The sequence below is a fragment of the Polyodon spathula genome, chromosome 10 (assembly GCF_017654505.1).
Source record: "Polyodon spathula isolate WHYD16114869_AA chromosome 10, ASM1765450v1, whole genome shotgun sequence".
In the NCBI taxonomy this organism is placed as follows: domain Eukaryota; kingdom Metazoa; phylum Chordata; class Actinopteri; order Acipenseriformes; family Polyodontidae; genus Polyodon; species Polyodon spathula.
Genome location: NC_054543.1, coordinates 46,506,878 through 46,651,056, shown reverse-complemented (window position 1 = coordinate 46,651,056; position 144,179 = coordinate 46,506,878). Strand labels below are relative to the sequence as shown.

Genomic DNA, 144,179 nt, shown 5'->3' with positions numbered 1-144,179 from the left:
AATCACATGAAAATTATTCAGCTTTTGATTTTCCATGTTAAGATTCCCCTTTCTTATTCAAGAGCGCACACACACACACACACGTGCCGATGCAATTCCCTGCTGCGTTTCCTACAGCTTCATTGCACTGGCCGGCACCCTCCTGAATCTTTGAATCATGGGGCATGCAGCCGTTAGCAGGCACTTGAGTTTTCCAACCATCAATCTGAATTGTTCTGTTGTTAAGTTTTTATTTGAAACAACTAGATGAGACAAGCTGGGGTGCAGCTCTTCAGTCTGCCTGCTTATTAAAATGCAAATGACGGTGTCCTAGTGTAGGAATCACAGAGTCCCTGCTTTTTTTGTTCGTCGCTTCTCTCTTATCAGTCCCATCTTCCACTTGAGTGGAAACAAAGGCAATCCCTGCATTTCCCAGCCAGGCTATGATATACATAGAAAATACAGCAGCTCCTTTACATAATAAAGCCGGCAGGCAGAAAATTACACTTTAGAGAATGCATTAACAAATTCTTAGAGCTTAAATTCGGAAATGGCTATAATCACTCTTAAGTCGGTAGCTGGAAGCGATGTTACATACAGTTATAAACTATACAGGTACACAGTGCACAGCAAGGTCTGTTCGGTGGTGGAGAGAAATGCTGTTGATATTTACATTATTGAAATAGGACCAAAGTTGCTGGTAATGTTACAGATCTAGTAACAACATGTGAAGACTATCAAGAGGCTCTCGAGTAACATTCTTCTTTGTAACATTAACTTTTTTAGATTTAAAAAAGTACTTTGAAGCAAAAGCTTAGAATTGTGTATACAGTTTATGAAAATAAGTATGTTATCTCAATATTCAAATAAAACGCCTTTTTAAAAATTATTTTAACAGTGGCAGGCACTGTTTAGGTCTTGCATTGATGGTGAGGTCAGGGCTATGTGTCTGTGTGTCATTGTACATGAGTATACCCATATGAAAAAATATTTTTTGTCATTCATACTGGTGGTTGGAGCGACTGTAGGAAGACATTTTTATACCTTTCTGTAGAATGACAGGAGGTTTAAGTCTTAAAATGGAAAAATACACACATGCAGAGACTCACACAAACACAAGTGTGCAATAAAAATACACACATGCAGAGACACACACGGACACAAGTGTACACTAAAAATACACACATGCAGAGACTCACACGGACACAAGTGTACAATAAAAATACACCCATGCATAGACACACACGGACACAAGTGTACACTAAAAATATACACATGCAGAGACACACACGGACACAAGTGTACAATAAAAATACACACATGCAGAGACACGCACGGACACAAGTGTACACTAAAAATACACTCATGCAGAGACTCACACGGACACAAGTGTGCAATAAAAATACACACATGCAGAGACACACACGGACACAAGTGTACACTAAAAATACACACATGCAGAGACACACATGGACACAAGTGTACACTAAAAATACACTCATGCAGAGACTCACACGGACACAAGTGTGCACTAAAAATACACCCATGCAGAGACTCACACGGACACAAGTGTACACTAAAAATACACACATGCAGAGACACACACGGACACAAGTGTACACTAAAAATACACACATGCAGAGACACACACGGACACAAGTGTACACTAAAAATACACACATGCAGAGACTCACACGGACACAAGTGTACACTAAAAATACACTAAAAATACACATGCAGAGACTCACACGGACACAAGTGTACACTAAAAATACACACATGCAGAGACTCACACGGACACAAGTGTGCACTAAAAATACACCCATGCAGAGACTCACACGGACACAAGTGTACACTAAAAATACACACATGCAGAGACTCACACGGACACAAGTGTACAATAAAAATACACACATGCAGAGACACACACGGACACAAGTGTACAATAAAAATACACACATGCAGAGACACACACGGACACAAGTGTACAATAAAAATACACACATGCAGAGACACACACGGACACAAGTGAACAATAAAAATACACACATGCGGAGACACACACGGACACAAGTGAACAATAAAAATACACATACGCAGACACAGCAAGCAATTCTTCAAGGAATATTTGCTCAGTGTCACTGCTGCTGAATCTAAAAAAGGAATTTTGAACGTGAGTGCGTTTATTATTAACCTACCTTAATGGTTCAATACCTAAGAAATTAGAAGCATATAACATTTCTGACAGCTCATTGTCTTTGATGACATATGAATTGACACAATAATGCTTAGGTTTGTAGTAAATCCATTCAGATACTAATTATATATCACATTGTTCATTGATGACACCCTCGAAAAAGAGCATGTTCGCATACCAGTTTTATTTGAATAGTTAGTTGAATAGAACCAACTAATGTAAGGAATTAGAACCAAAAAGAACAATTGCACTGGGGTCTTGATTCTGTATCACACTGGCACGGTATTGCATCAGATTACCAGCTTGGAACAGTTAATGTCCTTGTAACACTATAGGCGTTTCAAAATATGAAAATGAAAACCATTTATGTATGAAGCCATCAATACAGGGAATGATTCAATGCTTGCAGGTTAATGAAGGCTGCGATAAAAAATGGATTGCTTGAAAATATTTACTTGCAAAACACTAAGGGAGATGCTTTAGAAAGCCAAACAAAAACGAAACAAATTGCCCCAGTCTGAACTACAGCAGAGCTCAGCAACTGTGTGTTCAGGAATTAAAACAAAATGAAATAGGCTCACTCTGGACACTGGGGGGTCTTGGTGCATGCGTTCAATAAGGCAGAGTAAGATGTGCTTTGTTTTGTGTTCATGTGTGTCTGCGTGTGTGTGTGTGTGTGTGTGTGTGTGTGTGTGTGTGTGTTGGTGTGCTCTTACGTAACAAAAAAAATACATTTGATATGCCACTAGATGATCTAAATTAATTAATAGATTAATAAATATATCTACATTTTATTTATATTTTGTTCAGTGGTCTAACATCAGCTAAATGCGTTATGTTTTTCTTTTACAATCTGAATAGTAGATCCAGAAAATAAAGTGTGAATATTTTGTTCCAGCCAAGGCAGGGTCTTCTTCAGTCATTAGCACCCCAACCCAATCGGGCAAATATTTGCCTCCAGCTCAAATGAGAAATAATTTGGAAAATCAAAAGAGCCAATTAGTTGTGCAGACAGAGATACTTTCATTGATAGACAAGGGTAAATATGTGGTAATGAAGTGTGTTTTACTTGATTGACGTCATTAGTTTGCAGAATCACTCTTTTTACATTGCAGCTGTCCTGTTCTCCTAGACTAATCCCCTCCTAGCAACACATTGTGTTCAGTGTTTTCATTTTTTTGTGTGAGCTTTGCCCGTGACATTTCTGCAAGAACCATTTGTAAAAACATCAAGAAAGGTCTTGTTTTAATTTCAGTTTTTTTAATGTCTTTTTTCCAGCAATTATTTTTGCCCCTAGGTCAGTCATGTATTGTATGTAGAGGATCCTTGTTTTTTAAATATAAGCTTGTAATACCCCATTACCTTAACAGAAGTATAAGCTGCTGTGAATGTGTTTGTGACCACAATTCCACTCGTATTCATTAATTTAAAATAAAGACACTGAAGTCCTGACACTGGAAACACATTTGTTTGTACGCTGTATGGAGGCATATATGCATTTCATTAATTCATTAATATATTGATTTTATGCAATCCCCTTTGTCTGTTGTTGCTAGCCCTTTCTTGGAAAGACCAGCCGGAACACCTCTGTGTCATTCGTTGTTCTGTCCAATACTGTATGCCTTGCCCAGCTGCAGTAATACACCCCTGTGGTTCAGGTAATGAGTTTGCCACTTGGTGGGATAGCAGGATCCTGGGCTCCTCTTGGTCCTAGGCCCTACGCATCATGCCACTCTAGTGCAAAACACGTTAGCCATCCCATCTGGCAACTGGACGTTGCCAAATCTTGCTCTATGACAAGGTCATATGTTGGTGCATGTTAGCTTCAGAAACCACGAATGTGTTTTCCAGTCCAGCTGGCATATTGTACTCACCAGGGCAACTCAAGTGGAGGGCATCTGTCTGTACCCCTTAAGTGCCACCTGATATGCAAATCAAACGCAGGTCATACAAGACGAGAGTAATAGGCAAGGTTTTATGCCAGAAACTGGAGTCAGTGCATGCTTTGTTATTAAGAGAGACTCGTAATGTTATATCCCCTAATATCTGGCATTATAGTTCATTACATGCAAGGTCAGTGCTGTGGCGTTCCGCGCCTATGCCTCCCAGCCTGGCCCTCGGCACCCCAGAGCCTGTCTCGACTCCCAGAGCGTGTCTTTGTCTATGTCTGTGTCTGGGTTTGCCTGTGTGGAGAGGGGTTTTAGAAGAGTTGGACTACCCCATCTCTAAATCCCACAAGCTCACCAGCAATATTTCTCAAAAGTGATCCCAGAAACTTTGGGCTGGTAAATCACCCCCATCTGACTGTTGTTAAAGAAAAAAATAAGGTTTAATTTGTTCTGCAATTATAAATAATAACTGGACACCCATAAAAATGTGATGTTGCATCTCAGTGGATCATTCCAATTTGGAAACTGAAATGTTTTCAGAGCAGCCACCCCTGTTAAATAAATTCCTGTAGCCGTGAGCTGCTGCAGTCCATCACCGTCGGTAGAGTGTCAGTGTCGATATGCTGGCATCTCTTCTGAATCCCTAGAGCTCCATCCTATGGGGATACAGTACCTCATGCTCTGTGTTTGCTGTAATTGAAGGACTCTGGACTGGTTTTGCATTGATGGAAAGATACAGTATATACTCAAGTTATTAAACAAGGGGTGATTGTAGTGGGCCTGTGTTCTAATTGTCTAAACCAGGGGTGTCATTAGTTTGTAACATTGCATTGGTGTATTGTATCATTTTGGAATTCTTCTTTAAAACAACCAATATCTTTAATATGTCACATGTATTCAACATGTGCAGTCTGCATTGTTGAGTGGCATTCCCATTAAGCCAATCACAGAGGTAGTAAAAAAAAGCAATCAAATGGCGCACAGGATCTGTTTCCTCAAGCAACACGTGTAACAGCACAGCACACATCATTTTGATTAGGATAGCGAAGTGAAGGCTTGTTTAAACTATTTATTTTACTTTCTCTACAATTTTGAATCAGTTGCCAAAAAGTAGTTGGAGATGTCACAGAAGTGAAAAGGGGAGGCGGAACACAAAAGATTCCAAAATCGTTGAACAGATAATTATTTTTTCACTGAATTTGATGGCAAAAGAATATGCCTGATTATTAAAGATCATAACGTACAAGGCACTGTGACATGCTGCTCAAAGCAACGCATTCTGAGTTTACTTAAAAGGCCCATTTTTGCTGCTTTCAGAATGGAATTTCCTGTGTTATCTGTATTGCTTTGTTTAGCTCTTAAAGTTTATTGGGATTATCTGTAGGGCTGTGTTAAGGTTGTTGATGATGCTCGTTGAGGACAGTTAAGAAGGTGTGTGTGTGTGTGTGTTTGTGTATATATATACATATATACATTCCCCAGTGTTTCAACATTGTTTTCTCACAAGTTTTCAAACCTGTTCCTGTCAGTGGCCTAGCTCTAAGAGATGGGAATTTGCATCGACGTTCAAGCTTTTGTGAGTGTGAATTACAATTACTTATTTCCTAGAATGCAGATCTAGTTATCCATCTTTCTAGGTCTTAGGTGCACAAAGCCAAAACCCTGACCATACCACCTTTATCTATTTCTCCACCTATTTGTCAGTTTGTTCATATAGCCAGCACTATCTTCTATGGGACATATCTTTAAAGGTTTATAATATGCAAATGTAATACACGGTAAATATTACTTGATGGGTGCAAGTCCAAAAATCATACATTTCACAAATATAACGCAAATTGTAACCATAAGGCCCCAGGTCTGATCTTTTGTATCTATCTGTCTCAAGAATAACTGAAAGAATGACTGACCCCATAGAAGCCTCCTGGTCCCTCTCCTCATATACAGTCGTTACACACTTTGCTGCTTCTTGGGCTACATGACAAGACATGAGTCATAACTCTGACGCAACGGAAACCCTACAATAACCACTTTAGCAATGTCCTTTGTAGAAGAGATACCTTCCCAGACAAGGTCTTCAATCCATTTGATAGCTAGAAGTATGGGCCCCTGTATTATTATTATTATTATTATTATTATTATTATTATTATTATTATTATTATTATTATTATTATTTATTTGTTTATTTATCAGCCACCTTTATCCAAGGCGACTTACAGAGACTAGGGTGGGTGAACTATACATCAGCTGCAGAGTTACTTAAAACAACGTCTCACCTGAAAGACGGAGCACAAGGAGGTTAAGTGACTTGCTCTGGGTCGCACAATGAGTGAGAACCGGGGACCTCCTAGTCACAAGCCCTTTTCTGACCACGCCACCCAGTAAACACCCCTTGGTGAATGTGTATAGTATTGATTCATTGCTTGACCCACGACTCCAGATCCATTTGCAGTGAAGACACAATGTTTCTTTGCCAACACGTAGAATTGTGTGTGCACTACGCATTCTGACAGACTTGAATTCTGTAGCTAGCAACCAACCCAGTCATCAGGAAGGCAGAGTGCAACTGCCAAGCAGCTAGAGAGGACAAGCTGGTTCCAAAACGTTCTGTCCCACTCCCTTCCCAGTTCATGCAGACGAGCACACAGGGAGAGAGCCTCTGTCAGCAGACATGTTGCGAGAAAGGCGTGAGTAGTGCAGAGACAGGGGGGGCTATCTGACAAGCCAAATCAAAGCTGGCAGTTCTCTCCTGCTCCCTAATAGGAATGGTGATTACAGGAGCCTTGTCCATTAAAGAATCCACTGTGAAGCATCTCCTGAGGGCTAGTCCAACCCGACAACAAAATAACCAGACGAGAAAAGGCATGGCGGTGTCTGTACCCACCAAAATGTACCCAGCCGTTTGTAAACATTTCTTTCAGGATAAATTGCTCTGTGCTGTCTGTGAAATAATAAAAGCCTTATTGCTTTTTCGGCCTAGAGAGGGGGGTTGAGCAGGGGGGTGCACTTTGGAAAATAGGTCTCAACAGCGGGGGCACACTGTGTTAACTTTAATTATATTCTTGTCTTTTTGCCAACCTTACAGGCCTTTAGGAGCACAATTGAAAATTGTTGTAATGGGTCACAAATGGTGACTTCACTTTTATAGTCTAAAGGGTACATATAAGGACTCGGCACTCCAGTCTTCAATTAATCTTCAGACCAGCCACTGGATAATATTAGTGCAAACAAACAAAAAAACTAATCTGCTAAACCAGCTATGCTTTGAGTATCGCTATATGATGGCTTATTGCGCTGTGACTTCTATCTCATTGCCCCCAGGTCATCTCCAGGGGTGGTTTTTCAAAACTTTGGAAATCTGATTTCCGCATTTGATAAAGATTATATTGTGAAATTGGGTTTTTAAAACGTCAACACGCAATCGCGATTTCTGTGATCCAGATTTCGCTTTAGTAAGAGCATACTTTTTTGATCCTACTGCGAAGGTGGATTTAACTTTTAAATAATCATATATCATAGATCTTTTTTTTGAATTTCAATAGAAAACACACACTATATGTCCAATAGAGTATTATAATGCATGTTTCACATAGTTATTAACATTTTATATCCAAGCTGGCAAATTATCAACGTGTGTCTGATTAAAGAAAAAAGCGCATGTAGTGGGTTAGCTTTTACCAAGAACAGCTTTGTTTTCATTTATTTACATGATGTCCAACACACATTTAAGATTATTATTATTGTTGTTGTTTTTTTTTTTAATGTGTGTGTCTGTGTGTGTGTGCTGTGTATATAAAGATGTGTGGAAAACATATCTTTAACGTGAAACATGAGTGCAGGATCCTTCTAGAAGTAATTCTTTACAATGCATTCCTCTCTGCCCATCCAGTAGGTCAATTCGGCGCACAAATCTTCACCTTCAGTGACTGCTACATTGCGATATAGTTAGCAATATAGTTAGCGATATAGTTAGCAATATAGCGATATAGTGCAAAAAAATGCAGGCTAGAATTATGTTGCATGCTCGTACTAGTGGTTCCATTCTCAGGTAATTCAGACCATCAAATCGTCTCTGAAGCACCCCATTGATGCGTTCTATTGTGAATCTCGTTTTAGTTATTTCACTTCTGCCAAGTAAATACAATAATTATTTTCATGTTTTATGTGTACATTACAAGTAAATTGAGTTGTTTTTTTTATTATTTAAAGCATAAGAAAGAAATAAACCTGTGTATTAATACTCATAATTATCACTGGTCTTATTACTTTTTAAAGTTAGAATACATCATAAATAATGGCTTACTTTAAAATATATATATATATACATGTAATAAATTTAGAACTACTTCAAAAACTGGATTTCATAATCATAATTATTTGTAATCTGGATAAATGTAATCCAGCAGTGACATTTTCTGAAAAAAACTGATCAAAACAATCCAGATAAAAGTAATCAGAAAATATAGGATTGCAAAATCCTGCTCATTGTTATCCAGAGTCAAAGTTTTACCCACGGTATCTGGAATTAAACACATTTGTTTCCAGTCAATGTTCATAAATTCATAGAAGAGTAGTAGAGGGTATTTTTTTCAGTTTTCATCTGTGCAGGGACTGGTCCTATGGGGGGACTGATCTATGTAAAAATATATTCGATATTAATGTGATTCTTAATGGGTTATAGCTAATAGCTACCCAAGAATCAAATGATAAAAGGACATGGGGGAACACAAATTGACAGATATTCATATATGAATAAAAATCACACCTGATGCCTATAAAAAAATAAATGAATACTCATTATTTGTTAGGACGCAACACTCGCACTGTAAGAAAAAAGTCATTTCACTTTGGAACCCTCGGAAATGTAGTAGAATTCTTCACGCAATGGAAACAGTAGAATTCAATAACAGCCGAATGCCTGCTGATTTTCTGCTCATGAATTTTTTTTGGTTTGTTTTAATACTAACATCATGTTGCAGGAATGATCCTGCTTTAAAGAAAATGCAGTGTGGTGCCAGAAGAGAGGATCACCAGTCAGTGTGCAGAAATTGAATAGAATGTATTACTGCCATAAACATTACATCCTTGCCAAAAGTTTATAACTCTAAGCTGGCAGATGGACAGTTCAAGCTCTTTAAAGAACCATGATATACTTGAAATAGATTGAAATAATAGCAGCTTCTTCCTGAACAAAGAAAGCCTTACCTCTTTACAGTCTCACCGCAAATTCAGGACGATTGCTTTGCAGTTACATCTGAATAACTTATGTTTTCTAGCTATGCAGACAACTTTAAACCAGTGACCACAGATGAGAATGAATTCTAGTGGAAAACATGACCATCAAAAAAAAAAAAAAACAACAGTTGTTATAGTAAGAAATATAACAGTAGGTTTCTGTGCACTAATTACCTGCTTTAAAACAAAACCTTGCTCATAAAGATTGGATCATTATAACTACAGTTACACAACTGAAAACTGAGAAACCCAACTGGTGTAATAATGAAATAACAGCATTTAGCACAATGAACAACGTTGCTGTTTCACTGTCAAACCTCTGCTCAGAAAACTATAAACATGTCTAGCTAGATCAGTTGTTTTCGATTGCCATGGTCAACATTTTTGTCTTAGGATGCTGGACGAGAACAACCTAGAAAATGTGACAAGACAATGAAGAGTTAGTTAAAACATGATCTTTATTTGAAAGGATCAAAGGGCTAACAGCTACACTGGAAAATGGAGAGGCATCACAAATCTGCTGAATAAAAATGTTACTTTCCTATTTGAAAGGACCTGAAAGAGAAGACAGAAGAAACTAGGAAGTTTCCTTTGTGTTCTTTTTGGAGGGGTTTTAAAGGAGGTTGAGATTATGTGGGTACAGCAGAGATAAACTTAGTCTGCTAATGTTGCATTGGCTTCACTTTGGAAATTCAGTAAAATCCACATTTGCTTCACTCATTCATAAATTGAAATGTAAAACTGAGCCTGTGACATTGATCGGTTCACAGATAAGAGGTCATGAAGTGTATTAGCTTGAATTAAATAGTTTGCAATTCATTTTCCTGTGAGAGCCTGGCCACAATCTGGGATGACAAGGTGATATCAATAGCCCTGCCCCTGCAAGTTCCACACTAAATGAAACCGGACCTGAGACTTCCATTTTCAAATGCTAACGCTGTACTGCATTGCACTGCAGCTGAGCGCAAAAGCTAAGCAAGGTTACAGCAGTTTATACCATTGTTTTAACAAAGTTGTACCTTTTTATGTGGTCGACCACTTTTATCTATGTTTTACCACGCTGTTCACAAATATTTTACTGTGCTTTACCACTAAATATGTACCATGGTACATCGATACAGGAACCTGATGAAATGCATTTGTCTGTTTGGCTGCCTTTAAGACTTTAAGAGCACCAGAAATGGAGCCAGGCTACCATGTTGATGATTCACAGTGTAGCAAATTTCAGTGCTTGTACAATGTTGATTTTATAGTAACAAGTCACTGCAAATAGCTGAGTTTTTCTCAGGGTTACAGCTGATATCAGACTTGTTCTATTATGCTTACAGCAGGCCACTCCTATTGTAGCGCTTTTGTCATTTTGCATTTAATGCAGCAGCTCCAGCACGATAGAAGTGCCAGAAGCAGTTTGAGATTGTAGGAAGAGCTAATCCAATTGTAGTGTGTCTGCTTTTACAATATTACCGCAGCCTTTGCCGTTGCTGTGAATGCATCACCACCAGCAGCCCAAATTACACTGCAGCCTTTTCGTGTTGCTGCCCTTATCATTGTAAAATCTGCTATATTAATGGACTATATATTACATCGATTTCTAATTATTTTTAACTAGACACAAAGGATAAATATTGTGTTGGGCGAGCATCTCAAGGCTTATTGTAATCAACATCCCTATTGATCGCCTGCCTGTGAGCCAGATGTAATCCATTTTAAATACAATTTCAAGAGTGTGCACTCACAGGCCTGTCCCTTTACATTGTAATTGTATTGGCAGGGGGCCATGTAAACCTATTGCAATTATTCAAGTATTTAGCATCCAATTGGCCACGGAGGAGGAGATGGAGCTTAAGATACAGCTGTGGACAAAAGCTCAACATCACCTGCAATTTTAGGATTGAGTCATAATTTTAAAAAAAGAAAACTATATGAACATCATTTATATCGCTAATACTTGTAGTCAATATATAGTTTCTTTACCATTGCGTTTTCAGAAAATACAATCTAACGGTGTAAAAAGTTAAACAACAAAAGGTTCATATACCTTTTATATTCCACTACGTTTTGAAAACCGGTATCGACAACAACAACAACATATTTTAAACAAAACAACAAATATTTATATATATATATATATCTATATATATATATAATATATAATATATATATATATTTTATTCTATTCGAAGTATATATACAGCTCTCCAGGGTATATATATATATATATATATATATATATATATATATATATATATATATATATATATACTGTTATTTGGGGGGCATGAACGAGGGCTCCTCCCCCTACTTCCATTGACTTGTCTCTAGATCCATCTTGGGGGAAGTGTCAGTTGCTTCCCAGCCTTGGAGACCGAACTATTCGGTCTCTCCTCCGTGAGGGCGTCTCTCTGCGAGCAAAGGGGACTCTCCTTACTCTTCTCTAAATTATAAGCACATATCTTCTATTATCAATTACTGAGGTCTCGTCCTCTTCTCATGTTGAGTGGAACTTGCAATGTCAAAGGTAGCCCATCCACAAGAACCTAGCAGGCATGTCACCCTTATAGCAGCTATGAGGGCTTTGTCTGCCTGACTTCTCATTGGTAGTTAAATAAGCAATGACAAGTACATAGCTTCATGGCCGTGGATTTCACTTTCTACACAAAGTATGCAGGCTTCATAGAGGGCGGATTGAATGAAAGAGACTCACGACATCTGGACTTGTGTATGTTGTGCAAAATGTCTGCTGTAATATTGATTGTCACTTGTTTTTAATTGGTGAAACGGTTTTGGAAAAAATACATCTAAACACATTTGAGGATTCAGCTAGAATCTGTACGATTACAGTGCCCCTATGTAAATCATGAAAAGCATACACACACGGTTGCTGAATCATGGTGTATCTCAATAGTTATTGTACTGATTGCAGAATTATACCAATTGTTCAGCCAAAAGGCAGAGGTACTAAATTAATAAAGATATTTTAAAACATTACTTTCCTCCAGGACCCGCTCTGCTGCTTTTTTCTCTGCATGTTTTTTTTTTCCTTGAAGAGCTGCAAATATTCAGTACGTTAGTCTTAATTATTTACACATCTATGAATCTACTGCAGGAACAGAAATAGACTCTTCAGATTAAAGCAGCATTAGCGTTCGATGACTGCATCCTAGGGCAAAACACTTTACACTTTGTTATCCATCGGGGTTGAGCAAAAGACTCGTAACAACATGACAACATTTTAGATACAGGAAAATGCCATTAGGTTCAGCAAACCTTCAGCTCAACTCTTTACATTCTTGTTCCTGTTTTCTCCCATTTTTTCAGTTTCTTAAGTGGTCTTCCATAGTAATTTATGCAATTATATTACCATAGACACTTTGCATTTTGGGGCTTTATGTATCCAAGCATTAGTGTAAGGCAAGAAAGCCATCGTTGGGAGTTTGATAGAAGTTCAGACAATGCATCCATCAAGCTCTTGTGTGTTTTGATACTTAACGTGCAGTGTGGCTCTACCAGGTCCCTAAAAAGATTTTTATGTTAAACTTGGCTTTTGGAAACGGGCAATTCAACATTGAAAACCGGTAACCAGCAGAAGGCGCACCCCTCTGTAGTGAGCATTTTAAACGGGGACCCGACAGAAGGAGCACCCCTCTGTAGTGAGCATTTTAAACGGGGACCCGACAGAAGGAGCACCCCTCTGTATTGAGCATTTTAAACGGGGACCCGACAGAAGGAGCACCCCTCTGTATTGAGCATTTTAAACGGGGACCCGACAGAAGGAGCACCCCTCTGTATTGAGCATTTTATTTCCGATAGCCCAGATGTACCGGTAGTCCAATTACTATTGCTTAGAAACTGTTGTTGATCGTATTGCTAAGGCCCTGGGACCCCTAGGAAATGAGATGCTGCATTTCACATCCAAGGGAGCATATTAGAAAAAAAAACAGACAAATAGAGGAGGTGAAGTGTTCAAATATAAAGGTGCTTTCCATTTACAATTATGCTAATGACTGTCTTAATTAACATGCGAGCATTTGAAAGCCATCAATTTTCTCCCTATCTAATTGTCTTGAATTTTTTTTTTAATTATTTTGACACAATGTGCAAGAACAAGTACTCTGATTTAATAGAGGTGCTTAGCAACACAACAGACACCAAACCCAACTCATTCTTACTCTATTGAACAGGCAAATCTGAGGGTCGTCTTCACAGGACGTCCTAGGGAATTGCTTTTTTGTCCAGTTTCTCTAGACGTCTTGTAATTGCTTTTTTACATAATTAAAATAAAGTCATAAATCAACTGGAGACAAATACATAACAGATTGTGCACTGATTTAGAACCACTGCTCTTTGTAGACTGCTTTTTAAATAGGCCTCTTTTGTAAAGCACACATCACGATATGAGCCAGTGAAATCTACTGGCTCACTTGGAGGGTTAGTTTTGTTCTTCTTTTCTTCCTGGACCTGATGATTAACTGTCAGGGAGATCAAGAGGTAAACGCCCAACATGGGATCTAACGAGACAGGACCTCCGTTGGCTTCATCTGTTTTATAATTTAAAAAAATTAAAATACAAGCAGGTCTCCACTGTGCATGCCTGGCGGGGGAAAGCATGAGAAGGCGATTGATTGTCATGATCGACACATACATCATACCTTCTCAAGGGTATTTGTATGCGTTTCTCTTGCACTATCAGTATTGCTGCGAATGTCTACCGGTTAATGAGCTCAGAGGAGGTTTTCCTAGACTGAGGATGCCATGTGTTCAGAATAGTGGTCACTTGCCATTAGCCTTTGCCTCAGGGTATTACAGTCTTGACTGTATTCTGACCAGGGACTTCCCCAAGCATTTTTTTATATGCTTTTAAAAAATAACAGAAATCCAGTTGTCACAGATGCAATAGGTTGATAAATTAAAAGCACGTTACCTGATTGCTTTGCATTCTGAATTATATACAGTACATCGATTTTTCACAAGCACCATGGCTTTTGAAGTCCTGAATAACACCCAGACAGCAGACAAACAGCATCCTGTTATTGTAATCACAAAGTGTGTGCTGCCAGTGCCCCTTTCTATTAGAAGAGTCGTCCTGAAGAAGTCACACTCACCAGCAAGCCAATTTGCACCTTGTTTATTGTTCCATTTTCATAGGCTGTGTCTGGATAATGCAGCACAGTCCTGTGGCCTGGCTGATAGACTCAGCTCATGTCTCTATCTTGGAAGGCACGCATCTCCCAACTCAGCAGTTGGGAGCCATTTTAGTGGATGGCTACTGAGATACAGAACATAAAGATGGGGAAATTCTGAAAAAACAAAGCTCTGCTTTTGGTTAAATTCTGTCCATTAAAGGAGTGATATGCACAGCTTTAAAACCAGTTTCCTTTCTGTTTATCAGCATGAGTCACTCATCACTGCTTCACTTTTTCAGCAGGATGGCAATCTTTTGGGTCTTTTGCTTCTTTCATTTCACTTACAGTGAATTCGGTACATACATAATTTTCAAGTAGAACGAGACCGAAAAATGTACTATTCCTCACTGTATCGAAAACCACATTGTCTGGTTGCAGATTACAGCAAATCCTCGATTCTATCAGTTCTAAAGTAAATAATATAGATAGACAGAATGCTAGTGTAGCCGGCAGTGTTAAAGTGTGATGCATATTTGTACAATGGTTTACACCCCCGCATTGCAAGGAGGGCACAGATACCGTTCTGCGTCAAGCTATAGCCAGTTAGAAAGTTATAAAGAACTAGAGAGAGACACACACATACCAACTCTCTTCCTGTCTCCCTTTTTTCACTCCCAAAGTGACAGCTATGAGATCAGTTTGGAAACTGACATTTGCTTTCCCGAAATTGCCTAGCAACAGAACACTCCAGCCCACCATAGTCTGGAACTGAAATAATTAAAGTGCTGCTTTCTCAAGGGCCCTGGGAGTTTATACCACTTTCATAACTGATTGTTTTAAAGCAGCATTTTACTGTATATGCTGCGCCAGGCCTGCTCTCGAGGAAGAATTACAGTATCTAATTATATGGCCTATAGTAAGGCTATATCTACATTTCCTGCAAAAGGGAAATACGTAATGGGTAGCTGTGAGATGTTATTTTATATAGAGATGTTATTTATATATATATTTGCTATGGATTTACCATAGTTAACCCTAGTTTGCCATGTTTATTTATACGCTTTACCATACCTCACTATTTTTTACCATGCTTACCTGTGCTTTACCATGCTTTCACTGTGCTTGATTACACTTTGTATTATGGTAAACTTGTTGTAAGGGTATGCATGCTTCCTTCCCTGTCACCCAACCCCTATAAAGTCTCAATAGGCTCTCATAGGTTAAATAAAAGTGTACTGTACTGTGCCTGCCTCTGAATGCGGTGTGATTGATTGTGTCTGGCAGGGAATGATGTACCTGGAGGAGAGACGGCTGGTGCACAGAGACCTAGCCGCCCGGAACGTCCTGGTCAAGTCGCCAAACCACATCAAGATCACAGACTTCGGGCTGGCCCGCCTGCTGGACGGGGATGAGAAGGAGTACAATGCTGATGGGGGCAAGGTCTGTGTACTTTTAGTAGAAGTAATCTGTGCATAGTGTAAAGATGCAGACAAGGACTTGTGTTTTCTGTTCTAAGTATATATATATATATATATATATATATATATATATATATATATATATATATATATATATAAATTTAAATTGCTTTTTATTTGTGAAACTCTATAGGTTATACAGTACTAGAACTGAGATGAAAGCATTGCACTTATTTCCATTAAAAAAAAATAATAAGCTGAGTCTGCTTTAAAAATCTGTAAATAATAAAAGGAGACTAGTGCCCCAAGGCATTCCATGGGATTAAGAATGCTGACTTTCCACGTAAGGATTTCTGTATGATCACCAGAGCTCTTGACTGTAAAAACACTACACGCTTATTCACAGAGGAGCACAAGTCATTACAGTAACTCAGAAAGAAGCATTTAAGATGTTAAACTGACTGTGTAACTGAATGTGTCATCTGGGAATTGGAGAGACAAAATTACATCAGTTAGTTAAATATATACAGTCATTAGTTAGTGTTATGCTAATCATTTTAGCCTACAGTGAGATTTGTTTGTTAGCTGGGGTTGTTTGTACAGCTGGGGTCCCCAACTAACAAAAGCAGAGAGAATCAGCAAGCGATGTGGTGCTTGTGTCATTTGTCTTTACAATGTGTGCTTAAAAGAAATAAATCTCAATGCTCTTCACTATCTTATAAAGAATAGAGGGCTGCAGAAAATATGACTTTCATCACTGTATGGCACAGTGTGCTATGGAAAAACCCCATTCAAAGTACAGCAGGTGGTGCTACATGTATGGATTAATGGTTAAGTCTTCATTGTGTTATTCCACATCGTTTATTCCTGCAATTCTATCTAGAAGCAATAGCTTTTCTGATACTGGCACTGGGTTACAGTAACTAAATTGTACAGGAGGAATGCTTGACATCCCCAGGCACACCTAAACATGTACACAGTAAGCAGCATATCATACGAGACACTTGTACCTGTGTATTGTATGGTATTGTATTGCATTGTATTGTATTGATTCATTTTCAGATGCCAATAAAGTGGATGGCACTGGAATGTATCCACTACAGGAAATTCACCCACCAGAGTGACGTGTGGAGCTATGGTAAGCCGTTCCAGACATTGTCTCAGATATTCCCTTTTGAAATCTAGTGAGTGTAGGCCAGAGTCTCACCCTTGACAAGGCATGATCCAGAGATGAATATGTGTTGTGTTTGGAAAAATACAAGCCATCCCAATAAAACCCTGGACTGTTTATCGTGCTCCATAATCATTTCACATTGAACTCCTAGACTGCCACTATACACAGAGAACAAGCAGACTGTGTATAGCAAAGTGACACGCAATCAGATGATTTACCACAAACATCCTGAAGCTCAAAGTAGCTTAACGTGGCAGTGTGTGGTAATAACGCCATTAGTAAAAGTAAAGAGTGCCTTACATTCTGCAGGGGTTACAATCTGGGAGCTCATGACGTTCGGAGGGAAGCCCTACGATGGAATTCCTACCCGGGAAATCCCTGATCTTCTGGAAAAAGGGGAACGCCTGCCGCAGCCACCAATCTGCACCATCGACGTCTACATGGTCATGGTAAAATGTAAGGACACTTTGTCTTCCACTGTTGGTCTTGGTGACATCGCTGTGTGAACCCTTCCCCTTATCAAAGTGGAATGTCTGCAGTGAGAGATTGTCCCAGTGGTAAAATATACTGTGATTGTATTAAGTATGCCAAATATCCAGCAGAAACAGTAATAAATGACTAAGAGCACACATCATGGGATAATACAAGATAGTATGCAAATTCAGAGGATATAAGCTATTCCTTTAAGATGTTTCTTATTAGTTTTAGACTTGCAATAGGTGTGTGTGTGTGTGTGTGTGTGTGGTGTGTGTGTGTGTGTGTGTGTGTGTGTGTGTGTGTGTGTGTGTGTTTTCATGGCAATAATGATTTAGAATAGAAAGCTTTGACAATATCACCAATTATTTCTTAATTTCAGTCATAGCAGATTACAGCCCACCTAAAGTTGCATTTTAAAGGAAACCATGTTATATGTAGCAGACTTCTCTTTGCCTGTTCCTTGTCGATCAACATCTTAAGAAAACTCCAGTTAGCTTTCAGTATTAGCAGATTGCTATAATCAGCAAATGAACTAATGTTTACAGCCAGCGCCTGCACTGTGAAGGAACCCCTGGAAAGTGCTTTGTATCGTCATGCAGCTGCAAACAGCTGATAGTTTTCTTGCAGCACTTTCTAAGGGAGCTAATATATCCTTCCGGTAACTTTGAAATAAACACATAAGAGAAATACACCCAAGCATCAATCTGTTCCTATTGTATTTCAGTCAAAGTGAGCGGACTTGAGGTCAGAAGCTCATAGTTAGATTAGTGAGATTTATTTTATTGTATTCGTTTAAATGATTGCAATACCAGAGGGGGGATGACAGCTCCACTGTCTTGCAAACTTGAGCTCATAGCAGAATAACCAGGCTGGTTCAAAGGCCCCCTCCAGCACCAATTATGTTGCTATAACCCAGAACAACATAGTGGACTACTATTTGGAGCACAGTTCAGTACTGGGGTGTTGACAGAAAGAGTGTAAGCTTCAATTGCTTGAGGTCAACCGGCACTACAAAGAACATGTGTTTTAATACATTTATCGGTTGCACAGTTGAAAATTCCCTTGAACTGCAGTAGGATTTCATAGAACTAACATTTGAAAGACTGTTTTATATAAATGTTCTAGTTACATGGTTAGCATTGCTACAGTGTATTGGTATGTCTCCTTTAACTTAAAAGCTAATATTGTTACCCTTTAAAATAAAACAATAACCTAATAATTACATTCAATACACTGTATTGATCAAAATAATCAATTTTTATATAAGTGGAATCTCTCTGCCATTCACTTTCAGTGAAAGCAGCTCATCTCATACCTGACCTTTGTTTTTCAAATTACAATCCAGGACCTTACAAAAAGAAATACTGAAGCCATTGTTCTATGATAGCTGTTACTACAGGGGCACATGCAGTACACTGCATTGCTAGAATAACATCCTCAACTTGGTCTTGGATTTAGTCCAATAGGACAACATTCGACATGCCCTGTAGTTATTGCTTAAGTAATTGCTTTGTAATACCTGCCATGTAATTGAAACATTTACAGATAAAGCAGGTAACCTTATTTCCTGCAATCAGTTGGCAAACAGTTGAAGCACAGTGAAAGAAATTATTGTTTGTGTTCATGAGCAGCAGATTGATAAAAAAAATAAATAAATAAGCAAAGTCATTCAGAAACCACAGTCTGCTTATACACAAGCTGTGGGAGTGTTTGTTTTATGTTTGTTCTGAGCTTTGCATTAATTCCATTCATTTGTTTTTGCAATAATTAGCGTTAATTATGTTTTTCTTGTGCAAACTATATATGTGCTCAGAATGCAAAACGCAGTTGCATTTAAATCGCTGCTGTTTTCTCACATGTATGAGGTAGGCAAATAATTGAAAGCAATACTGCATGTCTAAACTCAACTTGAATTCATTGCTAAACATTTGAAAAACAAAAAAAATATTTGAGTTTACAGTAGTTTAGGGGCATCAGTGGCTTGATTCCATCTGTCTTCTGTAGAAACAGTGGGATGCAAAAGAGTTTCAAATGCTTTCATTAGACTTCAAAGATGTCTGCAAAGCGATACAGACTGTCACCCGAGGCAGTAACTGATTTGCTTGAGGAGATCAAAGTAGAATTTGGACTGAGCAGCAGGAGATCAAAAGCAGTTCTCACACATACAACGTTGCTTTCCTCTCTTAATTTGTCTCTACCTCGACCTTTACTGGCTTGTATAAGAGATACGAAAAACATCTGCCGTGACCCCTAGGAAATAAAGGAACATAATGAGCTTTTCCACAAGAGCAACGTTTGTACTGCTACTATGTTTAAAAACAATACGCTATTGGGCTCCCGAGTGGCAAATCTAGTAAAAGCATTATGCCCGGAGTGCAGGATGCACCCTATAGCTTGGAGATCGCCAGTTCAAATCCAGGCTGGGAGTTCCCACAGGGTGGCGCACAATTGGCCAAGCACTGCCTGGGCAGGGAGGGTTAGGTTAGTTGGGGAATCCTTGGCTCACTGCACACCAGCGATCCCTGTGGCTAGCAAGGCGTCTGTAGGTCTGCCTGTGTGCAATTCAGAACTGCAAGGTCCTCTGACACTGTATTTCTGTAATGGCTTCATAGCGGTGTGAAAAAAAGCAGATGGTGACAGCACATGTTTCAGAGGATATTAGTGCTCAACTTTGTCTCTCCCGAGACAGAGCTGGATTGAATAACCAGGTATCCCAAATTAGAAGAAAATCAGGGGTAAAATAATTACCGATTCCAGATTGTAAAATTGTAATGCTATAGACCTGTCATTTAATGTAAAAAAAAAAAACAGAAGACAATTCATCATCATTATAGACGTCTGGTTCTTTTTTACAGTTCTCATATCCGATATACGGATGCTTGATTCCCCTAATGTGAATTGTTAATATTTCCAAGACTAGGCTTATCCCTTTTCAAGCCCTTTATAACTGTGACAGCAGTCTGTACAGATAACGACTGTTCGTTGTCTGAATCGCAGGCTGGATGATCGATGCAGACAGCAGACCGAAGTTCAAAGAGCTGGCAGCCGAATTCTGCAGAATGGCCCGGGATCCCCAGCGCTACCTGGTCATCCAGGTGAGTTCTCTTCTTCAATCTGTTACGTGGTACCTGGTCATCCAGGTGAGTTCTCTTCTGCATCTGTTATGTGCTACCTGGTCATCCATTACGTCTGCTTGTCCCATTTCAAAACTTCTCATTATCTGGCTCTAGGCGTAGCATAATCAAACAGGTACGGTACCAATGTGTTGACACAAGCAACAGCAAATCGTCCTGATTGCATCTTCAACACCAGTCCAATTCCAGATACGCATTTCCACCATGTCACTGAAACTATTAAATATTGATACACCAGCAGTAGCAGCCATGCCAGCTGGGAGGCTGTTCTTTAACTCGTCTGGGCCTGGTCAGTTACTTGGATGGGCGACCCCCCAATGAGAGTGTTAGGGGGCACTGTGCCAGACGAGGTACTTTCCTTCATCAACCCAGGTCCTGTCTACAATGTGAGCATTTAACATCCACATGGAACTATACTGCAGAGAAAATCACTAAATCCTGTCACAGGCTAAATCCCTAATCATTGCAGTCAAACATTTCAATTCTCATGTTTACTTCACTTTGAAAGATACACTGTATGGCAGTCCTATAGCAGAAGATGGAGTTAAATGCTTCCTCAGACAGCATTTGGGTGCTGTATGATTTGTTTCACAGTTAGTAAAAGAATGCTGATCTAAAGAATAAATAAGGATGGAAAAAGGGGGCTAAAACATACCAATCCAAATTGGGGCAACGGTGATAGTTATAGTGGAGACAGGTATACATATACGTTCACAGAATTGGTTTTAACAGATTTTAACAGGGAGCCGCATAGGAACTATTGATATGGGATCTTAGTACATGTATTTCCAGTCATGTCAGGTGATGTATATTGTAATACTTGTTAGGGGGAGGTAAATGGAAGTTAATGCTAAGCAAATCCTCCTGTATCCTCAAGCAGCTGTGTCCTCTTGATTGCAGGGCGATGACCGCATGAAGCTCCCCAGCCCCAGTGATGGCAAGTTCTTCCAGAGTCTGCTGGATGAGGAGGAGCTGGAGGACATGGTGGATGCAGAGGAGTACCTGGTGCCCCAGGCCTTCAACATCCCTCCCCCCATCTACACCTCACGACCCAGGATTGACTCCAACCGGGTAAGTCCAGCCCTGCAGCCTGGATCCTCATCCGCTCACACGGCGGCACTCTCAGCATCATTTGAAGTTACCATTTTTTCACATTACAAACTTCCAAATGGAGACTAGTACAAGAAACATTTTCGAGACTTTCTCTCAAGGTTTGTCTGCAAAGATCTTCCTAAGAAATTGGATAAATCAAGCAAGCATCTTGGATGCAAAGTACCAGAATCCTGTGTGGGTTGATATGTAATGAATGTACTGTCCATATGAACCAGTAGGACTAGCATATCATTTCTTGTTGAATTCATATGAATGAGTAATGTGTACATTTCATACAGTTCCCAGGTCATCATCAACAGGCACTTACTTTGAAGAGTGATAGTGATGCACTGCTATTTTTTGAAATTGGTATTCTTAAGGGCAACTCCAGTGTTGTTTGGTGGAGCATAATGTTTGATGAAAATAGAAGGTCTGATCTGCAAGTTTCATAGAACCAACTTGCAGTAGTGGACACTTGGGTCTTCCAGGCACTTCTAGGTGTAACAGTTTGTGTTTTAGCGCTGTGACAGACACTGTACAAACTGTTAAAAAACACAGAGGGACCACCACATTGCATGTACATGCATCAAACCTGCAGGGAGCTGGCATTAGTAATGCAAATGAGACTACTGTCTGTATTACCACATGGAGGGCAGGCATCTGCGGTCGAGACTGAATCTGGTGCAGCAAAAGCTAATGTGGGTCAGCAGGTATTCTTCATTATCTAAGCTTTGCACAGATCAGTCCCTTTGTCACAGGTAAGCAGGAAGCCAGGCTGTGAGAGATACCTGTGTTGTACCTGGTTTATGGATGAACATAAACCAGGTGTCCAAGCTCATAGCAAAACTGAGCCACTGCACACCTAAAAAAAACAGCTTGCCTTGTATCCAAGTGTAACACAAAAAGGCCATGGTTCTTTTACCCTCTTCCTCCTGGGTACAGCTTTCATTACTGCTCTTATCGTTTGTAAATAGCAGTGTCTTCACTAAAAGGGGAGCGCTGTTGACTCAAGGATGATGGGATAGGCCTGCTGTTGGCTGTCTGGTCGACCAGCCGTGTTCTTGCATGTCTTATTATTCATGTTTGCACCTTCCAGGCACCATCCTTGAGTGAGGCTGGAGGTGGGGGCCCAGTACAAAATTCAAGACTATCAATTTAAAGGTTGCACTGATGAAGGCACCAGTCAAAGTATTTGCTTAGTTTTGCCTGTTCCATGGGTAATACAGTAGGTACTGTTGCCAGTACTTGACAATACTTGTATTTGATAATTGCCCCTCTATTGGGGCAATTTATTGGGCAGAAGTGAGGGTAGGGTTTCTGAATGACACACACAACAAACTATGGAATGGGCCAATGGGAACAGTATGGGCCATCATTCACTTGTTACATTTTTTCTTTTTCCAGCCCATCTGCTTTTTCATATCAGGATTTCATCCCCTTCAGACTTCTCAAATGTAGATTACAAGTGGGTGGCCATAGGAGACTTGTGTGCCTATCAAGGGCATTTTCTAAAACAGCTCTGTGTACTTTACAAAATAGAGGGCTCCAGACAGCATAGTGGTTATTTCTGATCTTGTATCATTTGTGTGTGCTGTACCAAAGTGCTTGTTCAGTGCTTTGTTCAGTAATAATGGTACAATTTGATAACATTTTACTTACTACCAAGTACATGGTGCATATCCAGAAACACAGTAATTATACACATGGTTGTCTGGTTACAATGCAACAACATCATTCTTTATTACAAAATGAAAAGATGTTGCTAACGTATTGTGCAATTACACTGTATTTAGATGTGTGGTTGTGGTACAGTGTAATTTCAATGTGGTTAGAGACATTATGTATAGATCAGTATGCCAATCGAGAGTTGGTTTTTCCATTCCCTCCCCTCCCAGTCAGGATCCCTGCTTGTCCCAAAACAATGCTCCTTGACCTTAGATCTCACTGCTCCATTCAAATCCTTTCCTTCTTCATGACCATCATTCCATCTTTCCAAACAGAGTCAAAATGGACACAGCCCTCCTCCAGCCTACACCCCAATGTCTGGGGTAAGTATCCTGGTCTTACCTGAGGGGGAGGGGTTAGGGTAGCTGTGCTTGTCATTGTAACAAGACTCACATCTTCAAAAAAAGTGCCTGTTTACATGAAGGGTTTAATACTGTATGAACAAGTGTGAATACATGAAGGGATTAATACTGAATGAACAAGTGTGAATACATGAAGGGATTAATACTGAATGAACAAGTGTGAATACATGAAGGGATTAATACTGAATGAACAAGTGTGAAATGTGTCATGAATAGTGTAAATACTAATTTCACACTGAACTGAAACTGAAACCAGGAGGAAAACAAGAGTTCATTTGTAAGTACTTAGATTTGAATTACTGACACAACCTGTGTGTCTTTGTTATCTGCATTACCTGGGTGCATGGAGACATCCAGAAGTTCATTTCAACATAAAAAAGCTCTTCTCTCTATTGACTTTCATTCATTATCACTGACAGCTAATTAACACTAATAACTCTTCTACTGGTGAACTCACTTGAAGAATTTACTTCTTAGGATTTAAATATAGAAATACATTGTTAATAGTTGCATTATTGAATGTCCATAATGACTACCACTCTGTACCTTAAAAGAAACTGTCCACATTAGTGTCAGTGGCCTATGCCTTTAAGTAAAATTAGGGGTTGAGTGAAATGAAAAGCTAACCGATGCCCAAGTGCTATAAATCTTACAGAAGCTGAAATAAATGCCTTTGTAGTGTACAATTCAACAACAACAACAACAACAACAACAAATCTTCCTTCCCAAAAAGCTGAAAACATTGTAATGCAAATCTTAATATCTCAAAGTCTGGAAGTGTATTTGGTGCAACGCAATGAGGGTAAGAGTGTGCAGTATCAGTGCCATCCCCTCTTCAACCACACTGACTGTATCCTGCTCTCCCTTGTTTTTCAGAACCAATTTGTATACCGGGATGGGGGCTTCAGCACTGAGGATTTGATTCCGTCTCTGGGACGGGCACTGCAGCCGTGTGCCACCCCAGAGACACCAGCAGTGCAGGTGGCAGCTCCAGAGGCATTCGAAGACGCCCGCTGTAATGGAACTCTGAGAAAGCAGGTATCTCCACGGGCCGGGGAGGACAGCAGTGCTCAGCGCTACAGTGCAGATCCCACCATCTTTCTGGCAGATCGTGGGCCCCGGGGGGAGATGGATGAGGATGGATACATGACACCCATGCAAGACAAGCAGCCCACAGGCAAGGAACACTTGCACACCATGCTTGCACCTTATAAAAGCATTGCCTAGTGTAGTAAAGCATAGGAAAGTATGATAAAGTATAGGTAATCATGGTAAAGCACAGCAAGATATGGTCAAGAAATAAGAAATACAAAAACTCATAAAGCATTGTTCTGATCTGAAAGGCTGTGTTGACAGCCGGGCGTTCATTTAACCAACATTAAGGCAACATTAGTCCCCTTTTACTTTGCATGGATGCAATAGTTGCATCCTTTGCTACTATGGAAATTGTAGATAACATTCATAAACCCCCCTAACTTTGCAATTATATAAATTACTTAAATTCCTTAATCCGCTTCAATAGGAATCCCTGGAAATTAAATGCTGCTTCAAAATAGTTGTTGTGTCTGTAAATATCCTGAAATATTGAATTAAAAATAAAGTCTAACTCTTCTTTTTGCAGACTATCTTAACCCAGTTGAGGAAAACCCTTTTGTCACACGCCGGAAGAATGTAGACATCCATGCCCTGGATAACCCAGCATACCACAGCGCCCCCAACGGGCAGCCCAAGGTGGAAGACGAGTATGTCAATGAGCCCCTGTACCTCAATACCTTCCGTAACACAGCAGAGAATCCCAGGTACCTGAAGAACAATGGGGCTCCACTCCTCACCAACAGTGTCAGCGACAAGAAACCCAAGAAGACCTTTGACAATCCAGAGTACTGGCACCACAGTCTTCCCCCAAAGGCAACGCTCCACAACCCTGAATACCTACAGGAGTGCAACACCAGGTTTTTCTACAAACAGAATGGACGCATCCGGCCTGTGGTAGCGGAGAACCCAGAGTACCTATCTGAGTTCTCCCTGAAACCAGGGACTGTGCCTCCCCCACCTCCTTACAGGCAGAGGAATACAGTGGTGTAATGTCTACAGTATTATAATCCAGTGTAAACAGGGAGATTGGTCTGTCTGCAGAACTGTTTCCCTGTGCAAACCCTCCCCAAAATAAGACTTTTGATTCCTCAGAACAGTAACAAAATAAATCTGTTAGGACCTTGACTGGAAGAAGCATTTTTTATCAACCTGCAAATGGGGACTCAAAACTTTTGCCACGTACAAACCCCAAAAGCATTAATGAAGCATTCAACCTCTAGCAGTTGTTTTCCCTATCTGATGGTGTTCCGTGGTGAAAAATCCTTCTGCAGTTTTAAAGGATGTACCTTTAGCGACGTCCCCACTCTTTGAAATCAGTAGGAGCGACGATGAACAAAAAACTGGGAAGGATGGGTGTTCTTTTTCTCCTTGATCATTCTTCTTTCTTTCCCCATCTTCATTTGTTGGGATGTATTTCAAAGCAATAGGCAACATATTGGAGGCAATGGAGGCAACATATCAGCCACGTGACATGAAGGATATTCTTTGAAGAAAACCAAGTCCTTTGGATTAGGTTTTACATACTTCCAATTCTGAGGGACACTAATGAAAGAACACCAGCAAGAGCAACTGTTTCTGATGGAAACAGACATCTTGGGTCGGTGAACTGGCACATATCGATTATGGATATTCTTTTTGTTGTTTTCTGTTTGTTTGTTTGGTCGTTTGTTTTTACAAGAGGGTATTTTCACAGAGCTTCTGTTTACCTGGGATCTACAGTCCATGAAACTGGATTTGTTTAAAGTTCAAATTAATACATACTGGTCGGTCCGGTACAGTTCAATAAGGTGAATTTGCACAATTTATAAGAAATCTGTTTAAAAGGCCACAGTTTTGGGGAAAACGTTTCACAAATATGTATCACAAGGGTGACGTGATATGTGGCTTTCAAGGCAACAAGACAGACGTTTTTTACTTCTTAATTGCTTTATTTGAATGTGGAATTGGGGGGGGGGGGGGGGGGGGCACACAATATACCATGTATTACAGGTTAAAAACAGAAGCACTGTAATGTAATGGTGGTTGAATCCTGCAGGTGTAGCCAGATAGACTGGGACTTGGTGGTCTTTGCCTATTAAATATTAAACTTGTGAAACAGCTGGAAAGACCCAGATGCCACTCTCTATCTGAAACAATTGAACACAGCATTTGGTTATTAAGTAGAAGGGCGGTTTTGTTTGATATTGACATCACCTGATGTCTTCATCTGTCTCATCTTGGCTTATAACTAAGACAGATATGACCAATTGCTTAAAAAATAAGTACCAACAAGTGTTGCATCAAATTATATAAACAAAACTATATTTTAATTTCTCCAATTAACCTTTTTTTTATTATTTTGGAAAGCCACTATAAACATGCAAAGAAAATGTATTTCACATAATATATGAAAACCATGGCTTCTGGACAGTGGAAAGCAAAATAAACACACCCAGTCTTTCATGTAGCCCTGCCACTGAATTCAGTATTGTTCTCTGCTCTTCAGCTGCTGAGCTCCAAAAAATGCTTAAACAGCTAACACCCAATGGAGGAGCACTACTGAACCAAGCACCACCCGTATTTCAAAACTGTGGTTGACTTTTATTATTATTTAAATGTATATTATGTCTTTTTCAATCTTTGAACTTCATCTATTGTGGTGTAACACAATGAAATGGCCCAGTTGCGAAAGCTGTTGTTTACTGGTCTTCACTATAAGCACAACCAGCTGCAAATAAGAGTATCAAAATAGGGTTTTTTTGTTGATGTTGGTGAGGCATGCCCTTAACCTTTACTAACAGACATAGAAATAAGTCTTAAAGCTTGAAAACAATACTAAGCGGTTCTGTATTTTATACTTAAAGCATGCACTGTGGCAGAACCCACTCTAATGGAAAAAAAAAAAAACTGCCAAAATGTTTTTAGTAAATTTAGTTGGATATTTAGTTTTAAAAAGTGAGTTCCATAATTGAAACGGTTAAGCTGATCTTTTATATAAAAGACCTGTAGACAACAATAATTTGTCCTGATCGCTACCGCTGTGTGTTACTGTTAACACTGCCAGAAGCATCCTTTGCTGCTAAAAATAACGCCAGTGTCCGAAATCATTCTGCATTGACTTTTTTTTTTTTTTTTTTTTTAAATGTAAGAGCACTTAAAGCTCTGGTGAGGCACTTTTATTAGCTTTCAGAAAGCTAATAAAAGATGTTTTTTTTTTTTTTTTTAATGGGTCTCTCTCTCAACCTAATGGCTTGTGGGGGGGGGGAACCAGCTGTTTAGAAATATTGTGCATTTGCACAAATCAACATTATTATTTTTTCACTTCACAATACACTTTTCTGTCTGATTCAGAACAAAGTGAAACAGTTGAACAAGTTTGTTTCCTGTCTATTTCTTCAAATTCTCTCTATAGTCCTCCACATGCTATTAGGTTCAGAGCACAGGGGGGGTAACACAATCCCCAAAAAGAAAACACATTGATTCAGCTGCAGAACATGCCAAGAATGGGATTACTGCAAATTGAATTTCTTTTCAACTAAATTCAGGACGTGGATAAAGGAGAAAAAAGTACTTTAAAACTGTGCAAGTAGTTTTACATGTGGCAGTATGTGTTGCACGCTGCTCAATATAAGGAAACGATTTTACTTGCTGTGTGTGTCCCAGTAGAATGAAGTGCAACCATAGACATATCAGCACATCTCCTCCTGTGGTGTGTAGTTTTGAGTTCCACCACCCATGGCTTATTTCAGACAGCACACAAATGTTGGTGAAGTGGAAAGAAAACACTGGACTTGTGTATTTTGAGGTATAAATTTAAGGTTCAACAGATCGATCTAGATTCTGGCTGTACCAGACCTTCAGGTAGTAACTGAGCTATTTTGATGTTTGTTTTAATATTTTTTGAACTCAAACATGCTTTCATGGAATGGAAATGCAATGGTAATGTCGGCATAATAGATTGGACAGCACTGTCTGACCATTGCTGAGATGTATTTGATTGGAACAGAACTTGGTTTTCCAAATAAAAGAAAATACATTACCATTTCTCTATATGAAAGTTTATATATATATATATATATATATATATATATATATATATATAGATATATATATTATATGATATATATATGAAAGTTCAAATCATATAAAGGTGACTGGGATGGCCACCGCGTCACGGTGTACAGATGGTATCTGAAGACATGGAAGTTGTTCTATTTGTTCTCTTGAAGGAATATGTAGCATACACTGTTACTGACGTTATATGGGTCGATTTTTAATTTACAAAATGAGCAGCTGTTGAGGAACAACTAAACCAAAACCCAAATGTGGATTGTAACACAGAACTGAAAGTAATTGTATAGTGCAAATAGCAGGATAAAACAAAAGACAAGTAGGTTATTGTTAAGAACCATTAGGCTTTCTCATGATGTCATGCGTGTAATGGGAAGCCTCTGTGGCTAAAACTAGAGAAGCAACATGTTAGGGAAATCGATGAATGATACAGATGAGGCAAGAATAGTATATTATATATATATATATATATATATAATAATATATATATATATAATATTTTGGATATATTATATATATAATATATTAACAGTTTTGGACCTTTCTAGTAAAATTATTTAGTTTTGGAGGGTTTCTGATTTAGCAATCAGACTTTCATATTCTAGCCTTGATTTTAAACAATCATCCACCAAGTTCATCAGGACCCTTAATTGCCAGTCAAAGAACTGGTTCAGAAATGTGACCTTGACAGTGAAATAGCTTAAAAGGCCAAGCAAATTAAATGTGGTAATAAATAAATAAATAGATAAATAAATAAAAAAAATGGGTTTGTTCCATAAGAACATTTCCTTATTGTTTTCCTGCTAATCCTCTTGTTTTCCAGATGTCTGGGAAATGAAAAAGATCAACAGTAAACCATGATGTTTAAAAGATCAGCAGTAAACCATGGTGTTTAAAAGATCAACAGTAAACCATGATGTTTAAAAGATCAACACTAAACCATGATGTTTAAAAGATCAACAGTAAACCATGGTGTTTAAAAGATCAACAGTAAACCATGGTGTTTAAAAGATCAACAGTAAACCATGATGTTTAAAAGATCAGCAGTAAACCATGATGTTTAAAAGATCAACAGTAAACCATGGTGTTTAAAAGATCAACAGTAAACCATGGTATTTAAAAGATCAACAGTAAACCATGGTGTTTAAAAGATCAGCAGTAAACCATGGTGTTTAAAAGATCAACACTAAACCATGGTGTTTAAAAGATCAACAGTAAACCATGGTGTTTAAAAGATCAACAGTAAACCATGGTGTTTAAAAGATCAACAGTAAACCATGGTGTTTAAAAGATCAACAGTAAACCATGGTGTTTAAAAGATCAACACTAAACCATGGTGTTTCAAAGATCAGCAGTAAACCATGGTGTTTAAAAGATCAACAGTAAACCATGGTGTTTAAAAGATCAACACTAAACCATGGTGTTTAAAAGATCAAAAAGGGCCACCAAATGTTTGTTTCATGGTATTAGCTTAAGTTATGACTAGGGTTTAGTCAAAACTGACTTACACGTGTCAAAGTATACAGCTATGGCCAAATGTTGCATCACCCTGTAGAACTAACTCATTTTGCTTCATAAAATCTAATGAAACCTTCTGAATAATGTTACGTTAACATATTGAATTACATACCTCTTTGTAGTTTCCCATATACTTAAAAAAATGAAAAAAGTTACATTTTGAAATCTAAAATGAAATACTGTACTAATGTTATGGCTTCCGGCAGACTTTTACAATATCATTTTGTAGTTTCCTTGATTATCTAAATGATGTTCATATAGTTTTGTTTTTTATAATTACGTCTCAATCCTAAAATTCTAGGTGATACAAAACTTTTGTTCATAGCTGTAGAGGGAGCCGTCTGCACAATTAAGAATGAAGGGATGAAAATATGACATGTTGGAATAGTTGTTCCTTAAGATTTACTACTGTATGTTAATTAAAAAATGTGAATAGTATTTTTATAGACTGCTGAAGAATTGGCCAGGTGCATTTGTAAATAAGGGGAAATTGTTGCTTTCAGAATTGATTTTTTCCCCTCCATGGGATCAGTTTATGTTGAACATACTTGTCTTTATTATTATTATTATTATTATTATTATTATTATTATTATTATTATTATTATTATTATTATTATTATTATATTTGTGTACATATGTGTAATTTGGATTGTGAATTTTTATTTCAGGAGCTCATAAATTGAGGCATTTAATTGTGATTCGTGTTTAGCACAAATCGTGAACGTGTTTTAACTTCTGCACTTGCTCATGTTGTAGGAGCTGCTTTTACTGTTCGATGTACTGTTACTTCTTATTCGCTTCCTTTCTTTTCTTTTGTCAGTCCCGCTGTTACAGTATACAATAGTGCACTGTTGCAATACTGATAATTGTAATGATTTCAGAAGCTCTATCCCCTCTCCCTCTCTCTCACTAAGCCTGTATTCTAGGGAAGGGTCTTTGGGTTTTCTGAGTTCTTCTTCCTTTAAGACCCTGTGTTCTGTTTATTTCTCTCTGTCTGTGTGGTGCTGTTGGGCATTATTACTGTGAACCCTCCCGAGTTCTGCCTTTTGATCCTTGGGTTGAGTGCTAACTGTAATACTGACAGCAGTAAAAAGCTCCAACCAGTGTTGCCAACACAATTCATGAAAATAAATGCATTAACTTAATAAAAACCATAGTGAGTGGGTTCAAGGTTTTCTCTTTTTAACTGAATCTCTATTTACATGTTTTAATTTAATACACTTGTGATCACATGAATTAGGGTCCACTAAATTGATCGCCCAAGGAAAAACAGGTAACAGTGTAGAGTTTACAGATCTGTTCTAAGTTTGTTATTGATGTGTTTCCACAGTTATTAAAAACAATAACAGGCAATAGCAAAACAGGTTTATACAATTTAAATCGGGCACTACAGTAAATAATATAATCACATTCAATCATGACATGAATCTTTCTACTGGTAATGTTTCATTACTGTAATGCCCCTGCATAAAACATAACAATAATGTTGCATGTAGAAGCTGGCAGCAAACCTGTGCAGTGTTTAGGCAGGTCCTTCACAGCTGGTTGCAAGTGGTTCTCAGGTTTAAATGTATGCAAGAGGATTACAAGGGTGGCAGACCACGTTAATGGACAGGCCAGTTTGAGCTCAAGGAATGTGGTGCACATGAATCCAATTTCAGAAGTCAATACAAGGGTGACAGAACTGGCTTAGGCAGGTCAAATAAGATAAGGAGACTCGAAGCAGTGGGTTAGCCAGGTCTTAATGTATCATAAGAGATTATGGGCTAAACAGCAGGGCTGGAGATAGTTGGGAAACATGGAATGCATGTCATCTGGCCCAAGTAAGGAGATAATAAAGTAAGAATTGAGCTAGTGGATTTTAGGGTTAGGGTTAGGGTTAGTAAGGGGATAATAAAGTAAGAATTGAGCTAGTGGATTTTAGGGTTAGGGTTAGGGTTAGTAAGGGGATAATAAAGTAAGAATTGAGCTAGTGGATTTTAGGGTTAGGGTTAGGGTTAGTAAGGAGATAATAAAGTAAGAATTGAGCTAGTGGATTTTAGGGTTAGGGTTAGGGTTAGTAAGGGGATAATAAAGTAAGAATTGAGCTAGTGGATTTTAGGGGACGGGTAGAACAGAGTTAAAGTGGAAACACCAAGAGAGCACAGGTCACACCACAGTAGGATATTGCATTGAAGTAGGAAGGTAATTTTGAGGAATACCTTTTCAATCTACCATAGGTTTTAAATTGGAAGGAGAGCATCTGTATATCGTTACTAATTCAGAGGCCAGTGCGTCCCAGATCGGTATAAAGGTTTCTAAGCAACTGAAATAAAGGGAAATCAGTGTGTTACACAAACACACACACACACACACACACACACACACACGTTGGCAGCACTGGTAACCGCTTTTAATTTGCAGCAAACGTTTCACTATCCCCAGGCAATAGCATTTAAAAAAAATAGTCCTGCATTTTTGTTACATGAATCTGTCAAAAGTATATTTTTAATTTAATACAAATAAAGATCAATAAAATATAAAAAAGCTCTGAGTGTGTGTTTCTTTTTATTTTGAATCTAATAAACACCACGGTTTGATTTAACAGAACAGCATAGCGAACCATTCACTGAACAACAGCATAGCGAACCATTCACTGAACAACATAGCAGACCATTCACTGAACAACAGCATAGCGAACCATTCACTGAACAACAGCATAGCGAACCATTCACTGAACAGCATAGCGAACCATTCACTGAACAACAGCATAGCGAACCATTCACTGAACAACAGCATAGCGAACCATTCACTGAACAACATAGCGAACCATTCACTGAACAACATAGCGAACCATTCACTGAACAACATAGCAAACCATTCACTGAACAACATAGCAAACCATTCACTGAACAACAGCATAGCGAACCATTCACTGAACAACAGCATAGCGAACCATTCACTGAACAACAGCATAGCGAACCATTCACTGAACAACAGCATAGCGAACCATTCACTGAACAACATAGCGAACCATTCACTGAACAACAGCATAGCGAACCATTCACTGAACAACAGCATAGCGAACCATTCACTGAACAACAGAACCATCAGCGAACCATTCACTGAACAACAGCATAGCGAACCATTCACTGAACAACAGCATAGCGAACCATTCACTGAACAACAGCATAGCGAACCATTCACTGAACAACAGCATAGCGAACCATTCACTGAACAACAGCATAGCGAACCATTCACTGAACAACAGCATAGCGAACCATTCACTGAACAACAGCATAGCGAACCATTCACTGAACAACAGCATAGCGAACCATTCACTGAACAACAGCATAGCGAACCATTCACTGAACAACAGCATAGCGAACCATTCACTGAACAACAGCATAGCGAACCATTCACTGAACAACAGCACAGCGAACCATTCACTGAACAACAGCATAGCGAACCATTCACTGAACAACAATAGCGAACCATTCACTGAACAACAGCATAGCGAACCATTCACTGAACAACACATAGCGAACCATTCACTGAACAACAGCATAGCGAACCATTCACTGAACAACATAGCAAACCATTCACTGAACAACAGCATAGCGAACCATTCACTGAACAACAGCATAGCGAACCATTCACTGAACAACAGCATAGCGAACCATTCACTGAACAACAGCATAGCGAACCATTCACTGAACAACAGCATAGCGAACCATTCACTGAACAACAGCATAGCGAACCATTCACTGAACAACAGCATAGCGAACCATTCACTGAACAACAGCATAGCGAACCATTCACTGAACAACAGCATAGCGAACCATTCACTGAACAACAGCATAGCGAACCATTCACTGAACAACAGCATAGCGAACCATTCACTGAACAACAGCATAGCGAACCATTCACTGAACAACAGCATAGCGAACCATTCACTGAACAACAGCATAGCGAACCATTCACTGAACAACAGCATAGCGAACCATTCACTGAACAACAGCATAGCGAACCATTCACTGAACAACAGCATAGCGAACCATTCACTGAACAACAGCATAGCGAACCATTCACTGAACAACAGCATAGCGAACCATTCACTGAACAACAGCATAGCGAACCATTCACTGAACAGCATAGCGAACCATTCACTGAACAACAGCATAGCGAACCATTCACTGAACAACAGCATAGCGAACCATTCACTGAACAACAGCATAGCGAACCATTCACTGAACAACAGCATAGCGAACCATTCACTGAACAACAGCATAGCGAACCATTCACTGAACAACATAGCGAACCATTCACTGAACAACAGCATAGCGAACCATTCACTAGCGAAACAACAGCATAGCGAACCATTCACTGAACAACAGCATAGCGAACCATTCACTGAACAACAGCATAGCGAACCATTCACTGAACAACAGCATAGCGAACCATTCACTGAACAACAGCATAGCGAACCATTCACTGAACAACAGCATAGCGAACCATTCACTGAACAACAGCATAGCGAACCATTCACTGAACAACATAGCGAACCATTCACTGAACAAACATAGCGAACCATTCACTGAACAACAGCATAGCGAACCATTCACTGAACAACAGCATAGCGAACCATTCACTGAACAACAGCATAGCGAACCATTCACTGAACAACAGCATAGCGAACCATTCACTGAACAACAGCATAGCGAACCATTCACTGAACAACAATAGCGAACCATTCACTGAACAGCATAGCGAACCATTCACTGAACAACAGCATAGCGAACCATTCACTGAACAAGCAGCGCATAGCGAACCATTCACTGAACAACAGCATAGCGAACCATTCACTGAACAACAGCATAGCGAACCATTCACTGAACAACAGCATAGCGAACCATTCACTGAACAACAGCATAGCGAACCATTCACTGAACAACAGCATAGCGAAACACTGAACAACAGCATAGCGAACCATTCACTGAACAACAGCGAACCATAGCGAACCATTCACTGAACAACAGCATAGCGAACCATTCACTGAACAACAGCATAGCGAACCATTCACTGAACAACAGCATAGCGAACCATTCACTGAACAACAGCATAGCGAACCATTCACTGAACAACAGCATAGCGAACCATTCACTGAACAGCATAGCGAACCATTCACTGAACAACAGCATAGCGAACCATTCACTGAACAACAGCATAGCGAACCATTCACTGAACAACAGCATAGCGAACCATTCACTGAACAACAGCATAGCGAACCATTCACTGAAACACTGAACAGCATAGCGAACCATTCACTGAAACAACAGCATAGCGAACCATTCACTGAACAACAGCATAGCGAACCATTCACTGAACAACAGCATAGCGAACCATTCACTGAACAACAGCATAGCGAACCATTCACTGAACAACAGCATAGCGAACCATTCACTGAACAACAGCATAGCGAACCATTCACTGAACAACAGCATAGCGAACCATTCACTGAACAACAGCATAGCGAACCATTCACTGAACAACAGCATAGCGAACCATTCACTGAACAACAGCATAGCGAACCATTCACTGAACAACAGCATAGCGAACCATTCACTGAACAACAGCATAGCGAACCATTCACTGAACAACAGCATAGCGAACCATTCACTGAACAACAGCATAGCGAACCATTCACTGAACAACAGCATAGCGAACCATTCACTGAACAACAGCATAGCGAACCATTCACTGAACAAACAACAGCATAGCGCATAGCGGACCATTCACTGAACAACAGCATAGCGAACCATTCACTGAACAACAGCATAGCGAACCACTCACTGAACTACAGCATAGCGAACCACTCACTGAACAACAGCATAGCGAACCATTCACTGAACAACAGCATAGCGGACCATTCACTGAACAATAGCATAGCGAACCATTCACTGAACAGCATAGCGAACCATTCACTGAACAACAGCATAGCGAACCATTCACTGGCAGCATTAGCCAACCAGAATGATGCAACGACTTCTAATGTTGTATCTGATGGGCTCTGCAGTTAAATTACATTGTGGTGTTTTCGATGTTTCGGTCGAGGTTTGAGGGGCACCATGACACAGTCTTAAGGAGAACGCATTCTACTATATATGATTGATGGATTAATGTAACGTAGCAGCTCAGATTCCTTTTGATCCATCCGTGCTGAGTGGCATGTGTGCTTAGAAAAAGAAAATGAAAAGCATGGTGATGTAACAGTGTTACAATAAACCTTTTTATTTTTCTTCTTTGTTACTAGTGTAGCAGTATAAATAAAACAGCTAGATTCAATTTAACGGCACACAATTTATTAACATATTTAAATATATAGTAACAAAAGACAAGTTAGTCAAATGGTTGTAGGATTGTTAAATGTTACCCAGCCCTTTTTCTAATATGAATTATTATTAAGCTGAATAAAATGTTATGAATTCAACTGGAGGTTTAGTGGAAACGTGGAGCCATAGTGCTAAGACAGAGGTCTACACAGTACACCTAATAGAACTATTTTTTTTAAACAAAGGGGAACAGGGAGTTTTATGTTAGCTTCTTTTTAAGCCTTAGATATTGAAATTTATATTGAACATGTGTTCACTCTTTTTTGCGCTTCCTACTGAAATTCCTGTTCAGTTTGTCCGTATCTGAAGTCACACAGGCAGCCCCAGAACAGCCAGGAGGTTGTACTGACCTGGTCGAATTAAATGTGAATCTAAGAGCTGAACACCTGACACGAATCACGATACAGAGGAACACTTCTCCCACTGCCCCTCTGCAGTATATCTACATCCAGGAAGCCTGCTTTCTGATTGGCTGACGACCTCTATGTACATTTCTGACTTCAGGTTACCTGGGACCAATTTAGGAGGAAACCCTGTAAGCTGACCCAAGCTGAGGCATTTACATTTCACTATGAAATTCATTTAATGTTTTTTTTTTTTCCCTGGAGCTATGGGACGAACAAAAATATCAGGTAGCCTTACCTTATATTGAATTAAGTTGGCTAATAACACCAGGATTAACCCCTTAAGGTCCATCCACTTTACAGAAAGTTGTCTATCTAGAACAAAGTAACCACAACCAGATGTTAGTATACTACATTTAAAACAAACAGTAGGTTTTACAGGCTCTTGCCTGCATGCATTGGTTATAGTGGTTTCAAATAGATGAGTGTTCAGTATGAGGAACAAATGGTTCCTAATTCTGGGGGCGTCAGTAATAGGCAAACCCAACAGTAATGACACAGCCACAACAATAGAGAAACATGACCCGTCACCATGCATTTTGAAACACTAATTACTTGTCCATAACCTTTTGTAAAATAATCCCTAAACTCCAAATAAATGTGTTGTCCTGTCTCAAGCAACTGGTTGACAATGGTAAAATGCATTAAGACCTTGGGAATGGAGGTTGTTCGTAAGTTTGAAATGTTTGTAACTCTGAAAATCAGTTTTCTATGGTTTTAATAAATGTGTACACCGGCTATCTCCAGCCTCAATCTGGTGAATAATACAAGGATACAGCACAGTAATGCAATACTCATATTGTTATGGGTTGAACGGTTTTAAAACTGTACTACGCACGGGCATATACTATTTCAGTAGGTTAACCTTGCACTTTTTAAAAATGGATTCTGGTTGCATTGTAATCATGGTTGAGTGATTGCATACTGTACTTCCAGCAAAACAACAATAAATCAAACGTATATCAACTACAGCATCTCTGGATTACAGTAACAGATATTTGGCAGTGGGCTTCACCCCCTGGAGCCAGTGCTGTCAGTAAACTTTTAAGGGATAATGCAGAACCCCATTCTATATACAATCTTTTAATTCATTTTTTACTGCTTGGGTGGGCAATGTAAAGGTTAATTTAGAGACTCAATTTAAAAACACAAAACAGTATTTTTTCTGCATCTCTTTGTGCCCTAGAGTCAGAGATCCAGGTAGAAAGCAATGAGGAATTCAGCTTGACTGTACAATCTTGAACTTCATAGCATTTGTACAGACCCCTGAACCTCCACGTTAACCACATCATATCATGTTTTAACGCTATTACTGGAAACAGTGACAATACATATTAAGGCACTACATTTGAACTTGTTTGAAAGTCTTTTCTAAGACCACAGTAAAATAAGCCCTTTTTCTAAATGATGTGTTAATTTTAGGCATCATCAATGTCAGAACAACCCAAGTGCTACTAGAAGTAACAATGTATTGAGATAGTACCATTTTAAACAAGTGCATACCAGTCATAATGAACAGAAAAATGAGTGCTGGTTAGAAATCCAGGTATCTATAAATAACACATAGCACTTACATATTAGTATACTAGTGAGAGTTATGTACTTACAAAGCTGCTTATGTATAATTAGTAGCACCTAAAGGCATACTTTACATCATTTATATTTTCATAATACTGTACAGAATATCCTATTATGTGCGCTCTAGTTGAGGATTCTGTTTGGACTTCTCTATGCTTATGAAAAGTAGTTTATAAACTGATCATGGGGAGGGGGGGGGGGGGGGGGGGGGGTCGTGTAATTATCCTGCTCTTTTCACCCAGTGTGCGATACAGCAATGGGACTTCATTGTTTGGATACAATAGGTGTATAATTGCAGTGTGTCTCCGTTATAAGTATCTCTAGTTCTGTGAAGCTAACAGTGCTGCACACTGCAAATACAAGGCTTCAATTCTAATAGCTCATCCAAGTGGAAATGCTGCTGCACACTGAAGGCTCCATGATTCACTTATGCTGCGATTGCACCCCCAAAATCTTTACATGGCATTTTGCTCCGATTGAATCTGAGCACTTCCAGCATTTTTTTTTTTAATTCAGACCATCTGCTGAACATTTCACCTCCAATGTTTATTGATATCACTCAGTCTGTCTGAAATGTTATTCTTAATTAATATTTTCAGATGAATTTAACCATTTTTCTTTCAGTGGTTGTTCCTGTTTGTTTTATGGAATTGAATGGTACATTCTCACTTGGGGAAGAAACATTTCTGTTTTTTTTTAGTCCTGCACATTGACTGTGCTGGTTTATGAGTGCTCTTTACTAAAACAGGGACAATATCAAATGTTCACAAAAACAGCTAGCAACACTTTCATGAAAATCAAACTGTTCTCATAAGAAAAGCACACTTTGAAAAGAGTTTACGCCCTGTGAGTAACAATATGTATGTTAAAAGCAGGGGTTCATCTCAAAGCAGTTTTCTACAGCTTTGGTAAATCATTTCATTGTTGCACAACCCATGCATTTCAACCAAAAATGTACTTAACATAGCAGACTGTAACTGCAGCACACAATTAAACCACCTTCCTGAAGGTTTTCAGTTTGAACTGGAGGTCGGCTCCATGCATTGTTTGGGAGTATTGATGAAAAAATATAAAGATTTTTTTTTTGACATTTAGAATTGGTATTTAACATAAATAATTAACACATTTTAAGCGGTTCTGATTTGAAAGGTTATTTTTTGACATGAGCACAAAACAAAATGAAATAACAAAAGCAGTCTGCTCCCATTTAAAAACAGACGAAGAGGGCGTGCAGATGCATTTCTATCAATGTGTCTGTGTTTTAACTGAAATGAATCAGCAGCTACACCTGCACAAAATCTAACAAAACAGGGCACTCCTGCCACACACTTTGCTTTACTATTTCATTTATTTTATTCGAAAAAACAAAAAGACATTCTTGACAGACTATTTTCACCTCCACTGTTTTCAAGTACACATATATACACATATGGTACTGTTCTGCTTATGAAAACAGAAGCACAGCTAGGTGCAGATAGAAGTAAAACTGAGATTTTTAGTGGTTGTTTAATATCATGTTTTATTTTTGTACAAAACAAGTAAGTCTATCTAGCAGACCACAAACACAACTTTTTGCTGAGTTGTCTCTACCAAACAAGTAGTTGTATGACGAGTTATTTAGATGTAACACTATTAATAAAGAAATACATAAAGAAATAAACAAAATCAATCTGTATGTAAGCAATGCTGTTCATTAAACACCATTCAAGTTCATCTTACATAAAGAATAAACAACATAACAAGCTACCTGTGTTACTTTAATAGCAGTACCACTTAGGTACAGTGCGTATTAATAACAGGCAGTGGTGGAGCTGCCAGCAATAAAACAAAGAAGCTAAAGAAGAATAGGCCACTGCACAAAATGTGCTGCGATTATCACTCATTAGGAATATTCAATAGAAAATGAAGTACACGATTGATACAAGGTATTCATGCGTTTCCTTTACAAACTGCTGCAATTTCATGCAAATTTCTTTTCAATTTTATTGTAACCTGAAAGCAATTGTGTGCCACCAAGAATGCTGGATTGTTCTGAAAAAGTAAAACGTAGCTTAATACAGCGTAAAAATGTGCCACTACCTCTCGAGAGAAGGGGTAATGGTACAGAGTTGCAATTTCACAAAGCTGCTTCATACTCCAGCTCCCTACTGCAGCTCTTACATTAATATTTCATGTCTGTTAAATGCAGGGTCAATTGCCAGGATACACTCTGTGGTGTCAGGGAAAGAATAAGAAATGGAGAGAAACTGAGAAATCTTTAAGGAGTATATACCTTCAAATGCCACTTTTATTTAACTTTCCTTTATCTGGGATTTTTAATTTTTTTTTTCTGAGGAGACAAAACCATAACTTAACTTTGTGTCGATTTTGTCTCTTCCGACAGTCATCTGCTGTTTGCACTTATAAAAATGTGCTGTACATATTGACAGACAGGGTCCAGTCATGTATCTTATACTCTCAAAAACACTGACACACTTTCCTAAGGTCTCTCCGGATACATGTAAAACTCTAGAGTGTAACATACATGTGTAGCAGGGCGGAAGCTGGGTACGAACCAGCGACCCGCCAGCAAGCATCTTAACCAACATGCAAATTCTCATCTCTATTCATGGTTTTAGAGCTTTCAACATTATCTCATCTCACGACAGATAGACTCTGTAATGGCAGTGTATCACGCAACACTGCAAGTTACACACACACACACATACACACCACCATTACACTCCTACGAGATGGGATATGCAGCCCAAATACCTGCATACTGTGGAAGGCCCACTTGACCGCTGTGGCTATTGCTTCTCACTAATAATCAGTGCAAGCTGTAGAAGAGGATACAGGATCAATGTGGGTTCCGCTAGAGCACGGCAGCCTTAAAATAAACACAAGATACTGATATCAATGTGGGTTCCGCTAGAGCACGGCAGCCTTAAAATAAACACAAGATACTGATATCAATGTGGGTTCCGCTAGAGCACGGCAGCCTTAAAATAAACACAAGACACTGATATCAATGTGGGTTCCGCTAGAGCACGGCAGCCTTAAAATAAACACAAGACACTGATATCAATGTGGGTTCCGCTAGAGCACGGCAGCCTTAAAATAAACACAAGACACTGATATCAATGTGGGTTCCGCTAGAGCACGGCAGCCTTAAAATAAACACAAGACACTGATATCAATGTGGGTTCCGCTAGAACACGGCAGCCTTAAAATAAACACAAGACACTGATATCAATGTGGGTTCCGCTAGAGCACGGCAGCCTTAAAATAAACACAAGACACTGATATCAATGTGGGTTCCGCTAGAGCACGGCAGCCTTAAAATAAACACAAGATACTGATAGCGACTAAAAGAAAAAAAAAGAACTACAAACAGACAGTTTACTTTCCCATCAATCTCAGTGTTGAACGTGCCACGCTCTGTAAAAGCTTTTGAAGTTGTAGTGTTTTTCACACAGAATTGGGCAGAGGCAAACACTTTGCCTCCAGTGTGCATTGCTGTACTACACTGTCCAAGCCAGCCGTCCATACGCGTTCTGGAATCCTTAAGGTTAAACTCGGTTCTGCTTTATTTCTAATGCAGAGAACACGCTGTATGAAACAGCATTACAACCACAATGGATTTGTTATCCCTCTGCAGATACATTTTCCTTGAAACAGTCTAGTTAACCTTTGTATTGCTGTATGAATAACATCAATCAGCTAACACTAAACAGCTGTCAGATGAAACAGGGTTGAAATAGTGTGCATTGTGTTTGCACAGTACTTCAGAAGTGCAGGAAGAAAAAATAAGAAAGAAAAAATAAATTTGCGGTGCTCTGATTTTCACATAATACAGATAAAAAAAAAAACTTTCTTTTTCAGGGTTTTGAGGTCTGCTAACATCCTGCTAACAAGAAAGCCACTTTGTTGTGACAGACGGCAGGGCATTACAACAGTTTAAACTTCAAAGACAGAGCAGCAGCACCCTCGGATTGAAGCTCACTCACTTGGGCTGGTTTCTTTTTTTGTTTTTAAATACAAAACTACATTCGGAGGATACTAACATGCTCCATTTCTCTGGCTATATGGCAAATTTGTTTCAGGCTGTTGGAAGGTTGCTAAGACATAATAATAATAATAATGTTCAAGTATTCGGACCATGTGAAAAGCACCTTTTGCCATAATATCCCCCGTGATTAGGGTAATGAACAATGAACAGGAAGTGTTCCTCAGGCTGTCCCCCAAAAGGCTAATTAAATCCTCCAGATTCACAATTTACGAATACCCACCAATGGTAAAAGATTTCTATGAGGGCTGGGTGAAATGTATTACCTGCGTCAGAATTTACAATTTACGAATACCCACCAATGGTAAAAGATTTCTATGAGGGCTGGGTGAAATGTATTACCTGCGTCAGAATTTACAATTTACGAATACCCACCAATGGTAAAAGATTTCTGTGAGGGCTGGGTGAAATGTATTACCTGCGTCAGAATTTACAATTTACGAATACCCACCAATGGTAAAAGATTTCTATGAGGGCTGGGTGAAATGTATTACCTGCGTCAAAATTTACAATTTACGAATACCCACCAATGGTAAAAGATTTCTATGAGGGCTGGGTGAAATGTATTACCTGCGTCAGAATTTACAATTTACGAATACCCACCAATGGTAAAAGATTTCTATGAGGGCTGGGTGAAATGTATTACCTGCGTCAGAATTTACAATTTACGAATACCCACCAATGGTAAAAGATTTCTATGAGGGCTGGGTGAAATGTATTACCTGCGTCAGAATTTACAATTTACGAATACCCACCAATGGTAAAAGATTTCTGTGAGGGCTGGGTGAAATGTATTACCTGCGTCAGAATTTACAATTTACGAATACCCACCAATGGTAAAAGATTTCTATGAGGGCTGGGTGAAATGTATTACCTGCGTCAAAATTTACAATTTACGAATACCCACCAATGGTAAAAGATTTCTATGAGGGCTGGGTGAAATGTATTACCTGCGTCAGAATTTACAATTTACGAATACCCACCAATGGTAAAAGATTTCTATGAGGGCTGGGTGAAATGTATTACCTGCGTCAGAATTTACAATTTACGAATACCCACCAATGGTAAAAGATTTCTATGAGGGCTGGGTGAAATGTATTACCTGCGTCAGAATTTACAATTTACGAATACCCACCCATGGTAAAAGATTTCTGTGAGGGCTGGGTGAAATGTATTACCTGCGTCAGAATTTACAATTTACGAATATCCACCCATGGTAAAAGATTTCTATGAGGGCTGGGTGAAATGTATTACCTGCGTCAGAATTTACAATTTACGAATACCCACCAATGGTAAAAGATTTCTATGAGGGCTGGGTGAAATGTATTACCTGCGTCAGAATTTAGCCAGTTACCTACAACAGCATAGTGTCCTTCACACCATTTTTCTTCAAATGTACATATTTAAGTGCTGAGATGCTTTAAAATCCCAACCCTGCTTAACTAGCAAGATATGTGGTGCTATAGTGGCAGGCAACACAAATGGGTAGCATTTACTGTAGGAATTTCAATATACTACTGGCTCCAAACATAGACACTTCATACTGTGATAGTACTTTTGTAACGGATGCTTGCTCTGTTGTCTGCTTGGTCATTCGAAAATGTTGGAGAATAGCTTTTAAAGCTTTGCCCGTTGTTGGGTAAGTAAGGTGGACACTTCCTACACACAGAGGCAATAGAAATTATGACCAGGAACAACATGGACTGAAGACAAAGACAAAGTGCTTTCATTTAAACGCTACCCACTTCTGCCTGATCAAGTGGATTTTTTTTTCTTTACGTTTTGGCAGTGGGAACGCACTGTAATTGAAGATGCTTACACCGGTTAGCCATTTATTTAGTGAATAGTGCGAAGCATCCTAAAGGGAGAGGCTTGTTAAGGTTGGGGTGGTTACCTCTGGCTGAGACCAAAACACACACCTCCAGGCATTTCAATCTGTCCCCATGACCCTCTGGCAGCTGCAAATGTCAAGCAGGGCATAATCCTGGGGCAGCTACAGTGGTTTGCAGAAGTATTCACCGCTTACCAATAATGTCATATTTGTAAATAATCTATGCACAGTTGTTCAAACAAACTTTTTTTAGTCAAAGCTGTAGTGGTTAAACTGAACACTGTTATATTAGGAGCAGGTTAAATGTCAGCAAAACTTGCAAAGAAAATGTACAAAATGAAATTTACCGCTTACATAATTATGCAGCCCCTTAAGTCAGTACTTGGTAGAAGCAGCAATTACTGCTATGAGCCTTTTTGGACAGGTCTCTACTAGCTTTGCACAGTAGGATGGTGACATGTTTGCCCACTCTTCATGGGAAAATTTCTCCAGTTCTGATAAGTTTGTTGGGCTTCGTCGATGGCCTGCAATCTTCAAGTCTCACCATACATTTTATATTGGATTCAAGTCAGGACTTTGACTGGGTCACTCAAGAACATTAACTATCTTCTTGTTCAACCCCTCCAGTGTGTCTTTGGCTTTGTGCTTCGGGTCATTGTCCTGCTGCAATGTGACTTTCCTCCCCAGTCCTGGCTGACTCACAGGTTTGAATGTGGCTTGCCAGAGCTGTAACCCACATACTGATCAGGAGAACTGGACGACAAACCTGTTACAGCCATCAAATCAATCGTCGCTTCCCCCGTCGTGCTGCTAAGGTACTGAACACTGGAGGTCAGGACCCCAGCTTGGGAAGCATCCTCCTGGGTCAGGAGCCCAGTTGATTTCTCCCCTCCTCCCCTTGTATATGTGTGTGACAGCAAGTGCAAGTGCAGTAGCTGCAGTGTGCTAGCCTGCTGTAATCACTGCATTTGCATCTACTATCCCCTGCCTATGCAATGTGTGCACAGAACCCTGACTGGGGTTTTCTACCTGCTTTGTGATGTGCATTCATGAACTATGGGATTCAGAGTTAAGTTAGAGAGTGTCAAGATCTTCAGCACCTTCAATTTCACCACTCCAGCATTGCCATAACAATTTTAATACATAAATACAGATAAACTTCAGATTTCATGTAAACTGATATTATGTAATTAGGCAAAAAACATTTTTCAGTATAGTGATATATATATATATATATATATATATATATATATATATATATATATATATATATATATATATATACACACACACAGACACACACACACACACACAAGTACGTTTTACAATAAAAAAATAAATTGGAAAATCAATTTCAAGCAATCAATGTTGATTGTTCTACACCACAACACTGTACAAGGGTTAATTATTAATCTATAAAAACCATGTGTTCAATATTACAATTAGATATGCACCCATATTAATATTTTAAAAAGGCATATAATAAATCATCCTCAGAAGTATAGCATGTTAATAAACTGCACTCTTAACTGCAGTGTACTAATATACCAAGAACACATGCAGGCTTTCTCACTTGGTCCTTTTGGGAGTGTGCGCTATGGCTCTCAGGTTGAAAACTTTGGTACAGGGCGGTATGGCTGCTATTCCTTGTGTGAAGGCATTGCATGCTGCTGCATGGCATGACGACGGTCCCCTTAAGGCAAAAACAGCAACAGCAAAAAGGGATATTTTATATCATTTAATATTCTTCTAATATATAATATGTTTTGTCTAATATCATATTCTGTTCCTGTTCTTAAAGATTGTCTGCAGTGGTTTCTGCTCATGATTTACTAACTTTTGATTAAGCATGTCAGGATTCAATTTTTATTTTTTTTCAGTTTCGACGGATAAAATTTACATTTATTTTTCAGTATATATTTCGATTTTTATTGACGTTTATTTTCAGGATGACGTCACACAACCTGCTCAGCCTGGTAGTACTTTCAAAGGAGAAGGTGAATCTAAAACCCTCTGACCTTTTCATTCTGGACGACAGCCTCTCGAACACGTCAGGTGCCTCTACTCTCTTCCTGACTGGCTTGGCCTCCACCACAGACACTGCAATTTAAACAGGTAAAGCACTGCAGCATCATTTCAAAATGGGAAAAAGAGACAGCATGGATGCTGGAACACTGCACAGAACTATGGAAGAAGACAATTACAAATCACAAACTGCAGGAAGCACACTATTATACAATTAACCATGGTGCTGGGAAACTGCAGATGGATGGCACTGTCTATTCACTAGTTTAGCACTCTATTAATCAATTATGAATCCAGTCGTGGTATAATCATGTTGCACTGCACAGTGTACAGTGATTTAAGTTATTGTATAAAAGAACTTAGTAAAATTAAAGTTTCACGCAGAAACCCCAACGGTTTACAACATACAGACACAGCATGTGCCAACAAAGAATATAAAGAGTTACACATAATAACTTAATAACAGTCAGTATTTCAAAGAATAATTAAGCCAGAACAGATGCCAAGAATGAGTTCTAAAGTACGTGTTCCAATCCCACTTTGAAAGTGATGCTATAGATTCTAGTAAAGCTGTTACTCGAAACAAAGTCCATAAAGTAACCAGCGGTTTTACTACTGAAACTATTTGGAAAATAACTATGAAAACAACAGCAATGTTACACATCACCATTATATATACATGTAGATTATTATTAAGTAAGAGATGTACAGTATGTAATATTTTTATAAAGAGGAGACTAATACTCAGTGAAGTTCATTAAAGATGCTCACAGAATTAAATATGCAAAACAAGCAAAGAGAAAGAGAAAGAAAGAGAGAGAGAATTAGGCCGCTATCCACTACTCACCAATATGCAAATGACAGCACTAAAAGTGAGCCAGTACAAGGCCCTGCTAACCCAAGCGCTCAGCCCAGAAAATAGTCCCCACAGCCAGCTGGTTCTGAAGAGCACTGCACTAAACACAAACCAGCTTCAGGGCAGCACTGCAAAAACACTGCCAATTAGTGTCAACCACACTGTAAAACAAATCAAAAGCTCCTATTTATAACATTGGGACAAATAAACAAAAAGCCCCAAATAAACTCAGTGACCACAACCTGGCCATTGAAAAAGGTTGACACAAACAAACCTGGCTGGCTAGAGAGAACAGGCTCTGTGGTCACCCTCCCACACTTCCCATTATTTTTGTTGTCATTGTTATTATAAATCTACTGTTCATATGATATGTACTATAAATGCTTTGACATTACTGCAGATGTTTTTCATGACAATAAAGCACCACTGAATTGAACTGAGAGAGAGACAGAGACAGACAGAGAGAGACAGTGAGAGACAGAGAAAGGGGGGGGGTTAGAGACCATTTTAATGAATTAGCTAATAATACTTGCAAAACAAGCCCTGAATACTCTGGTAAAGCGTCTGTTGTCTTCCGAGGAAACTGCATTGAGTCGTAATTCTGTAACAATTGTCACTCATTGGGAAAATAGTTCCAATTACAGACATTAACATGTTCAGGAATTAGCCTTCCATCCATAAATTACCCTTGAGCCCCTGTGTAAAGATGAATTATTATCTGATCCGATGGCTAATAGAAGCAGCAAAAGAGTGATAAATTACTTCCAAATCAGATAAAATCAAGCATGACATCATTTAATTAATTTCAGGCATTTTTCTGTGATTATTCCTATCCCGGGGAGAGAACAACATACTTTTAGAGACGTTTAATGTTTCTTAACTCTCTCAATCTCTGCCTCTGCCTCACACAGTATCTACAGAGACAGCGTCCCCCACCTGATTGAGGTCTTTTCTTGTTCGCCTCTCGATAGCCGGGAATGTAGTAATCCATCTTCCAGTCTAACTCCCATTGAGACCGTTCCTCCTGGAAAGGCACATGAGAGTGAAGCGAGCGGATTAGGTCATAGGGAAGACCGTTTGGTTCACTGCTTTAGCTTGGTGCTTACAAAAGTTGAGGGGCAATGGCACTGACACATGCCAATCAGAGCTTCCCCTCACAACCCTGTAAGAGAGGGCCTATCAGAGTCTCTCTCAAGCACAGTAACAGGGGTCATGAAGCAGACTCTCCTGCTCCTCCACAAGTGGCATTCGAATGGACGCCATGTGTGACAGGGTTACCACATGGCGTTTACCACTCTGGAGACATTTCATGAGAACTTTGTGACCGAGTACATGAGTAATACAATAAAAAAATGACTGGGTTAGGGAGTAATAACACAGAGAGAGAAACAGTAGAAACCTAAGCTGGTAGGCAGGTGCTAGAATAGATGTGATTGTACAGACCTAGCTCAGCGTTTAGAATGAATTGCTGTCTGTACTATTTTTTAATATTCCTCCAGTATATTGTGATCTAAACACTCTTTAGCTTTCCCCATGTTAGAACAGGAATATGAGGTCATGGGCACTGTTATTTAAATATGCTGCTGCTGCTTACATCATTACAGTAGACCACATTCATTTTTACAGTGCAGTAGGTGTTTGCAAAAGAAGGGTCTCTAACTCGTCTCTTAGACAGGTGTCATGCAGATTAAACCCATGCTCTCTGCTCAAGCTTGCAGTCATGCTATGCTCCAAGGCAGAGTCTGCAGTATACCACGCTGAAGGACGCTCAGCAGGAGAAACTGCCCTCATCAGCTCCAAACTCAACCAGTGCCCCAGCATAGTGTTGGAGGGGTTCTGCACTATTGGGCCGTTTGCCCCTTGTGTCGTAAATAGTGGGCTTTAATCTCCCAAGTCGCAGTTACAGTCTGAGATGTCATTTCAACATATCTTCAACTCATTTTGCAGCCCCCTCCCAGCCCTGCTGATATGCTCCAATACTCTTAACAGTTTGTTATGGATTTGCTGCGCTGGGAATGGGGCTCCGGATCTCAACACTAAGACCTTTGCTCTAAGCAGTGGATCAAATTGCATCTGAAATGCTTGTAAAATGAACACTGATTCCATTAACCCTTGTGAACTTTACTCACTGAACTATATTTAGTGCATCATGAAGTACACAGTTGTCCTTTAATTGTGCAACACCAGCCATTACCTGTTTCGTGTCTGTTCTATTAGGACTTGTCAGAGGAGCTGAGTGGCGTTTTAATTTCCTTGAGGACCAGGATCCATCTCAATACAGATGCTTTGCTTCTTTAGTAGACGCCCAACACTTTAAAGCTGCTTTTGAAAAATTTATGAAAAATTACCCCCATTTCCACAGGGACTGACTGCATTGCTAGAAGTCAAGGACAGTTAGCAGTTTGTGTAGTGTATTAATATTCAAGTGTTGGCTCTCATTTGAACGGGCTGTCACTTTGCTTTCTCGCTGGTCAGCGGAAGTGACCCTTGCTCATTAAGTGCTGGTAAATTGCTGAGGAGGGCGACAAGCAGCGAGAGATGGACTGTAATAACTCCTTGTCAGTCAGGTTGAAGGGCAGCCTGAGTTCCATTAGCAGGGGCTCGCTAATAGGAGCTTTGTTTCACTAATTAGAAAACAGAATCGAGAAATCCTATTAGCTCTATTAAAACCCTGAGCAGGCAGCAGAAGAGATGGTCTATACATGACAAGGACCTTCCCCCCCTCCCTGTTGAAATAAGCATACCAAAATTAGGTGTTAGCTTTAGGGTTAAAACAGTAGTCTAAATATTTAGGAACTTAAATGGGAAACGTACACCCCTACTGAGGTGACAGAACATATCAAACTCACCGACACTTTATAGGATTTCCTCACACCCACCCATAGTAATATTGTGTCAAGCCCACAATGGACAGTTTGCAAGGCATGGAGTCAACAAGATGCCTGAAGGTTTTGCATGATTTCGGCTCAGACAGTAACAGGGTCAGTGGACTACTACCATCAGTGCACAGTTCATATTCATCCCACAGTTTGTTCAATTGGATTAATATTTGGAGACAGTGCTGGCCAAGGCAGCAGACCACAGTAAATTGGCAGTTATGTGAGAGCTTGCCCAGCACAGAATAAGGCAGTTTTTCAATAAGGGGCTTCTAGTGTTACTCATACCAGTTAAAATTGTTTGAAATAAATACACAAATAATATTAATTACCATGTGTGGCAGGCTGGCGAGTGGATAGAGGCCCAGAGACAGACTGCAGTTCAAAAAAATAACTATTTTATTATAAATAAACAAAAATAAAGTGCACAAGGGCAAAATAACAGATACTCAAACACAAATAAAGCAAAAACAAAACTCACAAAAATAAAGTTTCCAGGCTGGGCAATGCCTTCACTGGATTTAGAAAATTCAAAAAACCACAAAACAAACACCAACCTGCTTCCTCAGCTCCCTTCTCCCAAATGAGAAGCTGAGGCCTCCTTTTATATCAGGTGGCTGGGCGCTGATTGATCGTTAATCAACCTAATCAACTAATCAACCCCAGCCACCTGAACATAATAAACCCAGGCAGGCAGGGGAAGTTAACCCCATCCCTGCCAATTTAAAAGGGCAGAGCTTTGCTCTGCCACACACCTCCCCCCATGTACAACGTACACCGGCCGCAATCGGCCAACTCCCCCCCTCCCCCCCCCCCCACCCTCCTCCCCCCAAGAGTCCAATTATGTCCCTTGGGTGGGCTGTTATGGTGGGTGGTGGTGGGCGGGGTTGATGTCGGAGCCCCCAAGCCTTCTTTGGTTGAGGGGGCCCCGAATGTCCAAGGTAGCATGGCGACGGCGGCCCGGCTCCCTCTGGTGGCGGAGGCGGCGACGGCGGCCCGGCTCCCTCTGGTGGCGGAGGCGGCGGCGGCGGCCCGGCTCCCTCTGGTGGCGGAGGCGGCGGCGGCGGCCCGGCTCCCTCTGGTGGCGGAGGCGGCGGCGGCGGCCCGGCTCCCTCTGGTGGCGGAGGCGGCGGCGGCGGCCCGGCTCCCTCTGGTGGCGGAGGCGGCGACGGCGGCTGGTGGCAGCGGCCCGGCTCCCTCTGGCTCTGAGGACGGCGGCGGCTGGCTCGGCGGCGGCGGCTCCTCCTCCCTCTCTGGCTCTGGGAGCGACGGCAGATCCCTCCTCCCTCTCTGGCTCTGGGAGCGACGGAGGCTCCTCCTCCCTCTCTGGCTCTGGGAGCGACGGCGGCTCCTCACCCCTCTCTGGCTCTGGGAGCGACGGAGGCTCCTCCTCCCTCTCTGGCTCTGGGAGCGACGGCAGATCCTCCTCCCTCTCTGGCTCTGGGAGCGACGGCAGATCCTCCTCCCTCTCTGGCTCTGGGAGCGACGGCAGCTCCCTCCTCCTCCTCCCTCTCTGGCTCTGGGAGCGACGGCAGATCCTCCTCCCTCTCTGGCTCTGGGAGCGACGGCAGATCCTCCTCCCTCTCTGGCTCTGGGAGCGACGGCAGATCCTCCTCCCTCTCTGGCTCTGGGAGCGACGGCAGCTCCTCCTCCCTCTCTGGCTCTGGGAGCGACGGCAGCTCCTCCTCCCTCTCTGGCTCTGGGAGCGACGGCAGCTCCTCCTCCCTCTCTGGCTCTGGGAGCGACGGCAGCTCCTCCTCCCTCTCTGGCTCTGGGAGCGACGGCAGCTCCTCACCCCTCTCTGGCTCTGGGAGCGACGGCAGCTCCTGGGAGCGACGGCATCCTCCCCCCTCTCTGGCTCTGGGAGCGACGGCAGCTCCTCCTCCCTCTCTGGCTCTGGGAGCGACGGCAGCTCCTCTCCCCCCTCCTGGCTCTCTGCTCCTCCTCCCTCTCTGGTTCTGGGAGCGACGGCAGCTCCTCCTCCCTCTCTGGCTCTGGGAGCGACGGCAGCTCCTCACCCCTCTCTGGCTCTGGGAGCGACGGCAGCTCCTCACCCCTCTCTGGCTCTGGGAGCGACGGCTCCTCAGCTGGGAGCGACGGCAGCTCCTCACCCCTCTCTGGCTCTGGGAGCGACGGCGACTGGCTCTGGGAGCGACGGCAGCTCCTCACCCCTCTCTGGCTCTGGAGACCCGTCTCTGGCTCGGCGGTTGCTCTCGCCGCCGTCGGTGGCCCTCCAGAGCCACGATGAGAACTCTGAGTCGGCCTCATCGCTGTGGTCGAGGAAGTGACCAATAGAGACCGAGACCCTCCGACGGCAGATCCCCCACCCTCTCTGGCTCTGGGAGCGACGGCAGGTCGCTCCTCCCCTCTCTGGCTCTGGGACGGCAGCTCCTCACCCCTCTCTGGCTCCGGGAAGGCGGCTCACCCCTCTCTGGCTCTCGGGAAGGCGGCTCACCTCTCTTTATTGGAGTGACCGGTGGATCTCCCATGTCTACCGCCAGGTAATTAACCACCATGAGGGCAACCTCTGGGAAGGAGGCCGGGTGGTGCTGTTCCTCCCACTGTTCCCACCTCTCCCCATCTCGACGCCACAGCGTGTTGATAACTATGGGGAGATCGTGGACGAGGTCTGCCTCAGGGTGCATCAACCAGTCCCAGATCTCCTGGGACGGTGGTGAAGGTGGTGGTGCTGGAGGTAGTGGGGTGGCCCCTGATGCCCGGGGTGAACACGGCACCTCTTCCTGGGCCTGGTTGTAGGGGCATCCTGCCCAGTTGTGGCCGTCCTCCTCACACCGGCCACACCAGTTTGCCGGTGGCACGTCTGGGCAGGACCGCCAACGATGGTCCTCCTTCCCACACCAGGAACACCAGGGGAAGAGGCTGGCCGGGTCCTCCAGCGGTGGCTGCAGCAGCTTACATTTCTTCAGCTGCTGCTTGTCCTGCCTTTTCCACTGTCTGCTCTTCTTTCCCATTTTTTTTTTTCTCAAAAAAAAAAAATAAATACTGCTCTGAGCCTCTAGGTGGCGCTATCCCACTCTGACACCAAATGTGGCAGGCTGGCGAGTGGATAGAGGCCCAGAGACAGACTGCAGTTCAAAAAAATAACTATTTTATTATAAATAAACAAAAATAAAGTGCACAAGGGCAAAATAACAGATACTCAAACACAAATAAAGCAAAAACAAAACTCACAAAAATAAAGTTTCCAGGCTGGGCAATGCCTTCACTGGATTTAGAAAATTCAAAACCACAAAACAAACACCAACCTGCTTCCTCAGCTCCCTTCTCCCAAATGAGAAGCTGAGGCCTCCTTTTATATCAGGTGGCTGGGCGCTGATTGATCGTTAATCAACCTAATCAACTAATCAACCCCAGCCACCTGAACATAATAAACCCAGGCAGGCAGGGGAAGTTAACCCCATCCCTGCCAATTTAAAAGGGCAGAGCTTTGCTCTGCCACACCATGATATGAAGAAATTGAAAGCATTTCATTTTGCATGGTTTTGAAAGCAGGTATCTGAAATCACTTCAGCACTGGGACCAGTGATAGAGGAATGCAAGATTTTTAATTATACACGGAATCTCCCTGAGCAGAGAAATCATCCAGGCTATTTACGTGATACAATAGAGAATCCAAATCAATCTCATTCACAGGCACATTTCAATATCTTCTAGTGAGACTTGTCAAAGAGAATCATTGTTATTTTCAATTCAAGTGCTGAAAGTCAAGGTTTCACAAAAAGAAACTGCAGGGATGCTTGGCAGTTTCTTTAAGGCTTTTTCAAATTTCTTAAAGAATTTTGTGGGGAATGTTGTACTCTTGGAAAGAAAACAGATTTGACAGCACTTAAGGCTAAAAGCCTTTGTTTATCAACAAACATGTACATGTAACAAGGGCTGTGGTCCACATGCAACCACTCGGGCCACAAGCAAGCGCCTTAACCACAGTATAAACTGATCTAATCTGTATCACCAGGAGAAGGCAGCATCGTTGGCAAGCGTCCTCAACACAACACACCCCAATTTCCAGGCTCTTAACACAACACACCCCAATCTCCAAGCTCTTAACACAGCACACCCCAATCTTCAAGCTCAACACAGCACACCCCAATCCCCAGGCCCTTAACACAACACAACCCAATCTAGGACCTTAAAACAACACATCCTAATCCAGGACCTTAACACAACACATCCCAATCCAGGACCTTAACACAACACATCCCAATCTCAAGCAATGTCTGCTGTACTGAAAGAGCTGTTCTTCACATTGTTTGTTACTCAGCTCAGTCAGCAGCCACAGATAGTTCCTTACACCCTAGAGGGTCTGGTTCTTAGAAGGTGAGAAGATACTTTAACCTCTGTCTCTTGTCCAGTGGTGCCATGCCCCCACAGTACAAGAGTCAGAGAATGGAGGAATCTGAAATTAAACGATCTGCTGTAAGGGGAATTTACCAAGGACATTATTTTTTTTTTCATTCCTGCATTGCAATGTTCTCACATTCCGGACACACTGCTTAAAGTTTCCATTTTTCTTCCCAGTTGTACCAATTTACTGATCTAATATTTGTTACCCATGTACAACCGAGAAATAAATTTAGATAACTTTAGATGGTTTGAAGCTTATATATTGCTACTATTCGATATCAACGTTTATTTTTTAAAGAATTTACTGGGAGGTTTTTTATCTTTATTTTTCAGTTCAAGCAGAGCATGGGTGAAATCGACCTTTACTCGTAAAAAACAAATTATGCCATTGAGAAACCCCTTCATCATATTCAACATGCAACAAAACCATGGTTACCAACATTCTAACTGAAATAACGTTTGGTCACCGCGACGCTATGCCTTGTAAAGCTAAAGTTCCTACACAAATTAAACTCTCAAATAAACTGTAGAAAACGCAGCATATAAAATGTATTACTTGTACACAGACTTTTATAACATACATTTACAAGCAAAAAAATTATATGCACAGAACAAAACATTAGATACTTGAACAGAACTGACTTGCACTTATTATTCTGAGCTCCGCCCCTCTCCTGCTTCAGCACAGCCGGACTTGCTGGAGGCAGACGGGCCGCTTCGTCCTGCCGCGGAGACTTCAGCCGTCAGTCAGGGGATTGTGCACAATGCTCATTAAATGTTTTCCTCTTGCATCCCATTTTCAAATCAAACTAGTAAATGTCACTGTATATACCTATAATAATAGCAAAAGCCTACCTACACCTTAACCCGCTAATTTAAAAGTAGGCGCTTTGAATGACAGGCGCTGTAGCTGGCAAATGAAAGTGCACAGTCGGCCTTGACATTTCAACGAATGAGAGCATTCTAGTGCTGCTTCAGCCAAGGAGATCCATCAGAACAGGATGAAATGATTGACATTCAAACTACACTAGCCTATTAAGGAACCACCGAGTTGACTGACAGCGACCCTTAGCCATTCAGAGCGGAACAGAGACGGAACAGACAGCAAGTATAAAAACTACACAGACTAGAGATGATTTCTAAATTACTGTTTTTGGTAATAAAGAAAAAAAGCGAGTGGCTTTACCGACATTCATGCTATATAAATTTATTTCAGTCAAATTCATATTTTTGGGGAATTCGACGTTTAATGAGCTTTACCAATTAAAATCAAAAAGTATCAAGTCTACTTATATAGAACTTATATAGGCGTAGCCTACTTATATAGGCATCCCTACACCTGTTTTTGTTTTGTTGTTATTATTTTAATGCACACACATGTCATGGAAAACAGTGAATCTATCCTGCTGTAAAATAAAGGTCCACACCAGAGATAAAACCCCAGACTCTTATTCCTTCCTGTGGTTATCTGTTCCTGCTACAGCCTACATTTTTATAAATAGCTCCCATTGTCGTGGTTATGCACATCTTTGCTCAAGTAGGCTTGGAATTCTGGCATGTCTCCCCTGTTTGCGGCTCAACAGGTTTAATTGGTTTCAATGGGGATTAACCGTGCCATTTAACCTTCCTCGCAGGAAGGGAGTACAGACCTGAGGCTCAATTTGTGATAGTCTGCTTTATTGACCTCAACGCTCGCTTCACTAGGCTAATCACAAGCAGTGCTGATGTGTGCAAAGAGAGATTCCACAGCACAGAATTCTGCCACAACGCACTGAGCACAAAACAATGGGTTAACAGAATCCTGAAGTCGGACTAGGCTATGTTTATCTGGGATCCTAATTAACATGCCGCGTCTCATTATATGTGCTGCACTGTACCTAATCAGCTGGTAAATAGAAGACTGTCAGTCTAACACTTTTCAAGAGGACTTATTTCTTTTTACACCAGGGTTAAGAATTACAGATTACAGGTGTCAGTACCTCCAGCCACAGCCTTAATAGAACCCCATAAACTTGAATCAGTTCATTCAGGCAAGTGATTCCCAAATTATAGCCTTCATACCTACACACCAGCATAGAGAAGCTAGTACAGAGAGATTGACCATGTATTGGTGCTGCACTGGAATTCCTTCCAGATTCACACAGTACTTCTCTAGGATGCTTCGCTATGAAAGGTACCAAATAAACAAAAGCTGTTGCAGCTGCACAGTGATTCCAAAGATGCTTTTGCTCACCTCAACAATGTGCAGGCTGTTTGTTCCAAGACTGCAAATCCAAATCATCCCTGTCGTGGAATACGTTTGCCTCACTGACCAATCTCTCAAAGCTGGTTAAGGGACAGCCTGTCTTATTAAAATACATTAATGTATCTTTTACTGCACCAGATTCAATCGCAGTTCATGAAATATTGCTTCACAGCGACACTCTGCAATTTGACTTATTGCAGAAGAAAGGTGAAAAAGTAAAGGCTGACGACAATGCCCTTGTTTATGTACAGACTGCAGGTATTTGTAGAGTAGTCATGTAATCAGGCATCATGTTTATTTACAAAGTTGCCCTGTTCTAATGTGACGGTGGTCAATATCAAGTATGACTAACTCAGGCTCTGTGCACATTACAAAACTAATGCCACTGTGGGGAACTGAACTAATACCAGATCCACAAGGCTATATCCAGCACAGCACTGCACAGCACACACGTTTGATTTCCTTTATTTGTGGGGACTTCTCATTGACTCTCACTATATTTGTATTTACTATTTCTAACTCCAGTCAGACAAAACTCTACACAGGATGAAAGTGGACAACAAACTAAATATTTTGGCACTTTTATTTATTTTTCTGAAGGCATATGTAGTTCATAAAAAGGTGTTTTTTCAGGAGTTACTATCTTTGTGGGGGCTTTTTCCCAAATGTTGTCCCCACATTGATAGTAATACATGCCCCCCCCCCCCCCACACACACACACACACACACAGCTGTATTTAGTTTTGCTGTTTTTTTAAAGGATCTTTAGGTACAGGTTTGGGTTTGCATGATCAAGCAGATTATATATTGACTGATTGAAACAGGAACTCCCGCCTTGCATTGCTGCTGCATTGTCTGTTACATATTTCATTCTTTTTATAGAATCCGAGCTTTACTTACAGCTATGAAAATATTTACTATTTTTTTTACTATTTTTTTATATTTATTTTTTGTTTCTTTTATGTAAAGGAGTCAATAAATGAATACCTTTGTTTATTCAAACAGTCTGACAGTTTGATGCACTGTACAGAACCAGCTGCCTCTGTACAGCTTTGTTGCAACTCCCAACCATGTAAGGGGCAGGGGTAGCAAAGATAATTTTTATCAAAAAATGTGAGGCATTTACCCCAAACAAGTACAGAACCTAACTGAATTACCAGAGATGGCAGTACTTACCATGGTGCTGATGTCGTACTCAAGGGCTAGCCTTGCTGTCACTGCTGCGTTCAGCTCTTCTTCTGTCAGAACTGGCTCAAGCCTGGTTGGCATATAATTGTCACTTCGCAGCTGGATAAAAAGCAACACGAAAGAGGTTAGCATAGATGTCAAACACAGCATTTACATAAAGCACTGACAAAACCATAAACAAGTGTCTTATCTTTGTCAGACTATTGTGCTTTCACTCTTTAATTTACAGTACAGAATTTTTATCCATTGAGTACGTTCCTGCTTGTTAAACGCGCTCTCTGTTTTTAATATCTGTGATACTGAAGCACTGTTTATAGAGCTTGCTTTAGCTTCTAATAAAGTATGCCCTGCATGCATGAATGAATTGAAAAGGGAAAAAAGGATTGCAGCCTTTTGGGAAACAAAATTAACAGCGTTACAATGAAAATCAATGAATTTATGCAGAAGCACCTCAAGGCGTTGTACATATCTGACAGGCCGCAGTAAACCCTTAGTCTGACGGAAACGGCACCTCTACCAAAACAAAGCAGTCCTTGTACACAGATCTGCATGTATTCATAGATATACACAGATCTGCATGTATTCATAGACATACACAGATCTACATGTATTATATATAGACAGATCTACATGTATTCATAGATATACAAAGATGTACATGTATTCATAGACATACACAGATCTACATGTATTCACAGATATATACAGATCTACATGTTTTTTGTTTTTTTTTTCTTAAAAATTGGACAAAATATTCATTTAACAATGGGGAGGATTTTTCAGTGAAATGAGTACAAATGACTTCGACCATACCATTTGTCACGAGTCGATTACTTTGGAGGCACTGCGGGAGTGACAATTTGTCATGCTGCATGGAGAAATAACAGCTCTAAGACTGGGATACATGCTTGCTTCCTTTATTGTTTTAACATCTTTGCTTATGCTGGACCGGGCAACTTAGTGCTAACCAAAAATTAATTAGATGGCTAAGTGGACAGCCACAAGCCTTATAACAGCAAAAGTGAATCTTAACAAGAATACATTATTTGTCACTAGGCATAAAAATTTGCTCTAAGAAATGAGTTACAAGTAGATGCTCTTCATAGTCACTGTTTCTCGCTGGTTTTGTAACATTGGCAGGTTTACTGTTCATTCACGAAAGGGTGGGGTCCATGCTACCTAAAACATTCCTTGTAGTTACGCATAGCTCTCTCCCTGCGTTCAGTGTTTGGGTTACTGTGTGCATTGACTGATGCTTCTCAGCAATCACACTGCTCTGCTATAGGTTAATACAAGGTCTACTGCATTCTGTTGAATTTATGGGGTTCAGTTATTTCCTGTGGAGTTCAAGGCCAGACGCAGCAGAAAAGCAGCAGAAAAACAATAACTCACCTGTGGCACAGAGACCACCCATGTCCAGCTGTCAGCCTTAGCTTGTCCAAACTGTGCAGCACAACCTGAAGATCAAATACACATCAATACATTGAATCACTAAAAACCCAACTCATGTTTCTACTACACTGGATAAAAGAATATGTGAATGATGAACTGAAAGTGTCAAACATCAATACAATGAAGATAATAAAATAAATCCTCAAATTCTAATGGAAACAATTCAACCTGTAAAGGGTTAAGGAAAACATCTAAATCAAAGTGAAATGCTCCACAATTAAACACGTTTTCTTCCTATTCTATATGTTTGGTGACTGCTGACTGCTTTATTCTGCAGTGTACCTTTTGTAACATTTCTATCTTCCCAGTTTGTTTATATCCTCCAAACAAAGGCTTCCTGCAGTCTTAGTACGAGTCACACCAGCACAGCCCTAGCTACAGCTGCAAAGAGTTTATTAATGATGCTATCTGCAAGATCCGTTATACTGATCAGCAAGCAAAACAGAAAGCTGCTTTTCTTTTTTTTTTTTTTAAGAAGCAGTGTTTTCATCATTTCATGTTTTAAAAGATATTCCTATGTGGCCAGTTCAGAAGCCACTGAGTCTATATTTATGGAAGTTATCGACAGTAAAATTTGACCTTGATAATTTCTCAAAGTAATCCCCTTTTCATATCCTTCCAGGTTTTATAGTGTACGGCCAGCTTTTGTACAACACTGCCCTCAACTATAACACTAATCGGATCTTCAAATCTCTTTGCCCAAGAGTCTGATCTGCACCTCTTTTCCTACCCAGAACAAAGCTTTGTAAAGGGATTTTTCTATCAGATGCACTTTCCTAGTATTATATAATTTCTTTCCTTCCTTATATCAGATTATGTGTGTTCGGTATAACACTCTATTGTTTTTTTTTTCTCACTGATTACCCTAGTCAGTAGCTACTTAAAGCTTCTGAAAAGCGTATTAGCATTGCACTGTGTGCAATGAAACACGCAGGTTGAAGCACAGTGCACCGAATCCTGTGCAACGAACATGCTTCCCAAACTTACTTTAGAAAACAATGACAGGATACTAAAGTGCTTAAACATTGGGAAAATATAAGGGGAAAAAAAGGAGGATGACATATCCATTTATTAATGTGGTGTACATACTGCATACAAACTGAAAGTTTGGGAAATGCACTTTTGGGGTCTGTGACTGTGTGCTTCCAAATGCATTCTCAGTTAAACTATTTGTTGGTTGTTGAGTTTGCATCTCTACACATAACAATAGTGCAGGGCTGTGTTCTTTAGCATGTTACCTGCACTTTGAGAATTTATTTTCTGACAAACATTTATTTCGTCCTTGTGGGTGTCTTTTTGTATCCTGCTGTGCAGAAAAGAAGAGAAAAAGTTTTCACGGAAACCAATTTAAAGAAAAGTTACATGTAGGGAAATTAAATTTATTATACTTATGCTTGATGGAAACTGGCTTTTAGTAATACTGTAGCTGCTGTTGATGGACATGGAGTGGTAAGTCGTGGCTGGTGCAAGATCCATTTGAAAGGCTTACAAAATGAGCACATTGTTGTAAGCCGAGCCCTTTGCTATAAAGCAACAAGTGCATTTTGACACAAGACTTTGAGTTATGTCTTTCTTTTGAAAATGTGTAAAGTTCTTGTTTGCAGAAGCAATCACGTGTGAGATGAACGTACTGCTCAGCTGTAAAGTAAACACAACAATACTGTTGTATAACTTCAGAGTTTGTGATTTATAATACATTCATCAGCTGCACACACTTGGAGGATTCACAACCAGTCAGCTGCTCGACAAGGAACATATTATTAGTTTGACCTTACAGTATAAAGGAATAAAAATGGACAGTACTTACCACTATTTGCTGTTTGAGCTCTTGCTTTTTCAACAGAAGAAAGCTTAAAAAAAAAAAAAAACTACATATTTTACTCAAAGAGAAAAAGCCAGGCCAAATGCCAACATATTTCAATTCGCTTACTCATTCTTAATGGAAAATGATTATCTTCCAGTCATTTAAATTCTCACTACCTGGTTTATCAGTGTAAAGATGTGGTACATTCATTTTTTTCCAGCTCTTTTGTAAAATAAGATTTTTTTTTCCACAGAAAAAACCCATTAAGCCTATCTTAAGGAACAGAGCAGGGATACAATAGTGCCCTTGCAAAGGTTACTGGGGACAGGGGATGTAAAAAAAAAAAAAAAAAAAGAAGAATACTGGTCTTGGCGTTCTCAATGGACTGGGATTTCTATTGAAGGAATTGATATTGCAGACTACAGCCGTCATTATGGGCTTCTAATAAATAGACCTCAAGGGATGAGAGTGGCACTACACATGAATCCCCTGATCTACAAGCTAATGTTCTTGTGTAATTAATAGACTTTATCAAAGGGACACACAGTGTTCATCTGTAACAGCAGGAACCGTTAGTATTTCTTGTGCGACTCCATTTTTTTATTTTTTTAACTTCTGCCCAACCTGTTACAAGCTGGTGGAACCCACAAAAAGCACTGGCTGGAATTGAAATACACCCAGAACTTCAGAAGCTTGTTACTCTTTACTAACCTGGAAAACTGGGAAATAAATTATTCGCACCAATTTTCGGGGGGGGGGGGGTGTTTTTGTTTTATTTTAAAAAAACAACGATAAAATCCCATTTTCATATAAATTAAAAGATAAAATAAGCCATATACAGATGTTGGCATGTAAACGCTGGGAACAGTATAATGTGTGCTCCAGAACTTGCAACACTCAATGAGGTTTTTCACACTGGTAGGACAGCAGATGGACGGACAGTCAGATGGATAGACTATGCAAGCCCATGTTCATGCTCATACTGACCTTTGATCTAGGGATGCTTGTGGATCTGAAGTGATCTCTGTACTGGCCCATATCAGATGGGTGTGACCGGTATTCTCCAAGCTGGGCCTCTTTCACCTGCAGCAATGAGATTCATCAGGTCGTCATTTCAGGGCATGCATCTATGTGATTTATTACAACTGGCAATGGCTCCCCATCCCAGACACAGATTCATTCCTCTGTGAAGCTACACAATAAACTGGCATCTACTGCATGAAGAGAGGGACTGGGTGAGCCCTCGGGGTAGTAAAGGTCACGCTGTTGCTTTCAGGTTTTTATAAATGGTTGAAGAGATAAATGACTGATGAGTCCTGCAGCTACTCCTTCAAACAATCAGAGTCGCTGTGCCTCGGGTCACTTCAGAGATCCTTCTTCTGCTGCACATGGTGCTTCCTCCCTGTCAGTATCAAAGCCATCGTCAATTTACAATGAACCATCTCTGACAGACCCTGGGCCTTTTGTTATTACTGCCCTATACACATCAGGATTGACTGGCTGGCTATCTAAAATAAAATTGGGTTTAAAAAAAAAGGAAAATACAACATAATATTAGAATCTATAGTTCCAATCTCTTGGTTTTTGAAGGCCATTGTGAAGATAGGGAAATGTTTCCAACAAGTTGTTAGCACATTTGTTATAAGATCATTTTTGAAAGCAGATCTCAAGTATCTGCCGAGTTAAGAAATTAAGAGAAGGGTAAGCTGCAAGCCGAAGACTACACAATCAGACCACAGAAGACTAGGAACAAACTAACTAAACCTTATAGAAGTTTGCCATAGTAAAAGCACAGCAAAGTGTACTAAGGCATAGTGAAAGCATAGTGACAGTATTGTAAAGCCCAGAGAGCATATTTAAAAAAAAAAACAGTGAACAATGGTAAATGCACAGTATTACCATGGGGGAAAGACTGTGCAAATGGGAACTAACTAACTTTATAAACAAAACACCCCTAGCCACTACTATATTTTGAGTATGTAAGGCAAACAAAATTGCCAATTCATTACCCCAGATAATGTGTATGGGAGAGATAATGGAGTGTGAGAGGGCTTTACCTGAACGCGGGAAACCTCCTGAGGATTCTGCAACAGCTTGCAGGGCGCACAGTGCACTTCCACCTAGCGAGACAGAAACACCTAATTAACCATAAACAAACACATTAGAGCCCGCACCAGGGTACCCACTCGCAGGCTCGCTCGGGCAGCACCCCCATCAGCTACACTGCCAGCCCCCCTCTGCTTCTTACTGCTGTGGTTCCATTTATAAACAGGCCTGGAGGGAATGAAGAGCGAAGGTCTCAGCGAGGGGCTGCAGCACTGGCCCTGCCACCATGGCATGTTAATGAAGCACGGATTGTGCAATGCCATTCCCTATGGCGCGATGTGTGGAGAATTCACAGTACATAATTAGATACTACAACATGGTGGTTACCTTATCTGCTCATGTTTAGAACAGGCGCCTGGCTTTACTGGTGCAGGAAGTCAGCAGCATAGCAAACCAGCATCTGTTTCCTACAGTAGGTTGTGAACACACTGTTGGTGAAACTCATGGTAAAAATGTATGGTTCATTTTGAGAAATGGTATGATACAAGCCTGGTAAAATGATTTTAAAGGCTCCTGCATACACAAGCAGAAGCATTTGTCTGTAGCCCGTTATCGCCACTTGTTTTCTGAATTCCACATAATCTCTTATACTGCGATCGAAGACTTGCAAGTCATCACAGTCAAACTAAGAAAGTCGGATCTAGGTTCTGGTTCAAAACTGATTATATTACATAACTTCTGATCTTGACAATTGTTTTGATTTAATGCCTAATCACACAGCATGTCCGTTCTACCTGAACCTCATCACTTGGTTATGCTTGTTGCCTGGTTACCAACTGTATCACTGTTTGAAAAAATAAAATAAAAGGATGTTGTACCATATTAGTTTATAATAAATAACCTGAAGTCAACCAAACATAAAAACCATGTGATACAGCAGGTCACTGCATGGCCTTGCTACAGTCTACCACATCTACCTCATCTCTCTTTAGGAATAACCTTCCATTGCTGCAGGGCTAGAGGAAGTTGCCTGGTCACCCTTCACTCTTACAATGTAAGTCGTAGTTCGTTGGGTTCTCTGCAGTGCCCTCTCTTATGGGTTGATGGGGTCTGGTTTATGGAGGATTGTCTCGTGTGCATGCAGAAAAGGGCACGGAATCATTGGCATGCCAAGACTGAATGGTTGTGAAAGTTGTGAAGGATGCTTTCCTTCTTTTTCCTGGAAGAGCTGGAGGAGAAGCTGCTGGAGAAGCTAAGCGGACACTGCTGCAGAGCTATGACGATGAGACTCGTTACAAAACAAGATATAAAAGATATAAAGATTTGCAGTGGCAGGTCTGGAAACTGGCATACTGATAAAAAAAGCAAACAAAAGCACAAAGGCTCTTGTTTTGAGCTAAAAAGTTTGATAAATATATTCCGCTGTAAATTGATGTCCTGTTTAATATGGTTTTAAGGCAGTCAAAATGGAGCACTAGCTGGTAAAATATTGTTTTCTGCCAGTTCAGCTGAAACATGATCGCGATTCAAAAGAAATGTATCCCAGTGTGAGACCAGCATTTTTGGGGTTAAATAAGGAATGGGGTATGGCACGCTGTCCCTGCCCACCGTGCTGGAGCAACAACGTGGACTGGGAGAGCAGACCGCGCTGGAGGAGTCACGGAGGAGTCGTGGAGGAACAGAGAAAGTTTGGGGCTGTTCCATTAACTTGATTAATGGCCTAATTACTGACAGTAAACACTGCTGCTAGATGAAAAGAAACCATGACCAAAGAAACTTTTGCTTTCTACAGATTCAGTGCCAGAGCACAACTGTCAGGGATCACAGAGCTTGGACTGTCTGCAAACTGTGTGTGTGTGTGTGTGAGTGAGAGAGAGAGAGAGAGAGAGAGAGAGAGAGAGAGAGAGAGAGAGAGAGAGAGAGAGAGAGAGAGATAGGAGAGAGAGTTAACATATCTGTACAAACAAAAAGCATTACATATAGGGCGGTTATAGTCAGTAGGCCATTTTGCAATGCTACTGTGCAAAACAAAATACATTCCTAATGTCAAGAGATGTTGCATTGAAGTATTTATAAATTATACTGTATAGTATAGACAACATAATACAGTTTAAAAGAGCTGTGCTAAACACCTGCGGGAAATTAAACCTATAATGAAAAATTGCCATTTATATTGTTTCATTACTAGTACAGGAATCAACTAGAATTAGATGCAGACAGAATAAACTTTTACGTTATTTATTTCAGTAAAACAAACAGACATTATGTTCATTCTAGCAAAAGTACAGTACAAACAAAAATGAGAAGACATGGGGAGGATGCGTCAGACCTTGGGAAACCTGTCGGCACAATTACACCGATGAAGACACTAGCCTGAAACATTTGCCTCCTTTCCTTTTCTTTTTGTACGTCAGAATTCTTGACTGAGAGGAATTTCAGCTGTGACATACTCAAAGGTATCCATGCTTTATTGCTTTGGTTCATGTTACTGCAGTCCAGGTAATTTTATCACGAAGGGAGGCGAGGGAAGAAGATGTCAGGTTTGAATAAGATAAGGCTGTCAGATCAGCCACAGTCCCTCAGCGAGATCACTCCATAAACATACAAGTCGCTCAGCAAAGAGGCATGAGTGCACACGAAACACTAAGTGCACAATAACAAGAACAGGCAGGCAACAAGAACAACTGGAAAATCAGACTCTTCACTTAATGAGCTCCAGAACTGGGATCTATCCCAATAATAATAGCACCTTCAATCATTTCATGAATTGATTAATAAATAACAAGGGCCACTCCATTAGCGCTGGCTTGCCAGGATCATACTAGTGCACAGTAATATTTTAAATAGAACACGCACCCTGCTGGGGCTGTATCACTTGTATAATGCACTTATACCCTCCAATCAAAAAACAGTAGATTCATGGTACCGGGTCTGTTTTCACTGTTGGAATTCCCTGTCACTCAACAACAATGACCAATAATAAACCCACTTTACTTGCTCAATGGAAATCGAAGCCCTCACCTGCTTACCTGCTGTAAGTGACGTCATTAAGCATTTTAAACTGGACTGTACTGCACATCTCCTAGCACTGTTAAGCATTTGAAATCTGTGCAGATTTTGTAATAAAACTGATACATATATTCTCTGCTTCAATCCAGGGCCGGTTTTATTAGTTTAGGCACTAACACAAGGGCAGCACCCCCCCCCCCCCCCCCCCCACCTTTCACCTCTGCATGCATACTGTTAGGCATGCTGTGCTCCCGCTTTCATAGTCAGCAAACTTCATTATCAATTAGCCAACCAGTCACAGGGGACAGGGAAAGAGGTACAGAACTGTGGAAGCATTGTGTAAACCCAGCCTGGGGACACAGAAAGAGGTACTGTGGAAAGCACTGTGCAAACCCAGCCTGGGACACAGAAAGAGATATTGTGGAAGCATTGTGTAAACCCAGCGAGGGGACACAGAAAGAGATATTGTGGAAGCATTGTGTAAACCCAGCCTGGGGACACAGAAGGAGGTACTGTGGAACCATTGTACAAACTCAGCCTGGGGACTAGAAAGAGGTACTGTGGAAGCATTGTGTAAACCCAGCCTAGGGACTAGAAAGAGGTACTGTGGAAGCACTGTGCAAACCCAGCCTGGGGACACAGAAAGAGATACTGTGGAACCATTGTACAAACCCAGCCTGGGGACTAGAAAGAGGTACTGTGGAAGCATTATGTAAACCCAGCCTGGGGACACAGAAAGAGGTACTGTGGAAGCATTATGTAAACCCAGCCTGGGGACTAGAAGGAGGTACTGTGGAAGCATTGCGTAAACCCAGCCTGCGACACAGAAAGAGATACTGTGGAAAGCATTGTGTAAACCCAGCCTGGGGACACAGAAAGAGATACTGTGGAAGCATTGTGTAAACCCAGCCTGGGACACAGAAAGAGATACTGTGGAAGCATTGTGTAAACCCAGCCTGGGGACACAGAAAGAGGTACTGTGGAAGCATTATGTAAACCCAGCCTGGGGACTAGAAGGAGGTACTGTGGAAGCATTGTGTAAACCCAGCCTGCGACACAGAAAGAGATACTGTGGAAAGCATTGCGTAAACCCAGCCTGGGGACTAGAAGGAGGTACTGTGGAAGCATTGTGTAAACCCAGCCTGCGACACAGAAAGAGATACTGTGGAAAGCATTGTGTAAACCCAGCCTGGGGACACAGAAAGAGATACTGTGGAAGCATTGTGTAAACCCAGCCTGGGGACACAGAAAGAGATACTGTGGAAGCATTGTGTAAACCCAGCCTGGGGACACAGAAAGAGGTACTGTGGAAGCATTATGTAAACCCAGCCTGGGGACTAGAAGGAGGTACTGTGGAAGCATTGTGTAAACCCAGCCTGCGACACAGAAAGAGATACTGTGGAAAGCATTGTGTAAACCCAGCCTGGGGACACAGAAAGAGATACTGTGGAAAGCATTGTGTAAACCCAGCCTGGGGACACAGAAAGAGATACTGTGGAAGCATTGTGTAAACGTAGCCTGGGGACTAGAAAGAGGTACAGTGGAAGCAATGTGTAAACCCAGCCTGGGGACTAGAAAGAGGTACGGTATTGTGAAAGTATTGTGCAAACCCAGCCTGTGGACAAAGAAAGAGGTACTGTCAAAGCACTGTGCAAACACAGCCTGGGGACACAGAATCCTGTCCACTACACTCTTCTCATTCTAAGACTGCTTTTTTTGAAAGAACATTGCCATTGTATGAGGCATTCAGTATCAAAATATACTGTCACTCTCCTATGCAAGAATATTATATGATTATAAATGGATACAGGTGAAACTTTAATGGTTTGAATGCTAAACAAAAATTGGAATTCTTAAACTGCATAGTTGCAGTGAAACTTTAATTCCCTCACGGTTTTCTCCATTCTCAGCAGATGGCTGTGGAGGTGTTTCGTTGACCGGTGAGTGCTCTTCTTCTATGTTTATTTCAGGAAATGGCAATCTAAACCAATAGATACAGGCTAATTAACATAAAGGTACTTCTGAAACTATTTACTTTTGGTTGATTTTGTCATGAATGGAGAAGACTGCTTTCGATAAACTAACTGGAACTAAATAGAATCACACATACAGTGGTGTCAGCGAGTACTGCCGTGCTGTGCAGTAGCTGTCTAGAATACTGCTACTGCTGGACTTAATTAAATTGCCGTAGCACCACATGCTTTTTGCATAATTTGGGGCTTCTCAACAGATCAGTTCCAACTGCTCAAAACCTTTAAGGGTAAGTGCCTTCACATGTCATTTTTAATGTCTTGTTTCCCTTTTCCTTTCATTGCATGGGGTTTGCTTCAATCCTCCTCACTGGTTCTGGGTTATGTTGTTGTCATACAGGGTTATTACCATTTTTGTCTGTCTGCACCGTGTTTTTATAGCTTGCATGGAGCTTGTCTGGAGAATCATAAGAGCCGGTGTAAATGAATATTGGCCTGCCAAACATTTGTTCCCACCAGCGAACATTTTTCCCACCTGCATGCATGTTTGTTATTTCTCTTGCTTGTATCTAAATAATGCCTGTATAATGCTAGTGAATGGGAGCGATGTTTGCAGGTTGTTGTGTATTATTGTAGGTGAGACTGGACCTGTCAGAGGGTTAGAGAAAGCAGTCTTAAAATTAAGGTTTTAATTGAAAGTGCATGGATATAGACTTACATGCAAAGAATGATTACTTTATTACAAAAAAATAAGAAGTACTCAGAAGGAGAACCAACATTCTCGAATATTGGTTCCTAGCCCCTAGATTGTTTCCATTCACGTACAGTTTTTAAAATTTTTTCTGTTAACAGAAATCATTTGACAATGTGTGAATACAATAAATCACACATAAAATGTCACTCAAAAGGAAATTTGATCTTTTTATTTGTATAATGCATATTGCTTAAACAAAAGTTGTGGTATTAAAATCTGCTACCAAATCGTTATAGCAATGGTGCCGCTGCCATGTATGGAGCAGGGGGGGTACCCAAAGCACTGGGGGTACCTATAGCGGTTGTATTGCTTCAGTAAAATATGTACTGAACAGTAACAGTAGAGCCTCCAGCTCATGTTAACCAGAGGCAAATTTCTTCATTCACCATCTCGACAGCAAAGCATTGTATAGTGTAAACTGTACTGAAAGAAATGTCTCGAAAACCCTCGGCTGTTTGGGATTTTTTTTGTTAAATTTCAAGACGGCCAAAAACAAAGTTGAATGCAAACTGCAAATATACCCTTCATTGCAGCCTTAATGCCAGGCAAAGGCACCTGCTGAGAAAACTACACACCCAGACCCTCTCAGACTGATAGCAGACATCATTAAATAGTAAGGGAAGTGGCAAAGCAATTCGAAGATTCTTTTCTTTTTACCAACCTTTACAAGTCAATCCAGACATGCTGACAGGTGTCAGAATTGCATACAGTCTGGGTTAAGGACCATGAAGTTTGATGTTTCCACCTTGTTCCTTTGTTTTAATTTCTTGTTTTGCTTGTTGTGCTATCACAGAGCTCTAGGCTAGGCTTGTCCCATGTATTCCTCAGGGTGGTCTCACCTGCTGTGTTCTGTGGGATGGCAGCACAGGCGGCTCCGTTAGTCTCTTGCTCTCCATGGTAACTGTCCCATAATCCCTCTCTTCTTGCTGAAATCGCTCGTTAAGATATCTTGCCACTCTCTCATCTTCTGTTCCCAACAGGGTGCTCCTGTCATCTAGCTGAAAGGCACAATCACTGATGAATTTCATAAAATCTTTACAATTTGGGACTCAAAATACGCAGCCCAAATACATGCCTGCAAAATCATCTCTGCTGTACACACAAGTAATAATACAGTATTTATGTTTTTGTTATCTTGTTAGGTGTATAAACGTATTGTGGAACACCTGCAATGTTAGAAAGAGTTCGATGCTCAGGACTCAGGTACACTCAGATGAAAGAGTTCAATGCTCAGGACTCAGGTACACTCAGATGAAAGAGTTCAATGCTCAGGACTCAGGTACACTCAGATGAAAGAGTTCAATGCTCAGGACTCAGGTACACTCAGATGAAAGAGTTCAATGCTCAGGACTCAGGTACACTCAGATGAAAGAGTTCAATGCTCAGGACTCAGGTACACTCAGATGAAAGAGTTCAATGCTCAGGACTCAGGTACACTCAGATGAAAGAGTTCGATGCTCAGGACTCAGGTACACTCAGATGAAAGAGTTCGATGCTCAGGACTCAGGTACACTCAGATGCATTTGCTTTAACAAGGGCAGCAATCTGACAATTTTCACCACCAATACCGATGCTGTGCAACTCCACCCCCCTGCCCCCAGCACTATATGAATTTACTGTTTGTGCCTGACATAGTTAATCTTATTTAAAGTGATTGCAGTTAACAAATAAATCTTACCTGTCAGGTAGACCCATTCTCTATACAGGTCTCAAATGTGCTGTTTTGAAAGAAGCACGTGTTTGATTAAACATGTACTTTTTTTTAAACTGTACTTTCGAGACTTATATATGGAAGTAAAGCACACAGCAGGTAAGATTTATGACATTGTTCTGTTAGCTCCAACTGCATTTAACAGCACTTAAAGCTGATGGGAGTTTTTAAATATGAAATTATTATGAAATATGAAGAAAACTGAAATGAAAACTAAAAAACAGACAGAAGGGGGAAGATGAGACTTCACCTTGTAGATATTCCTCTGAACCGTGATCTTGTCCCGTAACTCGCAGCTGGGAATGAAAAGAAAAGGGCTGTCTTAAAACCCATCTGCAAACTCGCCGCGGTGGCAGAACTGATGCTCTGATACCCAGCGCAGATGGACTAGCAGTGGGGTACTGTGCGGCTGGAGAAGAACAAAAAACAAATAAATCAAAATATCATTGCTTTCAACTTTATAATGAGAACAGAATGCTGGCTGATAAAAAAACTACTTTCTTTGAGGACTAGAGGGTCCTTCTGTAATGATTCAGCCTTTATGAGACAGCTAAAAAAAGAAAAAAATGTTTCTTGATATGGAAATGTGAGCAGAATCGAACTGGACTGTTACAGAGCTTTAATAATGGTAATGCTTAATAATTCTAGACTTTAAAGGGTCAGTGCATCCCCAATGAAAGGCTAAAGCAACATGAATATTTAAAAAGTTATTTATATATATATATATATATATATATATATATATATATATATACACACACACACACACACACACACACACACACACACACACACACACACACACACACATACAGTGTGTACATATATATATCTATATATATAGATATATAATTTATTTCCTTTTATTTATTTATTGATTTCATTCATTCATTCATTATAAAAAATAATATTCAAATACATACCACTGACAGTATAATTTGGCATTTCTTGTAAGTCTGTAGTTATGATGTTCTTGAACTCAAGTTAGCGATATAAACTTCAAAAAACACAAATAAAAACAAAGTCCTAACTCTCTGGCAGGCTGGCTCATAGCACCATTCGCCAGGGAGCTGAACCTCTGCTGCCTTGTCTCCCTGATGGAAATACTGGAAAGTGTGATAGCCCAGCACAGTTAACCTAGCCCACTGCTGAAGCAGGCCTTCCCACATGCAGACAGCTGGGTAGGTGATCCTGCAGCTGCCCCCCAGCAGGTGTCATTCCTGGGCAGTGTTGTGTTTCAGCCCCCTCACTGCTACAGCAGCCCTCTCCTCTTGTTTTACAGGGGACTCAGTGAAGTGTATCAGTGTACCGTACAGCACGGCTTTCAAAAAGGGACGAAAATAACAAAGGGGTTTGCTAATTGATGCAGGTGTTAGTAGAAATCACTCTTTTAAACACACACATTTGCTTTCCTATATTTGTGGGGACCTCGCATTGACTCTCACTATATTTTCATTTACTATTTCTAACTCCAGTCAAACAAAACTCCACACAGGGTAAAAGTCGACAAAAAAAAAAAAAAATTGAAAGCATATTTAGCTCTTAAAAAGGTGTTTTTTTCAAAGTGGGAATGTCCCCACAACGTTGTTTTTTCAGGAGTTACTATCTTTGTGGGGAAATGTTCTCAAATTTTGTCTACACATTGATAGTAATACCAGCCCGCCCACACACACACACACAGAGTTATTTTACTGCTTAAAAAAAAGAAACAAATCGTGAGGATTTGTTAAAAACAAAAACTGCAGTTAAGCGTTTATTATCTCAAAGAACTGGCAACAAATAGTACAGAGTCCTAAGGACAAGCAGCTGTAATACTATTATTGAAACAGTCATGCAGACACTACTGCACTGGGTTCATACACTAAAAGACACTTAATGCCACCTTTCAATCTGCACCATGAAACAAATCTTTACATCTTTAAAACTGCAGACTGCAATCGACACCCAGGCGTTACAGAAAGCTTACAGATCACCCGTATTCCCATTTGAAAATCCCTTCACCTACAGTAACGCCTATTTCCTTGAAGCCGTAATGACCTGATCTTTGCATGTTCAAATTTACAACCTGCTATAGAAAGGAAATGCAATTTGGTGCAATATCATAGCAGCAAGTACAGTGGGATAACATCGTCAACTCTGAAACAGCATTACTCATGGTTAACCATGTTGCAGAAGAAAGTAAGCTTGCAAAAGTAAGTGTGACAGACTATCTGCCTTATTCATTTCTGTGAAAGGACAAGCCTAGGCACTAAGAAGAGCCAAGGAGGCCAAACCTGAAGGTAGAGCACATTCTCTCAAAGACCTGGTTAAGAGAACAGTGCAAACAGTTCAGCAGTTCAAGTTGGGACATTAAACATTTAATAAAACAAGTTCTGCGTTTCCTTCTATTTGTACGAGACAGCATGAGCAAGTCTCTGACACAGTGTTAATCTCTGCAGCACCCTCTACTGGTGCCACTATGTACTGCAATAAAAAAGAAAACACTAAGCTAAACTGCAGTTTGCAATATCCACTAAGCTTTAAACACAAAGATCATTTCTAGACGTTGCAAAAGCAAATCGACCTACTGCTGAGATATTCACCCGTCCATATACTGCTGAGTGCCATTCGCAGCGGTACTGTGGTTTACCTTCCACAGTGTTTTTAATACTATTCAGAGATGCTCAGAACGGGTCACAAACACACTGCAGGAGGGTAAGGATGCCAGTATTCCAATTGACTGCTTAGATCATTAGAACAGAGCCCAGTGGCAAAAGGTCAGAGCCTTTCTTCCTCTGTGCAGTGGGTATAGGACAAACACCTTGGCCAGGTGGTGTCAATGGTAAACGAGTTTGACAAAATCCCTCCCTGCCTGTCACAGAATCTTGCATAGTGCCTGAAAAAAAATGAGGCCAACCCAACCAAATGGAGTCTAATGTTCTACAGGGCACCAAGTTGTAAAATGGTTATGGTTGCCTTGGTAAATAAACTGTTCTGTACGATCTGAACAAAGCAAGCAAAAGATTAAATACAAAAAAATGCATTAGAAATACTAAAAGAAATTTAAATTCAACGCCAAACGTCTTTTTCAATGTCGAAACATTTGTCATTGAATTTAAGTTTAAGGTTTAAGTAGTTAAACTGGATGAAAACACTGTAGTATATAGTCAAATCTAAAGTACAGCACTATCTATAAAATCCAGGTGATTTCTCTTCAAAATATTACATTATGATGCACTCATGCTAAGAGGCTTTCGGGTAACAGAATATTCCTGATAGGAGATTAGATTTTACATTGCTTCCAGATGAATACCTGCATAATTTCACTGTTTGTGACAGAAACCAATAGCGTGGCTCTCTTTGTGCTCCAGCCATTCTCGTACTGCTGCATTATGATTCTGCTGGCTGCATGCATGAATGAAACATTGCCTAACTGTTATATGCATAATAACATATTACCTGGAAAATGCACTGTTTAATAAATAAGAGAATTAGATGAATAATTCGCTGCAGTAACGATTTCACATCACTGCATCCTTTCGGTAATGTTGCTGGCTTCCACAGACACAAGAATGCGTAACGAAGAAATTGCATTCAAACCGATAATTTAAACTATTGGAAATCAGACAAATCTAGTGCGTTATGGACAGCATGGCACGCTTTGCTAAACCTGTAGAGGATACCATACAAAGGAAAGAGAAAGTCAAACTGCACTGGTGTAATAAATATCTGGAAATCACTAATTAACATGCTTGAAAAATAATTTAATGGTTTACTATAGCCATATTAATATGTCCATTGATATGCACTATTTAGAACAAACTGATCAGCAATGGTAGAATAAAAGTAATCTGTCCCAGAAACAGGTAGAACTGCCCAATGAAGCCTCCAGAGGTCACTGTTTTATATGTGTGACCCTTATTTACAACTGTGATTACTGGAAAACAGCACCCCCTACAGATCACAGTGTAACAACATGGCGCATATAGCACAACAAGTCAATCTACCAAATTTAAATGTGATGAATACCTTTTTCACTGTAGCTGTTAAGTGACTGCATAACCAATGTAGCGTGGAAAATGTATAAGAATAATTTTAAATAGAAAACAGCCTTTTTGCCTAATTAAAGGGATCAGTATGTTTGGATAAGGAATAAGGGAGTAGTCCAAATACATCATTAATAAATAAAAAAAACAATGCGGCAAATATTCAAAGATCTCGCAAATGTTCTCATCTTTCTCGCAACTGTGATTGCGTTGTGAATGTTATGCATAAAATCGCAAAGAGCCGACTCTTTTGTACAGCGGTATCGATGCTGTGCTTTAGTGCGAGGGGTGCCAGGTTCACGCCCGCCCTCCGTCTGTGTGTGGATTGCCCCACCCTGTGTGATGCGTCTGTCTGCGTTAAAAACAGATTGCTATAATATTAACAAAAACAACAATACCACAGAAAAAGATTACCCCAAAACACTGTCTTAGTTTACCCCTGATACCCCTCCCCCACAATTTTAGTTATTTTTGTAGGGCAAAAAAAACCTTTTAAAGGCAAAAACAGATTTTACCTTTTTATAAACAAATTACCCTGTTCACAACCCAGCAGGTCACTTGGTATATGCTTTACTTCTCTGACTATGAGTCAAAATATCAAATTCCTTAAAACTTACTTCAGGGTGTGAAAGGATGTGAAAAACAATAAAAGTTTGACAACTTGAAATGAAATACCTTGAAAGCTTCCACAAACAGGGGATGGGTCAAACACCTGCCTATGCTACTACAACTGTTGTCAAGGAAGCATGGCATCATGTGACAGGAAGTTATGGGTGGTGTCTCAACTTACCTTGAGTCTCAACCATAGACATTATATTTTTATCTATTACTATTGTTTGTACATAAGAAACAGTCTTGAAGCCCAGGTGTTAAACCTGGACAAAGAAAATAAAACCGAATCAATATGGGTCAGAATAACAGACAAAAATTCAAAAGGCATAATAATAGGAGCATGCTATAGACCGCCAGATTCAGACGGTGAGCACAATAATCTGTTATACAATGACATTAGAAATGTGTGTAGCAAAGGAGAAGCCATACTAATGGGGGATTTCAACTTCCCCCAAATAAAATGGGAAAACCCGGTGGGTAGCGCGAAGGATGAAATAGAAATGGTGGAAATGACAAATGACTGCTTCCTAACACAATTTGTCAAGGCACCGACTAGAGGGGAGGCATGCCTTGATTTAGTCTTTTCAAATAACGAAGATAGAATAACTAAAACAGAGGTCAGAGAACCACTGGCAAACTCAGACCACAACATGGTCTCATTTGAAGTGTTTTTTAAATCCTCAAAAGTAAAGACTAAAGCTAAGGTTTACAATTTTAGAAAAGCAAACTATGAAGGCATGAAACAGAGACTAACAGAAGTAGATTGGAGTAAAATAGAGAAAACACCCACAGAAGAAGGATGGTTGTTCTTCAAAAATGTAGTACTAGAGGCGCAAAACAATTATATCCCTAAAGTAGACAAATCTAAATGTAAAACTAAATTGCCAAAATGGTTTAATAGATCAATTAAAAAAAATATTCAGCGAAAAAAGGCACTTTACAGAGCATTAAAAAAGGACCAAAAAGAAAGTACACAGAAAGAGTACACAGAACTGCAAATGCAAGTCAAAAAGGAAGTTAGAAAGGCCAAGAGAGAAATAGAAATGAACATTGCTAAGGAAGCTAAAACCAATTCCAAAATGTTTTTCCAATATTACAACAGCAAGAGAACATTCAAAGAGGAGATTAAATGTTTAAGAGATACAAATGGCAAAATCATAGAGGAAGAAAAAAAAATAGCAAATATGTTAAATGATTACTTTTCACAAGTTTTTACAAAGGAAGATACTGACAACATGCCCCACATGTCATCCAGTTCCTATCCAGTTTTAAATAACTTTAGCATAACTGAGGCAGAAGTGTTAAAGGGACTAGGAGCTCTTAAAATAAACAAATCCCCTGGGCCGGATGAGATCCTCCCAGTAGTACTCAAAGAAATGAAAGAAGTAATTTACAAACCGCTAACCAAGATCATGCAGCAGTCTCTTGACACAGGGGTGGTACCGACAGACTGGAAAATTGCAAACGTAATACCGATCCACAAAAAGGGAAACAAAACTGAACCAGGTAACTACAGACCAGTAAGCCTGACTTCTATTATATGCAAACTTATGGAAACTATAATAAGATCCAAAATGGAAAATTACCTATATGGTAACAGGGTACTGGGAGACAGTCAACATGGTTTTAGGAAAGGGAGATCGTGCCTAACTAACTTGCTTGATTTTTTTGAGGATGCAACATCGATAATGGATAATTGCAAAGCATATGACATGGTTTATTTAGATTTCCAGAAAGCTTTTGACAAAGTCCCGCACAAAAGATTAATTCTCAAACTGAACGCAGTTGGGATTCAAGGAAACACATGTACATGGATTAGGGAGTGGTTAACATGTAGAAAACAGAAAGTACTGATTAGAGGAAAAACCTCAGAATGGAGTGTGGTAACCAGCGGTGTACCACAGGGATCAGTATTAGGTCCTCTGCTATTCCTAATCTACATTAATGATTTAGATTCTGGTATAGTAAGCAAACTTGTTAAATTTGCAGACGACACAAAAGTAGGAGGAGTGGCAAACACTGTTGCAGCAGCAAAGGTCATTCAAAATGATCTAGACAAGATTCAGAACTGGGCAGACACATGGCAAATGACATTTAATAGAGAAAAGTGTAAGGTACTGCACGCAGGAAATAAAAATGTACATTATAAATATCATATGGGAGATATTGAAATTGGAGAAGGAATCTATGAAAAAGACCTAGGAGTTTTTGTTGACTCAGAAATGTCTTCATCTAGGCAATGTGGGGAAGCTATAAAAAAGGCTAACAAGATACTCGGATACATTGTGAAAAGTGTTGAATTTAAATCAAGGGAAGTAATGTTAAAACTGTACAATGCACTTGTAAGACCTCATCTTGAATATTGTGTGCAGTTCTGGTCACCTCGCTATAAAAAAGATATTGCTGCTCTAGAAAGAGTGCAAAGAAGAGCGACCAGAATTATTCCGGGCTTAAAAGGCATGTCATATGCAGACAGGCTAAAAGAATTGAATCTGTTCAGTCTTGAACAAAGAAGACTACGTGGCGACCTAATTCAAGCATTCAAAATTCTAAAAGGTATTGACAGTGTCGACACAAGGGACTTTTTCAGCCTGAAAAAAGAAACAAGGACCAGGGGTCACAAATGGAGTTTAGAAAAAGGGGCATTCAGAACAGAAAATAGGAGACACTTTTTTACACAGAGAATTGTGAGGGTCTGGAATCAACTCCCCAGTAATGTTGTTGAAGCTGACACCCTGGGATCCTTCAAGAAGCTGCTTGATGAGATTTTGGGATCAATAAGCTACTAACAACCAAACGAGCAAGATGGGCCGAATGGCCTCCTCTCGTTTGTAAACTTTCTTATGTTCTTATGTTCTTATGTATCATTGTGATGTATAGGCTATAAATAAATACTGGAAAGCAGTTAAGTGATTTCCATGCAACATAGTGATTTGCGAGCAAATTAACTTTTGAATTTAGCTCGTGGTGGTGAACTTGCAGGATTATTCAAGACACCTCCCCCAAATTGGAGGGAACAACTCGCAAATTCATTTTTTCGAACTCAGCATAATTTTTTGAATCTCACTCAATAGAGCATCTTTTTTCACAAAAACGACTTGCGAAAAAAATCTCTACAACTCCCCCTGTGACACACACAAGGCGTTTGAATGTTTGGCCCAATGTATGCATCACAGTGAGGGGTGTAACATGCAAGTGTGCCCTCAAACAGAGAGAGAGAGAGAGAGCTCCAACATTTCTCCTGAACCCCCATTCACAGTCTCCCCAAGTTCAGTGAAAAGTTTCCCTGCAATGGGAGTTTTTGGCAGATGTTGGTGCTCCTTTCCCAGCAAGCCTTGCAGCTAAGGTCACATTCATTTGTTTACAAAACTGAAAGAATGGACATTATTGATTTGCTTCTAATAAACCTAACAGTTCATCTGAGCTTTATATTACTAAAGGACTTCAAATGTTTTATGACATTTATTTATTTATTTAAAAAAAAAAGTAATGGATCAAACACGGCCATGGCTTTGATGATAAGAATACAGCCCCTTCCTGGATACATGCTTTTACTGACTGCTACGCCATTGTTTAAAATACATTCAGTAGACCCTGCTAGTTAATGTCCATGCATTTACTCTGTATGTTCAATCTTGCCTGTCAGCTCCTTATTGCAATATCCACAATACCTTTTCATTAGGCATACCAGTGAAGAGGCTGTGTAATTCATGGCATCTTTTGTGCTGTTGGTTTTTACTGCTGGATTCCCCCGCAGGTAATGCGAGCTCGGCTTGCACAGCATTTCCCTGGCTTTGTCTCCAGGAACTGATATTTAAATGATATGGTATTTCAAAGAGTATTCATGAACCTATGTGACCTACAGCATTCCTAGATGTATCCACGTAGTGTATGTAAAGTTTCGGTGGGCACATGTTTTTACTCTGTTTGGTGTTATTTACCCAATCTCATAGGACTTTTCCAAACACCACCCCTTGAGTATAACACAACACTGCCTTTTCATATTCAGAGACTTGTTCCAGTACATCGAAGCACAGAATACAAACAAAGAAGCAGCGCAACAGCAAGCTCGCAAACCCACTTGATAATGGAGCTTTTTCCAAAAGCTGTGCTGCATTTCAACAAACTGCCATTTGTCACGGGAATGCAGTATATTTAAACTGAATAGAAGTCATATTTTGTTTGCACTCAAACACGAAGTTGGCAAAAAATAAACATGGATAACCCTTTTCCCTATCTTTGCAAAAGAAATGTAATTGCATCTTAATTCCAAATATATAGCAGTGTATTTTTCTGAAGCATTGCTCAATACAGTGCAGTATCTCTCAGTGAAATGTAGCTTGCCATAGCTACTCTGCCTTGGGAATTTCCATTTCAGACATGACAAGGACAACTATTCTCATTTACTCAGGGAAATGACAAAACAAACACTATGCCCTTGAAAAAAAAGATGTGTGCAAGGTTATATCTGTTAAAATTTCTGTCCGCAGATAAATATTTACCGTCAAGCGTGTTTTCAATATTTTGCTTCAGGCAAAGAACGTGATTTTCTACCTGTCAGGAATTTAAAACAAAGCTTCTCAAAATGCAGGCTGATGCACACAATATTTTGAAGTGTAATTTTCATCAACGTTTATCTGGGGCTTCACCGTACCTGGCTCTTGCGAAGTGAAGCAACCCGATTAGCAGGACCTGCTTATTCCACTTGTAAGAGAAGACTGGTATTCTGTTTGAATCAAAGACATACCATGCTTCAAAGACCTCAATATACAGTATCCCAGCATTAAATCAGCAGGCAACTTACAGAACAAAAAGCTCTGAAACTCTTTTTCTGAGGTCGCATTCCCACCCATCACTAATCTCATGCATATATATCCACATTGGTTTGAATTGCTAACCAGCTTTTAAAAGCAATTTTTAATGCCTCATGACACATGTACAGAACACGTTGGTAGGGTTAGGAAACATCAGAGTAAACTATTCTTCTTGTTTAGATTCACCGTGAATTGTTTCTTGTTTCACTCATCACTGGGGAACTCCATGGAGCTCTCAGAATCATGTCTAAATTCACATCGGATAGACCAGACTGTTAACCTGTCCTCCTGTCCTAGGGGATGTAAGAAACAGAACCTAACATTTCCTCTAAGTGCAGGGAACAGTTAATGGTTAGCTGTTAAGGTTAATGGTTAGCTGTTAAACAGTTAAGGTGGGCTGTTACTTCTATGAGATTCTTTACCACTATAGAGTGCACTGAGCAAAGGAGAACCATGACTACAGGTGTGAAGAGGTCACTCAATGCTAGGGTTTTAAGGGTTGTACTTTCCAAAGCTTGACCTCCCTTTAAATGTTAATTAGTCATTGTTAAGCTGTTTCTGCCCTAATAAAGAGAAAACTACAAATTACAGACTGCATTTAAGATTGTTTTGTTTTTTTTGCTACAATATGAAGGAGATTTTAAATGATGGACTTGCTTTCGGTGTACACTCTGTACTAGGTGTTTTATGTTGCAATAAACATCTGTCAGGACAGCTCTGTTAAACGAGTGAAAATAGCAAAAGCACAACAGCAAACTAGATGACTCCCAGAATGAAATGCAATTAGGATCAGCGATGGGCAATTAACGTCATTTGTCAAGTCTGTTTGAAATAAAAATTTAGTGAAACAGAATCAGGCTCAGTCAAGATATGAAGGTAAAGACAAGTGACATTGTTTTGTAATTAAAAGCTTTTTCTGAGTTTAATTAGGAAACAGAATTGGCTCAAAATAAGTTTAAAGTGTCACTGTGAGTTTAACAGTCAAGAGTTAAAGCGATAGAGTGTTTAACGTCACTAAGACAAAAAGATAAAACAGATTGCAGTTGAATAAAGGATGAATAGGGCTGGGATGACTCACAGAGGAAGCAGGTCCAGGAACTCGTACAGCTGAACACGGCCCGTTTCAATGAAGCCGCTTTTCAGGTGCTTAATTCTGTGCGCAAGCTTCAGTGGAGCGATCACTCTTCCGCACATCTGAAAGAGACAGACAGGCCAATTAATACTGGGAATGAAATGTAGATACACCTTCCCCTGTTTATTATTGCACTGCTTAACCCAAACATAAAAAAGAGACACTGCTGACATAGCAATTTCCGACTGACTGATAACTGAAACCTGCCATGTAACAATTTGATCTTCCCCTGTCTAGCCATTTCAGACCGTGAAAACAAAAACTTTTTTTACGAACCCTGTTTGTAATCAGTCCCAGTCAAGAAAGAGAGAGACAGATTGCATGTTGTATATCACATATTCTTTGCTATGCTAAATCATATTGCGTAGAATACATCTCTCTATAAAGATCACTGACAAAAAAAAATAATAATAAATTGGCAAACCTGGTTAAATTATGGGGAAAGCATGGAATAAATGCAGAAAATACAGTGCAGAAATGCCATGGTAACCCTTTAAAGGCCCTGCCAGTTGAAGCCTCTTGTCTCTAGCACAGTGTTCAGTTTAAACTGGGTTAAGCACTGGAATAGTTTGTGCAGCACTGCATTACAGTTTAACTGTGCACAGCAGCTGGCTTAAACGGCAGCAGACAGAACTGCTGTTGCTGTCACACAGCATTACAGTTATGAGCTGCTTCTCATTCCCAGTCTCTCTCACACACAGCATTACAGTTATGAGCTGCTTCTCATTCCCAGTCTCTCTCACACACAGCATTACAGTTATGAGCTGCTTCTCATTCCCAGTCTCTCTCACACACAGCATTACAGTTATGAGCTGCTTCTCATTTCCAGTCTGCTGTCACACAGCATTACAGTTATGAGCTGCTTCTCATTCCCAGTCTCTCTCACACACAGCATTACAGTTATGAGCTGCTTCTCATTCCCAGTCTCTCTCACACACAGCATTACAGTTATGAGCTGCTTCTCATTCCCAGTCTCTCTCACACACAGCATTACAGTTATGAGCTGCTTCTCATTCCCAGTCTCTCACACACAGCATTACAGTTATGAGCTGCTTCTCATTCCCAGTCTCTCTCACACACAGCATTACAGTTATGAGCTGCTTCTCATTCCCAGTCTCTCACACACAGCATTACAGTTATGAGCTGCTTCTCATTCCCAGTCTCTCACACACAGCATTACAGTTATGAGCTGCTTCTCATTCCCAGTCTGCTGTCACACACAGCATTACAGTTATGAGCTGCTTCTCATTCCCAGTCTCTCACACACAGCATTACAGTTATGAGCTGCTTCTCATTCCCAGTCTGCTGTCACACAGCATTACAGTTATGAGCTGCTTCTCATTCCCAGTCTCTCACACACAGCATTACAGTTATGAGCTGCTTCTCATTCCCAGTCTCTCACACACAGCATTACAGTTATGAACTGCTTCTCATTACCAGTCTGCTCTCACACACAGCATTACAGTTATGAGCTGCTTCTCATTCCCAGTCTCTCTCACACACAGCATTACAGTTATGAGCTGCTTCTCATTCCCAGTCTGCTGTCACACAGCATTACAGTTATGAGCTGCTTCTCATTCCCAGTCTCTCTCACACACAGCATTACAGTTATGAGCTGCTTCTCATTCCCAGTCTCTCTCACACACAGCATTACAGTTATGAGCTGCTTCTCATTCCCAGTCTGCTGTCACACACAGCATTACAGTTATGAGCTGCTTCTCATTCCCAGTCTCTCTCACACACAGCATTACAGTTATGAGCTGCTTCTCATTCCCAGTCTCTCTCACACACAGCATTACAGTTATGAGCTGCTTCTCATTCCCAGTCTGCTGTCACACAGCATTACAGTTATGAGCTGCTTCTCATTCCCAGTCTCTCTCACACACAGCATTACAGTTATGAGCTGCTTCTCATTCCCAGTCTCTCTCACACACAGCATTACAGTTATGAGCTGCTTCTCATTCCCAGTCTGCTGTCACACAGCATTACAGTTATGAGCTGCTTCTCATTCCCAGTCTGCTGTCACACAGCATTACAGTTATGAGCTGCTTCTCATTTCCAGTCTCTCTCACACACACCATTACAGTTATGAGCTGCTTCTCATTCCCAGTCTCTCACACACAGCATTACAGTTATGAGCTGCTTCTCATTCCCAGTCTCTCACACACAGCATTACAGTTATGAGCTGCTTCTCATTCCCAGTCTCTCTCACACACATCATTGCAGTTATGAGCTGCTTCTCATTCCCAGTCTGCTGTCACACAGCATTACAGTTATGAGCTGCTTCTCATTTCCAGTCTCTCTCACACACAGCATTACAGTTATGAGCGGCTTCTCATTTCCAGTTGTGGTTATTCACAACTGTTTTTCTCTCTTTTTCTGAACTGTGGTATTTATTGATTGACATGTAGAAAAATACAGGGTACTGATTAGAACTGAGCCTAATAACAAAACGCTTAAATTGTTCCAATTCCTCAGGATGCTAATGATGTTTTATTTATTTATTTATTTATTTGCACCGTTATAGTGCTTTTTATACAGAAGTATGTCAAAGCACTGTACAGTACATAGTAAAAAAATCAAACCGCAATACATTTGTAAAACATATTACACAGCTACCACAATCAAACCATTTAAATAACATATTCAAACAGTATCTCTCTCTCTCTCTCTCTCTCTCTCTCTCTCTCTCTCTCTTCTCCTCTCTATAATATATATATAATATATATATAGATATATATATATACCACACACCCACACACACGTGTGTGTAGATAAATATACCTACATACACATGTGTGTAGGTATAATAATTACTACAAATTGCATGCAACTTCACAGCTTCCGTTGAAGTGTCGAAGGTTCCTCAATAACACTTTACATTGGTTATCAAACTCACCAATAGTAAGTGATACATATGTGACGAATAGGTATCTTTTTTTTTTATAATAATAATAATAATAATAATAATAATAATAATAATAATAATAATAATAGCTTCAAGCAACAATGACCAGGGGCTAAGTGCCAGACCATGTGACCCATGACTGCATTTCCCCTGTGGCATAGCAACACCATTGGTCTGTACTAGTCTTTGAACTTTGAAGATTGTATTACATTCTACCACTGATTAATAGTACAATATATGCTGAAATTTAAATTGCTCGTGGCCTCCATGTTTATTGATGCAGCAAATTTACTTTTCACAAACTTCATAGGTCAAAGGTCAATGTTAAGGTCATTTTTGGATAGCATGCATATGTGTTTCCTATACATGTTCCACAGTCATCATGACCCTATCTGCACTCTCTAAGAATTATAAGCCACTTTTGCATTTGACCTTAAAGAGTGGTAAAAGGTTACAGTCAAGGACCTTTTTGGATAAATATATAGGTTACATTCTGTGTTCCATTTTTAACATGACCCTATCTGCACTCCTTAAGGAGTTATAAGCTACTTTTACATTGGCCTTATGGAGAGGCAAAAGGTCACATGAAAGTTAATTTTTGGACAGAGCGCACATGGGTTCCTATCTGTGTTCCACAGTAACCATGACCCTATCTGCAATCTGTAAGGAGTTAGAAGCTAGTTTTACATTTGACCTTACTGACAGGTCAAAGCTCAAGATCAAGTTTTACTTTTTTATTTATTTATTTTTTTTAAATAGTGCATACATTAATTACCATAGGCTTTGGACTCCTGAATTTTTGTGTAAGTACTATTCTATATGAATAGAAAGTAACTACTGTTTTTTTTTTTTAGATCTTTATTTTAATATGAAGATACTTGGAAAGTATGAATTTCAACAGGCACTTTTAAAAATTATTTTATTGAATTTCTGTCCTCGGAATATAGCCACCTTAGTGGCGCAATGACAGCAACCTGCAGTTCTGATATTGAACATAGCATTCATTTAATACAACCCCCCACTTCCCACACTATCACATTTTGGAGGAATTGCTATCGGTATATAATATTTATCTTACTTACAGTGTTTCTTTCTCTGAATCCCCTGACCAACTCATCCCCCTGTGTATGCACCACTTTCTTGTTTTAAAAGAATGCAAACTTACAAGTTCAACTGTAATATAAATGCTAAGTGCGGAAGAGCAGGATCGTCCTCCACAGAGAATAATCTACACTGAATGGGTTGCTCGGTCCTGTGTTTACATTGCGGGGTGATCACGGCCAGGAGCTGGGAAAGGCCCACAGTGTTTCATTTCAAATCAAAGTTTAGCTCTGGGTATCATTTCTCTCAGAACAAATTACTGAATGTGAAATGTCTGCACACTGTTTGTATTCCTCCCCCAGTTCCTTAAGGGAAGCTGAAACGGACCTGCAAACAGGGAGAACTTTTACATCTTAGTACCCGCAATTCCATTAGCATTGCTTAATGAATCATACCTCTGTCTCTATAGATAGATAGATAGACAGATCTAGCTATATATACAGATTTATATATATAATATATAAATCTGTGTGTGTGTGTATATATATATAAGTATACACACAGATATAGATATTTACACACTCAGAATAAAGGAAATTCACAAATTACTCACACATTTACTTACATTACCTTTCTTATGCAAACCCATGTAATCCCTCCTGTTGTCAATCTAAGTGCTGACTAAAGACTCTCAGGTTTCAACGTCTACAATGAATAAGTAAATGAATAAAACACTCTGGCACAAAGCTTGAATAACAGTGGTTTGCAATGTAAACGTGTGCTAGCTTTAAAAGATGAGGCGATATACAGCAGAGGTAGGCAATCCTTGTCCTGGAGAGCCACAATCTTGCAGGTTTTGTAGGTATCGCTTAATCACCAGTTGCTAAATACCTGGAACACATGGCAACTCTGACCAATTTAAGCCAATCATTGAATCAATTAGGGCTTGGGTAAAGCAAAAACCTAAATGTCTGTAGCACTCCAGGACAGGTTGCTTACCCCTGATATACATTGTAACAGGTATGAGGGCTCCTCCTGCTGGTAATATGTATATAGCAGCCTGCCTGTTGCACAATCCTAGTACAAGGGATCCCAGTGTGCACCTTATGTAGACCTGAGCAGACGTTTTGGATCTGTCTCACGGATTATTCCACAGAGATACAGATTTAAATCTGCAGTGCATCAAAACTGCACCGCCACAGTCTGTGTTTTAGACAGACCATGCTAATACACAATGGTCAGTGTAAAAATAATTACTACAGGTGTAAATACTGGTTTCGGCATGGCCCACTATATTATGATAAAATAATGAATTGCTATTAAACAGTTACCAACACTTGGGGCATTGAGGTTGTTAGTAAGTGTGTGTACCCCGCTCATACCGACCTGCCACTCAATGAGACTGAGTGAGACTTCGTGAGGCCATCCTCAGCTTGTGGACAAACAGCCAGACAGACCCAATCGGTAACTGCATCCTCACCCAGATTGCAAGAGAATTTCGGTCATTAATAAAATCGAGGAACACAAAGAAAACTCTGCATCATGTCTTTCTGTTGCTGAAAGTACTGGGGTGTGTACAACAAGACTCTTGAAGGTCTTAGTACCGAGATAAAAACATTGTGGCCTGATCCCCAGTGCTGTAAAAAGGAAAGCCTCAGCCCATAACTCTGAAGCAGAGCCATAGATTAAGCACAGAAGAGAGCGAAGAACGTTTCAGAACAAGTGGGGATTTTTGTGCGTTATTGGCTAGTCGGTTTTGAAGGGCATGCAGAGGTTTAATGAACAGTAGGGGTCTATACATCAGGAATCTACATCCCTTTATTCAATATGATTCCCAGGGTTTAAATTTAATTTAGGTACATTTCCACCAACAATGCCAACAAAAGCTCTATTCTGATGAGTCTGTCATACCAAGTGTGCAACAAAACAGTCCTTAATAAATGATTCTTTAAAAATGTCCTTGAAGTTTTATGAAGAGGATCCTACATCTTAATATATACTGAACAATAATAATAATAACAATAATAATAATAATAATAAACAAAAAATTCCCCTGTTCTGTTGAAATGGTTCAGACAGCGTAGGAGCATCAGAACACCTGAAAATAAAACTAATTTACATACAGATTTCAGTTTTGACAAACACTTGAATTATTCTAATTATGTCGTCAAACTACAGTTTCTCTTTCTTTTTTCTCTGGAATGAGTAGCTAATTCGTGTTAATTAAGGCCGTTCATATGGATTATGTTTAGTATATTTTGTCAATGAAATGCTGGCAGTGCTTCAGTCTAAAGCCTGATTTGCACAGGACTAAAAATCACCACATATTCCAGTGGTTTCGGAATTCTCACATCGGTGAAATTCGTGCCTTTGCCAATCGGGCATTTTTATTTATTTTTTTATCCCAGATCATTTTCTCAGAGGTCAAACTCAAGCGGCCTGTGTCTTTTTACTCTTGTCTGAGTCGACCACGTCAGTGTTATGTTAGAATTTTATACAGCATTTCCAGCGTATTCCCCTCAAGGCAATACCAGCTTCGAAATAACCCTTAATATAACACGATCTGTCCTGAGATTCTACAGTTCATTAAACCACTACACTTGTGTAGAACCAAACTGGGGACAGGCGAAAATACAAAACATAACTGGAGACTATTAAAACGTGAATGCTTTCAACGGTGCATTTGAAGATATGTATCACCCAAAGGATGAAATGGTTATTCTAGCCTTTGGGAAAGCAGGTACAATAAAATGAATTATTTACAAATCATGCAGAACAACGCCTACTCTGGCCATAACATCGCATTTCATTTTGAATTTACCAACTTTCATTGACAAAAACGAATCCCTGTCTGGAAGGTTGTTAGAGGTCATCTGCTTTTGACCAACTCTGAGGACAGCTGGTTTTCAGCCCTGTGCGAGTCACGCTGTATTCATAGTGTTTAAACTGGGATACAAGGTATAATAATGTCTTCAATGTTAACTGCTTGATTGTACATGCATCGAATGACTCTGATATTTATGAAACTTTATGAAATACATACATGTTGTTTATAATGAATTGATAATATGTTATTTGGAGAAAAGAATTAAATATTAACATATACAAAAAATGGAATGTCATTTGACGCTATTTCCCCCTTGGTTTCTGCAGAGGGGTAAAGGAGCGTTTCTGAAACTGTGGAAAATGAAGGGCAGTGGTAGCAGCACCACACTGGGATTGCCACAGGGGAGCGGAAATACAATCTGGCAACATATCTGTAACATGTGAACACTGGCAGCTACGCCACATGCTACAAGCAGACTGCCAAAAGAGGTTGCATGATGAGAGCAAGGAAATTAAAAAAAAAAAAGATGAAGCCAATCTGTTGCCCAACAGAGGTGGGCAGCTACAGGAGGTATTAACCACTGAGAAACTAGATCATTTGGCTTTGTGAATAAAAAATACCCCAACCCAAATTATATATATATAATAGTAATCCACACAGAGGCGGAGGGCGGGCACGAACCTGGTATCTCTCATACTGATGCATAGTGCCGATACCGCTGTACAAGAGCCGGCTCCTTTGCAAGGAGCATGATTAACCCTAACCCTATATATATATATATATATATATATATATATATATATATATATATATATATATATATATATATATATATATATATATAAATTACTTTAACAATAAATAAACGAAATTTAGAAAAAAAAGAAACTTCGATAAAAACATTATTATTATTAGGCCCAAATAACTATACACACACACACACACACACACACACACACACACACACACACACACACACACACACACACACACACACACACACACACACGGGAGTTGAGACAACAGTGATTCTGGCCAATCGGAGTTGAGACAGCGGTGATTCTGGCCAATGGGAGTGTAGAGGAGGCGGAGACAGCCTTGTTGTGGACAGAGAGGAACCAGGAAGCGAGCAGTGTCTGTAGAAACACGCTGCTGTCTATGACTGTAATTTTACTAGTTAATCATTTTTGTATTCAGGTGCTATATATGTTTTGTCTCCTTTTGTGAGAGAGCATTTTATTTCATATAAAAAGATAGCTGTAAGTTTTTTTTTTTTCCTTTTACCAGTTTTAATGTATTGCTCTCCTTTTAATGCGTCCTAATCATAATCCGGAGTCAATTATTATTTATTATACATACGAAGAGTCTGTCATTTGTGAGGGAGGATAGGCTATAAGAATTGACATTGTTTCGCCGAAAGACTGTTTCCTGTTTCCTGTAAAGCTATTTATTATAGATGACAAAACATATCGCATTTCTTACGAGTGGCTTGTGTATCGTGCGTGACCTTGGTGTATCGTCTCACCCCTACTATATACATACGTGTCCAGAGACCAGTATGCAAAAGTGCATTAGAGCCCATCACCCCGAACTCGAATGCAAGCTTCAAGCAGAAAAGGAGAATACCGTCCACTCTCCATTCTGGAGGGCCTGGCCTCCTTGGAATTATGAGGACTATTAAGAAATAATATTTGCATTATCCATTGTTAACCATTTTAAGGTAAATCACAACAATTTCCTGTTAGTTTCTAACACTATAGTTCGTGTTTCTATAGATCGTTTTTACTGTGGATGGTAGGCACAATATGTATTTCTGTACACGTTCATTTAGTGCACCATGAATCTAGGCTATAGAGAAGGCACATATAGTGGCAATCTCTCTTCTGCTCTCCACATCACATCACTGCCCAGCTGAACTCATTCTAACACATCGGATTTACTTTCACAATTACATAAAGGGAACAAGGATTTTGAAAACACAACTCGCTTTCAGACCAAACTAAATATTGACAATGTTAAGGGTCCTTTAACAGCAGTTTTTAAAAATCTATTTGTAATTATGTCAGCTTCTTTGGGGTGAGTAGTTGCTTAAATAACAAATGCTAAACTTTGGGGTAGATAGATTTCAGATAGCAGAACAGTGCACCTCCACACAATAAAAAGGCTTCCGGCTTTAAACTTGCATGGCATATTTAGGTATAGTTATTAACTTGGGAGATTAAGTAGAAAATTATCATTGAAACAAAACTCCGCTATCAAGCGAGGCGTGTTGCATGTAAATTTAGAGAGAACGGCTTTGTTCACAAATGATAAACCCCAAGGTCCCAAGAATGTGAACAGAAACACCCGTTTACACATGTAAATCAGTCCCAGTCTCATACTTCTGTTCTGAACTTTACACCCAAAGAAGTACATTTAATATTTACAAGGGCACAGGTTATAAAACTAGGGTTCATGTAGGTTTTTCTTTGTGTACCAGCTCAGTCAAACAGATGCATCAGTTGCAAGCCTGTGCAATCAAATGGTCTAATCAAGTAATTTCTGCACAATCAGGTGGGTCAATAACTTCTGCGCACTTATTAGGACACAATGTTACGTAACTGTCTGTCGAGGACTGTTATAAACAGTACAGACTGTGTTTCAAAGTTCAGTTACAATTTTTGCATATTTACCGTATATAAAAATCAATGGGTAATGCGATAGCTATTGTGATGGCTGATCATTTACAGAACAATACAAGGCTGTCTGAAAGATCATAGTGTTTTTTGTTTTGTTTTTTTATAAATAACTATTGGTAAACTCTGAAGCTCTCAATGCATAATATATACTTCTGCAAGCCCAATTGAAAATATGTGTTAAAGAAATGTTCTTAGAATCTATACTGTCAAACTAGAGGTTAAAGCAGCTGGACTGGATTCTGGGGTGTGGAGCTACAAATTCGTCACACTTGGCTTTGGTCTCTTAGAGTGACTTGAACCTATTACTCACCAAACCAACCCATAATGACAACTGACCCCTTTCGTGTTGGGTCAGTGAATGCTCCAGTCTCCAAGCTTGTTCCAAGGTCTTTATCTCACATTCTACACGTGTATACAAATCACCTTGCCTGTTTGTGTATTCCACCAGAGTAAACAAAAATCAGGGAAAGATATCACTTCTTTGATCCCCAATTAATGAGAAGAGAAAGGCATCTCTTTAATACATATTTATTGTGCTTTGGGACCTGTGTGTGTGTGGTGGTTCCTCCATTCTAAATAACTACAGATTGATTCAGACAGTCCCTATTCACCTTCTTTAATTCCCAACAGTGCTAAGCCAGAAGAATGCCTTGAGCTGCTGTAGAGGGGAAGACTTTAACTCAATTGATCAGGCTCCGGTCTAAAATCGATGTAGCTACAAAGCAAGTATTCTGCGCTCACAATGAAAATCATTAAAAAACAAATAAATTAAGTACACTAGCCTTTTGTGCCAGGTACAAAATAAAACAACTTAGTGTCTTATAAATTCAAGTCAATCTGTTTTTTTTCCCCCCACTATAGCAGGGTGCAGGTAGTGAATATCAATTACCTGCCCAGCGGGCAGCGTTCTGCTTTGCTAGCCCTGTCAAGGGAGTGTGAGATGGATGGAGGGAGACAGAGAGGGATGAGGCTGTCATGCCATTCTGGAGCGGCATGGCTCTCCCTTCCTCGTTTACATGTACAGAGGGGTGATGCATTCCCGGGACCTCAGGGTTTATCATTTATGAGCATATCAGCTCCTTTTTGATTTGCAGGCAGCAGCACACCTCACTGGATAGCGTCAGTATGGTCTGAACGAGCATCTTCCGTTTAATCCCTTGAATGAATAAATACAATGAAGTGTGCGGTTCAAATGTATCATGTCAGCTCGGAACCCAGCAACTTGTGTTTGTGGCATCGAACAGTATGTCGCTAACCCGTCATATCCCTCCGTTTATGGGCAACGACTACCCGGCTGTTTGATAATATTCACTCTGAGATGTCATATATATATATATATATATATATATATATATATATATATATATATATATATATATATATATATACATACACACACACATACATACATACATACATACACACACACAATCAGTTGGTGGTAAAGTTCAATAGAATAAACCGTATAGCTTCTCTTTGCATAGATTTTAATGGAAAGAATTTGGTAAAGCGCTCCAAGCATGCAATACAAATGTATTTATTTATTTTTTTACAGGAATATTCAACTATGTGGGGAAGACCAGTTTGAAATTGAATTCAACCCAGCTGCTAATGGACTAGTGTTCACATAAATAAATTTTGCTAGTACAGGTCAACCTGCCCAGTGAATTACTTGAATGAAGAACAATGTATACTTTGTAAACGGTAAACTGCATGACCACTGCATGTGGTAATTGTCCCCACTGCCGCTCCCTGCAAAGTCATGCAGAAGACTGGGGGTTTCATTAATAGGTTAATACTTAATTGGGAGTTCAATGTGTTGTGTTACAGTGGGAGGCTCATATCATGTTCCCCAAGCTCAGAAGGAAATACTTATATAAGCAAAAGGTGTAGCCTATTCCTAGCTGTGAAGCAGCAACTGTTTTTAAAATCACTAAAAAAACTTTGCAAATCTGTAACTTTGTCCCACTACGTTTTAGTAACAGACTAACTAACTTTCTACACTGCTGCAAGCTTGTCTCAAGATGCTTTACCTATATATACCTTATTATGCACAGTAATTTAGCAGTTTTCCAATGTTTTTACCATTGTACTAGCTAAGCCACCTGAGAATGCTTACATATGCTTAACTATGCTTAATTACCCTATATTTTTACTATGGTAAACATTTTTTATGGGTACGTCTCTCTAAGCAGGACCAACAGAATAAACTGGCAGAGAGAGAGAGAGAGAGAGAGAGAGAGGAGAGAGAGAAACTACTCAGCCCAAGTCATGAAACAGCTGCGGACAGCTTGACAAATTTCATCAGGGGAACCGCAATGATTTCTTAGAGTCTGCGTGGTGCTGTTTCTAATTGCTGTCAGGGTAAGTCTTTAGATCTGATTGCAACAGAGAACAGCCTGTCACATCTCATCCCAAACAGTCAGCTCCAATCAGTCAACAATTGAGCATCTTAAAAGCTCTGAGCTTTCCCTTGGACCAGACCTATTAATTAGAGACTGAGAGCTGCAAGGGGGCTCTAATACTTTCTAATTAAGATGAAGGTGAAAACAGTAATGACATTCCCCGTGCAGGAGGGCAGATATAATATATGATGACCGCAGCAGCCTATATAAAGACACATAGAGGGACTTGCACTACACTAGCAGACAGGCAGAAACCAAATGTGGATCCTTAAACAGGAAACTTCTGCTTCATGAAATCTGTTCTGCACAGTAGCCACCCTCTGCCCCCTCTTCTGGAGTTTGCACTAGATTCCATGTCTTTCTGCTTGGTAAACTCATTCACAATAGTGACTTCCATAAGTTTGTTCGCTACACCTAGTGTGGGTTTGTTGGAAAAGCAATTGGAGCACTCTGCTTCCTGGAGTCATCTATCACGCTCCTCGTGCAAAACACCCCATAATCTCTTTCAATTCAGAATTATTTAATATTAATTTAAACAATTCCTCAAGCAGCAAGACAGAATTCTTTATAGCACAAGGAACTCAAGTGTTTTTGCTGATGAGCTCTATTTTGGCTGCCCGTCTCCTGACCTCCATTGGTTTAGCAACCTCTCTCACATCGCCCATTAATAAATCTCTTTCATAAAGTCTGCTCCACTGAATCAGCGCTCAATGCCAAGGACCTAATTACTGAACAACTACAAGTTGCCTGTAAATAAGATGCTAATTTTCAACTTAAAAGACAGCAGAAGTGCCTTTTGGATTCAAAACTTTAGGGGGGGGAATCTGTCCATGATCTGAATCGTTAAACATCAGTTTGATCTTGGAAACTTAAAAATACCTTCTCCTCAAACAGTTTTAAAAAAATCACAGGAGAAAAACCTGCTGCTCAAGCCACTGGCGGACAGGATTCTGAATTTTGATCAGCTTCCTCAACATTTTATTATGGAAGTTCACTGTGGGTAATGGTGCTGTTTCTACCGTGCATGGGTGGCTTGTGCTGTGATATGATACACTAATAAAGACCAAGTTAATATGGCTGCTGTATTTATCAGAATAACCTGCACTCAAGTATTCTCCTTGGTAGCATTCCCATGTCCGGTTATCACATCCTGATGAAATTTGAACACACTTCACTTCTGTAGCCTCAGCATAGCTCAAAATCATGTCTCACCTCCGAGGACATATTGGGGACAGGTTCATGGTTACACTCCAAGTACATTTGCCAAGTACATTCCAGAACTCCAAAAATCCATGACATGCTCAAAAACTGCTTATGCTCACACAACACACTATTCACAGCCACCGGCAAGAACATTACAGTGCAAAAAAGTAATTAAAAACCATGTTTAATTTAAATACACGCCTCATTTTTCCCAAATACCTATATAAAAGCCTAAACGCCCCAAAAATGCTGCTTCTAAGGATTCTGATGCCAAATCACCTACTGGGGGCTTGGAATTCATGTAACAATTAAGAACTGCTCTTGACTTTTACAAAACAACTGTGCTGAAATGATGCAGAAGAGAAGCTATAGATGATTTATGGATTTGCTTCCTTCTCTGTTGTTGTTTTCTTATCCAGCAGGAAAGTGCCTATTCTTTTTTTTTGTTTAAAAAAAATCAATGTAATGAATCGTCCATTTGGCTGTGCAAGCCACTATCTGTGATAAAAGGCTTCCAAGTGAAAATAGCTTTTTATCCAACTATACTTGGTTACATTTGTCATGAGACTTGACTGGCCACAAATAAACACATCATCCACTCGAAGTATCCTTTTTACTTTATTTTATTATGTTTAAGTGAGTGCGTGATATGAATTTTAGTACTCCTGAATCTGCTTATTTGCTGACTAGGGCAATGTAAGCTCCCCCCCCATTGCATTTAAATCATGCCTCATTCCTGCCGCTCTGGAGGCACACCTCGCCCCTTTTGAGGAGTCTACAGTTTGCACTCAGTAGACACATGCTCAGTTTTGTTGGATTTTCACTGGATAACTAAGTTGGGCAGCAGGGCCAGAGCCCTTGCAATGAGGGTCGAAGCAGAGCAAAGTTTTTTTGTGTTTTGCAACGCAACGACTGACTCAATTGGGAAAAACTTTGCACAAACACGATTAGCAGCACGTCTAACTCATGAGTCTTTGTACAAATACGATTAGCAGCAAGTCTAACTCATGAGTGTTTGCACAAATACGATTAGCAGCACGTCTAACTCATGAATCTCAAAAGATTTTGGGGTCTACCAAACAGCGGAAGCACCTAAATACCACCAGAGTTTAAATATTAAATTCAGACCAAACCTGGCATTTTACTTACTTTTAAAGACAAAAACGCCATTAAGAGACTCGCACACGCCGATGGAGATCTTGGGTTTTCCCAAAGCCTCCTCTTGTTAGTGATTGAAGCAATCAGTGTTCAAATCTGTTTAGATGAAATTCTTTGTACTCAGGCTGGATGAACAGCCTATCGAGCCATTACCCAGTGTATTTAGGTTAGTTTGGCTTGCCATCAAATTAACCTGAAGAGTTAGATAGCCTCAATCCCCAATGTCACCAAGTTTCCCTGTATTTTAGAAACTTGATGAGGTTCATGAGACACATTTAGGAGAATGCTCAACCCCCCCCCCCCCCCCCCCCCCGGAATTTTGAAAAAATTGATTTGTGAGTCAAGTCAACCACAGTCAGTTACACATTTTTGTAAAAACAATACTTTCATGAGCATAGAAAGCCCTAAAATTAGCCCCCTCCCAAGAAAAAATACACATGTAATAAAAGTTCTGTTTGTTCTTAATTAAATATCGAAGGTTGTCTCATTGATCAGCTGCAGTCTCCCTTTGTGGGCAGGTTCGCAATCTGAGCAGCCAGAAAGCAAGCTGACAAGACAACTGCAGGTAGCAGGGAGACACAGGCCCTAATAATGATGCTGCTTAACTATCGATCACTCGTTTCGGGTTCATTAACTGGAGCAGCTAATCAGAGAATTCAGCAGCTAATCCACTCCTGTAGGAAAGGGATTGCTGTGGAAAAAAGAGGTAGCTGATTTCACTGGGTAGGCTAATCGGGTTTTTTTTCACTCAATATAATGAATCAAGAATAAGATGCTAAAGATAATTCTCTGGCCTTGGTTAAAACTTTCTTATGGCTAGTCTGCTGTCATCAGTATAAAGGCTGGTTTATACTTCCAACTGCAACCCAATTTTTGGTCTCAGTCAGCGGTCTCTGACGGTCAGAATGACATCATCCGCACTGCCAAGAGCTGCGTCTTTTCTGAAAAGTCGTACAGCCTTGTCTTTGTCGCATGGTCGCAAGCCAGTGAGCAAGTTTTTGAGGAAACCAATAAACATGAACAGGATTTTAAACTTGCCTCTAAACTGAATGAAATTAACCTTTGCTAAAATGAATATTGGTGCTAACATGCACAGCAACCACTTGAACAATAACAACAATAAGGAATACAATGTATTTTCATTTGCATTACTGTTATTCTTTTTATATATCTGAGTCACTAATAAGTTAACATCGCTATTTATTTTCTGTATGCACTTTCCCCATCAAATCAGTAATGTTGATCAGCTGTTCCATACATCTGATCGGAGGCTGTATGGAGAACAGCTAATCAGTTTTACTTGTTTGCTGCTCAAAAAAATATGTATGAGCAAATTAACACATTCACTTAATTCACGAGACAGGCAATTTTAAAATCCTGTCTCAAACTGTCCCGGGATTTTGGAGCCTGTTGGCAACTCTAGTCACAAGTCAACACCGGCAAGAACGCAGACGGGCTGAAAGTATGACCAAGAGTTACGACTACTTTGTGTCAAAAAGTGGGCCAACTCGGGGGTGCTTCAGTCCTTTTGGCACACCCGTAGAAGTGTCTGCAGCTGACGTACGGCTTCTGTCTGCGAGAGAAGGATAAACCAACCTTAAAGCTTGTGCTGTTCATAAACATGATCAGCTAAAAAAAGAACAGACAGAAGAAATATGTATTGTAGTAGTCAGTGACATGCATCCCCCGTCACGGGTGTAAATACTAAATCAGTCACCAATAACGTGAAAAATTACATTAGCATGACCGTACACCCACGCTAAAACTGTCACATGGAAAGACGTCTTCTTATATCTGCACACTCCGACAGAGACAGTCAGCCTTAATGTACCCTGAGGTTCTGATGCAACATTAGCAAGCTGCATCTCCAAATGCATAAGTGGTTCTCTAGACACATTGTATGTAAAGACACAAGCTTGACAAATGCTTCCCCAGCAGGGGATTATACATATTTGCAAAGCTAGTTCATTAATTAACAGTCTTTGCTTCAGAAGGGAAGAGCAGGAGTGTTTGCAGAAATGAATAGAAAAAAAACATGAGAGGAGAGAAAGAGAGAAAAAAAGATATACCTCTTTTTTATGTCTGTCTACTTGGCTGTCATTAGAAAACAGCATGCCTTATGAACACGCAAACCATTGTCTTGAGTGTTACCTGCCTGGCACCCCAACAAATGATGCCTGCTGTAGCTGCATCTCATGTCTTTACTTCTAAAAAGCAAGCAGAAAGTTTAAACTCAAAGTTCCACTGAAGAGGCATGTGAGGCATCTCTAGATCGTCGTTTCAAACCCAGTTAGGCAGCAAACATAACTCCTGTAGATCTGCTAGCTGTTTTTAACTATGGATCCCGGCAGAATTCATTTGTCCTGTACCCAGTCTAGTTTGCTTTATAACTTTTGAAAAACGTGTTACTAAAACAATCACGGTGCGTCTGCTCTCGACTAGTGACCAGAATGTGCTTTCCTTCCTGTAACTCAAAAGTTAAATACTGTAAACCCTGAATGAAGAGACACTGATCTAAACTCTTTTGTTGAGAGTGTTTCCTCTAGGTCAGGCTTGAGGTATACCAGTGGGGTACAGTGTACAGAACCACCTATTGATGCTGTCAGTGCTGTGATTGGTCTGTGGATGAATAGAGGACGTCAGTCATTAGTGCTGGAATGATTCCTCACAGTGCAAAGGGGTTGTGCCTAGTGTTTCAGGGCTCCTCACCTCTATTCTCAGCTCGCCAGCGCTGCCAACAAATAAACAAATAAGGGAGTGGGGTGAAGGCTGAGCTGCCTTGGCAACAGATAGGAATTACCTCCAGCTTATATTTCAGTAGTCCATTCTTCTTTGCCTAATGCACATTTGTTTGCAGAATAAAATGAGTCTCCCAGCTCTTCATTACTGTCAGGCAGTGAGGGTGCTGAACAGAGATGGATTGGATTGAGGCGGGAGTGAAATTAGGTTAGCCAGCAATTGATCAGTTAGTTGCGCATGCTGCTTATGAGATAAAACTAGATTTATTTTTACATAGGGTTAAGTCATCAAACATTATTTCCAGAAAGGAAGCTCTGCCATTTGTCTTGGCTCTTCGGAAGCTCTGAGAAGTTTAAAGTACACATCTTCCTTTAAAAAGTTTCCCTGCATGCATTAGAGATAAAGACTCCTTTTTTCTGTTTTTACTTCATTTTTAAGCTCTCTTCATGGTGACGGATGGCACTGGCGGAGAATGGGATTTTTAATTGGTTTGGTAAAGGTCAAAGGATCTCCTACCACAATGCCCCGTCAAGTTAAATAATGCTGACCATCTGAACGATGTGCAAATTCCAGCATTATTGTACAGGGAAGTCAACACTCACTTTGATACAGACAGCGAGGAAGACGTGAGCGATTCAGAGAGAATACAAGTCAGGGAAACCATTTGCATATTATACCACAAGTGAAAAAGACAGACAGTTTATTTGGTTGTGACAACATACAGACTCCCTCCCTTTTGACACAAACAAAACAAAAAAAAGATTATTTAATGACTTGCATGGTAGAATACATTGCTCGCAAACATTGTATCTATGAAAACATCAACTACTTGGACTCTATTTAGAACCTGTTACTTGCAAACTGTTTGTGGACAATGTGGATTTATGAAGAGTCGACATGCTTTAAGTACAGTGCCTGATTGGGAGCTTTTTCCCCCAGATAGCTTTTGCTCATTCACTGCAGCTAAATACGAAATAAAATAAAAAACAGCAAGGGAAGCACAGAGGCCTGGTGCAGCTCACCCATATTATTTCACTGCATAATCAATGTGTTCTTCTGAGCCATTATTAAAGGTATGTATTTCATCTGGGATAGACTGCACCTACTCCAAACAGCAATCATTTCTCTTCAACCAAATTATCCTTCTGCCAACTGCACTGTCAAGGATGCTAGACTTTATGCTTTCTGGCTGCAGTGTTATAAATGTTAATGTTCATTATAGCTACACTATGTAACATTAAAAGTAAAATTTGTGTCTAAAGCCGTCTGCAAAACAATAACTCAGCAAGACTGGAGACTATGCTGCTAGCTGCCGGTTTGGTATTGCATTTTTATTCTCTGGCAGCCCCCAAAAAAGTCAGTAGTCTATATTACAACTGTGATGATGACAATCGAAAATGCTAAATGCGATGACAACCCTACAATAGAATTATATAGACCAAGGTGTAACCAGGGAACCCTTTTAATATCTTACTTTTGTACAGTTTGTACTGTATGGGATAAGGACATGTAAAATGCTCACTGCTTTTCCAGCTAAACCCAAGAGATTTATGACATTTTTCCAGGATCGCTAACTGGAACTGAAGGAATAGGCAAGGGAACAGAACTATCCCTCAAGCACTCAGGGCAGGGATGAGGAGTGGGGAAGCTGGCTCTGCTTCTGTTCAGTACTCCAGTCTCTGGTGCCCTCAATCCATCTTCTTTCATGGGCACTATACTCATCACAATTCAGAACAAAAGGCTAGTGCACTGATTGTACAATAGATATAAAATCATCTTTCTCATATACTGTACCTCTCATTATACTCTGTGTGAGTGTGTGTGTGTGTGTGTGTGTGTGTGTCAGGGATGGTGCTTTTGTGGTTCCATCATATTCTCTCTATAGAAATGCATTGGGTCGGGGAAGGAGTGTTTGGTGGGGAGGGAGAGTTTAGGGAGAGAGAGGGGAGGGGGTAATGCAAACCTCAATGCTTCACTAACGCTATCCTTCAGCATTATAGAACAACTGTAAACAGCCCAAGACCTTGCAAGTGCTCGTAACTCAAAGGGAGTATTATGGCCTATTTCACTTTCTGCTTGACTGAGCGCCACAATCGAACTCATATTTCACAAGCATCTCTCTCCTGGCTGCTCGCTGGCTGTGCTAAAAGCAAACTGTATCACTATAAATATTAATACGTCACCTCCCAGTGCTCTGGTCAGCGCTTTATCTCTGCTGTGCCCCCTTGGTTCTCAACTAACGGTGGCAATTGCCACAGTGTTCACTGGCAGAGTCACTGTGTGATTCTTCCGCCTGTGCATTCCATGCTAACTTAAAAACATTTAAAAAGAAGGGCGGAGGAAGAGCTGTCTGCAGAAAGGACGAGATTAGACAGAATGAAATTGTATTATGACAGAAGGGGCTTGCAACTGCAGTACTTCAAAATGCAATGGTGCAGTTGTAACTCCTCTCTTGTTTTCGGTACATACTAATTTATACAGACATTTCAATGACCATTTCTGTTTTGTAATTCTGTGTTATTCCCCCTCACTCCCAACCAAGGCAACATTGCCTTGCCCTTCATGGCCTTAACTTCATACCCTGTCCCTATCTGTAACACGAAGTGCCAGGCAATTAGAGAAGGGCCAGCTGCTGGAAGATAAAGATGAGGGGGCAACAGCACCTGGGATGTGACCCACTAGCCAATACTGGGCAGGATGGGAGATGGGGCTGGGGAGTATTTAGTGCTTGTGGAAAATAAAGGACCATTGTGGCAGTAATAGGCTAATTGTTTTGTTATTTTTATTATTTATTATTATTTCTTATTTTCAAAACAGTCATCTCACCTATCAAGCAATGCCCCTCAGAACAAACGTAAAGGCTCAATAAATATTACACTATCACAGGCTTGTGCTGACTTGCATTGTGGCTTTGACAACCGTCCACAGGGAGCCAGGTGACACTGTCAAACTCTCACAGTGCACTGCAAAGACCGCTGAAATGTGTTATGTGTTTTATTTTTCTGACCCAGTGGAAACAAAGAAGCAGCACCTCACAGATGGGACGGGATGCAAGAGAACCCAAGCAACACTCGCTTTGCTTGGGAAAAGAATGCCATTCACATTCACTGACCATGTCCTCTGTGTAAGCTTCTTACCATCACAACATGGCACTTTACCACCTTCTAATCGGGGGGCCTTTTCTAAACAAATCCATGACTTGTATATGCCCATATTTTACAAACGTGCTGTTCAACAGTAGGTAGCTTTAAAATTATACTTCCTTACTTGTAATTGTAAATGTTTATATGTCTTCTTATTTGACAAAGAGCTCAGGAGATGTTGCCCATTGTGAATGCATCCAGTGTTTATGTCAAGATGTTGATTAAGGCCTATACAAGGAATGAGGTAATAATGGAAGAGTCATTATTTGAAAGTGGGAGTTCCGTTATTACCAAGGAACATGTCACAGCAATGTCATTACCACTATGAAACTACAACCTTTTAAAAGTTATTTATATATTTGTTTCTGTAAAGCATTGTTCTTAGAACACAGTCATTAATTAGTATCATTTTCTCAGCTGTGCTTTATTTGCTGTTCTGTTATTGAGTGATAACTGAACGTCTGCTCTCCAAATGTTGATGGAAGCTACAGCATGTTCAGTGTCACTAAAAACAAACTTTAAAAATGGTAAAATTGGACTACCCATCCATAATTTCATAAACGCTTAAGCACAGAGTGGTACACTTCACATTAAACAGGAATAAATCAATAAAAAAATGCAAATGAGAACCTTTGTTATTTTTACAAGAGCCACTGGATTTCAGTGATTTTTAATGATGTACTACACTCAGTGACTATTGAGGATAGGACTACACTGAGCACTTCTCCTTGAATTGAATATGCTAATTACATTAATAGTACCCTAACACTTTTACAAAACCATAAAAAATAAGGCTTATTTTGTGAATGCACAACAGTAAGTAGGCAAGACAGAATTCAGCAACATGGTGGCACTAAATGTATATAAAGAGTGACCTCTAAGGGAAATCAATGAACACTGCAGCACAATACAAAGCTGGACAGGCATGATGGAAATATATTTTACAATTTCATCCTCAGCCCTGACCTGGGTTAATCCCAAGCCCTATCATACTTATAAACCTTATTTATCTCCCCTTTGGTGGCAGCAGCTAACAATTTATCGATTCTCTTTTCTTACCCTCTTCCCCTGCTGTAATAAACATTTTTTCTTTTTGTTTAGCAGAGGACACATATCAAACAAGCTACAGTATTCATTAAAGACAGCAGAAAATAGGCTACTTTCATCAGTCACCTTAAATTTACAGTGTCAACCCACATCTACCAGTGCCCAGCCGCTGACCGTAGTGCTGACCTCTATTTAAAGGTGTTCAGATGCAGGCTTATCAAGCACAGACACTGACACTTGGACTAAGTGGTTTTAACCTTTTGCGTGCTGTCGCTGACTTCAATCTCACAGGTAAGCATTGCTGGAGACACCAGTTTGCTGAAATGCATTTTTCATTGCAAGCGCTGTTACTGTTCTCCCTGTAATTGGCTATACTGTACTAATCAAAGACATTGGCTACACAATAATCCGTCGGGTATCTGCCCTAACAGTTTATCCGCCATGATCACCCTCTTCAGCAACGTTAGTTTATTACTGAACAGAGAAAATGAGTTCAGATAATGCAGACCCTACCAAAGTTTTCGTACACTGTGTTGTATGTGCTCCGTGCGCTGCCATTGCTGGTAGTGTCACGTGAGCTGTTCAGTGTGTTGATATGTAAATAAATCTGGTTTGTCTGCAGGGCATATCAACTTCAACCTCCGTCTCGATCTCCTGCAGGTCAGTCAGCAGCGAATGCACGCACCCACATGGCAGACGGCTACTCTGTCACAAGCACTAATACCCTGTATCTTTCTAAACAAGGGATTTAGGGGAGCACTGTACTGACCAAAGACACTGGGGTTATACTGTACTGATCAAAGACACTGGGGTTATACTGTACTGACCAAAGACACTGGGGTTATACTGTACTGACCAAAGACACTGGGGTTATACTGTACTGACCAAAGACACTGGGGTTATACTGTACTGACCAAAGACACTGGGGTTATACTGTACTGACCAAAGACACTGGGGTTATACTGTACTGACCAAAGACACTGGGGTTATACTGTACTGATCAAAGACACTGGGGTTATACTGTACTGATCAAAGACCTTGGGGTTATACTGTACTGACCAAAGACATTGGGGTTATACTGTACTGATCAAAGACATTGTGGTTATACTGTACTGATCAAAGACATTGGGGTTATACTGTACTGATCAAAGACTTTGGGGTTATACTGTACTGATCAAAGACACTGGGGTTATACTGTACTGATCAAAGACATTGGTTATACCTTACTGATCATAGACCTGGAGCCAGAAGAAAACACAAACGAACGAATGAACAGCTGTTAATGTTGCTGTTATTTCTAATGCTCACCTCTATCAGTTTAACGCATTGCCATTTCAAAATATTCAATCTCAAACATATGGCATCTTAAGGAAAACCCTGGTTTGTTTGTTTAGTTTTAATTCATCTTGAGTTGGTTTGCAGACAGGTACTAGTTTGACAGCCAACTACTGACAGCGAGTTTTTTTATTTTTTTCTTTCTCTCCAGATGACCGGGAAAGCAAGCCTGTAGAAGTCTGCGATACTGACAGTAAGGAGAGGAGCGACTGCTATGAATCCATGGCAATGGACCATAAGGTATTTTTATGATAATATATAAAGGTAGGTCTGTGATAATGTAAAGAACTTAAATAAGATAAACAAAGTATGTCACTACTGTGTACCAGCTATAACTTTCTCTTAATTCATTTATTTATAATGGTCTTATCTTACTGTTACCCCCATTCTCAAACAGGTTTAAACTAGGGCAGCCTGAGTCAATCCCCTGCTTTAACCAAAGGGGATAACAAATAGATTGATAACAAATACTATCACACAATTTGAATTTCATGTCTTAACATGTTTATGTATGTATGTGTATGTGTGTGTGTGTATATATATATATATATATATATATATATATATATATATATATATATATATATATATATATATCTTGTGTTGGCAGCAGCTCACAGTGGAAAGTAGATCAGTGAGGCTTACTGAAGGAGGATGCATCAGATGGTAATGAAAGTATTATGTCTGTAATATTAAAACTGTTGCCTTCAATACAAATCTCCTTACTGTGCTAAGCTGGGGCCCTCACCTTGAGCGCCCTCAATAGGGTCTGCTGGTTGATCCGCATGCCTCTCTGATCCTGGTCCTCATAGGTAGAGAAAGACAGCCTCACCTCCTTAATCTCATCAAAACTAGGAAAGCAAAACAGAATGATCATTCAATATCAATTACACAACACCCACTGCTCACCCGTTGCTTTCAATGGAGGGGTGCCGTTCTGTTATTACAGCATACAAAGCACGGCTGAGAGATGCCACTGCTTACTGATGGAAGTGTTTCACACGGACGTGCGAGCAGTTTCAGACAAAGAAAGGTAAATAAATACCTTTGTAGCAGAACAGTGACAATGGCACTGCTGTGGAGTGTTCCTCTGTAGTAATGGAACTCCCTCGTTCAAATAATGTTGACTACTACTGCACAAATCTTCTTGACAAAGGTCGTGGTAAGCATGTGAAGGTAGCAATATTATTTTTAAATTATTTTTAACACTACCGAGATAAATTTATAAAAGTCATTTCAATCATAACTTACCTAAGAAACCACCTGTCTAATAGACTGATACACTTCTTCAAGACTTTAATATTGTAGAGACCACTTTTCATGTTATAGGAGAAATTCAGTTCAGCAGCGAAACAGCCAGAATCAATCCATTTCAGCAAATCCTATTGGAAAATGAGACGTCATTACCTCATAAGTTCTTGCAATAATTACTGTCACCTCGCGTGCAGCTCTGTTGTCGTTGTTGTGGGTTTTGTTTTTAAAACAAAGAACAAAAACATATTATATAAAATCTTCTAAAATAAAAGGTTCTAAAACATGCAGAGAGAATGAGAACTGGGACGGGTAAAACAGGACCTATACAGATATAGCAATATAGATTTGTCCCAACCATCTTCTCAGTTGTTCATTTGGACCCATTAATCTTCACTCAGGTGCTAGAGTAGTTAACACTACAGAGGTTAATGTTTCAAAAGGGAAGGAAATCTGAGATGGTCATCCTAGCTCTGTGGTGTCCAAAGCTGGCCTTTCCACTCCTGATCTTTGTACCAACCCTGTTCTAAAATGTTTAATTGAACCACTTAAACCGTTATCCAGACCATGACATAGTTAATTAGATCATTTCACCGGTTATACCTGGAGTGGACCCCCCCCCCCCACACACCCCCCCCCCCCCCCCCCCCCCGTCATACACTCTGAAGATATTCACTAAATCTAAACTGAAACCTACAATAGACAGACATTTCAACAAGAAGTGTTGATAAAGCAAACACACATTTTTATAACAGAGCATCTTTTTAATTGAAATGAATAGTACTGCAGTCAGTGTTGTCAATAGTAACCTCTGTGAGCACATCCATATGTAGCCTGCACCCCACGAAAACAGCAAGCGCTCGCAAACTACCTGAGTGTGGAGTCCCGTCGTTCTCTTAACTGTGTCAGCCGGCAGGCAATCAACGAGCAGATCACTGGGAAACTGAGCACAGAGAACCACACAAGAATACTTTAAAATAAAAAACCTGCACTACACACTTTTACTGCTAGCTATTTGCTTCTGATTTATGTATGTAAATAATGAACAATCAGCAGCAACCCTTATAGAAGTTTACCGTTTTATTTTTGTGGTATCCCCATGGTTATACTATGCATTTACCATACTTTACCCTGGTTTGCCATGTTTATTAATGCACTTTACCGTAGCTCGCTATTCTTTACAATGCTTGCTTTACCATGCTTTCACTATGCTTTATTACACTCACTCACTTGGCTATGCTTTTACTATGGGAAACTTTTATAAGGAAAAAATGATTTTATGACCATAATACACTGTATGCGAAGATTAGAAAATATCAATTAACAATGGATTCCTTACCTGTTTTCATATCCTATTGTGTGTGTTCTGTACAATTATCTATAGCTTTTTCTGCTTAGGTCATTGTTTGACATGCTTGTTTAAATTGCTCCTGAAAAGAAAAGCATATTAACTTTGCACTGTGCAGTGAAACCCATAGGTGAAGCAAGCCTGTGCAACACAAATATGCTTCTCCGCCACACCTCAGAAAACCTGCCTTTGCTGGAACAGCAAGCATGCCAATGCTATGGTCTCAGCAGAAACCACATTCGTGAACTATACAGAACACAAAATAGGATTACAGACAGTTAAGCAATTATCCAGTGGAAGACATGCAGATAATAACCCTTTAAAAAATAATATCACGTTTCTAATAAAACTCAAGACCACACCGATTTATCACTTTATGAGACTGGATGGTGGAACGAGATCCATCACTTGAATTTCAACCCAGATTTTCTGTCAGAGCTAACTGTTGCTTTGTTAAACAAGGAAATTGATAAGACTGGTAAATGCTTTTGTTATGCTAATAGAAATTATATCACTTTAAACACATTTAAGCTTTACATTTTTTTAAGACTAAATGTTTTCTTTAATGAGACTTCTTTTCATGTGCCTGCTTATTAAAAAAACATGTTATTTTAAACCGCAGTAATTACAGTGAAAGCAAGTGATTTCAATAAAAAACAAAACAAAACCACCAAGCAAGTAGACTTGGGCTTCTGTTTCAAAAACCATTTAAAAAAAGATAATTAAAATCAATATGTGTTTCAGTAGAATCTATTCAATGTTGGGGGAAGACTCTACAGTAAACTATGGTTTAACAGTTCACCAGCTGCTTATTATACCACTATATCCAATCCACAAGTTTTAAATGAAGTAATTACCCAAAGAAATGCATGGAATACAATTCCCGAGAGATCACCTGGTTATGGAGCATCTTGGTGTGCAGCCTGTCATACAGTCAAGGGAATTACAGGTTTGCATTGTTTGTACAATATTGAAACTATGTACCATCATCCTAATGCTAGAGAACTCCACACCATGGACACTGATCTAAACCATGGCCTGTGTCATTACTTGTGTGTGTGTGTATATATATACACACACACACACACATACACAGTCAGCACTCGGATATTCGTTACCCAAATAAACGTCAGTCGCATTTTACCGCCCTTGTATTATGAATAAAATCAATCCCCATTATATATATATAATAATAATATATATATATATATATATATATATATATATATATATATAATACTAGCATATATATATAAGCCCATCTCTTCAATGTTATAATTTATCTGAATATCCGTCACAGCCCGTGTTTTTTTTGCTCTGCATGCCAAATCAGTCAGAAGCAGTTGCATTCATTGACACAGAGAATAAATCTACTCGCTACCAAACCACGCCCCAGTCTTGACTGCTCATGAATATGCATGACAGTGGTAATTTCTTTCTATTTTATCTTTATCTTTAATTAGAGCTGTTTTATTTTTTTTACTGTTTGTGTGTGTGTTTTTTTTTTTTTTGTTTGTTTTTTTTTTTGGGGGGGGGGGTTGTGGTAAATAGTGACACCCCTGTGCAGTTATACAGCGCTTCCTCCAGTTTCACCTAACAAAAATGCAGTCAAAACAAACTGAACGAGACAAGCTAGGGTAATGTAACAGTTAATCCTTAAACAGTTTTCGATACTGTGATGTATTTTTATTAAATCTGTGATCTTTAGTTGTTTTTGTGCATTTTCATTTCCAAGCGAACTGTGGCATTAAGGCCTTATCGAGAGCTATATTCTACAATTTTGAATACTGGCTTTTGATACTGTTTTAATTCTGGAAACTGTGATCATTGTTTATTTATTTATTTATTTATTTTTTATCTTTTGCTAAATTGCATTACCTTTTATGTTCTATGCATGGGTAACATTCTGATTTCATTTTGCTGTTGGGTAGCGTTAATGGGGAATTTTACATACTGCTACAATATGTTTCAGATGTAAAAGTATGTATTGTATTACAATCATATCGTTCTGAATTAAAATACTTCTGTTGAAAATATAGTACTGTACCAACAAACCCCCAAACGGAATCTAAATGGAAGCCGACTTATTTTAAAGCACAGTCTTCTACTATGTATTTTTGATATTGTATCTTTTTTGTGTTCCCTGAAAAACAGACAAGGGCTGGAACGGGCCAAAATAAAATAATCAGATATGCGTCACACATGTTTCACCCTCACTGAAGTCAAAATTGTATAGGATCGGATATGCGAGTGCTATACAGGTCAAAATATGGAGTGTGAAGGGCTCCGAGTGCCGTATCCAGTAAAGGACCAAGGGCGGCGCGCAATTAGCCGAGCGGCGCCCGGGGGAGGGCTTAGGTCGGCCAGGGTGTCCTCGGCTCAAGGCGCACCAGCGATCCCATGTAGACTGCTTGGGCGCCTGCGGGCTTGCTTGTAAGCTGCCCAGAGCTGCGTTGTCCTCCAACGCTGTAGCTCTGGGTGAAAAGAAGCAGTCGGCTGATGGCACATGCTTCGGAGAACAGCGTGTGTTCCTCTCAGCGCAGGGGTGATAGCGGTGAGCTGAGCCTACAAATACAATTTAATATTTCAGACTGTCAGAAAAACAGGGTCAAATCAATCGGTAAATACTAAAATAAAAATAAAAACAAAATAATAAATAAACAAATAAATAAATAACATGGAGTGTGTGGATTAGCATGGATCAACGTCAGGGTTGAAGAAAGAGAAATGTTTACATTGTATTGTTCCTTGAAAGAGAAATGTTTACATTGTATTGTTCTTAGAAAGAGCATTGTATTGTTCTTAGAACCTTGATTGGTGCAATAGGGAATGTAATTGTCGTATGACGATGATGTGTCAATTTTGGAATCGAAACAAGTACAATTTTATCCGATTTGACACGCGTTAAAAATGGCATTGACCAATGAAAAACGACTGGGAAGACATGGATTCTTGCAGTTTCCTGAACAAAATGGAAAATGTAATTGTGTGTGTGTCGCCAAACAAAAATTACTAATAAAAATTACTGATAAGTACAACAAAGATTACCAAGACTTTGAAAAAAAAGAAAACACATGGAAAGACATAGCCGTGGATTTTGGCATGAATGATATGTATTATAAAACATGACATTATGAACTGATAGCAAACAGGTTATTACAAGCATATACTTTTTATTGTCAGAAAAGTCAGATGAGGGGCAGTTCATGAAAGTGATGGTGTTTCTGGCTCCATACACAGAGAGTAGAAGGTCATTATGATAAAGTATGTCGGTAGCTCACTGCTAGCTTCCCAGTTTTTAGATATATTTATTACAGGAGCGAGTGTTTCAAAAATGTAATATTGGTCATATGGTTTCTGATGCTATGACTACTGTGTTATGTAATATGTCTTTTTTTTTTGTTTGTTTTGTTTTGTTTTAATGTATTGAGTAACAACATTATTGATCTTGTACAAACGTAATAATTAGCAAACGTTTTAACTTCCATCATTGTTTGTTTACACTACATGTAACATGTTTTTTTACGTGTGTGTGTGTGTGTGTGTGTGTGTTCAAAGTTATGTACAACAACAGAATTGTGTTTATTTTTTATTAAAATACTGAAAGTAGTTATACTGACTACGAAGTCGCCACTGCCCACCGTCGCTCTGAAGTACGATATTAACGCGTCTAGTTGACTCACGACTTCTTCGGATGACGGATGATGAATGGCGGAACGCATCCCGTGTGCAAAGGCCTGAACGGCATTGCACAGCCGGTTCCGGAGGTGTCTGGCTCTGTCAACAGCATGCAGGCTTCGCTGGTAACACCTTTTCATCTATACACAGAAAACTCGGTCCCAACACCTTATTCCATTATTTCAAACAGTACTTACCCCGAGAGCTCTTGACAGCATTCTGAAACGAAACAAATGCAATTGTGTATTTCTTTGTTTGTTTTTGTAATCAAAGTGAAAAAAAAATAACTTCATTGTTTTGCAACGCTAACTAACGTTGTTTTTTTTAGATGGCAATAAACGACTGTATAATGGAACACAACTGCACAAGCAGCAACACAAATCTGCAAATGGATGGAATAAATAAATATATAAGCAACGGGAAACGAATCTGTGCTGCATGCAGACCAAAACTAAAAGAAACGCCAAAATCGCACTGATAAAGCAAGTAACGTGTGCATGTTATTTTGAATGATTTAAGGGAACCATTAAAATAAACGCGTAAAAAAAAAAAAAAACATAATCGTTTTATGCCTTACCTGAAGTCAAGCCAAGTGTAATACCTGGAGTGCTGGGGAGAGCTACACTGGTACGTCATTTTTCATGTATCACCTCTGCGCGTAATTTTTACAATAACGGTACTTTTACTCTCTCTCTCTCTCTCTCTCTTTCTCTCTCTCACACACACAATTATTATTATTATTCCTTGGTTCTTTATAAAGTAGTTAAAGCTCAATTTGTCTCTAAAGTGCAGCTGTCTGTTTTGTGCTGTGAAGTTCTGTTGATATGCAAGCTGTTTTGTTATGACCTGTCACTATGGAACAACTAGGGATGCGCATTCCTGCCGCATGGGGGAAAAAAATAATACATCAACCTCATTACGCAATTACGTGTTAGTTGCACGTATATGTTATCATCTAATTATGTGCTATGAATGCATCACTCCCATTGGCAACCATTCTCTGCATGATCTCACGGTTCTTGTTTTAAAGGGAAATTTGAAGATCACACAAACTTGGTAACTGAAATGTATAAAACTCCTGGAATCCTGTATTTATTATGTTTTTATTTGTTTTGTTTGCATTTATTCATTATAGATTTTGACTTTTTTGACTATTTCTTTCCATATATTAGTGCATACTGTTATAATGTTTAGCTTATTTGCATTTTATTCATATAATTTATGTATTTTGTCTTTATTGTTGATCAGGGATCACATCTTCCCCTTGTTTATTGCAGGTTAAAAAGATAGAATGTTAAAATTCAAAATTATCTTTATTGACATGACAGTGTTGTGCAAGTATTGCCTAAGCATTTACAAAACAAAAATAAATTAGAACATAGATATTTACAAAAATAGAAAATAAATGAATAATATTATGAGACATGGTTATTTACATTTTTCAATTTATATTTTGTCCCTCATTTTGTGGCATTGTTATAAATTCTCAGCAATTTTATCTGTTTCTTTATTCTCTCCCAGGATTATTTTTAAATGGGATTCCTGGTCTAAGTGGTGGAAGCCAGGAACCCTGCTGATGAATTTGGGGTAGTAAATATTTCTGACTTTGTTGTATTTGCTGCAGTCTAGAGCGAAGTGTTTCTGGTTCGATCTCCCCACAATCGCACTGGCCACACAGGTGCCTGTCTCTTGGTTTCCAGGTTTGCCTTGAGAAATCAGTTCCTAAAAGTAAACTTTAATCAATTTTCAGCTATATTGGACATCAGCACCTCGTTTGCATAAGTGCCCTGCCTGCATGTCCAGCAAAGTGTGAAGCAATTAAATAAAGCGTGCATGCAGTCCTTACACCCATAGCCAATGACACAGCCAGTACTTGCCTTCCTTTTCAGTCCTGACCTGGATCTATCAGGCTGGTCTGAGTAAATTCAAGATGCTAACATCAACATTCAGCTCAAACACTCCTATAGCACACACAAGAACATATTGTAAGTACTGCAGTCTGGCAAATATCAAACAGAAAATTGACATGTGCTAAATTACTTTGTGCCTTTTCTAACTGACTGGACAAGATTCCATGCAGTGCAGTTGTTAGAAAACAGCTACCTGTTTGTAACTCATTAGCCTCATCACTAACACCAACCTCTAAAGTTTACAGCAGTAAAAGCACAGCAAAGTGTAATAAAACCTTGGAAAGTCCAGTGCATTGGAAAGTCCACAGATGTATGGATGGTAAAGCATATTAAAACATCATAAACTATGATAAATGCGTAGTATAACCATATAAAATAGGCTCCTCTTGGCTAGGCTCCTCTCATGTGCTTATGCGTGCGTGAATGACCGGAAAGCAATTACAATGTAATTTTTATTGTAAGGGGCGGTAATAAAACCCTGATAACATAACTATCCTCCAGGCTCCAAAGGTATTTACATTTAATATATCAGCTCTCACATTGGGAATTCTATCAAAGACCACACGGCAATGTAGCAGGGAATCAAATATTCAAATGATTTTACTAAGCCGGAATTATTACTTCAGGAGAGTCTTGAGACCTTCAATGTGGCTCCCGCATGCCCTTGACATGCTTATGCCCACTCACCCCTTCGCACTTAATCTGCACATGAAGGGATTAGCTCATTCTACCTCCACTTTGAAGGAGGAGTGCTAATTCTCATTCCACTAGCCATCATTCTTGCACCATGTTTGTTGTTAATGTATTTACCAGACAAAAACCACAGCAAGGCATAAACAAACTTGGATGAGCTGGGTATCTCTAGACTGTGTATCTGGTAGCACTAGTGGATGCTTTTAGCAGTTTGGTTTTAACAGTTTGTATCTAGCTGTGGAATGTATATCAAAGTGTGTGTTCAGGCAAAAGGCTATCCTTAATCTTTCAGTGAATCTAATACTATACAATCATGGTGTAGTAAATCCCCTGAAGCTGAGAAACAATAAAGCAAGATACACCACCAGACCTGATAGTGAAAACTACTACAAAGAAAGCCCCTAGATTAGACAATAGTCCATCTGGAGCTCAGTTTAAAATAAAAGCTGATACTGAGGCAGTATTTTAGTTATACTGATACTGAATCTTGGAGACAACATCTATGTTTAAAAAAATGTGTTCAGAACACCAAAGAAGGTGTGTAACACATTTTTTAATGGCCAAGCAAAAATACCAAGACATATGCATAGCAAGAATCCTATTGTTACACCCTTATAGAAGTTTACCACTGTAAATTTGCATGGTAATTTTGCAGTTTTCTCATGACTTTCCCAAGCTAATACAGTACTATGTATTTCCCATAGTTTACCAAGGTTTGTCAAGTTGTTTAATATGCTTTACCATACCTCACAGGACTTTACACTGTTTGCAAGTGGTTTACCATGCTTTATTACACTTTACCATGCTTCCATAAGGGCAACCACTTGAATACTGTAAACTAATGCCCCTCAAAAGGCCAGCAATGAAATAATAAAGCACTAAGCAATAACCAAGCCATATACAACCCTCCCACAAATGTGTACCAGTATTTAACTGCAAGGAGTCTTTACAGTACTGTAGTTATTCCACACCCATGAGGGTTCATGCAGTACTGTAGTTATTCCACACCCATGAGGGTTCATGCTGTACTGTAGTTATTCCACCCATGAGGGTTCATGCAGTACTGTAGTTATTCCACCCATGAGGGTTCATGCTGTACTGTAGTTATTCCACACATGAGGGTTCATGCAGTACTGTAGTTATTCCACACCCATGAGGGTTCATGCAGTACTGTAGTTATTCCACACCCATGAGGGTTCATGCAGTACTGTAGTTATTCCACACCCATGAGGGTTCATGCTGTACTGTAGTTATTCCACACCCATGAGGGTTCATGCTGTAGTTATTCCACACCCATGAGGGTTCATGCAGTACTGTAGTTATTCCACATGAGGGTTCATGCTGTACTGTAGTTATTCCACACCCATGAGGGTTCATGCTGTACTGTAGTTATTCCACCCATGAGGGTTCATGCAGTACTGTAGTTATTCCACATGAGGGTTCATGCTGTACTGTAGTTATTCCACACCCATGAGGGTTCATGTACTGTAGTTATTCCACACATGAGGGTTCATGCTGTACTGTAGTTATTCACACATGAGGGTTCATGCAGTACTGTAGTTATTCCACATGAGGGTTCATGCTGTACTGTAGTTATTCCACACCCATGAGGGTTCATGCTGTACTGTAGTTATTCCACACATGAGGGTTCATGCAGTACTGTAGTTATTCCACACCCATGAGGGTTCATGCTGTACTGTAGTTATTCCACCCATGAGGGTTCATGCAGTACTGTAGTTATTCCACACCCATGAGGGTTCATGCAGTACTGTAGTTATTCCACACCCATGAGGGTTCATGCAGTACTGTAGTTATTCCACACCCATGAGGGTTCATGCTGTACTGTAGTTATTCCACCCATGAGGGTTCATGCAGTACTGTAGTTATTCCACCCATGAGGGTTCATGCAGTACTGTAGTTATTCCACACCCATGAGGGTTCATGCTGTACTGTAGTTATTCCACCCATGAGGGTTCATGCAGTACTGTAGTTATTCCACACCCATGAGGGTTCATGCTGTACTGTAGTTATTCCACACCCATGAGGGTTCATGCAGTACTGTAGTTATTCCACACCCATGAGGGTTCATGCTGTACTGTAGTTATTCCACCCATGAGGGTTCATGCAGTACTGTAGTTATTCCACATGAGGGTTCATGCTGTACTGTAGTTATTCCACATGAGGGTTCATGCTGTACTGTAGTTATTCCACATGAGGGTTCATGCTGTACTGTAGTTATTCCACATGAGGGTTCATGCTGTACTGTAGTTATTCCACACCCATGAGGGTTCATGCTGTACTGTAGTTATTCCACCCATGAGGGTTCATGCAGTACTGTAGTTATTCCACACCCATGAGGGTTCATGCAGTACTGTAGTTATTCCACATGAGGGTTCATGCAGTACTGTAGTTATTCCACATGAGGGTTCATGCTGTACTGTAGTTATTCCACCCATGAGGGTTCATGCTGTACTGTAGTTATTCCACCCCCATGAGGGTTCATGCAGTACTGTAGTTATTCCACACCCATGAGGGTTCATGCAGTACTGTAGTTATTCCACACCCATGAGGGTTCATGCAGTACTGTAGTTATTCCACCCATGAGGGTTCATGCAGTACTGTAGTTATTCCACATGAGGGTTCATGCAGTACTGTAGTTATTCCACATGAGGGTTCATGCAGTACTGTAGTTATTCCACACCCATGAGGGTTCATGCTGTACTGTAGTTATTCCACACCCATGAGGGTTCATGCAGTACTGTAGTTATTCCACATGAAAGTTATTCAGTTCTATAATTGTCAACACTTGTTGTACAAATCATAACCCCCAAACAGAAGCTATATAATATACTTGTTTTGCCACATATCTCAGTGTCGTATAATATATTTCTGAATATATCTGGAAATTGAGCACAACATACTTGAAATGCATTCTTAGATGAATTTCTCTTCCATACTGGCGAGTGGGAGCCATTGTGCAGAGGGGGTCTCCCTAATATGGTGCTAGCTTATTATTTCTCTACAAGTCATTTGATGATCTTGGACCCTCCATTGAATCAGGGGTTGTGATCTAAACTCAGAAGACAATACGAGAAGCACTTAATAACTGCATATAATTGTCAATCATAGAAAAACACATGTCTGCATTATTCTCTGTGTGAGTGCAGTCAAGATTGATTCAAAGCCATCTGTAATTTATAAGAAGTCTTTATTTATTTAACCAGGAGATTTACCCATGGAGACGAGGAATAAAATACATTTTACAAGGAACAAAATAAAATTACAAAGTACAAACAACACAATAAATCATGTGTGGTTGAAACTTAATCAGCAGCACACAGAGATCAAAGAATAAATAAAGACAGGTATCTCATTTGTTAGTGTGGACTGAAGGAGAAGCATTCTAAGCAATTCCCAAAATATGATCTTTAAAACCAGAGAAAGAAAGATTATCAAACTCCATCTTCATACTATGATGGAAACAACGCCACACCTACTGGATAACACACACACATACACAGACACCCCCCTGATACCTTTTGTAAAATGGGCACATTCCAGATAATGCATTTAATCAGAGTTAGAAAACATTATGACCATTACATTTTGGATGATGCTATTAGAAAAGGGGATCTTCTGGTTCAAGAACCACTCGGGGAGAAAATACAGTAACTGGTGAGGATCCTTCCAAGAGACATCCTACTACCAGAAGCAGCAGGCTTGGCTTGTGCCAGCTTGCATGGACAGCTTCAATCATAACTTCTTACACCTAAGTTTTTGCACAATCAGAATGAAGTGCACAAATAAGCGCAACTACAATTGATTTCGTTTTGCTGAGTAGGTGAACATGAGACTAGCGTTTGAGAACCAGGATGGAGCTAATATTTAGCCAGATTGTTATTGCCCTGTGTTGGGATTTTGCCGGACACTTATCCATTTACTGCCTTCAAACTCTCAGAATACCAAGAAGAGCTTCACTTAAATAACAAACAAAACAAAAAAAATCGACATTAAGACAAGTGTGCTAATCAGAGGGTTGCGGGTTTGCATCTCCTCTCTGATTTGAGAGTCTGTGCATGTCATTTCCCAGACACGTTCTGTGCTGTGGTAATGAAATTAATAAATATGCACCGAGGAGCTGGTCGACATGGATCTGCATTTAATGATTTCAAGCAGTGATTCTTACTTTGCTAATGAGGTGAGATAAAGAAAATCAACATTGCGTTTCATTATGGGATGATGTGAGTGAAGGTGCAAATGCAGTAACTAAATGCCTAACAGAACTATAATCAGAAGCTGACAGAATATCCCCTCCCCCACCACTTGAAAGTTTCAGATTCAGCAAATGTCTTGACTCCATCTCATTCATTCAGACTGCTTCTCCTTTTTGTCTGTGCCACATAGCTCAGCAATCCTTCTCTTTTCCCCTCTTGGTCACAGGTCTGATGAATCACAACACACCGGGATGGCTATGGTATGTCAGCCGCTGTTGTACTTATTCTCAGCATGCAGAGAGTATGATAGCCTTTGGGCACGAGTCTGTCTGCCCTCCTGAGTCCCAGATAAGCATGCTGTTGCTCAGCGTTGTTCATTACAGCATTGTTTCGCCAGCTACACTATACGCTGCTTCCCTATTCTCCGTGTTTAGAGTACAGAGTTGAGGTTTTGTAAAAGAGTCACAGGGTTGCCAGTTCACCTCTGCCAAAAGTCAATAATAAATAAATAAATAGAAAGCGGATGATAGAAGGACCTGGGGCTGAGCATCAAAATACAGGCACTCCAGTCTCTAGAGTAAGATGTTGAGTAACACTTACAGTCTGTGGCTTTTAATCAAACAGAATAATTGAACAAAAGAGCATGAAATACACATGCCAACCAGCTGTAATAGCCTGCAACACAAATTGGAACGCAAACTGTAGAATCTCAGGCTAGAATATTGTCTTCCTGGATTACAAATCACAAACATGGAATGATCAAAGCCAGGAGTAATACTGTTGTACTGAAGAGTGAAGAGCAACGCGACACCTTTAGAAACCCAACAATGTACTATTGTTCTAAATATTTAATGCAAGAGCAACATTGTCGCTCTGCAAAAACAAAATAACCTCTGTGTGTGTAATTACTTTATGCTTCGATAATATTAACTTCAGAATTTCAGCATCATTATTTACAATCCTTGGTGATCTCTCACCTCTGCAAAGGAGAGTGGCGTAGTCGGTACCACTGTTATAATCATTCAAACAGCACACCCTGCACCTGGTGATGTATTACACAAGGACATGCAAGTGCAGTAATAAGAGATCCGGATCACAGAAATGTGACAGATACTGTCTGTTTGCATGTATGCTTGTAATTTGGAAAACTGCTGTCCATAAAGAATACATCATTTATATAAAATCTGGTAAGATGAAGAGCGTCGTATTCAACCCTAATCCCAGAAGGAGACATTCACACCACCAAAAAATAAAAGCAGTCATGCAAGGAATCAATTAGGATTTAATTGCACACTAATTTAAACCCATTATAAAAGGAACTCATTATAAGCATTTGCACTTGTGCACGGACGATATGTGGCTGGCTATTAAAGCTTTTCAAATCTGTGCGCTTGCAGACGCTCTCACTTTAACTGCCAATGGATTCGACCTTTTGTAGAACATCTATATAGTTTCTCATTCTTTGAATATATTTCTTTACCCTCAGTTTTCTCAAGCACATGCAATTTGGGGAAATAAACAGAAGTAGGCAGATATATATATATATATATATATATATATATATATATATATATATATATATATATATATATATATTAGTATCACATATACGTTTCAATAAATACAGTATATTATTATCATAGTGACTGTATACCATCATAATCACATAATCACGTTTCAATAAATACAGTATGTGTTCATTATCATAGGCAATGGGGAAATGATGGTGTCTGGCTCACATACTTCAGTTGCCAGATGTCCCAAAGGCATAGTCACTGTGATCTGCAGAAGAAAGGCGGTATTGAGAAGCAATCAATAGAGAAAGCATACAGCCACAGGCCAAGATCTATGAAATTTAACTACATACTACACAGAAATAGGCTGAAGCATAAAAAAGCTTCTGCTGATGCATAATTTGAAGCTGATGTCTATATTCTAGTAACAGAGTCCTTGTGAAAATTCAGGGTGTTTTTTTCTCAAAAAAGGTTCATGATTTTGAGATCGAAGGAGGATGAAAACAGCCAAGCAGTTAACTAAGCAGATAGATCGCCCTGAATCATAGAAAATCAAATGCTCAAGAGAGGCAGGTGTGGACTCCACATGACTCGTGCCTTGTACATTCTCATTGTATAATGAACCCATTGGACTTCAGAACAGATTATTGCATTTTCTTACCTGGTACTTAGAACCTGGAACACCATTATGGTGCACCAAGGGCATGGTATTCACAGGTTGCCCAGCAATTAAGGGTCTTCTTATATTGATACGATCCATGCTCACTTGTGGTCTTTCAGCTTTTATTTCCAGTTTGACAGCAGCCAGTGTGAAGCAGGGAGTTTGAGGATTGAAGGCAAGGTTCAACATTAGTTTTTTTTTTTTTTTTTTTTTTTTTTAACTGCTAGTGTCAGCTAGGCATTACATATTTAATGTTATGTATAAACACAATCGCAATTGTTTATATTTATACAAAATTTATTATTTTTTATTATTATTATTATTATTATTATTATTATATTATTATTATTATTATTAAGCAGAACAAAAATCACCTGCAACACAACAATTTCAAGAATCTGTATACAATACAGTTCAGTACAGGTAGGTGTTCTGTTTGATTCCCCTGGGCCAATATGACCTGTGGATGATGACCTGGGACAAGTTGACTCAGTTTAGCTGTGACCACTCACATTTATGTGTGCGCAGGCCAGCTCACACAGCAACACATAAATGTTACGTACAGGCACATATGAACAATGCACATCGGCATCCATGTATTTGAATTGCCTAACCCATTGGAAATCACATAACACAGAGCCCAAGACATACAGTACGACAGGAATCTAAAACCCAGAAACTTAGGGTTTATCTGAAGTTCTATATATAAAAAAAATGTTAACTAAATAAAGAAAGGATTGTTGTTACCCCTTCTAATGTTGTTTACTTGTAAAGCCACAATGTACTAAAGATAGTCCTATTGATCTAAGTTGGGAATTTTTCCAAAGGATAAGGTCTCTTAATATTTATAACATCTGGGGCATGGAGGGAGGGGCTCTCAAAGATTGATCTTTTTACCAGGGTCTCTTAGGACCTCGTGCTGGCTTGTGAAAGGATACAGAGTAACTTCAGAAAACAAGAGCTTCTGATGCATTTAATATATAAACGGAAGAGATCAAGACAAGTACAGCTTGGGGTGTTTTCATCTTGTTTAAAATGTAAAGTGTATGCTAATGCAGCCCCCAGTATAAACAGCCTGGCTAGTACGGGAAAAAGATGACAGATTTGGATGATTCTGAAGCTCTGATCTGACTAAAAAGAAACATGAAAAGGAAAATTGCATCAGCAAAATGTGGGGATGGAAATGAAGACATCCATCAAGCAGGTTTCTAATGCTGCCTGACAGACAGTCTCCCTAAGATCTCCCATGTCGGGGGGATGCATCGCAAGTGAAGTATGTTTTTCCAACAACAATTTTAAGGGCAGATTTGCAACGGTTTGTTCTGTATGTTTAAACAAAGTTCGCTGTTCATTTTATTTTTATTTTTTTACTTTTTTGCATAATAAATCAGGTGACAATTAAAAAAAAAAAAGGTTTGTTAATTGATAAAAATAAAATAAAAAAAACAATCATTAAATAAGGGCTGATCCACAGACAAGCTACTGATGAAGAAAAGCAATGGAAAGCGTCTTTGTATTCCCCAAAGAATGTGCTTGTAACAGTTTGGTGCAACAAGTTTAGAGAATCTGTACCAGTGTGTCTGGTGGATGAAAGCTTCATAGAAGCTAATCAGATAGAACTCTTGTTTAATCAGATAGAACTCTTGTTTAATCAGATAGAACTCTTGTTTAATCAGATAGAACTCTTGTTTAATCAGATAGAACTCTTGTTTAATCAGATAGAACTCTTGCTTAATCAGATAGAACTCTTGTTTAATCAGATAGAACTCTTGTTTAAGGCTGTCGGAGTTGAGTCATATAATGACACACATTTAACAGCAAAGCCAGCACATCAATGCACATCAGGGTTCCTTCCTCTTTCTAGTTTTAGGGACCTTGGCATACTTCCCAAGTTCCCTACACGTGTATGAGTCTTATGAGCCTTGAAAGAGCTGTGCTATTTCAGCTGAAAAAGCATTATTAGCTTTTATTAAGGGTTTCCGCTAATTTTCTCCAAAAAATCATCCTGCATACATACACACATACACACACACACACAAATGTATCTCCATGAGTGAAACATGTAATTATATCACATCAGCTTAACAATCCTCTGCAGTGCAAAGGGTAATAACAGTGAACAGACATGAAAGATAGCATTAGACAGCATTAAAGAGTATTATTAATGTCTATATACTCTGTAAATTAAGTCGCTGGCAACTATTTGAATATGCATGATAAATTAATCCCTGCAGCACTCCTCCGGACAAACAAAACATCAGATGGATCAAAAATTTTTTAAATATCCTTGATCGTCTTAATACAGTATTGCAAATAACTGAGGAACTATTGAATGCCTTGTAAACCTCCATGCAAGATGTCGTCAGAACGTCTTGTGAACGAAATGTACCATTTAACAGAGATTATCCTGGTATATTGTACCAATTGGAAACCATGTAGGACTGGAGGAGTTCCGTCACAGTTACAGCATGCAACACATTGGGAACGCAGCAGGAAGGTAACCTACCTATATGGTAACAGTATCCTGGGAGCCAGTCAGCATGGTTTTAGGAAAGGGAGATCATGTATAACTAACCTGCTTGACTTTTCCGAGGATGCAACATCAACAATGGATAATTGTAAAGCATATGACATGGTTTATTTAGATTTCCAGAAAACTTTTGACAAAGTCCTGCATAAAAGATTAATTCTCAAGCTGAACGCAATCGGGATTCAAGGAAATGCATACACATGGATTAGAGAGTGGTAAACATGTAGAAAACAGAAAGTACTGATTAGATGAGAAACCTTAAAATGGAGCGAGGTAACCAGTGGAGTACCATGGGGATCAATGTTAGGTCTTCTGAATTCAGAACAGAAAATAGGAGACCGTTTTTTTAGAATTGTGGGAGCCAGGAACCAACTCCCCAGTAATTTTATTGAAGCTGACACCCTGGGATCCTTGAAGAAGCTGACTGATGAGATTTTGGGATCAATAAACTACTAAGAACTAAACAATGTGCCGAATGGCCTCTTCTTGTCTGTAAAATGTTCTTATGTTCTTAACACTTTTTACTAATGGGTCTCTAGCAGCTCCATCTCACTACCGCACTTGTAGTGTTAATCTGCTGGAAGTGCATCTGTGACAGATGTTCTACTATAGAACTTTAAACGACCTTGATGATGATTACTTGATGACAATTTCACAGTCTGTTAGCGACCGTCTTGCCTGAACGACTCTGATGAAGGGTAATGTGCTTTAATTGCACTAAAAAACTCCTGCCATGACAGGCTTGTTTCAAACATTCTACTCAATGTCAGAATTCCACCACCTCTCCCATCATCACGCATGCACACACACACGCAACCCTGATCACCTGAGAACTAACAGGCCAATTAGCACTTTATTGGGAAATTAAAATCGCTATGACATCATCCACAAGCAACCAATGCTTCTGAATTAGCAGGCATGTTCCCATGCACAAACAACATACCGACCAACTGTACTGATTTGTCTGGTACAGACAGGAGTCTCCGCCCTTGGTCCCGGAGAGACCTGTGGCAGGGCAGAAGCCCTGCTGATGTAAATAGTGGGGGCGTGGGGATGTAAGGTTGGCATGGATGGGGTTAAATCTGTCCTTGCCAGCAATCACAGGTGTGGCCATTCCCCAACTAGATCGTTGATACCAATTGGGGAATGGCCACTTGTATAAAAGCAAGGAGAAATCCTTTGTTTGAGAGGAGTGCTGGTGAGTGTGTTTATACTGTGTTTGAGAGGAGTGCTGGGGAGTGTGTTTATACTGTGTTTGAGAGGAGTGCTGGGGAGTGTGTTTATACTGTGTTTGAGAGGAGTGCTGGTGAGTGTGCTTATACTGTGTTTGAGAGGAGTGCTGGTGAGTGTGTTTATACTGTGTTTGAGAGGAGTGCTGGTGAGTGTGTTTATACTGTGTTTGAGAGGAGTGTTGGGGAGTGTGTTTATACTGTGTTTGAGAGGAGTGCTGGGGAGTGTGACTGTGTTTGAGAGGAGTGCTGGGGAGTGTGTTTATACTGTGTTTGAGAGGAGTGCTGGGGAGTGTGTTTATACTGTGTTTGAGAGGAGTGCTGGGGAGTGTGTTTATACTGTGTTTGAGAGGAGTGCTGGGGAGTGTGTTTATACTGTGTTTGAGAGGAGTGCTGGGGAGTGTGTTTATACTGTGTTTGAGAGGAGTGCTGGGGAGTGTGTTTATACTGTGTTTGAGAGGAGTGCTGGTGAGAGCGTTTATACTGTGTTTTGGAGAACTTAGTCGGTGAAGGCGAATGCCCAGCCTAACAGCTAAATTGTTTTTTTTAACCTCTTATTTTGGTCCTTGTGCCTGTTTATTTGTTTCTGGTGTCTTTTATTTGTTTGTGTATTAAAAGTGCCCAACAGCATTTAAACTGCAGCTTTTCTTGTCTCTGAGTCTCATTACTGATGCTACCCTGCTACAAGCCCCAACCTCATAGGTGTAATAGGTGGCTTTACATCACCAATGGTAAAGATCTGGAACACATGTTAATCTTGACTAATTGTTCAGTGATATTTGACAGTAGCTGGGTGATCAATCAATATATCTTTTACAGCAGGGGTGTCCAATCACAGCCCTGGAGAGCCATTCTACTCCAGGTTTAACAAGTAAAATGAGAGAATTAACTACGGGTGTAGAGCAGGGTTTCCCAATCCTGGTCCTGAGGACCCATGCTGTCTTCTGGTTTTCATTCTGGCTGAGTGCTCAGTTACTTAATTAAACCCTTAATTGAACTAATGTGCTTAATTAGACATGTGTAATTGTTCTCAGCTCTAAGAAGTTTCTGATTTTCAAGTTACTTATAAAATGTTATAGTTAACTTGAAAACCCTAACTGTTTAAAAGCTGAAAACAATTAAAAAGGTCTTACTCAACTAATAGTTCAATTAAGGATTTAGTTAAGTGATTGAGAGCTCAGTTGGAATGCAAACCAGCAGACACAGTGGGTCCCCAGGACCTGGATTGGGAAGCCCTGGTTTAGGTGGAGAGTAATTGGTTCAATTAAACAATTTAGAACAGGGTTGCTACAAAGACCAGGAGTGGAAGAGCCAACCAAATGAATGTGGATTAAATCTATTTTTGTAAAAATGTGATATTGTATGTGAGGATTAATCATTGTGTGATGCACACTGCAAATCTGATTCAGGACATCAGTGACATTGATAAAATAAGCCAATACTGCAATTCAATCCTTCGACTTAATGCAAAATAAATAACTGGATGATTCAAAGCATGTTTTGACGTGGATTTTGCTAGCTGAGGCACAGAATTGAGAAAGCAGCAGGTGAAGGGCTTCTGAAAGTAACAACAGAGGAAAGTAAATAGTTGCTCTAATCCTCTTAGGAGAGACTTGTGGTTTACTATATAGGCATGAAAAGAAATAAAACTGATAAATACGCAATTCAAATACAAAATAAACACCACTCGGCACTTCAGTGAATTCAAAGCATTAGAGAACGCATGCTTGTAATCACAGCATGCTCAGTGTTTACTAGCTGCTGGCTCCTACACATTTAAACACAGCTGAGATGGTTGTTCTGATATCCTCAGCTCCTGGTAATTATTCAGAGGGGGGGCTGCTGCATCTTCTGAGATTATTACAATCTCCTTTATAAGATGTTTACAATCGTTCAGAGTGGTCAACTGCAGTGAACTAGAAGCAGCTTGTGGTTAGTACAGAGTCCAGTGCTAATGATAAACTGCAGGGTAGTTTCAATTGCAGTCTAGAAGCAGAGCTATAATTGGGATGATCCCATGGTTAGTACAGAGGCCAGTGCTAATGATAGACTGCAGGGTAGTTTCAATTGCAGTCTAGAAGCAGAGCTATAATTGGGATGATCCCATGGTTAGTACAGAGGCCAGTGCTAATGATAGACTGCAGGGTAGTTTCAATTGCAGTCTAGAAGCAGAGCTATAATTGGGATGATCCCATGGTTAGTACAGAGGCCAGTGCTAATGATAGACTGCAGGGTAGTTTCAATTGCAGTCTAGAAGCAGAGCTATAATTGGGATGATCCCATGGTTAGTACAGAGGCCAGTGCTAATGATAGACTGCAGGGTAGTTTCAATTGCAGTCTAGAAGCAGAGCTATAATTGGGATGATCCCATGGTTAGTACAGAGGCCAGTGCTAATGATAGACTGCAGGGTAGTTTCAATTGCAGTCTAGAAGCAGAGCTATAATTGGGATGATCCCGTGGTTAGTACAGAGGCCAGTGCTAATGATAGACTGCAGGGTAGTTTCAATTGCAGTCTAGAAGCAGAGCTATAATTGGGATGATCCCATGGTTAGTACAGAGGCCAGTGCTAATGATAGACTGCAGGGTAGTTTCAATTGCAGTCTAGAAGCAGAGCTATAATTGGGATGATCCCATGGTTAGTACAGAGGCCAGTGATAATGATAGACGAAATTTCAATTGCAATGAATTGAGTGCCCCCAGGAGGAAGCCTGCTTCCTAGAGGATTGTATAAGAAATCATTAAATTAGTCCTAGTGATTCTTTAGGTTATGGTAGGTGCTGTACTAACATGTTGCTCTATGAATATAGTATATGAATATAACCCCTTGGTGTGTATTTGCAATGTATTAAATTTTTTTTTTTTTTTTTTTAATAAAGCATTGCATGAAGCATAATTCTCAATGCAAATCAAATCTATCAAGTTTCAAATACCAGGTTTAGCTAGCTGATGGCAGCAGTAAGTATGCCACTGAAGTGCCAGAAAATTGCACAAGTTAACATGTCTTAAATGTACAGTTAGGGGACAATTCATCTTATTATGATGGAAATCTGGACGTTTTAGCCAAATCCAAAAATGTATTTGTTCCTGTGAATTTGTATCTTTCCAGTGTAGAAGTACACATGAAAGACCCTCCTCAACAAGGCAATTATTAAATATTAAATCTGAAAAAGCCTTTTGCTCTCTACACTGTAGTATTTTAACAATTCATAGCCAACACGTCAAAAGTTTCATGCAGAGTTTATTTTTTTGTACATCTGGCAATGAATTATTATGCCCAATCATAGAAATTACAGGCAGATCCTGCAGCGATCAGAGAAGTGGTAGGGAAGGGGAGACATGCCAGGACCAGGTGTGACACCAATGCATTTGTTCTCAATTACGGTCTAATAGGTGGATTTCTATCCTTATAAAGAGGCACACAACAGTGACACATTTTATCAGTAAAATCACTCACTGTGCGACCGGAAGATACTATAAATTAGGTGCCATTAGCTGCCTGGTTGAATATGTGCCCCGAGCTGGGTGCGTGGGTGTTTGTCATGATTTCCGTTTAAATTTAGAGCTACGCGAATTACAACACAGAAGACGTGTTCAAGGAGAAAATCGCTCCTAGTTATCTGAGACCCCTCTGCTTTCAGTTGCTAAAATGGCCAGCTGTTCTGGAAACCTTCAACCAGGACTGCATAGAAAGCCCTGGGAAGTGCTTAATGGCAACGCGAGTCATTTTATCAGTTTCACAGACAGAGAGGCCTGCGAGGAGCCCCCTGGAGATTTGGACATGTGCTCAGGCAATCTAGACCCCTAATCAGAGCTGAATTAGGAGAAGATCACAGATGCTGCTCACGCTGGTTTGAAGTTGCAATAGGGCTTTGTATCGCAGTCCAAGCTCAACACACCCTGCTGCTCAGAAGATGGGTTGAAAGGAAAACGGACCAGGGAACAGCCAATTCAACAAAGAACCAAGCAATTGCTTTTACCTTTAAAACCTTTCAACAGAACTTCCAACTGATGTGATATCCATTCATATATCTATACAGATAGAAATGCGGGCATATATAATATATATTGCGGGCTATATATATACATATATATATATAGATATATATAATATATATATAAAATACTATACCTTTGCACATTTCTTTTCGCATACCTTTGCACATTTCCTTTTCGCATACATTATTAAAGTACAGATGTACAATGCAAACCAGGCTTCCGTACATAAGTGGTACCAATTGCCAAGTGAAAACTATTATCAAAGTCTTTTTACCATCAATAAAAAGAATCCCTCCATCACAATTTGACTGCTGAAAACAACACCGCCCCTTGCGGATGAAGGTTGAACTGGAAGTCCTGAACTCAATCCTGTCCTGAACAGAGTCACAGGGGGTAAGACTCGAGTCGAGTCACTGGGGGTAAGACTCAAGTCGAGTCTCTGGGGTAAGACTCGAGTCGAGTCACTGGGGGTAAGACTCGAGTCGAGTCACTCGGGGGTAAGACTCGAGTCGAGTCACTGGGGGTAAGACTCGAGTCGAGTCACTGGGGGTAAGACTCGAGTCGAGTCACTGGGGGTAAGACTTGAGTCGAGTCACTGGGGGTAAGATGTACAGTAATGCATACCACAAAACAAAGTAATGCATTTAACTATTTATTTGCAATTTATTTGCAAGAGTATTTTTCACTTTTTCTCAACAGTGAAACTGTTAACCATGTTAAAGGAAATTTTGTGGCATTTAATTTTATATTTGATATAGATATCGTGCTTCTAAGCTTAAAAAATAGCAGCTACAATGGAAAGAAGTCCAAGCAAAGCAACTGAGGCGAGTTTTAAAACCACTGCATACTCACACATATATGCTTCAGTTCAAAATCAATAAACTCAACCTAATTTGATTAATATTACAGAAAGAAATGTATCTTGAAAGGCTAAGAGTTTAGCATAATAATGCATGTTACAAAATACCCATAAGTAATTTGTGTAATTTTCAGAAAAAGGGTTGTTCACTAATGCGTTTAAAAAAAATAGCAAAAATATTTAACAAAGAACATATTGCACCATAAACCCTTTATCCACCTATACTTACACCACCTATATGCTGTGCTCTGGACGGCCCATTTTCATTTTTATGAATGCATTCATTAAAAAAGCAAAACGTTTTTAACCAAACTGACTCTAAACATCTACCCTGGATGCAAATCCTGATGTATTAAATTAATCCAACATGTCTGGAGCTGATTAACTTATTCAGTGATTCTGCAAAAATAAAGATGACTGTGCAACAGCTTCATTGATCCTCTGTACCATGTGCTGTAGTGCCAGTGGCTGTAGAGGACTACGGGAATGTAAAAATAAATACAGTTATTAAAGCTCCAGAGCTTGTTTGTGTGTTCATTTCTTGTGGAGTCCAGCACACTGCAGTTATTGATGGCCTCTGTAAACAGCTTCACAACCTATTGGAGAGCAGAGCAGAGGTTCATTTACACGGCTTTGTTTCTCGCAACACTCATACACAACAGTGCTGGACTTTCTGTAGGGGTTATCATATCTCTTTGGGTTACTATTCTAGCCAACAAGAAAACTGAATAGGTGTGTTTGCAGTCAGTGGCAGGCAACTGTCCATCATAAAGTGTTAAAAACCACACTAAACCTTGATTGAACTACTCTTGTAAACTGCCAAGAGCAGTTTGATAAAACTGTTTTTACCAGGGCTCTCCAAAGCCAAATGTGGCCCCTCCAGGCCTTTGAACTGGAACCCTCTGACCTGAGACCAGATGCATGTGGTAGCCAGCTTCAACTACCAAGCAGGCACTGGCATAGTGAATGAAGCTACTAGTAAGTGACATGTGGTACACTGGAGGCAGTTCAGGACCAATGCTGAACACCAAGCAGCTTGTCGGTCAGACGGTCCATTATTTCTCGGTATGCAAGTTTCATTGCAGCCTCTTACCTGGAAGTTGGTGATAAAAGGCAAAACGTGATTAATTACCATTCTACAGATCAAGAAGTTATAAGCCAGATAATTACTTACTTGTTTACCATGCTGACATTATTTATTCCGTATCAAATTTGGTCTGCGATGGTTGCAGTTGGGTTTGTGGGGGGGGGGGGGGGGGGGGGGTTTACGCTACGACCTAACTCGCTTCCAATTTCTTATTCTTACTGTGATTGGATGCAGACAACAGGGCTAGCCAGAGATTGGATAATGTTTTGTTAGGTGGGTTTTTATTGTGCAGATTCCTAATAACTGTAATATTACTTTTGTAATAGAAGATAAAAAAGGACTCGTCGTCCTCGAGTCACAGAGCTCAAATGTTTGAGTCCGAGTTACATAAGGTCGAATCCAAGTCTTTTGTGGCCGTGACTTGAGTCCGAGTCATGAAATGCGACTCAAGTACGTCCTGAACTCGAGTGGGGGGGGGGGGGGGGGGGGGGTTGTTTATGACCAAGGTGCATTGACAGGTTCAGGCTGCAGACTGGAACATAGTAGTGTCCCGGTTCAGAGAGACACAGGTGCCTAGAATGTGATCCTGCAAGCCTCAGGTGTACTACCAGTCTACAGTGCGCCAGTCCTGCCAGGGCAGTTATACGTCTAATGGAGAATGGACTGAGAACATGTGCTGTGACCAGAGGAATTTCAGACCAATCACATAAAACCAATCTGTAGCTATTTTTATAACAAGCTGTCACCTTTAGACATTACCATGCACATCAAACTGCAAGAGAAATGGAATGGAGCGGCAATTCTGAGTGGCAGAAATGAATCAACATCACAAGTGATCTCTATGCTCATCACTCCCCCTCCACCTTCAAGAAATAGACAATTACCGTCCATTGTGGATCACCCTGTCTCCCCCAACACTATCGCATTTCACACTTTGAGAAATCGACGCAACAATTTTAAAAAGTCATCAATCACAGGCATAAAATCTCATTGGAATAACACTGACCTTCTCCCATCAGCACAGTTGGAAGCAAATTTAAAGAGCAAAAGTCACAGTGAAAGCTGTGGATGAGTAGGAGAGTTTCATTTTTAATCTTTTCAGTGCTTTCAATAAGGTTTTAACGAAAAAAGGACAAGAGGTCTTGGCAAACGGTTAAAAGTAAATACGAGTGGAATTGAGTGGATGCACAAAGGGAACTGCGGCTCTCCATTAGAGGAATGGTTTTCATTACGCTGCTTTAGAAAACAATTAATGACAGAAGGTATAACTCCTTTTTATTTAAATGTATAAAATGTTTTAGAAACGTTTTTCAATGTGATTGGCTGGGGTTTGACTATACTGAAACCTAAGATACAAACCCAGTCAAACTTTAGCAGCTACAGGTTTCCGATATCCTGTCTGAAATCTATATTTAAAAAAAAACAAAATCACTGGACTGAAGTGCTTGAACTGTATTAATCATTTAGCGGCACCTGGTTAGAACTTGGCAATGGCAAGATTGAGCCAAGATCTATGTACAGTTGAAATAGATAGCAATTTCAGGGGCTCACAAGTGGCGCATCTGGTAAAGGCACTCCATATAGCCTAGAGGTCACCAGTGCAGGTCCAGGCTTTTCCACTGCAGGTCATGGACTGAAGTTCCCAAAGGGCAGTGCACAATTGGCCAAGGTTGCAGCAGTGAGCCAGGCTTAAAATTGGGCATTCCAAATTGAGGGAAAAAATGGGACAAAAAACAATTGCCAATTCCAAATTTAAAAAAAAGAAATATAGCATTTTAAAAATATAGTGATGCCACATATTTCCCAGGCTGGTTGTAAATAGTGACCCCCTTGAATGCTTATATTTTCCACCCAAACATCTGTATCTCCAGGGCCCTGCTTCCAATTTAAGGATCACACACACACATCATTCTTCTTAGGAGGCTCTCCATCATTGACACAGGGGCCCTGCTCCCACTAAACTTGCTCTGATTATAACAAGCACTTCATTTGAACACATGCAACCCTCTCCTCGCTAAGAACCGCTCATAATGAGGGAGCGGCTTTGTCTCTTACACGACTGGGTGATCAGCAGAGCGAGACTTTAAGAGGATTTCTCGTCTCACATTAGTGCCATCGTAGACACTTGAACACTTCAATATACCCATACAGTGAGATTGCAGTAAAAAAATAGTTAAGAAAGAAAGAAAAAGAAAACTGTTTAGTTATTGAATTCGCCCTTCATTCAGTTCCTAACGCCTGCCACCTTTTTAAGGGAGGCATCATTTCCTGCTGCATTTAAAGTAAGATTAAAACACATTTTTTATAATTTTCATACTTTAAAAGGGAAAATGTAGCATCCTATTTTATAATACTTATTTTTGTCACTGTTTTTAAAGTAAGAATTAAAATGGCTTTTATGTAATTATGTAATGTAAAGGGGTACTTTATCATCTTATCTTTTACTATTTCCCTAAATAGTTTTGTACACTATAAATAATTTGTATCTGTAAAGCGCTTTGAGGCAATTTATCACGAAAGGTGCTATTTAAGAAATAAAGATTGATTGATTGATTGATTGTGAACAGATAAAAAAAGAACAAATGAGCTTAATATGGTCTAGAATGGATGACAGTGTAGACTGATAGTTTATTACATCTGTAATTTATTTTTCTCCATTTGAGATGTGGATCCTATTCTATGAAGGTGAGGTGACAAGCAGGAGGCTGAACTGCTGCCGTTATTTCTACCTACAGATTTTGGATGGGGGGGGGGGGGGGGGGGGGGGCATCCTCGTTTTCCTGAGAAGGCCACCCCACCAGGCTGAAGGGGACATCGTTGGAGTGGGGCAACACAGACGTGGCTTCTGTGGTGTAAAGCTGGAAAAGAGAGAGTGCAGATGAGCTTTCACACAACACTGCACATCCCTAACGTCAAGTGCGAAAACAAGAGGACTGATATATTTCCTCACACAGTGTAATTGATATCTCCAAGGTGCCCATTATACGAGCCATGCAACCTTGTGGTGTATGACTGCTCCGAAAGACATCACTCTGTTATTCTATGATAAATGGACTAAAGATTTGAAAGGAAAGTCCTTACCTTGAACCCTTCTTCGCATAACTGATGCGCAGTGGCCAAGAACTTGGTTCACAATCACAACTTCTCGGATATAAAAATTGAGGTTTTATGACTTAGCCTTAAGTTGGTGTTTTAGTACATGTATCTTCTATTTAGTGCTTCTCACAAGGTACAAGAGAAAATTAATAAATTGTAAGGGTTAAACTGAAAGCAGCCAAGTTAGGATTCAAGTAAAGCTTGGGAGAGCCTAACCTCACTCCGCCCTGTATTAAAAGCCCCAGTAACATACAATCCGTGTGGGTCCTGTCATACATAATGGGTTCCGTCACCAGCCTCATGCTGTTCATCCCACATGTGCAAAGAACCTACAATCCTGGCTGTGCTGCAGTTACAGAGCTGTTTCCACCATTATTTCCCCAAGCAGAAGAGACAAGTATAAAACATGACAATATTGGCAGGGTGCCAAATAGCTAACTGCTCTGCCTTCTGGGGGTGTTGTGTTTCATAATGGTGTTATATACTTCTATCAAGACAGTATTGAGCACTTGTGACACATAAAACAGACTCTCCATGATGAGGGATAACTACTGTCAACTACCATCTGTGATTCAAAAGATTTAAAAGCAGATCGCCAGCGTGCCGGGGATGGATGCCTTTGTGAGGAGCAGCAGATAGCAGGATACATGACAGCATACGCTGCAAACTTGTACCTACTGGAACCAAACAACGAAATGAAGAGACTTGTTTAATAATGAGTCCATTTAAAAAGAAACAGGTAGAAACAAACATGGTCATGTCACACTTTGAGGGTCTTGCACCCCCTACCTGAATTCCAATCAGAATCCCCTTCTGGGGTAATTTAAACCCAGTGGAGAGCATTGCCTTCAAGAACGCAGAGTAAATATCTGGTCCGAAGCAAGCAACCTGCAAAAGAATCAACAAAAAAAGAAATGAGAAACCTGCCAAATGAAATGTACAATAGTTCTGATGGGGCAGGAAAGGGACAATGCTATGTTGGCTTCAATGCTGCGTGTTTAATTAAACTCTCTGAACTGTTTCACAACAGATTTGCAAGTTTCCCCCTCACCCAACTGTACACTGGGGTAAAAGAATGTGTTTATCTGAGGCCAAAAGGGTTTAATTTTAGAGAAATGTTTGAGCAATACATCAAGGCTGGATTAAATAATGAGGGTCCTAAGGCTAATAAGATGGAAGTATTTATTACATATTGCAATGTCTATTTAATGATAGTAGGTATTGCTAGCAATAGATTTTAAAATCTGTATGCAAAAGAAGTTTATATAATCCAATTTTATGTAAAGGGCGATACAGGTATTATGCACACAGTTACGAAAATTTCAACCGTCCTACGCAAAAATTGTAACTATCATAAAATATTAAACTTTACAAGATCTACAACTTTTCTTCATAGCATTTTCCTGCGATTTAGTTGCTGGAAAACCATGTTGATTTTATTTTTTCTGATCATAAAAATAATAACTATTAAATAGTAATTGTTAACTTTTAATAAAGTTTCAAAAATCTTAAATAAACATAATAAAAACAGGGAAATGTACCTTGCTTTCCGAAGAATCAATTATTAATCTGGCCACAAGGCTCCAAAATTATGATTACATATACAGTTAAATAAAATCTTTTGAATGTAAAATGTTTATACAATAAACTAAATGAATAGAACTATATATACAACGAAGCAAGCAAGCACGACCGTTAAAATAAAGGAATTAAAAACCAGGCAGGCTCAAGATTGAAACGGCTTGAAAAATGGGTCGCTGTCGCAGTGGCAGAGTGTTCAACTAGTGAAGGCTAACTGACCACAAGGGTGCTACATATTGTGTCGCTAATGTCGTTAAATTGGAACGAAGCAATATCTAAAATGAGACAAAAAAATTCTGATGGCCATGCAACCGTTGCTCAGCCTTTACTTCAATATGGAATGGAGAACCAAAAGGAGGTCCTACAAAATTTGCCTAGGGGTTAATCCGGCCCTGAATACAATATAGTCACCATTCAATAGACATATGAGGTATTAAACATGATGTTTATTTTGCCTGGTGAAAAGCAACTGGGCAGCGCTGGGTGTATAGTGTATCAACGATGCACCATTATTACATCACCTTTCTATAGCAGTGCTTGTGTTTCGCTCAGTATATTAAAAGGTCTTCAACACCTTCCCTGGGATTCAGATGTGTGGCGAGCCTTTACCAGGGCTTGTGTAATTGCTCAAAGCCTTGTTTAATGAGGAGCGAGTTTATTAAGTCCACTAAGGGACTTGCAGTGCGGTTCTTAACATTTGCTCCCGGATTAGACGAGCTAAACAAACTTTTGTTAGAGATTAATTAAATATCAGAAAAAGAAAAAAAAAGTGGGCACCTTTCCAGTGGAAGCCATCTCACAGAGCAGCACGGGGTCTGCATTCCTCAGCCAGGGACAGGAGAACATGGGCGCCTGCCAAGAGAAATCCCAAAACATTAGCCAGCCAGTCTCTGTCAGAGTGCCCTAGCAACTACTGTGCAGCAGCCCCGCAGTGAAGACTGCTGGCATGACTGGGGCAACACTGCCACCTAGAGGACAGACCAGGTCACACACGTCAAAATGAACACTTTCAATACCGACAGCCTGTACAACCTAGGCCATAATCTAACCAGTCCCAATACTTTAGTAATACAATACAATGACTGCTATATAGGTTTTGGATTTCAAAGATAGTATATCGTATTACTGTATCTAATAGTATAATATAGCATTTAAATGACCTGTGAACATCTATTTTGGGCTACTGAGATTATGTTTATTTACTTTAATACCTTTCTCAAACAAAAGCAATGTTATATTTGAAGCCAGTCACAGTGCAGGTACGTTGTGGCAAAGCATCTCTGTTTCTTTGATGCTTTTGCCACAAATTCCAAGCAGTGACAAATCTTTACACACACAAACAAGGGATTTCTGTCAGACCTTCTTACTTGCTTGTTTTCAGCTCTTGATCAGTTTGCATATTGCAGGTTAGCTATAACAGTTTATAAGTAACTTGAACTGCAACTGCTTAAGAGCTGAAAACACGTAAAAAGGTCTAATTAAGCAAATTATCAGCTCAATTAAGGGTCTAGTTCAGTAACTGAGAGCTCAGTTGGAATGAAAACCAGCAGCCACAGGGGGTCCCCAGGAAAGAGTTTGAGAAGCCCTGTCATACATGGCAAAAATGTCAGCAATACACTGTTTATTCAGTTCTCACAACACTCCCCTACTACCAGTCCCTTGTTTGTCCCAGGGTGCACTTTATATAGGCAGTCCATCAGGTCGATTACCTGACAGGTGTGCCTGCTTTCTACCTGGGGATAATCGCTGTGCACTCTGGGGGGTGTAGTTTATTAAGGTCGGTCATTTGGTGAAATGTAGCAATCCCTTCTCTGTAATATCGCCCATTCATCTGATCATGTACTTTGCCACAATGTATTCAAATAAAGTCTATGTTACAACATTCTGGATTGAAAAACAAATAATTTCCTCAATGGCAGGGCCAATTGTATATTACAAAACAGGAGGACATTTCACCGCAACAAAACCTTGTTTCACAGTAAGTGCCTTTTCAATCAATATCCTTTATTGTTGGGAAGCACAGATGCATACTTGTTTTATATTTTGTATAAAACCACTTTCAGCTTTATTTATTCCACTGTAATTAAACCTCACTGTTGCCCCACTCTGGTTTATAAAGGCAACCCTATTGTGCACGTAATGTGTTGCACCACACACTAATGACAGGGATACAGCAGGATGGTTTGCTCAAGTTCACCAGGGACAGTCCATCCCCCAATGGGTTACTAGGAATAAATAATAGGGGTGGGGGCTGCAAATGGATTTGCCAGCAGTAAACGAACACATTAGTGCACTTGAAAAGACCTGTATTCAAAATGAGGCAGCAATCATCTTCACTCTCCCTTTTTAGAGAAGAATGCCTGTTGATTAATAAGCCACATTAACATGAAGAGTGCAAGAATGGCATGAGATTATACAGCTTTTTAGATTAACAAAGTGATCGCATTTTCATAACCTAATTCAGCTTATCTTTCTTTTCACAGAAGTAGATGCTAATGTTCCATTAGAAATGTCCTCTGTATTTTTGGTGGCTGGTAAAACTGACATTAGGGTTTTTACAGTAAAGATTTGCTACATAAAGCTACTGTACTGTATTTGTTTTGAAGTGATTTAGTTTTTTATATTAAACAATCTGCATACAACTACACTAATTACAGTTAATCAGTTCATGCAAATTATTTGAATATGCATTTCTATAAAAACACACATGCATGGCTTATGCTTCATTGTTAAATGCATTCAGAGATGCAAATGCCTTTTATCCTGTGCATATGAGTGTTCCTAAGCATGATCAATTTCCATAAAAATGATACTGTTCCCAAAATATAATAAATAAAAAAAAAGAGTTTCACCTAGGTCTTTGTCCCTCCAGCTAATCTTTTGTGTGTTACCCAGAACCATCCCTTATAAAAGTTTACCACTGTACTTTTGCAGTTTTACCATGCTTTTCCCCGATGGTTATACAATGCATTTACAATAGTTTACCCTTGACTGCCATGCTTGCTAATATGCTTTACCATACCGTGTTATCCTTTACAATTCTTACCTATGCTTTACCATGTTTTATTAGACTGCATAGCTTTGACTATGGTAAACCTCTATGAGGGATCACCTCTCCCTCATTCCGTCTCGTTTGAGCTATTTGAAAATATACACTCGTCAACCTGCCCCCGCTCACCTTAATGCCCACAAAGTCCATTGGAATGATGGGGTTTTCTAGGGAAGGCAGCGGAGACTTGTCCAGGTCCTCCCCTACCATCACCCTGGTAGCCACATCAGTGAAGTCCACCCTGATGGTCTTGGAGACGAAGGTGAAGGAACAGCAGGCCCGCAGGTTGCACTCAATCACCTGTAGGGGAAGCAGGTAAGGGAAGACAAGGAGAGGTGTAGGTACCTCAGACAACAGGGATGGAAATAAGCCTCCCATTGCATAGCAGTTTGATCACATCCTGGTTTTACTATAATAAGACACACCAGGGTTTGTTACCTATACACTGTATGTAATCAAACTGGTATGAAAACCTGGAATGGGTGAAACTGCTTTGTAATAGGAGTCTTATTGCCATCCCTGGGTTCAGCCAAATAAAGTAGCATTTCAAAGACGAAACAGTACATTACATTAAAGTACATACCATTACAACCAGAAACTGTGTTGAATGGTCCAGAAATTTCGAAATCTTTGGTGATTTTTCTGGTTGCACGCTTCATCTGGAGTGAGGGGGGAATAAATAATTCTTATCTAAGCATCTCAAGTGCTTTGAAAACAAAAGAAAAGAACAATTAAAAATTGTTTTGAACTTGATTACATCATGTGGTTTGAAACAAACACTTTAATAAACTTCATCAGTATACCAATTAGAATTGCATGTTCAGGTGGCAGGATATTAAATACATGCTGGGGTTGAAACCAAGCTGCTGCTACAGTGAAAGCAGCATGATTGTGAAGCCCTGTCAGTACAGAGCATCTACTGGAGGATAACGTGTGCTCTACATAGGCCAGTGGATAGGGTTAGGAATGAGTGCAGACCTTCTCCAGGACTCTAGATGCTCAGCGATAGCATGGACCAGGACCTGGGTGTGCAAGCACAGGAATAGTCAGCTAACAAGTGCACCAGGACCTGGGGGAGAAGCACAGGAACAGTCAGCTAACAAGTGCACCAGGACCTGGGGGAGAAGCACAGGAACAGTCAGCTAACAAGTGCACCAGGACCAGGCGGGCAGTATTTTACAGCAACGGATCATAAAACCAAAAATAAAGGAGCTTTTGAAAAACATAATGCAAGTTGTTTTGTTTTGGAACTAGATACATACTTCAAGGTAATGGATGTACATTATTCAAAACAGCACACAGACACAAACACTTCAGCTTTTAAATACCATTGTTCTCTCAGAGGAAAGCTATATATTTCATAAATTGCAATGTCAGAGGCTCTAAATGCACAACAACTGCAACATTTATTAACACACTTGAAATTAATGCCATAATTAATATGGAACAGGCACATGAAGTGTTCCCAGATTGCCTCCCCTCTCTGCCTTGAATAATGCATTTTGTTTGGCATTCACTCAGTGCTCAGAACAAACCAGGAGAAGTGGTGTGTGTGTGTGTGTGTGTGTGTGTGTGTGTGTGGCATGGCCTGGGCCTCCTAATCATTAGCAATTAGCATGATCAGCTAACTGCCAAACATCACTGGCCTTGAACAGCCTGCTGCCTGCCGTGAGCCCAGCCCAAAGCACTGCCTGACAGTTCAGTGTGTAATGGGCAGTGTTGTGTGATACACTGCCGTTACAGATTCTGTCCCCTGCAGGTGAGATGAGATCAAGCTAAAATCTGCAAAACCACGAATGCAGACGAGCCCGGCGCTTTTGCATTGTGGTTAAGAAGCACGCTTGTGGTGTGCGGGTTCGGTGGTTTGTACCCAGCCTCTATCCCGTAACACTTGCTTGCATGCAAAACTCAAACTCCTCGAAGCAGTTCCACTCCAGGGTAAAAATCTAAATGTGATCAGATATTAGCACAGTCCAGAAAATTGATTACTAGCTGTACAAACCCATCGCCTGTCATTAGTTTAGCATTTTATTCCCTTATTTAAAACAACAGATTGGTGCAATTTAAAATGTTACAGAACACCCTACAGTAAACATGTTACTTTATCTTCTCCCTATCCTGCAATATCAAAATAGCAGCAATATATAGTTTAAACGTAATCCCTGAAGGTTTTGATTATTATTTGCTTTATTATTCCTGTGCTGGTTCTAAACAGAATGTACTGCAATAAAATCTCTGTAGCTTGTGTATTTTAAAGTACTGTAGGCAGAGAAACAGTCACAGTACACAGAAGAATCTAAGCTTGCCAATGATGCATAGAATCACGCTCCACAGAGAATATTCTCCACATAAATTGGTTTGTTTTCCAGGGTTAAAACCCAGAAATGCTGTGCTGTGAAACAAGGTGTTCCATATCCTTAATAATCACAAAGTAGTGAGGACTGGGTTTGGAGAACATTATAGAAACACCCTGCAGACATCGCTGGATTGAAAACACGTTGCCCAGTAAACAACCAGTTCCACTTTAGGTTCACACAATTAAAAGGGCGAATGTGGAGTCGTCTTCATTTCTGGTTCAATTAGCACATTCCTTACAGTCTTATTTGCAAAAGGAGAATCTGGTCATAACGTCAAGTGCATAAAGAAGTGGATGGTTTATGGGGTACCTCAGTAGTAAATCACAATCTAGTCTTGCAATGTGCAAGCTCAAAAGCGTGAGGGGTGTGCACATGAAAGCTGTTTTTCTCATCCCTTTGGTCTCAGGTCCTGCCTAGAGCACAAAACAGTCCCCCCCCCGCCACAAAATAAAAAGGTTTTACAAATCAGGCTGTAATATTCCCACCTGTATTCTGCAGACAAGAGCTTTGCTTGGTTTTCTAGGTGGGGGTGATCAAGCTATAGGAATGGTTGAATAGTCAGCAAGGGGAGCAGTAAAAGGGTACCAAGGTCAGAGGGCAGATTCCTAAGGAACCAAGGTTCTCAGTGGTCTGCAAATAATTTGTATTGCAAGGTCAGCGTGCAGAGTCGCAGGTATATGTTTGCATATCTATGTTAATCTATGTTAATCTATATCTATGTTTCAGCACAATTACAGTGGAATGGAAGAATGTAAAAGATGGGTTAGTCAGACAGCAGCTGGGCGGCTACAGTGAAATGTTTTCTTGTAGATCTAATTTAACCAGTGGGGAGTGGGGTCCACAAATCCATACTTCCACATTTTGGGCAGGATTGTTTGTGTTATAAACCTTGGAGATTTGTTTTGGACCAAGTGAAGCCTGTATTTCTCATGCAAGGTCTACTACAAGCCCTCATCAACAACTAAACCACTTGCAGTTATTAACCCTCTTCCATATAATTACAACTCTTTTAGCAATTAAACTAAGCAGCACGTCAAAGAACTTATCAGCCAATATGAAATTAACTGATTTTAAATATGAACTTTACTCAATTAAAAATAAACATATCATCATTGCTGAATAATAGAAAAATTGTCAGGAGTCAAACATTAGAAGAGTAGAGATAAATTACCTCCAATTTCCTCTAGCAGTATGTATAATCTTAGATCTCAGACTGTTTTAAGTTTCTCAGTTTTTCATATGGAATTTGGAAAAAAGGCATCCAGTTCTCTTGTTCCATAGCCTTGGAATAAACTCAAGGAAGACCTGAAACTTACTGTTCATAATCTCAACGATACTTTCCTGGTTAAATAAAAAAATGAATATAAATCAAACAAATTGCACTATATGGGTATTTTCCACAGGGCCACTGTTGGTTGTACTGGTTAATTTTGACAATCTTCAAAAAGCTAGGAAATTGCTCGAAAGTGATTTCCTTACGATCAAGGCTGTTCCTCAGCAAACTGCCCCCTGCTGCATCAGACAGACACACTTCAATGTGGAACACTTGAGTTTGCTCCCAGGGACTGGCATGAAGCTCAGTGAAAAAGGTTCACTGATTTCCTTTGACAGAATTTCGCTAATTGTGCACCAGTCCTGCGTAAGATAGCAGGTCGCTAGCATTACAGGGCTTGCTTCTGGAAGACAGAGCTGAACGGTGGAGCCTCGTGTGCAATCAGGAATGACACTGCAGAGCAAAGCTCTGGCCAGAGTAATCCCAGTCTACTAATGGATTCAAAGTACATAAACACTTACTTTTCAGACGAAATTTAACAGTACATTTTGTATTTTAAGCTGTGTGCTGCTGGCAGGGTTGATTAAAGAAAGGGTTATGGAACAGGGCAAGACACTAAAGTGACCCAGGTTTGACTGCAGTAAAACATTTGTTCATCTGGTTTGGGTTCAGGCTGTCTTTTTGAAAGAGGTTGTCGGGGATTATAAAAAATACAATAAACACATTTGCTTGAGCAGCCAAAACAGAATCTGATTCTTACAGTATGTTGCCATCCTTTGCAACGGCATCCAGTTCCACCTCCCTGGCACCTTCAGTGAATTTGGTGATGACAATGGGATGCTCCTGTAAGAAAGAAAGAAAGAAAGAAAGAAAGAAAGAAAGAAAGAACTTAGATTTTTAAATGTAATCTCCTCATTCTCACTTGTCTTTACATTATACAGGTTATAAAAATCCACAGTCAACTGAAACTAAAACTCCACAGTCAAGTGAATTAAATCATTTAATAAATATAGGTGTAGTAAAAAAATATTCGTAGTAGACTGGGTCCCCATCTGAACCTAGTGCCAAGTCTCCGGTGAGTAATTTGGAAGCTTGATGCTACACGTAAATACATTTAAAAAGGGACAGAAGTGTACCGTACCGTACGAAATACAGAAACACACTGCTTTTGTGTTATAGTCACTACAGACTGGGGCAAAGCTAAGTTTGTTATCCAAAAATGCCCTGAGCTCACATCAAGTCACACGTCAGGAGTCAACATACACTAAAGGTCAGATATACACTTACAGGAGCTGTAGGGGGCTCTTCATTTCAATGATTATAGTCCTTACCTATACACAGGATAAAGAGAAACGAAGTACAGCAAGCTGAATTACTGTACAGCAAGAATGTCATCATAGACCCACATACGAGACTTGAAGTGTACAAAAGAAAAACAAAACAATCACTTGAGAGCTTCGATGGAATATCAGAGTGCTCTACAACTTTCTCATTTCTACATCCATGAAGGAAAGTGACTTGTGGTGAAGAAAAATACAGGAATAGCAAGATTAGTTCAAAAAGGTTACCAAACAACAGAGGAGGCAGTGGGGAGGCTTTTCAAGCTGAGGGCAAGTAAACGGTCTCATATCCAAGTACAACAGAGGACAGAGAGAGAGAGAGAGGGGGGGAGAGAGAGAGAGAGAGAGAGAGAGAGAGAGAGAGAGAGAGAGAGAGAGAGACTGAGGGATGTATGAAATAGTGGCTTGTTTGGAGGTCAGACACATGACTCCAGTGTTCAACAATGAGGGGTTAGGACCGCACCAAGTAGAATTGCCTTGGTCAGTGTAGCTCAAAACTTGGGCCTACAAACATAACAACTCATAATAAAGACATGTGTGCCAGGAGCCAACTTTACTGTGCTTTCGCTGTAGTAAAGTAATATAAATGCATGCACACAAGAGTCCTGCTTTCAACACGCGTTTAATAAAAATAAAAATGTAATGAAAAATGAAAGGGGTGCAAATAAATTTAATGTGTTCCACTCAGCTACACATCCATTCTGGCCTACCTGTGACACAAGGGCAGCCTCCTCCAGGAAATTCTTCATCTCCTCCTCTCCATACACCACGTTCATGGCTGAACCACTGCCACGGAAAAGACAGAAAACAGACAGACAGGTCAGCCTTTTTAAAACCACTTTACTTACCAAGCACTCTGAATACAGTTTATATCTGTACCTCAAACACACAACTTTCCAAATTCACTCAAAGTGGCTTTTATTTCTCAAAAACAATTTGCATCATCTCTGTGAACTACTGTCAGCGTTACAAAAAAAAAAAAAAAACACTTTCAAAACTGTTTACTATCCCCACCTCCACCCCCTTTAGCAAACAGGATGATGCAATCAACTTGGACAGTCACGTTACATGGATCTACAGTACTGCTTTGTTAAAGTTGTAAAAGCATATTAATTTCCAAGCATGATGCTGATTTATTATCCCCGGGAAGGACAGACTGAAGCAGATGCCTCATATTTTAAAGTTTTTTTTTTTTTTTTTTTCAGCAAGTGGGAAGCAGTTACCGTGCACTGGCCTTAAAAACAAAATACTGTTTCTGCAATCAAAAATCGCTTACAGTACATCATAAACACAGTGATACAGTGTCAAAATAAACTACTTTGCATTATTTCTCACAAATACAAGAGGACATGTCTCATCTGTCAAACATGAATACATTTAACCTCCACTTCAAATTTAGTGTATTGTACATGTTGACACAAGGCTGCCGTTGTAGTGAACATGAAGTCTGTAGTTTGGGCTCTCCAGCCGGTATCACCCTCTGTATCAGGGTTCTACTGTTAAAATAACAGTGGGTGGAATATCAATCCTGCTGGGGTGTGCGTTTTGGATTAGTTCAGAACTGAGGTTGTCTGCGCTGTACCCAAACTGCAGCCAAACTGAAGCAGCAGAAGAGCGAGCCCTGCCGTCTTCGATCCAAGCTGTGGACTCCTCTCCTCCTTCATACTGTATTTAAAAAACATGCCAGGGACTGGTTAAAGTCTGCCAAGTCCTCCTATTCCCCCAGATATTTCCTCCTCTGTTAACCAACAATTAAAAGTGTAAATATACGGCGCTTCTGTTTACATTCCTCTAACTCAAGTTGTTTTTCGGAGAGCGATACCTCAGGCTTTATTTTTGTGATCTATTAAAGCGCACAGTAGGCAGGCACAGCAGTCATCAAACTTCAAGAGCGTTCGTCACTTTGAAATGCAAGGATTTGTTTTTTGTTTTTTTTTCCCCTACTTTTCATGTTTTTGCGTGGTTAGAAGTAATTGAAGTGAGCACGTTCCCCTCAGGGGTTTGAAAGATGCTTAACGTTGCAATAACATCAAGAGCTCACAAATCCAAATCAAGCTTTAATTAAAAAAAAAAAAAACATTTTAAAAACATATTGCAACCCAACTCTTTCAGCAAAAATGAATGCTTCCTCCTATCTCTGAGGTCTTAAACCCAGATTTTGTATCCAGGTTATTGAAACAATGACAGTCAAGCTAACCTCACATAACTTTGTGAGTCATTAATTAATTAGCTTTTGGTAAACATACAAGCTTAAAACAGCTTACCCTAAACTAACCAAGCGGACTTAGCGTGGGCCTGGATACTACAATCTGATCATCTTAATAAACTTGTGACAACTGAACAAAGCAGCCAAACATTTCAATTACAAATCACCAGTATGGAACTCCAATAGGTGTGCTTATGAGCAATATACAAGCCACAGCCACACCTGCCAAGTTAATG

The 144,179-nt window shown here is 39.9% G+C and overlaps 2 protein-coding genes across 8 annotated transcripts in view; one reads left to right on the top strand and one right to left on the bottom strand.

The window, feature by feature from the left end:
* The window catches only part of LOC121322455 (receptor tyrosine-protein kinase erbB-4-like), a 277,382-nt gene extending 248,438 nt beyond the window's left edge, over positions 1-28,944 (top strand). For 3 of the 6 annotated variants that reach the window (XM_041262470.1, XM_041262472.1, XM_041262469.1), the window contains 8 exons: positions 15,709-15,864; positions 16,905-16,980; positions 17,326-17,472; positions 20,491-20,588; positions 21,528-21,698; positions 23,720-23,767; positions 24,683-24,983; positions 25,428-28,943. In XM_041262470.1, coding sequence (XP_041118404.1) covers positions 15,709-15,864; positions 16,905-16,980; positions 17,326-17,472; positions 20,491-20,588; positions 21,528-21,698; positions 23,720-23,767; positions 24,683-24,983; positions 25,428-25,891 — 1,461 coding nt within the window. In that variant the 3' untranslated portion in view covers positions 25,892-28,943. Of the gene's footprint in view, positions 1-15,708; positions 15,865-16,904; positions 16,981-17,325; positions 17,473-20,490; positions 20,589-21,527; positions 21,699-23,719; positions 23,768-24,682; positions 24,984-25,427 lie in introns of all 6 variants that reach the window. The other 3 variants (XM_041262473.1, XM_041262474.1, XM_041262471.1) reach the window with 2 other exon arrangements.
* Positions 28,945-46,018: 17,074 nt separating this feature from the next.
* Positions 46,019-107,791, bottom strand: LOC121321478. 2 transcript variants are annotated; one of them, XM_041260443.1, is made up of 15 exons: positions 106,661-107,791; positions 106,193-106,264; positions 105,322-105,452; positions 104,819-104,921; positions 81,533-81,648; positions 71,254-71,299; positions 70,132-70,290; positions 63,571-63,633; positions 62,501-62,596; positions 61,517-61,559; positions 59,650-59,714; positions 58,246-58,356; positions 48,520-48,607; positions 46,721-46,802; positions 46,019-46,395 (listed from the first exon to the last, which is right to left on the bottom strand). In XM_041260443.1, exons 3-15 carry the CDS (start codon positions 105,390-105,392, stop codon positions 46,272-46,274), a joined length of 1,167 nt encoding a protein of 388 aa, XP_041116377.1. In that variant the 5' UTR covers positions 105,393-105,452; positions 106,193-106,264; positions 106,661-107,791; the 3' UTR covers positions 46,019-46,271. The 2 variants fall into 2 exon arrangements, with proteins under 2 accessions (XP_041116377.1, XP_041116378.1); XM_041260444.1 differs by lacking the exons at positions 48,520-48,607; positions 106,661-107,791 and having other exon boundaries at positions 46,304-46,395; positions 106,193-106,414.
* Positions 107,792-144,179: the final 36,388 nt, after the last annotated feature.

What these genes read in the sequence shown, in the direction of transcription:
- LOC121321478 (XM_041260443.1), bottom strand. Translation starts at nt 105,392, where the DNA reads ATGAAAAGTGGTCTCTACAATATTAAAGTCTTGAAGAAGTGTATCAGT. An exon ending in TTCAGAGGAATATCTACAAG is followed by an intron (nt 70,291 to 71,253) that starts GTGAAGTCTCAT and finishes TGTGCCTTTCAG; the next exon opens with CTAGATGACAGGAGCACCCT. An exon ending in CAAGAAAAGACCTCAATCAG is followed by an intron (nt 46,803 to 48,519) that starts GTGGGGGACGCT and finishes TTTAAATTGCAG; the next exon opens with TGTCTGTGGTGGAGGCCAAG.